The sequence below is a fragment of the Maylandia zebra genome, linkage group LG5 (genome assembly GCF_041146795.1).
Source record: "Maylandia zebra isolate NMK-2024a linkage group LG5, Mzebra_GT3a, whole genome shotgun sequence".
NCBI lineage: Eukaryota > Metazoa > Chordata > Actinopteri > Cichliformes > Cichlidae > Maylandia > Maylandia zebra.
Genome location: NC_135171.1, coordinates 11,408,478 through 11,552,656, shown reverse-complemented (window position 1 = coordinate 11,552,656; position 144,179 = coordinate 11,408,478). Strand labels below are relative to the sequence as shown.

Below are 144,179 nucleotides of genomic sequence, written 5' to 3'. Positions count from 1 at the left end.
AACGCCATAATATGGAATATGGAAAGCAGGCAAACACAGAGGTTCTTTGGGCTGCGAAGGAGAGAAAGCGCATGACTTGGATGACCCAAGCTCCGTAATACAGATGTCAGATATGGTAGTTTGGTTACTTTCTGAAGACTGATTCCCATGTTCGTTATTAGGTTTGCACGTTGTTGGGTTTATGTTTTATTATTGTCATTTATGCTTAGAAATTCATAATAATTTATGCTTAGAAGTATATAAATGTTTGTAGATTGAGGTTTGATCCTTAGCAGTCTGTAAAGACTCTGTGTGCCTTCCAGAGTGTTCTGGCATGCACACACACACACACACACACACACACACACACACACACACACACACACACACACACACACACACACACACACACACACACACACACACACACACACACACACACTCACTAAGGTCATGAGACTTATACTATAGGAGGTCACCTACTCTGTATCTGTTTAAGTATAAGAGCCCTTTGTTTAGGTGGACCGCTGGACTCCTGGCACCAGCTTTGGGGAGTCTTCACAGGGTCACATCTTGACCCCACACACACACGCACACCCACCTTGTCTGCGTGCCTATACATACACACAGACAAGGTACTCTTTGTTCACATGTATGCCTATGTAAGACGTCATATGTTAATGAACTTATGCATAGTCATGTAACTGCAATAAAGAGCAGTGCTACGAGGGAGCAGACGAGAGCGACTGGGGTTCGAGTGGAAGGAGCGGCGCTCGTCACAGTTCTCTCCCTTGTGCACGAGATCAAACAAAGAGCTCTGCTTGGTGTCCAATGCTTTTTGCTGTTGTAGTAGAATTGCCTCGTTCCAGCGGTGGGTCTGTGCTAGACAGCCCCATCACACTTTCTCTCTGTACGTCTGGGTCTTCTCCTTTGACTGTTCTGAAGTTTGATCTGGATGTTCTGTAAAACTCGAGACCTGCACCTGTGCAATTTCCATCCATCAGCGTAGGCTTTTGTGCGTATTGGCTTTGGAGCCTATCCCAAGTAGACGAGAGGTTAGGTACACCTTGCATAGGTTGCCGGGCCATCACAGGACTAACACAGTAAGGCAACCATTCATGCTCACCTTCCTAGAAGCGCTAATTAAACTAACATGTATGCCTTTGAGCTGTGGGGAAAAGCCAGAGTACCTGGAAAGCACCCACGCTGTAAAAGATCCAAACTCCTCATTGAAAGGCCTCAGTCAGCTGCCAGTCTAATCCAGAACCTTCTTGCTGTGAGGCTGTGTTCCTATGGCATATGCTTCAATGCTGCAAACATCACAGGTGATGTTAAAAAAGCTGAATATTCTCTCCATATATAACAATTTGTTTTCTTGTTTGTTTTTATGACAATGTAGTTAGATTTAGAATAGCTGTTTTTTTTAGTGTTTTATCACAGAGGCAGCAATGAATTTTGGCACCCAATTAAAAATGTTTTATTGTATCGTATCATAAATTCACAGAATAGAAACAAGCCTCTGTGCTTGGAAACCTCCCAAGTCGACTGCTTTTGTAAATCTTGGAACTGCAACATTGTGATTGGTGCGCCAAGAATATACAGTGACATCCTCAGAAGTATACATACATATGTATATTAAAAGAAAAGAAAAAAAATTGTTTTGTCTCTCCAGACATGAGTATGACTCAAAATAAGGAACTTTTATTATTGTATATTTAAATTTGAGCCAGACGGTTCTAAATGCATGACATTATAGATCAATATGGCCCTATAAAGCACTTTACTGTGCTGCAGCAGTTCTTGAGACTGATAGTAGAAAGATGCAGAATCTTAATCACTTGTACTACAATAGGCAGTCGTAACACAACTGTAGTTAATTCTATTGGTAGTAGGAGTTATTTCATATGTTGGAAAGTGTAGATATTAATATGTGTGAGAAGCATCTTTTTAGTGGCTGCCATCTTCCCACTGAGAAGTCTTCACACTAATATAGCAAACACACATAGTTAAAAAATGTATTTTATTAGTTTATTGAAGAATTCTCACACAGCATTAAATGTTACAGTCCCATAGCCTAACAAAGGAGATGTGGAAATCAGGTGGAAACCAAGGGATTAGAGAAAGGGAAAGCATAGATTCAATAAAAGACAGTGCCACCATTTTTCTGTCAACATTGGAGACAAGTAATCTCTGTAAAAATATATTCTTTGATGGCCCCTTTTTATAAATTGACTCAGTGCCTGCATTAAAATTCAATTTATTGTCAATAATGGTGCCCAGATACTTGTAGGCACCAAGCATATCAATCTTCTGATCTTTAATGATGATTGTGGGTAAGGGCAAACTGCACCCTTCTTAAAATCAATAACCATCTCCTCTCTCCTGATCAATTTTCTTCTCTGTGCTGTAGCAGCTGCATTTCCAACAGTTTAAAAGAGATTCAGCAGCAGATTAAAATTAGGCATAAAAATACTTTTACAATTTCTGCATCACCCAACAAATAAATGCACATTCCGGTGGGAACGCCGATGTTCTGTCTTATCTTTACAACTGAGCTTCATTCCATATATACTTTTACTGTGGTACGACTTACAGTAAATGGTAAATGGCCTGTATTTGTATAGCGCTTTTCTAGTCCCTAAGGACCCCAAAGCGCTTTACACAACCTGTCATCCACCCATTCACACACACATTCACACACTGGTGATGGCAGCTACATCGTAGCCACAGCCACCCTGGGGCGCACTGACAGAGGCGAGGCTGCCGGACACTGGCGCCACCGGGCCCTCTGACCACCACCAGTAGGCAACGGGTGAAGTGTCTTGCCCAAGGACACAACGACCAAGACTGTCCAAGCCGGGGCTCGAACCGGCAACCTTCCGATTACAAGGCGAACTCCCAACTCTTGAGCCACGATCGCCCCATGCAAACAAAAAACAAAGAAAGAAACAAAAAAAAGCAACATTTTACAACTTCAACCTAAAGCGCTCCATCTATGCAAGATAGCATGTAACACGTTGCATTCGTTCCTGCAGCGGGGACTCTACATAAGAAATAAAAGAATCAATGAAAACTTGGTGCCTCCGCCCATTTTTAACTCAGAACATAATCTGCACCCAACCAGGCTTTGTGTTAAGCATAAACTACTGTTACTCTTGATTCAATGTACACCCCTCAGTAATCACTCTGAACTAAATGGTAAATGGCCTGTATTTGTATAGCGCTTTACTAGTCCCTAAGGACCCCAAAGCCCTTTACACATTCAAATTCAAATTTTATTTGTCACACACACACACACAACCATACACAGTATGACATGGGGGTGAAATGCTTGTAGCTGTACAATGCCCGACCATTAAATGACAGAAGAAACGTTTTACAATATTTACAATTTACTACAAAAATTTACAAATTAACTTAGGAATTTACAGTAAAGAATGTGCAAATAGCAGAAGAGATTATAAAGATAAGGATTATAAATTATAGGAATTATAGGATTATAGGAAATGTGTGGTGGTGCGTGTGGTGACGTGTGTGAGAGTCCAGTCTTATAGTGACGTGTTTGGGAGAGTCCAGTTCTACACCTGGTTCAGGGCCCGAATAGCCTGGGGGAAGAAGCTCCTCCTCATTCTCTCTGTTTTGGCCTTAAGGGAGCAGAAGCGCTTCCCAGACCTCAACAGTGAGAAGAGTCCATTGTTGGGATGGGAGAGGTCCATCATAATCTTCCTAGCTTTGGACTTGCACCGCTTGGTGTAGATGGACAGCAGGTCAGGGAGCTCTGATTGAATGATGCGTTCTGCCGAGCGCACCACCCTTTGCAGATCTCGTCTGTCCTGCTTGGTGCTGTTCCCAAACCAGGTGCAGATGTTTGACGTCAGGACGCTCTCGATGGTGCAGGAGTAGAAGTTCTTGAGCACCTTCAGCGGCAGATGGAAGTCTCTAAGTCTTCTGAGGAAGAAGAGACGCTGACGGGCTTTCTTAACCAGGGTGTTGATGTGACATGCAGTCATCCACAAATTCACACACACATTCACACACTTGAACTAGGACTGGGTGTCATCACTGATTTCTACAGCTGATTCAATTCTGATTCACAAGATCCAGATTCGATGTGATTCAAGTTTGACTCAGAGCGTCAGAAATATTATATTTATAAAAGCATAAAGTTGCACGGTCACGAGCAGTGTTGCTTCACTTCAAGAAGGTTGTGAGTTCAATCCCACCACCTGGCTGGGGCCTTTGTGCGTGGAGTATCATATCCACATTTTTATATCTATGTATAAAAACGAAGCTGACACTTGGGAGACTTCATCAGAGGTGTGAGCATCACAGCAGATGTCTTTGTGTCAAAGTAACTGAGGATAAAACATGAAGGAGATTTTCCTGGCCTGGCTTTTTATAGCAGATAATCTGATCTGAGAATAATCTGAATCGGGTAATCTGTTTTTTAAACCCACCCCTACTCTGAACAGAGGTATTTTTTTAAAATCATGATTCAACATAGATTTCTGGACATAAAGGAAAAACTTTGATGGTCTGATTATAAAGCATAAAGTGGTAAGGTGCCTTTTAGCAATAAATGTACCTTTCAGTTCACTTATATTTAAATTAGAAAACCAAAAAACACAACTCAAAACACCCAGTGAGCTAAAGTACCTTATAAACCCAACACACTCTCATTCCAGTCTGATCCTTGAGTTCCCCCCCATTTCTACATTCCTGGACACAAATGCCCTCCTTCCCTTTTCATTTATACAAATCCAGTTTCTCATCTGACTCGCCTCATATCTACAAATTTTCGTCTGCATGCACGAAATCAAGATTTTGCACAAAAGGAGACGATAAACAGGAGATGAGCTATGAAAGATGAGATATAAAATATACAACGATAATAAATTAACAGTGGAAACATTGAGTGAAAAACCCAGAAACACAGCGAAAAGTGTGGTCAGGAGGAAAGCTGAGAAAGAAAGACATGAATAAACAAACAAATCTTAAAAGTAGCATTTTTAATCAGACAGGGTTACGGGACTGTTGGATAAGAAAAGCTGGCTACAGTGACTGAAACGTTATGATTATTGCTATGAGTTGTATGGGCTGCCAAGCTGAGATATTTACACAGATTTTTTTTACACAATGAGGAAACATCTGCACAGCTCGAAAAGCTTGTCGTGTTTAACACAGAAACTTTAATTTTCATCACACAAGAAAGCATAAAGAAATCTTTAAAAAGCTGGATCTCACTGAAGTGCTCCACGAGAAAAGATTCACTCAAATCCTTGTTGCACACCTCACAGCTGGAAGCTACAATATTCTTCACCATCATACACTCCAAGTGAAATGCAGAAAAGAACATAAAGCTGGGAAGAGAAATGTCTGATAATCTGGAGGTTTCTGTAGTTTTCCTTATTATTTTCTTTTTAATTCGCTGTGAATGATCCTCTCGTGTCACATTACTCTACTTGACCCACGCTCATTCACACATTCTGCCAACAGTGATGTAACTCTTCCCAACTACGAGGTGCCATTTAATCCCCAACACAGGTCTACTTGCACTTGGAAATGTAATTACATCTCCATCCGCTGCAGGGAAGCAGAAACCCTGGGGTACCCCAGAAGATAACAATTCCCCTCCCTTAATTATTCAATACAGGCAAGAACAGAAAGTATAAGAAGCGTGTGATCAATTATTTACCCAGCTCCGTGCATTATTGACTCGGCAAGCTGGAACATTTATTGGGACTTTGTTTTCTGTGTTTGTATGACAAAAACAAGGAAAAAGCTGCAGACATTGCACTTGGGCTTCCTTGGATGACTTTGCAGAAAAGTATATTAAAGACATACGGAATGGTTCTGTGTGAGGGAGTGAGTGAGTGAGCATGCTTTAATTGCTGTCAATCACCACACATTTTGGCAAGCTAATTAGTTTTCATCCCAAGACTCATTTTTACTTGCTCTGTGGCAGATGCAACGCACAGGATAGCCTATCATGTCCATCATCAATATGCATGTCTGATGTCTGACTCTGCTGACCTTGAGAGGGTAAAACTTCCTTGCTTGTGTCTTAAGGGCCTGTTATGATAAATAGTGCTTCACCATCCGCACAATAGGTGTACTCGTACAGTAACTGCGTGGGGTTGCATCACCAGGGATTCTGTCATGCTCGGCTAATGCGATTTGAAGCCGTGAGTTTAAAGAATTTCTAATGAGAGGAACGTCTTCACAGCAAATCAGTGTAAGCTTTAGGCACATCAAAAGGGGTGTCATATTTGAGGCAAACTGATGAATATTCTGCATGGCAACTGCGACTTTGACTAAAGCAGGAAAAAAAAAAGCACTTTTTCAAAGTGAGCCGTGCTTGCTGCATGTCAGCCTCACAGCAAACCACATTATTTATTACCAAAGAAGATGGGAGTTTGGAGCTGCTGGAACAGCTACTCGTACATTTTCTAGAAGCTCGCAGAAGATGTGCTGCTGAGTTATTATATGCCAGGTTAGGATTTTCATTTCATAACAGTCTAACTTGTCGCTTGTACATTCTTTAAACTTTCACCCAGCTTCAGTGTAAATGCAAGATAGCGACACAGGGCTGAATGACAAACAGAGGAATTTGTGGTCAATAAAACTTGTTTTGGCAGTTAAGCTGACCTGAAAGAGCACTTTGATACATCTGAAACAATATGGAGTTCAACCAGTCGCTTTCTGCACCATAATCAATAGCACTGAACTGACTTTTATTAAGTTAGGTAAGTTTTATTGGGTCAAAATTTAACTTGCACCAAAAGGAAGAGGTTTCAATCTCTAGTATTTTTAAAAAAGTTGGTGCTGCTGTTACCAGGAATAAAACAAAAGCAGCATTTTCTGTGCTGAGCGACCCCATGACCTCGTTTCAGAGTGTTTCCAAGTCTTTCTGCAGTGCTTTGTCCATTTAACTTCTACGGTTTGCTTCAGAGAAGTTAGCCGCGGAAATGGAAAGAAATTGCTTCCTGGCCTTGGCCTTACCTTCTCTGCACAGGCTTTGAGAAAAAGAAGTCTGTTTGCAACAAGAGTTATGCCTGTGTCAAGGCTTATTTTAGATTGTTCAAAATCCAGTTCAAGATTGTTTTGGCTGAAAACAAGCCCATCCATTACCCGAATGCAAACTAATTACAGTGGGACCGCGAGCTATGTTTCACTTGTTTACAGTTAAATGGGCTTGTGACAAGAAAAAAATGTAGTAATTCATCCACTCCTCGCCTTTTGTTTCTTTTACGGTCTTCACTAGGAGTATGGCAGTAAATAAATACTGTTTTAATTAACCGACTAGGCCACAAGTTGCATAAAAATAATTCTTGTTTCGTGTTTGTTGCTTTCAAGAACCAGAAGTCAACTTCTGTTAGTTTGCAGTGGAAGTTTGTAACCAAAGGCAGCTGTGACAAAAAGAATTCAGCCTCCATCAGTCTCAGCCTGATACCGACTCCGGCACCAGTTTCTGCTCACCGTCACCGTCAAGTAGTTATGAGTGGGGCTGCTCAGCACCATGTGAATATCTTAAGAGGATAGAAAAGCTAATATAAATATTTGAATGGGGAAACAGAGACAGATCAGGTTTATGAGAGGCTCTGCTTGCTTCCCTTGGTCAAACACATGTTAAGAGTCAATAATACAGCTCGGCAACAGCATACACTTTTTGTATCACTGTGGAAGTTGCATCAGATGCAAGTGTTTGTACAGCAAGTGAAGAGAGACGACAGTGGACGTGGCCTTTTGAGGTGCTCCGCACGAATCACTCACATGACCACTTATCAGGGCTTGGTGAACAAACACACAGACATGGCCTTTGTTTCTGCTTTGTTTACTTTGCTTTGAGCTAACATCCAGACAGATAGCATCTAGCACACCTTATGCAACAAATGCTTTCAAAAGTGTTTTTCTATATTTATAGATCAGTCACGCTGCTTTAAGAGGCTTTTATTAGAAATTTCAGCTGAAAAAGCAAACAGCCCACAGTACTATACAATATTCACATTCTCCGTCTGGCTGAGAACCCATGGTTCTGTAAAAGAAATGTCCTGTGGGACGTAATCTCTGTTGGGAGCCCAGTCAGAAATCATACTGTCAGTTTTACACATGTCGCATGGGCCACATTGAATCACACCAGGCAATTTTTGAGTTGACTCCCCTGTAACCAGTCTTTCTGTTGCTATAATTGGAAAAACTGTCAGCCGGGGCTTCTCAGATGGAGCCTAGGCCAAGCTTTACCTGTGTGCGTCGTCTGTGTGCGTATGCGTGAGTGAACTGTATTGTTCATATTCACTACATATTCACTACACTTTCTGTTTATTCACAAAGATTATGATCGGAGCATTTTCTAAATCTGGTTTTAATTGGCAACACGTGGGTGGTGTCAGTGCTCGGTCGTCAAAAACATAATGCATTACACATTACTCGTTACTTAGAAGTAATGCAGCACTTTACTAAATTACTTGCAGGAGAATGTGTTTTGCAAGCTACAACGCCACTCTTGGTTCTTTGCTAGCTTTGTGTCAGGATGTTGTCTGTTTGGAAACTTGCAAAGAAACTAAAATGTGTTATCAGTAAAAACCAGTTGTTTCTGTCCTATATACAGTTTCCACTTTACAACTGCGCAATAAAAGCTGCAATTTTCCTACAAACGCACACAAACTAAATGTAGCACAAGTGCGCAAGTAGTAAAAAGCATGTTTGTTTGATGTTTTCTTCTTTCTATCCACCTGGCTTGCAGAAAACTGAAGATCGTAACCTAAGTAACGACATAATTGTTACTGTCATGTAATTACTGAGCTTAGTACAGTAACGTGTTACATTACACTGTTGTATAGTGTAAAACAAGTATTAAAGCCAGCATAACAAGTGAAGAAGAGTGTGAGAGGGAGCAGGCAACACAAAAAGTCACACTGATTTTTGGTCAGTAACTTACTTGACCACGATCTGCCTTTAATCACAGTATTAAACTACCGCAAACAAGCAGAACTTGTTAGCATAAAACGAGTGGAAGATTGCCATACTGCTAATAATACCTCATTGTTAGCTTCTTCTCTACTATGTTAACACTTCAATACTGGCATAGTGTTTTGTCTGATAGCAGCATACTGTGGGTGCTAATCTTTATGACACAACACCCAAAAAGCTAGCCATAGATGCACACTGAGAATCTGTGCACAAAGAGACCCAAGCAATGATGCAACCACACTTTCCAATATATCCAGTGTTTATCTTAACTGTCTGCAATATCTCGCAAACTTATTGAACAGTTTGTGGTGTATACGGTGTTGTGAAAAAGTATTTGTTGCTTTTTTTGGACATTCGTCACACTTAAAAGTTTCAGATCATCAAACAGGTTTTAAACAAAGATAACAGAGAAAACACATAATGCAGTTTTGAAACAATGTCTTTTATACGGGGTGAAAGCTATCTACACCTCCCTGGCCCTGTGTGATGATTGATGAATTAACTGTGATTAACCACATTTTTTTTGCAAAGGTGAGCTCACTTTCACTAGCTTAATGAACTTAATGTAATCAGAACAGTGGAGAGTCTGAGAGACTTTTGGGTTTTATTATAAAGTTTTGAGCAAATGTTCTTCTCCGTGACAGCTAATGTTCTGTGTCAGAACTTTTTTTTTCCATATTCATCTAAGTGAATGAGTAGCGGGTACATGCATAATCAGATGGAGCTGATTAATACATTCAGCAGATGTGATCCATGTTGGCAATTTTCATCTTTGCGGGGTGGTAGACTGTTGAAGTGTTAGAGCACTTTGTTAAAAGTTTTAATGAGATTTCACTGTGTTGTTCTGAAATCTTTGTTCAGTGATGCTGATTTCATGCAAAGCAATAAGTATGACAGGCTTCCTATAGTCAATTTTCAACAGCGGAAAACTGCATCATTAAATCTTTGGGGGTAATTACTAAAACCTTGAAAATGAGTGAAAATGAAGCAACAATGTTTCTATAAATGCAAGTGTTATATACATGCTGTGTATTCTCGTCTGTTCTTATTCGTCTTCATTGTGTGAACAATAAAAAAAGACTCTTTATTGGATCATTTAATGTCAGTCAGTCATTTAAAGTGTAGCTTTTATTTTTCTTCTACTAAGGGGAACTGTGCCAGTACTTCTGATACATCTCCGCACATTTCAAGGATCAAAAAGACCATTTCAATTTTAGCACAATGTGAGTCGTCGCCAAATATAGCAATATCTGTTGACAGGCAGTCAAAGAAAGTGGAGCACACAAGAAAAACTGTCAGCGCCCTGAAATTGAAGTGATCTAAATATTGCTTTAGTTTGTTTTGCTTTTGTTTTGTGTGAGTGTGTTTTTCAAGCTTCGCCATTTGTGTAAATGTAAAGAAGCAGCAACATTTTATGCTTGTAAAAAACAGAACTGAAACAAAACCCAAATAAACGTCAAAGTTGCAGATAAGTCATATATAGCTGCACTTAACTTACGCAAATAGAGACAAATGTGACTATATGCTCATATTCTGCCTTTACATTCTGTTATTTAAACCAGCCTTCCTGTCATGTTTGGGTTAAATCTGACCGATTTACAAATTAAAAAACTCATAAATATTGTGTTTTACATGTGATTGCCTTGAGGCCTTATGACATCCTCCACACTATGCACTTATATAAAAGTGATGAGCACCTCTTTCGTTGAATTTTGAGTGTGTTAATCAACTTTGTTACATCTGTGGTGTTCCCGGTCAAAGAAAATGAATCCACCCCCACCCACCCCTTTGGTCTCTGACCCACTGAACAACCCACTGAATGACCCATTGAACTGAATTTGGTGGTGAAAAAAAAAAACACAACAGGAGGGCTGGGGATGCATCCATCCAACTTTTTCAGGTCTGAATCTGATACAGGAACAATCAAGCTGTAATCCTGTAAGAAAAAGAGTGGGAATTTTGAAGGCAGCATCAGGCCCAAGGTAAACATCCTTTTTCTAAATGTATCTGGTGAAATGCATCAAATAAATACAAAGAAGAATAAAAAATTTAGTGAATCGGGATTTAAAAGTAAAATATTAAATAGGAACAAAGAAAATATAACTGGAATAAAAAATGATCTGGTCACCATAGAAAGAAAAAAGCATTGTCTGAGATTTTCAGCAGAGATGCAGAGGTGAAAATTTTCCTGGCCAGTTCTAGTTTATGTTTATTCTACATAATAGTCTGAGTTTTCAGTTGTGAATAAAGTTTTTTTTTTGCATCGCACTTCGAGCCTCCGATTTTGCATCTGCACTTGAGTCCATCCCATTCCCACGGGCCACTGTGCCGTGACAAATAGTTGTGTTTGTAATTAGTTTGCCACAGCTTTATCACTATCATAGAGGACCTGTGGTTCATTACATATGACCTCTACTTCTTCTAAAATCATTTATTCCGCTGCATGTTAAAAAATTGCTTAGAGCGTCTTTAACGGCAGCTTTCTTTTGACTGCTCCCGTGTCATTGGTCAGGTTGGTATTTTAGCAATTATGTTACTGTTTGATAGTTCTGCACACAACTATTTTCTGTCCATGCAGAAAACACTTCACCCTTTGTGGAGCCAAGATCAAAAAAGAAAGAAGGCAGTGAAGGTCAATCAGAAATCCAGAACTCATCATCTCTAACACGACTAAGATTTCGACTCTTTAACCGAGGCCACAGAATTTCCCTTATCTTACCCATGTGCTAATGTGATCATGCAGGACGCAATTCATGAAAAACACAAAAAAACCCAAAGTTATTCCTGGTTTTACTCTCCTTGTATCCTCACACTTCATGGGTTCCAGATGTTTAGTCCCGCTCATTACTTCTTATGTATATATTGACTCTGTTCTCCTGTGTCTTGTGTGTGTAGCTCTGTATTTCCTATGCTAAACTTGTTTCTCTAATGCTTTCTTATATTTGGATTCTTTCTTTCTTTATTGCTGAATTTATCAGCATTAAATGATCCCTTTCTGTTCAACTCCTGTCTCCTGTGGACTGGGAAACTGGGCTTTCAAAGGTTTCATAATATAATATTTGTAATATTAATTGTGTTATAATTCTGAATAATTATCTCTAACTAACAATTTACTTTAGCACAGGACGTTTGACATCAGATAGTTTAGTTGATCTAATTTTCTTTAAATAGTGTTTGGAAGTCTTTCCTTTAATAAATAATAATAAAAAAGCAAACAAAGAATAAAAACTAAATAACTAAACAAAATTAAAAAAAAAAAATTAAAATATTAAAATTTGTTTGATATGAAAAATGTAAATGTTGCAAATATGCAAAAAACTAAGCAATCATGATGACTGCAAAATTAAAGTCAGAACTCTAAAAGAGAAACTTTGTGGTAATAAAAAAACCCCTCAAGATCATCACTTTTATTTTGCAACTTTGAATCAAACTTAATTTTATAAATTACATATAATTTCCATATGCTGCCATACCAGTGAACAGAGACAGTTATGCTAAATTAATTTACATACTAGGCTAACATCTAGTTTATACTCATTTTCAAAAAGTGACATTCAAACTGCTTCCCAGTAGCTTTCTAACATGTAATGGCACTTTTTTATTAGTCACTTAAAAAGGCTTATAAATACACACCTACTTTTTATTAATTTTACTGGACCTGATATCATGAGAACAAATAGTTTCTTACCCACAAATCTACTGGTTTACTTAAGAATTTCCCTTTGAGAATTAAGTCTTCTCGTGGGTCTAAAATTTTTTTATCTGCACTCCCTTCAAACAACACGCAGGCATCAAAAGACAGCTCTAAGCCTGAGCCGCGCACATCTGGGCTCTGTTATTGCACCCAACTCAGATGACATCCCACAGTGCATGGAGACAGTAATCGGATTAGCCGTGGTCTCAAGGAGACAAACCTAACATGTTGTGTTCTTTCCGAAGACTTCCCCCACAGACATCATCTTCATCAGGTGCCATTGTCCCTTATCATCTTCCCTCAGCGTCTGTCCTCCGGCTTTGCTCTGGGGAAACAACACTCGCAGCCAAACCAATTTAACCACATCCAACAATCCAATCACTTCTACAATGCATCTGTGTCAGTGTCTGAGGGAGAGGAAACTTGTGGCCAGTGATCTTTAAAATACCACGGACTGCTTGGAAATTATAATTCAATAGCACACTAAATAGCTAATCTGACTGCTGGTGGTAAACAGCTGCAAAACAAAGACTTTGTCACCTGCTCCAGGCTAAAAAATTACAATCCAATTCTTACCTTTTTAAAACCACCACACCTGTCTTTGAAGGGCAGCTTTTTTGTTTTAAATGCGGCTCACCCTCCCTGTATTGCTTGTGAAGTCAAGTAAAACCCTCCCGGGGAAAGACCATATCGATTGCAGTGATGGCTGCCTGAGGAATACTATGTTCTCATAACAGCTTGAAGGCATGTTCTGGCCTGACTCTGCTATACTGAGATGAGCAGGTCACAGGGCGGGAAGCACATAAATAATTCACTGTGATCTCACTCTGGCCCACATGTAATTTAGCTTGTATCTCCGGTGGCTCCACCAAAAGAGAGAAAGCGTTCTGTTTTAGTTATCCAAAGGGGACCCTCCACGGTGATTTTAATAGGAAGTTGTTTTTCCTGTCTCCACATTTGAGGCAGGAAAAAGGTGAGAAAGCTGCTTGACTCGTCTGTTTCCATACGAGACAGCACCGCAAAAATGGGGGGAAAGCTGCGTGACTAAACAATTTAGGTAGGAAAACACTGTAGAGAGCTAAATCATGTTTTTCTAAACTGCTGCACCACCGACTAGCTTTAATAACTATTGGGTTCACTGTAGTTACTCCTAAAACCTTTGTATTTTCAGAGGAAAACCTATTTCTAATATGTATTAGAATCTTGAAAACTATGTAATTGTGTAATAAAACTATCAAATAGCTGACCTAGGTATTAGCTAGAGCTATGTGCTTTTAGTTAGAATTTGAGTTCATCAAAAGGACTGAGTTAATGGTTAGGATTTATTGTCCACTTTTACCGTCACTTTTATCCTGTCAGTGCTGATCGTCTGTTTATGTTATATACCACATGTGAGCAGAGTCCATTTTCTCTCTACAACAGCGGTCTCCAACCCCCTGGGCCACAGACCGGTATCAGTCCCCATTGATTTCCATGTTAAAGTGTTTGACTAAGCAGCAAGAAAAAGCATGTTTATGGCCCGGTACCTTTTGTGGATAGTTTCCCACTTTGTAACAACTCTGGGCTTAATTGTTTTATAGCACATCCATCCATGCTGGAGTTACAAGCCCTACCACTTTGATTGATAAATGTCCTGACACAGGAAGCTGTGGGTGTAGCAGTCTGCTAGGCCTGTTAAAGTCACCAAACTGGACTTCTCCTCCATGTAAATACTAGAGTGTCATGTCAGGTACAGCCTGTCAGAGGTTTGTGTTTCAATTTTGTTAAACGACTATTATGTCTGTGTGTTAGAACTAATTATTACATTTATGCAGCTTGCTAACTAAGCTTGCTAGCATTAGCTGATAACTGATGCTCAGTCTCCAAATATGGCGCCTTCTAGCTTCAAAAAAGAAAACATGTTAAAGGCTTATAATGTAGTATGGCGCGGTGGTCAGGGGGTTGTGATTTAGTTTGCAACAACGCCACCTAGGGGAATGTCACCCCTGGGAAATACAAAATGACGTGTTTAAATAACCAAAAAATACACAGGTTCAAAAATGCAGTACTAAAAGTTGACTGTAGCACAGCCTATCAGCTTTAGTAGTGTCCTAGATTAAATAAAACAGAGAAATACTGAACTGGACTTACCAGCAGCTGAGGACCATGAAAAGATAAGGAGCACACATACAAACCAACCAACTTTAACCCCAAAGTGCTGTACAACTAAAGGAGTGTGGAAAAGGACCCACAAACAGTCTTAAAATGTCACACACAGTAAAAAACAAAACAATAAAAGACAGTACACAAGCCAAATAGTGATACACACTCCACAAGCTGTCTCCTGCACCGGTGATGGTCGTTATACCAGTTACCGTAATTGTCGGGCTATAAGCCGCTACTTTTTGCACAAGCTTTGAACCCTGCGGCTTTTAGTCAGGTGCGGCTTTTCTATGGATTGTCCATGATTTTTGTCATATCGTAAGAGGATTTATTTTGTTTGTTCCGCTGTTGTACGGCACTACGTTGACTGGCAGGAGGGCATGTGATCAGACACACAGTATCGGGGTTCAAGAGTGGTATGTTGGTCACGTGTCCATCCGCCAGGCAACATAGTGCCGTACAAGTAGCGCGAAAAATAAACTTCAAATTAACGCTATGCGTTCAGCGGGAGTCGTGGATGACGAGCGGCGATAAACTTGCGAAAAGCAAGTTATGCTCAACTCCACCGGTGGAACCTGACAGCGTGGAAAAGTGTGAAAACATCCATGATCACCAACGGATTTCGAAGGGCTGGACTGCTGCATGATGGAGAGGAAGACACCGCCACGGCCCTTCTGAGGGGGTTCGACTCTGACACTGACAACGAGGATTTCTTTGGTTTTGTAAGTGACAACGAATGAAAGAAGCTGAGAGTGGATGACGTAGCCATCCTGAGCCTATTCGTATCCGACACTGGAGAAGAGGACTTTGGTGGTTTTAGTGCGCAGGAAGATGGTGGTGAATGACTGACTTTTCTTCTTGTTAAAGCCGTGTCACTGCACCTGAGCCTAAAAGGTAGGCCGAATCTATTTTTCTGGTGTGCTGTAGGTTGTTATGTACTACATTTGTTACTCATTTATGAAGCACAGTACATGTTTCGTACTTGTAATTACCGCTACTTGTACATATACCTAAAAAGTTATGCAAATATGTACCCATAACTTGTTTTTCAAAATATTAATAAAAGTGATGTCTCCAAACAGCCATCTCTTTCCTGACAATTCCCTTTGTGCATATTCTCTTACATATAAGTCAACATTGAAACACCTGCGGCTTTTGGTCAGGTGCGGCTAATGTATGTACAAAACAGGATTTTCCACTGATTTTAGCTTGTGCGGCTAATATTCAGGTGCGCTTTGTAGTCTGGGAAATACGGTAATCTGAGCTCAAACACTCCAAAAAGATCTTTCTGTTCGATGCTCTCTGTGGTGACTGGAGCGAATCACTAAACAAGCTAATAAAAATAACCAAATGATGCAGTTAAACACTATCACGACACACAGGCAATAACGGACAAAACAGGAGTATGAGCAAGACAGGAGTGTAGGCAAAGGATGGGCCATAAAACAGCTGCTGCAGGTGTTTCCTTTAATTTGACTGGGCCGAAACGCGGTTATGGAGGTTATGGCTGGCTGCAGTCAAGTCCCCAGAATTAAAAAGACGCCATATCCAGCTGCTGAAGCCAATACAACTGCACCCTCCACAGATAGGTAATCAGCCGTACTGCAACTGTTGGAGAACCTGAAAAAAATTACCTGGGTTACCCCAGAAATTTGCTGGTGCCTGATGTAACGCTTAGAGAGAAGGCATTGAACAGTGATTGGGGAAATGAAACCAGTGTGGCCTTGTATGGAGATAGACGCCACGCTGTATATAGAGCACAGGTGTGTTTCCACTCAGCACAACTTGAACAGAAACACAGAGAGTAGTGGAGCAGGGAGAGCAACCTATGTGGCTACAGTAAGGTCCAAAACTAATGGGTGACTTCAATGTTTTATATACACTCTATACATAACAGGGCTTCTATAGACTTTCCAGATGTGACTGGACCAAGTAAAAGGAATATGCCGTACACCACACACTAGTATTATATTTCTTGGAGGTCTTTTTCCAGTGAATTAATACGTAGCAATGCTTTGATCACAAGGAACATAGTTTGGCTAGTATACCAAACTTTTCACCCAGCTCAATTTTAACGTTTTTACTTTAACTGTTGTTTTAGGCATTGTTGACTAAACGAGGGCTTAAATAATCGAATTTCTACGGCAATTACTTCAGTGTAATATTATCATAACATATTAAACTACACAAATTAGTGTAATTTAAATGTTTTGTGTAATCGAGCTTGGATTGATCCTGCTGTGTGAATTCAGTTCAGGGCCCAAACAAGTCTGATCACTTCAGTGCAGCGAGGCCCACTCTGCTCTACCCCCTGGATCACGTGTCCTCACTCAGTGGGAAACATCGTACGATGATGGTGGACTGTTGCAGTCTGTGATTTTCTGTGTGTGTGTCTCTGTTTTTATTCCTTGTATTCAACTTCTTTTGCTCCAACAACAAATTTGTCACATTTAGTTTTTCTCCACTTGTGCTCATGTTTTGCTGAAAGTCAGAGATGCTGGTGTGAATCTACAGTCCCGCCTGTGCTGCTCACGTTAAACAGCCTCTAAGTTATAAATGTCTTGTCTATACTGCATCTCTTGTAAGAAATATCTCCCACAATCTAATTGTGACACATGTACGTACGGAAGTAAGACAAACTCATCATCTGGTATTAAAACACTTGGTCATCTTAAGGACCATTGGTGCTGAAAGATTCTCCTGCAATGAAGCGAAAAAGTTTTGAAAATATGTGCTTTGGTGTTCTGAAACCTTAATGTTACCCCTCCATGTTGTGGTATTTTTATATAAAAGTGCTTAAATCCACTGGGCTTAGTGGAAACTAGTTTTCCCAAAGGCACAATAAAGAACAGCACAGATCTGATTATTCAAAGAGCCTTATTTATGTGTTCTGAGCAAATGGGATTCTGGTAGGAGAGATGGATGGGTCTGAAACTTTGGATTTTTTATGAGCTCTTCTCCAAAATACACATGCCTTATTATAACAGTATACAGGATATTACTGTGCTACAATCAGGTTTTTTTGCAAGGGGGGAATCTAGCGATACAACATGTTGTGTAACTGTGGGATTAATTTAGATTTGTCTCTCTGTACGTATTATTTACTCTGTTAGCTCTAGGGCATGTACTTTATACGTGGATGATTATTTCAGCTGGGTCGAACTCATTTTTTCTCTTTGCTTCCTTAAAGCAATTGTGTTTGATTGTGTTAGCAATAAATCCAGAAGGCAGACCTCTTTTAGGAGCACTTTTATTTAATGTATACATGATGCAGCTCCATTACGGAGAGAGGAGTTCTGTTTTTTTTTATCTTCTGTGTTAAGCACATTGATTTTACTGATAATGAAATGCGCTATATAAATGGAATTGCCATCTCAGTTAGGTAGGAATTGTTTACATATGTAATCTATTATTGCCATATACTGGGAAATAATCACTGCCTTCTAACAGTTCTTAACAAAAAGAAAAAAGGAGGGATGGTCCAATGCCAGGGATGAGTTCCTGCCCCAAGTGGAGGAGTTTAAGTATCACGAGCTGTGGGTAATGACCGAAAGAACGAGATTGCGGCAGAAATGAGCTTCCTCTGAAGGGTGGCTGGCCTCTCCCTTAGAGATAGGGTGAGAAGGTTGGCCATCTGGGAGGGGCTTAGAGTAGAGCCGCTGCTCCTCCACATTGAAAGGAGTCAGCTGAGGTGGTTTGGGCATCTGACTTGTATTCATATAATTATCCTATTTGCTTAGAGGCCGAAAAAATATTAGCTTTGTAGAAGAATACTACTTGTTATATTTTTGTATTTTATTTAAAACTTTGTGATTAAAGTAAAAATAAAAGAGTTGAGAGTTCAGGGTTTCCTATTAATAAAATTACCCCTATTGACCATGATACAGTCATCTTGGATGATTGAATGAAACTTGTTACATTTAATTACTTTGTAATGTGAAAAACTAAAGGAGTCCAGTTACCATAACCAGGATCAGTCAAACCTGGATCATTCTATTAATCTTGCATTTAAAAACATAAAGAGAAAAGGCTCCTGTTTTGACTGCATCGTTTGGGGGAAAAGCATTATTTTAGCTTTATTTTTTTACTGATCCTTCAGAAACATTTGAGATAAAGTATAGCTTATTTAGTGTTGTTTAATTTAGTGTTTTTTAAGGCCACCAAGAGAGATGAAAGTTGTTGTTTTTTTTTTTTTTTAAAAAAGCTAAAAAGTCAGTCAGTCAAACCTGATTTTGCATCCAGCCATGAGAACGTTTTGCAAAAGATGGTATAACCAATTCAGTCCTAGATCTCTGAGAAACCTAAAGAGCTGTCATCAACCACCTTTTATTACATCCTTTAATTACGGTTTATAATTGAATCCAAACTGAGCACAAAAACATTAAGACAGTCAGGTTTAATATTAATTCATTAAGTAAGTGTTTTAAGGTTTAAAATGCAAAAGGGAGTGATAAGATATTAAATAATAATAATAATAATAATAATAATAATATATATATATATATATATATATATATATATATATATATATATATATATATATGAAATAAAAATGTTAATGCAGTGACTTTTACACAGTCAGAAAGACGTCAGATCAACAGCTTATCAGGTAATTGGCTATGAAAGTGGCACATCAATTACTAGGAATGATGAATGCCCTGCTGGAGATAATCTAATACACGCGGTTGATTTGGCTCAGTGTTGTTAAAGTGAAGGGAAATCATAGCTCATGCATAAACAAATCTAATACGACTTCTGTAGCACACTGTTACACAACAACTTTAAAAATCCTGGAAATCAGTTTATTCATGCGACTTCACAGCAGGGAGGGCAGCTTGACGTGTTCACCGGAGGAGAGCGAACTTCTGCAATATTTTTATCTGATCAGCTTTGTTGCGGTGAAATCCGCTGTAATTGATGACGGAGACATGTTCTCTTCGGCAAATCAGTTTAAAAGGAGATGACGGATGGAGACCAGGGTTGCCGGGGAAAAAGCGGCTCATCTGTCTTCCCTCTGTCAGGGTGACAGGAGCATGAAGCTGTCATTTTCATTCGCTCCGCTAGTTGCTCTTCTGCCCGATTCACAACTCAATCCACACCAGCCTTCAGCTCCAGTCAGTTCTAATGCTGGATTTGGGTCCAAATCTTTAGACAGCTTTGAAATTTATATTATGCGACTCCTGGACTGTAGTCTACTTGGTTAGTTAAGATGATTGATAGTTTCTGCAAGGGTCCAACACACAGTTCTTTAAAGGTTTTCACTGTCTTTTTATGTGATATGAAAGTGGCTTTTGACAAAAATACCAAAGGTTAGCTTAGCTTAGCTTAGCTTAGCTTAGCCCAGCAACAGAATAAAAATGGGGTGAGGGGTGATAGCTTTACCTTAGGTCACATAGAGATAACAGTTTCTAACTGCAAATTTGTTCTTTGGAAAAACCACACTAGAAATCTTTTTAATTACCAGTTGATGCTAAGCTAAATTACCATGCAAGTGGCACACCAATGTGACAGGTTTTTTTATTCCTTTCAACAAAGCTTTTAAGGCAAGTAACATTTATACAACGGAGCATTAGGGCCACAATCAGAAAAAACATATATTGATCATTTTGACAACAAAGTCAAAACTTTGAGATTAAAGTCAAAAATCTATTGTGAGAAAATAATCTAAATACTGTTTTGAGAAAAAAGTCGAAATTCTGTTTTGAGAAAATGTGGAGGTTAGTTGTTTCAAGTCAAAATGCCACGGTTTCTATACCCTCTGAGTTAGTGAAATCGTACTTCAGATTCACTTTTAGCAACATGGAATGAAATTATTTCTCTTCAAGCACAAAAGCACAGTGTGGTGATCAGTATAAGCTGATCCATCTACACAGGGCATTTTGTACAGGGTATAGCAATCGTGGGAGTTGGGCTTGAAACAACAACTGCTTTCTGCATATTTGGACTTTTTCTCGAAAATTCAACTTTATACTCAAAATGATCAATAATGTATTTTTTTTTCTTTATGTGACCCTAGTATTCCTTCGTACATTTTAAAGTATTGCTTCAAATTTTGTATTTTACACATTAAAACACAAGACAGATGGCCTGTCCTTTTAAACTACATTAAACTCCCCCAGAATCCCCATTTATAGAACCTTTCATTTCACGAATGTGAAATATATATGCAAATATAAACTGTGTTGATTATTTCTCTTGGGTTTCCAAACCAATAACCCCCATAGTCTTTGCAGCATTACACAGCTTTACTTCTCCCCAATAGCAATCATTTGGCCTCCAGGCTCCCCAAGCTGGAGAATAGTACGGAAAGCCTAATGTGATGACACTGGGCCATATAAGTTAACTTTTTCAGCCCGTGCTTGTTTTTATTGGATTTTATCTTAAGCCTGACCAGAAATATATTCTAGAAATTGTTACCACTTGACGCAAAGCTGGCATCTTGTTTTAGTGATGGAGAAAAAATCCATCATAACCTTACAGCACATTGTAATGGCAATAGCTCCTTCACTTCCTCTGGCTTTAAAAATCGAGTATGTGACAGGGGACTCAAGTCATGGGTCTTTTCAGAGCAGGTGACAAGTCCACGAAGAAAGATAAATGTAGGGGTGACAGTGGGTGACCAGAGGGCTTTCACCTGGGGGAGTAGGGTTTGAATTCTAACTATTTTTAGGCACAAACCTGTGCTCATCAGATGGGAGGGGTGTACATCAGAATGCTTTTTTTTGTGTGTGTAACTTTTTTTGTTTTCATCTTTAACACTATGAATTTTCCAGGAGATTTATAGCTTGGAACGTGACAGTTGAGACGTGATAACAACCGAGGCAAAGATGTCCCAGAGGGACGATGTCAATGCACAACATGTGACCTTCTCCACCACCTCAACCTGCTACTGCGCAGATGGGATACAGACCATGTGTGGAAGCAAAGAACAAGAAGCAGGCAATGACATACACACATTTTACACACATGTTTACTTCACAGCCATTTCCTGACTACAGCAGCAGTACACGCAGCTTGATCGGGCTCTTTGTCGTTATGCTGCAGGATGGCTGGGAGGATGCCAGAGGTTTTGAGAACAGCTGTGAAACTTCCAGACACCAAAGATTCAGCACATCCTGCAGTACATCTGCCAGTGCCAGGTCTGTGAGCACTGATATCTCTATAAGTCCTGCCTCTTCATATGCTATATGACTTTTGCATTAACACAAAACAAAAAAAAACAATCAGTGGCTTATTTATGACAAGGAATTATTCACAGCTCATCAGCCAAACAGGACCGATTAATGACCGGTGAATAAAAAGCTTTTCTTTACTGATTTTGTCTGCGTGCATTGTAATGTACATTTGGGTCGGTCAGCAAAGGATCCGCACAAGTTTTCTTACTGGAGTCTGTGGCTGGCTGAAAGCAGCCCTGTGAATAATCTGGAATAATAATGTTCAGTAAGTGGCAGCCTGTGCCTGCCAGCTGCAGCAGAGACCTCCTCCTGTATCTATCCAAGGAGCTGATTATTCTGAGCCTCTCTACCCAGGTCTACAGTTCACTTATTAGTTCAGATAACTCTCTTTAACTCTTACTTCACCAGTTAGCTGTTTTTAGTCAGTAACCTTCTTTACCTGTTAAGTACAGTATATTATTGCAGTTGGATAAATATGTATCTGACAGACTGGTGCGTTTGCCTGTTGACAAAGTGCCGAATCCTGTGTATCATTGACAGCTGGGGCTCTGACCTTGGGAGGTGTCTACCACTCTTTGATTGATGGCAGATAGATGCCTAGTGCAACATAGATAAAGGGATCGATCTGGCTAGGACTTACTCAGCCCTCATTGATCCTCTGGCTGGGGATCACACCGGCTGAACTGTTTCAGTAAAGAGGAAGTTTTATATCATTACCTTGTATTGTTACAATGCATTGCTTATGTGTTCTTTTATGGGGATACTGCAATGCAGAAGGAGATAATGAACTTTTTAGATTGCAGTCACTCTGTAAAAACTCTGCATTGAGTGTAATTGTGCAGCAGGGTAGATTCATCACATTATGTAACACATATACATTTATACAGCTTGCTGCACAGCGCGTTACAGCAGGAATAAGCTCTTCAGTTGGTCCTGTGTTATAAGATCATGGCAGAAGATCAAGAGGGCCAGATAATATCATGCTTAATCATTCATTTTCCAGACAATTATCCACAGCTCATTTTGTAAATGATCATCATCCCCTCATCGTCGTCAGAATCCACAACATTAACTAAAGGACAGCACTGACACCTTCTGGACAAACTGGCAAGAGTCAGGAGGGAATGTGAAGACTACAGAACAGCACCAAAGCTATTAACGGTTTCAAACTGTAAGAAAGATCAGATAATTAGTCTACAGTCACTACATTTGAGTTAAATTTGAACATTTTTGAGTGATATTGAATACTGAAACCCGTCACTGTGCCATGGTCCATTTTAAGGTAAAAGACTGAATATTTTGACCAGTTTGATGTGGAGGGACTCTTGACTCGTAGCATTTTAAGATTCCTATGCTGGGTGGTAAACTTTATGGTAGTGACATTGAGCAGTCCTCCTTCTACACAGCAGCATACATGAAGATAAATGCACTTCATAATTTTTCAGACTTTGATGGAGTGTCCAATATTCCGCCCTGCACTCACATGTATAGACAATATTACACAACATGTCATATTAATGCAGCTCAGTCCACACAACTGTGAAACCTCAACAACCAAAATATTAAATATGTAGTTAAACTGACATCTTTTTAACAGTCAAAACTGTAAATGGTTATAATGGTAAAGGCAGAATTTGTGACAGCGTAAAGAAGTGTGTTAAGAGTGTACTGCTAATCACTGCTTACTTTTTAAGCCAACTAGAAATTCCGTACACGTTACTGCAGCTAACATGTGCAATAGCCTTTTAGATTTTAAATGTGTTGCATTTAGTCTGCAAAAAAAAGTTTGAAATTGAAATTACTGTATGGCCGTTCAGTGTGTGGTTCAAGGTGTAATCATGTGTGTTGGAGCGATTAGATCATTTATTATGCAAACTTAAAGAACTTAAAAATTATTTTAAGATTAAAAACTGTAATGATATTGTCTCAGTTCAAATTTTTTTTACTTGAATGATAGGAAAAAAGAATAGACTATCCTGTAAATGTCAGAACGTCGCGATGTGGAGAGAAGGAAGAAAAGGCCTAAACGCAGGACTCACGGGTTGGTGAAGCATGTGGACAGTTTTTATTAGGAAGGCAGGAAGAACAGAACATGAGACTGCCTGAAGCGTTGGCTGAACTGAACTGAAACTCACATGCGGAATTGACAATGACGAGACAATGAACTGAGAGAAACCGAGGGTTTAAATGCAGAGGCTAATGATGATGATAAGAGACCTGTTAGTACACAGCTGAACTTCATCTAACTAATAACACAGGAAGTAGACCTAGACATAATGCACATAGACAGAAGCTAACTTAATAAAACAGGAAACTTGAAAACTAAACTGTGACAAAGTCCAAAACTGGACAAAAAAATAAATGATGTAAAACTATGACAGATCAAAAGCCCCAATGTGCTTCAAATTCTTTGTATTTCATATTTCAGTGTCTCACTCTGCTGCGGGCCTGTGTGCATGCTTTCTCAATATGTTCAGTTCACATAGCCTAGAGAATAACTTCCCTTTTTTCTTCTTTTGTGTTGAGGCTCCATAAGAAGCCGTGAACAAAATTGGAAGGAAGTGTGTAAATAAAATCTATAAAACAACAAAACTGTGATACTCTTTAAAAATTGATATTTAGTCATTAAGGCCGATTCTTAGATTGTAAAGTTGAAGCCATGACAGAGTCGCTCCTTCCATAACACATTAGTGCAAAGAGGAATACACAGCTGAATTTACAGAGCCATAAAAATGATAAATGCAAACTTCTAGTTAAATGCTAATAAAGCAGTCACTGTTAGATCAAGCAGAGGTGTGGATTCATGCAAGGATTTGAGTGTCAACTCTAATGTAAAGCATATAAATATATTTCTGGAAACTCAAAGAGACTTGAACTCATTCCATCACTGTGTAATGCCGATGCTCAAATTCATGCCCTTTCTTTGGCTTTGCTAGATGTGCTACACAAACTCTTTTGCTTGATTAAAAATCTAGAACTCATGACAAACATTTAAAACCGTTAGCAACCATTCTGGCTTCTTCATTAAAGTAAAACAAGAGCTGAGTTTGTACCAACGTTCTTACCTGAGCTAATTAGCTACATGAAACAGTGTGCCCTAATTGCTTTCTTGATGCTTGTCTCCCAACATTTGCATACTAAAAATGCTCATTCAAATCAGTAAATCAAACCTGAAAAAAGAGCATAAAGTTAATGTATTAATGTTATTTTTAGAATTATGTGTGGGTTGGTTGGTTACACCATGAAATCTCTGCAAAGTTTTTGATGGCGCTGTAAATCCAACCAGTTTACTCAGCCAAGACAACATTTTCTTCTTCTTTTTTTTGTTGTTGTTGAGGATCCATAGGCAGTTCTGCCGAGAAGATCTCTTCGCTGGCTGATGCTTTGTATGTTGATACTATATGGATGCATAAAAGGTTGTGGTCATCTGCAAATTTCACAGCAGGATTGAGGTTGTTTATAATCTGTTTGGCTGTGAGGCTACAGGCCACAAAGGAGCCCTTAACAGGGAGCGCTTTTAAAGACCTTCTATGACTCTGTGGTGGGGACGATCTGATTTCCTCGTGTCAGCATTGTTCCCACATCATCATAATTAATGTTGTTCCAGGTTCAACATTGCAAGTGACCAATCACCTTCTTGTGACGTCATTCCTTTGCGACTTCGAAATACCCGCCTAATGCTGACACGAGGAAATCAGATCGTCCCTGTGGTGGCATCCGTCATTTTTTACAGTGTTGTATGTTGGAGCAGCAGTTTATCGGCAGCTGAGAGGAAGAGGTTGGATAAACTCATCAGGAAGGCCAGCTCTGTTCTGGGATGCACCCTGGACCCAGTGCAGGTGGTGGGAGACAGAAGGACTGTGGCCAAAATAACATCTCTGATGGACAGAGTCTCCCACCCCATGCATGTAAATGTTGCTGAACTGCAGAGCTCCTTCAGTGACAGACTGCTGCATCCTCGATGCATGAAGGAGTGTTTCTGCAGGTCCTTCCTCCCTGCAGCTGTCAGACTGTACAATCAAAACTGCTCCCAACAATCATAGATGTTTACATCTGCGCTGTAAATGCAATAATTTAATCAACCGATTCGCACTACAACCTGGTTTGCCTCTTATCTGTAGTTAATTTTATTTTATTTAATAACTGTACAGTACTCTGTTTATAGTAACCATTATCCTTAATGTAAATATGTAAGAAAAATTGTGTATGTTTCTATTCTGTGTACTGTTTGTTGTTTGTTTCTGGCTGCTGTTACAACCAAATTTCCCCTTGTGGGAGAATTAAAGGATTATTCTATTCTCTATTCTATTCTATTCTATTCTATTCTATTCTATTCTATTCTATTAACACCTTAACATACTCTCCTAAGTGTCAGGCAGGGTCTCCGTGAGTGCGATTTTTAGTGGCTGGCTCACCTTTATATCTTGGTTGGGATCCTCAACACGTTTAATGCTTTGAAGAAAAAAACTGTGATTCCTGCATTTCTTCACCTTCTTTTCCTGCAACAAGTGAATGTGCTCATCCACTTAATTTTCAAAGCCCTGGTTCTTTGCGATCTTCGGTTTGTAAAAGCTGTCTCTGCCTTTAAACAGTTTCACTGGAACATAGCAAACGGTGGATTCTTTGACTGTGATGAGATCTGGCTTCACAGTATTACAGTAGTGTGGGCGTAACCTAGAGGGGTCAGTACTGAGACAGTTTGAGCCTTTAAATGTCAGCTCCAAGACTTTCATTTCTGGAGACAAGTCTGTGGTCTCCCCGTAAAAGTCAGAAAGAAATTGAACACCAGTGCATGCTCAGAAACCTTAAAAATGACACTGAGGCTGGCACGGCTGCCACATACACGATGACGTTAAAAGCTACATGTGTTTTGTGTATGTTGTATTAATGACTTGTCACTGAAACTGGTTTATTAACCTGCAATGTCCCCCTACAAATGAAGGCTTTTGTCTTTTTATGGCCCGTTTAAATTTTTTCTTCTAAGTGATGGATGCAAATAACGAACTCAGCAGCCGAGGAGACACGTACACGTTATTACTTGACAGACACTCGTTGAGCAGAAAGTGGTGCAGAGAAGAATGATGAAGGCTGAGCTTGAGCTGAATTCATTTTCTGCTGCTCCTCACATCACCCTTTAATGGCAAGCTTACGCTTTCTTTTTGCACCACAGTTTTTGTTTTTGACGTGGACTAAAACCATCTACTTCTATTCGTCTCTGAGAGCGGCTGCACACTGACTGAAAAAAGGAGGAGCTGCTCAACATCTGGAGTCTGTGAAATGAACGACTACAGAATAATCTGACCTATGAGCTTGTGGTAAACAAGCAGCAAGAATTAATAGTTTTATTTTTCTGCAGCAATTATAACTACAACACGAGACAAAAGAAGATAAATGTGTATTTATATTGCCGTTTATATTTAAGAGCAATAGGTCAAATTAACTTCCCTCGTCACCCCCAAAAGGTCTGAGGTCTTCACTAACGTCCTGGATGTAACTGAGGCCTTAAAAAACAATCAGAAAAATATGTCACTACACAATCGATCAAGCCCTCTTTGAAAGCACTGCAGTTCAGTTTATACACTCTCACTGAGAGTCGGGCTCAGTGCTGCTATGAATTAGAGCTATATGTCACCCACAATGGGTCAAGAAATGGGGGAAAAAAGAACGTTAGGTTTTTGTCCAATGGCTCTAAAAAGCTGTGCGGACGAACTAAAACTAATGTCAAATCACTGGTCATGGTGAGACATCAAAATAAAAAATAAAAATAAAGGATCATCGAAACTAAAACATTATCCTTACCACAGATAAACTCACTCATGCCAGAATAAGGCTGTGAGCCGCCGACTTTCCACAGGTGAGAACTCCTTTTCATGGATGATTTTGCAATAGATCACTGACACAACAGTGTTTTCCAACACTGTGGCTGTGGAGAACATTTTCCTTTTGATTTTTCCTGTTATAAAAATCCCAGCTGTTAGTTATAATATAAACAGTTAGAGCGTCACTGAAAGGACAATAATAGTCTGACAGCATAACTGACAGCAGACCACAATAACTGAGGCAGCTGAATGACATTCAAACACTGTCACTGTAATTATTTGATGCTGTGTTTGTTTCTCTGTGACAGTCTTAAATGTAAAAAACGGACTCACATGTTAACTCACGAATCAAATATGAATTTGACAGTCTGTGGACCAGTGAACCACATCACAAGAGTCGCCTGAAGGAGCTTTATATTATAAGGTAACGACCCTACAGTAATAAAGAGAAAACCCAACAATCAGACAACCTTCTATGAACAAGCACTTGGTGAAAGTAGAAAGAAAAAACATCATTTTAACAGGAAGAAACTTTAATTAGAAAAATAAGCTCAGTGCGAGAGAAGCCCCCAGCAGCCTACACCTCTTGCAGTGTAACTAAGGGAGGATTTGAATTTTAAATAGTTTTATATCTTATATAAAATTAAAATCTGATCCCGGAAAAGAACCCGAATCCCTCAGATGTGGAGCATATGCAGCAGGATGGCCGAGTGCCCCGTACACCCAGTACTAGAACCAGTGAAGCTGCTCAGAGACCCACAGCAGATCAGACATTTTGTTCATTTTGAACAGCAGATGGCAGCGTGTTGCTGAGTATGAAGATCCTCTGACTTTAGCGGTAAAGCTGTTAAGAGGAGAGAAGATCAAGAGAAATGAAAATGAATCAACAAAAATCATCCGAGGCTGCTGTGATGACCAGTGTTGTGCTTAAAGGAGGACAGCAGAAGGTTTTCACACCTCAAAATGAGTCGTGACAGTCTGACGTTTGGGAATGTCAGCGCTACACAAATATGCACAACAGACACAAGGAGGGTTGTTTTAGTGAAAACCTCAGATACTAAAGCTTTTATGTGATCATTCAGATTGTTTTAGAAGAAACAATGAGTCTTTGTCTCAGACTTCTTTTTATGACCATCCATTCAAAAGGCACTAAAAAAACGAAAAACTGAAGCGATGGTGAAAAGTGCATCCTAACGTGAAGCCGAGTCCTGTTTAAGCAACTGAAAGCTGCTGATTTTTGTTTCCACCCCTAAACCCTTTAAATCTGTTTTCCCTTGAAGGAAGAATCTGTGCTGCACTGATGTTTAAAACAACCTCATACAAAAGTAGAATGTGCTTCTTCTTCTTCTCCATCCCTCAGGTCTTTTCACCCCTTTATTAACCACTAATCAACAACACATCAGTCACTATTACTGCATTTTATAAAATTTCTTTGAGTGCACAAAGAAAATCTCCAGATTTCTCAGATCGCCTTTTTGATTTTAGTCCCTGATTTATTTTTAAAGAGTTAAACACTTGAAGATGATCAACATGATCTTCTAGAACTCAATAGACTTTCATTTGGTTTTGCTGTCTCCTTCTTTACTCCTCTGGTTTGTTGAGTTTCTTTTCAGTTTCTTTCTTGTTTATAATGCACGTGGATCTCGTCATCAGTCACATGGCTGATCCCTCAGCGTGGCTACACAGAGGAAGAGGTTGGTCTTTGTCTTGGTCACAGTGGTGATGTAGTAGCGGTCTCCTCTGTATGACACCTGTGGCTCTGCAGCAGGACGGAGGCGTCCATCACTGTCCTGTCCTCACACTACAGCAGCGATCTGTCCTCTGTGGTGATCAGGATCCTAACAGGAGGCTTTGGAGCAGATCTGTAATCGCGACTTTCCTTCATTCAGTCTCCTCTTTCTATAAAGTTATTATTGTTGAATTGTAGTATTCAGGTCAGTATTTTTGTTGTTGTTGTTGTTGTTTTTTATAAGTAACATGTAAGCATGTTCAACAAACTGAGTCCTATCATAAACTTTGAGTTGATTAACTTTGAGATCAGCAACTGTGATTGGCTGCTCTGGAACCGATATCTCAGAGTTCAATCAGCTCTGAGTTTGTTTGGCTGAGTTGAGTGCATGTGTGCGTTGAGCAACAAAACCATCATCAATGGAGCTTTAATATGAGGATTCCCCGTGGCAATAGGTAAATAAAGAACAGAGACTCCAATTTAATCCAATGAACCAAGGCAGAACTGCCCCACGTGTTATGGGCATTCAGAATTTGATTTGGGATTGACTCCAGGTTAAAGACATTTCCTACCACCCACCTCACCACAGCCCAAATTAACTACAGTGGGGCAAAAAAGTATTTAGTCAGCCACCGATTGTGCAAGTTCCCCCACTTAAAATGATGACAGAGGTCAGTAATTTGCACCAGAGGTACACTTCAACTGTGAGAGACAGAATGTGAAAAAAAAATCCATGAATTCACATGGTAGGATTTGTAAAGAATTTATTTGGAAATCAGGGTGGAAAATAAGTATTTGGTCACCTCAAACAAGAAAAATCTCTGGCTCTCACAGACCTGTAAGATCTTCTGTAAGAAGCTTTTCTGTCCCCCACTCGTTACCTGTATGAATGGCACCTGTTTGAACTCATCATCTGTATAAAAGACACCTGTCCACAGCCTCAAACAGTCAGACTCCAAACTCCGCCATGGCCAAGACCAAAGAGCTTTCGAAGGACACCAGGAAAAGTATTGTAGACCTGCACCAGACTGGGAAGAGTGAATCTACAATAGGCAAGCAGCTTGGTGTGAAAAAATCAACTGTGGGAGCAATCATCAGAAAATGGAAGACATACAAGACCACTGATAATCTCCCTCGATCTGGGGCTCCACGCAAGATCTCATCCCGTGGGGTCAAAATGATGATGAGAACGGTGAGCAAAGATCCCAGAACCACACGGGGGGACCTGGTGAATGACCTGCAGAGAGCTGGGACCAAAGTAACAAAGGTCACCATCAGTAACACACTACAACGGCAGGGAATCAAATCCCGCAGTGCCAGACGTGTTCCGCTGCTGAAGCCAGTGCATGTCCAGGCCCGTCTGAAGTAGGGCTGCCACAAACGATTATTTTGATAGTCGACTAGTCACCGATTATTTTTGCGATTAGTCGACTAATCAGATCATCATCCATTGGACGCAAAACTACAGCTTATTGCACCAGCAGCATCTGCTCTTATATAACTATCATTAGCTTACAGCTTTAAGTGTTTAAGGTCTGTGCTAACTAAAAATAAAGACAAGATGATAGTTTATTAAATTTTAATGAAATTTGCGGATTGTTTCGGTGAAGTTTAATAAACTCCTTGCTATCTAAAATATAACAGGACACTGGAGTATATTCTGGAGCATCTCACACTTCTGATAATCAGTTGTCTGCTTGACGTTTATTCAGCTGTGTAAAAACTATAACTTTAATCTCAGACAAACTGATTTACTCAGGAACAAATAAAATACTAAAAAAAAAAGCCAAACAATAACATTTTAAGTTATCTAAGTGACTCATATATATTTAACCTGAGTAGCGAAAGACGGCGGTGGGTTTGAAAACGATTTGCGGGGAGTCCGGTGTTCTCAGGGCGCTAGTGAGCCTAGCCCCCGGCTCGCTAACGAGCTAGTGGGTAACAGATGTCTCCGAAAACGTCGGAGCGCTTTTGAAAATATGTGGTGTCCTGATAAACTGAGCAGATATTTGAGGTTTACACAGCTACATTCTCGCCTGAAAATATGTTAAACATTTATTTTGTGACCCAGAAAGAATAATAAGAGTAACATTAAAACTAACCAGCTGCCGCCATTGTTGGAAACTGCGCTGGGCCGCGCTATGAATTCTGGGACACAGCTGCTTCTTCTTCTTCTTCGGGGTTTAACGGTAGCTGACATCCTTGTACATGCAATGCTGCCATCTTCTGTTTCAGTCCGTTATTACACTCTTAAATCCTGCCACTTATTCCTGCGTCTTTTGTGATCTTACAAAGCTTCAAACGACGCGTCGACTATTAAATCAGTCGTCGACGATTTTGATAGTCGACGTAATCATGACTAGTCGACAAATCGTGGCAGCCCTAGTCTGAAGTTTGCCAGAGAGCACATGGATGATACAGCAGAGGATTGGGAGAATGTCATGTGGTCAGATGAAACCAAAGTAGGACTTTTTGGTATAAACTCAACTCGTCGTGTTTGGAGGAAGAAGAATACTGAGTTGCATCCCAAGAACACCATACCTACTGTGAAGCATGGGGGTGGAAACATCATGCTATGGGGCTGTTTTTCTGCCAAGGGGACAGGACGACTGATCCGTGTTAAGGACAGAATGAATGGGGCCATGTATCGTGAGATTTTGAGCCAAAACCTCCTTCCATCAGTGAGAACTTTGAAGATGAAACGAGGCTGGGTCTTCCAACATGACAATGATCCAAAACACACCGCCCGGGCAACAAAGGAGTGGCTCCGTAAGAAGCATTTGAAAGTCCTGGAGTGGCCTAGCCAGTCTCCAGACCTCAACCCCATAGAAAATCTGTGGCGGGAGTTGAAAGTCCGTGTTGCTCGGCGACAGCCCCAAAACATCACTGCTCTCGAGAAGATCTGCATGGAGGAATGGGCCAAAATACCAGCTACTGTGTGTGCAAACCTGGTAAAGACCTATAGTAAACGTTTGACCTCTGTTATTGCCAACAAAGGTTATGTTACAAAGTATTGAGTTGTATTTTTGTTATTGACCAATGGATTAAAAAACCCATGTCATATTAAATACTAATACTAATAAATACTAATGAATGCTAAAAGTATCTGACAGGCTGGTCCATATTCATCTGGCAGGAAAAACTCACCTGTGGTTGTTGGTGTTCCAAAATATTTTAACAGTGCTCCTAAAGGTTGATGGAGTTTAATTTAGGTCAGAATAAGCAAAACAACAACATCCAGAACAGGTCTTACCAAATATAACGGCAAAAACTCCAAAAAGTAATTCAGAGCCATGAAGTACAAGTTTTGTTTCATAATGAGACGATGCTTGTCACAAAGCAATGGGATATAATTCAGCCTGGGACCAGGATAAGGTGAGGATCCAGGAATATCCCTTACATGTTACTAGCATAGTCCCCCAGTTCGGAAAAATCTAATTACATTTGCAGAAAAAAGTAAACTAACTAGTGACGGGTTATCTTTAGAGTGAAACTTGCTATAACTGATATTCTAATAAGTGAAAGGCTTAGAAACATGATTAAAACATGAAGAGCACATATGGTTACTTGGCTGTTAACTGATTAGCGAGCTAAAGCTAAGTTACCAATAGTGACGCCTGTGATTTTTTTACAATGTACAACTGAAGCTCACCATACACTTACTCATATGAAGGCTCGTTTGATGCTTCTGTTTTGCTAACATCATTGTCACAGTAAATATTTCAGTATAACTAAGATGAAACATTTAAAACAAAGAATACAGATTCTTTCATGACAAAATTAGCAACACAAAAACATGGGAAATAGCAGGATCTGAACTGGTTGTGTACCCAGGGGTGGGCAGCACAACCTCAAAATTAGGACAAAATCAGGACATTTCAAGAAAATTTGCAGTAATGATATTTTCATTATTAAAAAAAAACATAACATTATATCGACGCTTGCAGGCAGCATCATTTTTAAGCATAAGTAAATTACTAACATTTCCCATCCTTCTTTTCCAATAACTTACCGTCACTGATGACAGACTACCTCATTTAAAGTGTGAAACAAGGTGCCAGCAGCAGCATTATGGTGGAACAAGCAGTTAGACAGAATAAGTTAAATGTAAGCAGAAAAGTAGCCAATGAAGTGTTTCCCCTGGAAACTTTAAGTATAGAACAACTCCTAACACTTTATAGAGTTCGTTTATTATTAAGAGTAATTAAGAAGTAATAAAGTGAATAATAAAGTAATAACCTCGTAACTTGTCAGGAGATTGCCACATAAGTGTGGAAACTCAACCATCAAAGCCAGTGGAGTTCTTTTTGATTGTTATCTTATATCCGTGTCTTGTATCAAAGCTAATTGAAGCCATTCCATTAAAGTGTAAATGCTGGTGCTGTGTTTTTGTAGATCGTCTACTCAAACTCTTTGACCCAACAAGAAATCTGAAGCTAGAATCCAGCCAGAAGTTTAAAACTGCATTAATTAGCGACCAGTCTGGCTTCTTTTCACTAATTATCAGTAAAACAAGAGCGAAATTTGTAGAAACTTTGCTGTCTGAGCTTATTAAACCATATAAACCAGTGTCCCCTCATTGATTACTTGATGCTGGTCTCTTGGTCATCTACCATGCTTTGTATGTCTTGAATGGCCTCTTCCTCTTCTAACTAACATGCATAAAGGAAAGAGAGAATCTGTCATGGCTACATCTTTGCAGTCGATCAGAACCAGCTTTGATCACCAGATGTGTAGACATGCACAGCTGTATTCATCCTTTAATTGCAATACCTAACTGCATTTTCGCATTTCTGAACAGATAAAGAGTTGTTGTTATTTTATACTTTTCTTTCCACTCTTGCTTCCAAGCCTTGTTGAAAGTTTTTATATCCATATGTCTCTCAAACATTTAGTACATTTTAATCAGATTTTCAGAAATGGATTCTTCATTACTGCTTGATTCTTTTTTATTTGTACGTCTTTGTACCAACTTTTTAATACATATTGAATAATGACTCAGATTAATTCACACTATTGTTAATTAAACTCAGGGGTTGATGTGGAATTTGGTAGATTGGGAAACACTAAGATCTAGTGTAGCAGTGCAGAGGGAGACATGGAAATTACAAAATAATTTGCACTGATATTTCTTTATCTTTTTTGGGGGGGGCATTGCAGCGATCAGCTGACCTATGCTTTATCTGAGATGACTGCTCTCTATAGTTTAAGACAAATGGATTTTAATTACAGCAGCTAGTATTCAATCCTTGGTCAGTGTACATGTGGGATTCAACAAATGATACAAAAGAGCATCATCAGCTTAAAATCAAATTGACTTGTATCCTTGACCGTGACTGTGTATACAATTATTAAAGATTAAAGATTTGGGTACATCAGCTGATAAAAGGAATTCAATCCCATTTCCAGCAACCAATAAAGTGAATAAAGTCAACATGTCCAAGGGTAATGCTAATTCAATTTTACGTCTTTTCTTCTAGACCTTTCTTCCAGGCAGATTGTACTGAATTGATTTAAAAGGTTTAACAGTCTGCTGGAAGTATTCTGCCCAAAAGGTTATGTAGGAAAGACTGTAAAATGTCCTCTGCTTTTCCACAATCACTAATGCCGAGCCCAGCATTAGTGTGCAGAGTACAAATATGGGAAAAACTCCCTTCAGCACTAAGTAAAAACTGCTAACTTAATAACGGAAGTAGCTGCATATAAAGTATGCAGAACAGGACAGAAAAATAAATTCTCTACTGGCATAAATAGACAGAGAAGAAGCACACTGCTATTATGCTCAGCCTCGACCTTTCCACATAATCATTTTTGTTAGCTTTTCCTTCTGGGTAATTGTATTGTCTCAGTAACAATAGTTAATATGTAATATTATATTATATTTTTAAAATACAAAATTGTTTTTGATGTGATTTTTCTGGCTTGCGCCAACATTTATTCACATACATATATATATATATATATATATATATATATATATATATATATATATATATATATATATATAGAACAAGCTCTGAGCACAAGATCCATAGAGGCTGGGGTCTATCACACCAGGCAAGACCCCAGGTGCAGGCTGTGTAAAGATGCCCCAGAGACAATCCAGCACATAACAGCAGGGTGCAAGATGCTAGCAGGCAAGGCATACATGGAACGCCATAACCAAGTGGCCGGCATAGTGTACAGGAACATCTGTGCCGAGTATAACCTGGAAGTCCCGAGGTCAAAATGGGAGATGCCCCCAAGGGTGGTGGAGAATGACCGAGCTAAGATCCTGTGGGACTTCCAGATACAGACGGACAAAATGGTGGTGGCTAACCAACCGGACATAGTGGTGGTAGACAAACAGAAGAAGACGGCCGTAGTGATCGATGTAGCGGTTCCGAATGACAGCAATATCAGGAAGAAGGAACACGAGAAGCTGGAGAAATACCAAGGGCTCAGAGAAGAGCTCGAGAGGATGTGGAGGGTGAAGGTAACGGTGGTCCCCGTAGTAATCGGAGCACTAGGTGCGGTGACTCCCAAGCTAGGCGAGTGGCTCCAGCAGATCCCGGGAACAACATCGGAGATCTCTGTCCAGAAGAGCGCAGTCCTGGGAACAGCTAAGATACTGCGCAGGACCCTCAAGCTCCCAGGCCTCTGGTAGAGGACCCGAGCTTGAAGGATAAACTGCCCGCAGGGGCGTGCTGGGTGTTTTTTTATTTTTATATATATATATATATATATATATATATATATATACACATATGTGTATATATATATATATATATATATATATATATATATATTAGGGGTGCAACGATACACAAAATTCACGGTTCGGTTCGGTTCGATACTTTGGTGTCACGGTTTGATATTTTTTCGATACAAAAAATGTTCATGCCTTTTTAATTTGTTATTTATTAAAATTATAAATATATATTTTAACTCAAAAGTACAGTTTTTAAATTTAACCGTAACCCTTGTGCGTGTTTTTTATTTTGACAGCGAATGCGCACCTGCGGACCACTTATGTGCAGCCCTGGTTATTTAGCTCGTCATATTGCAGCCACAGAAATTCTTTTGTCCATGAAACCATAAAGCTGCACTTTCTTTTTGCCTTATAGTCTGATTTGTCATAACTTTTCCGTTTTGTGGTAAGCTTTTCTTTGGCTGTCACTTCTTCACCCTGACCTGTCTTATTTGTCTCAGCAGAACTGAAATGCTTTTACACACGCACTCACATAAGCTCAGCGATTCTCTGTGCGATCAACCTCTCACGTTTAAGCTTGCTGCGGGAGATTTCACTTGTCATGTTTGCGTAGTAAGCTAACGATTAATAAGACAATGTCAGAGGAATTGGTGCACAAATTATCATCACTCACAGATCAGTGCTGTCGCTCTCTATACACAGTTCGCGCGATTGCAAAGTGAAAGCAAAAAACAAGCGCAAATTCAAACGCGATTTCAATATGTCACATATTGACAGTGGCTCACCGATGCCAATGACATAATTACCCAGCTACATTTCTGAAAGAATGCAAAAGCATTGACATATATTTTTCCTTCCTACGATAGGGAAGAGATAGATTTTGGTAGCCCGACTGGAAAAATCTCTAGCCCCAGGACGTCGGGCTAGCGATTTTGCGAGCCCTGTATCTGATTGAGGAATCACTCATCTTTGGAAAAGAGAGTTTATTACAGAGAAATGGCTCTTTCCAAAATAAAAGCTATACTATCCGCTTCTTCTGGGCTATATTCTCAGCAGCATATTAAACATATCAGGTCCCCATAAGGAGAATCCTGTGCTAACGGCTGTCTAAATGACTCGGGTAAAGTTTGTAGCATGCATGCTTGTTGTTTTTGTCTTTGCACTAGGATGATGTCGGCGTAAATGTGCAGTCATATTCGTGGTGTTCCCACTAGTGCTTTCAGGTTAACCTCGTTAAAATGACCTTAACGCCACAACACGGCAAATCTCCGTTAACGAGCTACCCCTGATAGCCCCGTGCATGGGGCTAGACAGCCAACACGTTAACGAGCTAACTGCGCTAACACGCTAGCTCCCACCCATGTAATTGAGCATTGCATGGCACATCCAACATACTGTTTTACTTAATCCATGACTCGCTTACCTTCAGGGTCACACGTCACATGAAAACCAAAATAATTCCAAACGCCAGATCTGAATGAGGGTGGGGGAGGTTCAATTTGCCATGTTGCAAGGAGAGCTTAACTTCTGTCACGCTAGCTTGCCCTGCGCTCTTCCTTCTGACTATGCTGTCTGTGTGGAGCGCTCAGTGGATCTGCGCTCGACAGTGCAGCCTAGGCGGAGTAGTCGAACGCAGATTCACTGAGCGCTCCACACAGACAGCATCGTCAGAAGGAAAGTTGATAAAATAAATTACAAATGTTGTATTGTTCGATACATATGCGTACTGAACCGAAAGCACTGTATCGAACGGTTCAATATCGATACGAATATCGTTGCACCCCTAATATATATATATATTATATATATATATGACCTGAAAAATAGGATCATGGCCAAGCTTGAAACCTGGATCCCGCGTAGCCGGTTACCAAGATTACGTGAAGTTCCCTCAGAAGGTCTGCTAGATGATGTTAATGCAGCACTACGGGCAATACCTACAACCACGATTACCGACACTAACAAGCTGATCTACAATACGGCAGCAGTGATCAGTGAGATGCTTGGCTACAAGTTGAACAGCGACAAGGGGCAGTACCCTCCATGGAGAAGGAGGCTAGAGGGCAAGATCAAAGTAGCACGGAGGGAGGTTAGCCAACTAACGGAGTTGCAGAAAGGTGCGACAAATAAGGTGCCTAAGAAATACAGCAAGCTGTCCATACCTGAGGCCTTGGAAACTGCCAAGCAAAGACTCACAGCCTTGGCCAGCCGCTTGAGGAGGTACACCAGAGAGATAGAAGGCAGGAGAATAAACCAGCTGTTCTCCACAGAACCAGCAAAGGTGTACTCTCAGTGGCAAGGGAACAATAAGAGAACAGCACCACCAAGGCTGGAGACGGAGCAATACTGGAAGAGCATATGGGAGAAGGATGCAACCCATAACGGCAATGCTCAGTGGCTAGAGGATCTGAGGGCTGACCACAGCGACCTCCCTGAACAGGGTCCAGTAACCATCACAGTGGCAGATATCCAAGAAAGGGTCTCCAGTATGAAGAGTTGGACAGCACCAGGGCCCGACATGGTTCACGCCTACTGGCTGAAGAAGCTGACTGCACTCCACGAGCGTCTGGCAGCACAAATGAACCAGCTGCTAGTTAATGAGAGACACCCGGAATGGCTAACTGAAGGCCGGACGGTCCTGATCCCCAAGGACCCCAAGAAGGGACCGGTCCCCTCCAACTACCGACCAATAACCTGCCTCAGTACTACATGGAAGCTCCTGTCAGGCATCATATCGGCTAAGATGAACAGGCACATGGGTCAATACATGAGCGGGACACAGAAAGGAATTGGCAAGAATACCAGAGGCGCAAAACACCAGCTACTGGTAGACAGAACAATCAGCCGAGACTGCAAGACCAGACTGACCAACCTGTGCACTGCCTGGATTGATTACAAGAAGGCCTATGACTCAATGCCCCACAGCTGGATACTGGAATGCCTAGAATTGTACAAGATCAATGGGACCCTAAGAGCCTTCATCAGGAACTCAATGGGGATGTGGCGTACAACACTAGAGGCCAACTCCAAGCCCATAGCACAAGTCACCATCAAGTGCGGGATCTACCAAGGAGATGCTCTGTCCCCACTGCTGTTCTGCATAGGCCTGAACCCCCTCAGTGAGATCATTAACAAGACTGGCTACGGATACCGACTACAGAACGGAGCAGTTGTCAGCCACCTCCTGTACATGGATGACATCAAGCTGTATGCCAAGAGTGAACGAGACATCGATTCACTGATCCACACTACCAGGCTATACAGCAATGACATTGGAATGTCGTTCGGACTGGAGAAGTGTAGTCGGATGGTAACAAAGAGAGGGAAGGTAGTCAGAACTGAGGGGATTGAACTTCCAGAAGGCAACATTGCAGACATAGAGGACAGTTACAAGTACTTGGGGATCCCACAGGCGAATGGGAACCATGAAGAGGCCGCTAGAAAAGCTGCAACCACCAAGTACCTGCAGAGGGTCAGGCAAGTCCTGAGGAGTCAGCTGAATGGTAAGAACAAGATCCGGGCCATCAACACGTACGCCCTGCCCGTGATCAGGTACCCTGCTGGGGTAATAGGCTGGCCAAAGGAGGAGATAGAAGCCACTGACATAAAGACAAGAAAGCTCCTTACCATGCATGGAGGGTTTCACCCCAAATCCAGCACCCTGAGGCTGTACGCTAAGCGGAAGGAAGGGGGCCGGGGACTGGTGAGTGTCAGCACCACAGTCCAGGATGAGACAAGGAACATCCAAGAATACATTAGGAAGATGGCCCCAACTGACCGAGTGCTCAGTGAATACCTCAGGCAGCGGAAACCCAAGAAAGAGGAGGGAGACGAGGAACCATCATGGAAGGAGAGGCCCCTGCACGGTATGTACCACCGGCAGATAGAGGAGGTGGCTGATATCCAGAAATCCTACCAGTGGCTGGACAAAGCTGGACTGAAAGACAGCACAGAGGCACTAATCATGGCAGCACAAGAACAAGCTCTGAGCACAAGATCCATAGAGGCTGGGGTCTATCACACCAGGCAAGACCCCAGGTGCAGGCTGTGTAAAGATGCCCCAGAGACAATCCAGCATATAACAGCAGGGTGCAAGATGCTAGCAGGCAAGGCATACATGGAACGCCATAACCAAGTGGCCGGCATAGTGTACAGGAACATCTGTGCCGAGTATAACCTGGAAGTCCCGAGGTCAAAATGGGAGATGCCCCCAAGGGTGGTGGAGAATGACCGAGCTAAGATCCTGTGGGACTTCCAGATACAGACGGACAAAATGGTGGTGGCTAACCAACCGGACATAGTGGTGGTAGACAAACAGAAGAAGATGGCCGTAGTGATCGATGTAGCGGTTCCGAATGACAGCAATATCAGGAAGAAGGAACACGAGAAGCTGGAGAAATACCAAGGGCTCAGAGAAGAGCTCGAGAGGATGTGGAGGGTGAAGGTAACGGTGGTCCCCGTGGTAATCGGAGCACTAGGTGCGGTGACTCCCAAGCTAGGCGAGTGGCTCCAGCAGATCCCGGGAACAACATCGGAGATCTCTGTCCAGAAGAGCGCAGTCCTGGGAACAGCTAAGATACTGCGCAGGACCCTCAAGCTCCCAGGCCTCTGGTAGAGGACCCGAGCTTGAAGGATAAACCGCCCGCAGGGGCGTGCTGGGTGTTTTATATATACACACACACACACACACACACACACACACACACACACACACACACACACACACATATAACCTGCCATGTGTTTCCTGCTGTGTCTGGTGTTAATTAAGCTACAGTGAAGAATATTAATAATAAGTATCAGATTTCAATACAGTACATCTTATCACTCGATTCTAAAATTATTTTTTCCAATGTGTTTAGTTTTGCAAAGATAGGATTAACCTTCAAGAAACAAGAAAGAAGAATAAGCATCAGGTCTGTGTATCTGTCTATATCATGTCAAATCCACTCACTCCACAAGCCACTGAGCTATTAAAGACTAGTACAGAAATTTGTACTTTTCTACAAAGGAAAGCACACTCTCAGCCATGTTAGTTTGCCTGGTGCTTTGAACATTAAAGTAGATACAGCAATGCAGGGTGAGTGTCGCAGGCAGATTGCTTTGAATCAAGCCCACTGTTGACATGAAAGACGAGCCAATTTTACATGTCTACTGACTCATCGACTGTGTGTGATCAGAAGCAGGAATGTTGATTGTAGAGCTCCGTCTGAGTATCTACCCACTGCAAATGTATGGTGTGCATTCAAAGCAATGGAAATTACATTTAAACAAGAGACAACAGCCATGCTAACAGCTTGTCAGGCTGGATGTAGATGCAACTGGGATTTCATCTAAATGCTAATGTCAGCGCGCTGCTACTCACAATAATAATGTTAACGTACTGATACTAAGCAGATATCCTTTCACCAGCTTATTAAGTTTGATTCTAAACAATTGACAATAAACGCAAACACATAAAACAAGTACATTAGGGGCTAATGGTATTTAGTCATTAGTAAGAATTAGACAAATTAAAATGTTGAGCTGATGACGATAATACTACAGTGCAGCACAAATCATCTTCTGTCATGAATCTCTGCTCGGCAGTTTACTGCGGTCCATGCAGTCAATGCTAATTGGAAGAAAAGCAAAGTCCATCAAAGCCATTACAGAGATAATCATCAGTGCTGGCTTGCCTTCATGAAATGAAAAAAAAAAAAAATCCACAGACCTAGCTATAATTGCTAAATGGTTTTAGCAATTATAGCTTTTGGATAAGATAATTGCTACCCAGGTTATGTTTCCTGTTACCCCATTTAAACTGGGAAAACAGCGACATAATTGTGATACACAGAAATAATGTTGGATATTTCTACTAAAAGAATAAATATCAGATACCAGCATGGGCTACAGTGGATCTAGTACTGTTCTTGGTGTCTTTGAAGAGCAGAAGTTAAGGTAATTTCTGTGGGAATAAAATTAGCAGGTGAATCAGAATATGAGGGCTGCAATTGTGGAATTATCTGTGAATTGCTTGAGGCAATCCAAAGCTGTTTGGTGTAAAGTCACGGACCATTTACCAAAGGTCCTAACACCATGTCTGTGCTGTGTATGGTTTGGCCTAGGCTATGCTGTATTTGATAAAATGCTGAAAAATAACCAACCAACCACTGCATGTACATACTATCACTGTTTAAGTTACTAAGGCGAGCCAGTGAGCAATCCAGCTTTCTTAGAAAATATGACACTAATGCATGTTGCATGTTGCATGTTTGTGCAAATATCAAATGTTCAGACGTGGTGGTCTACAGAAAATAACCAGCCCCAGTTTGGAACATGCATCAAAGGTAGGACCATAGCACTAATAAAAGGTAAGATGATTTTTTTTTGTTTGTTTGTTTGTTTTACAAAACTTGTAAACGTTTAAAAAAAAATAAGTTCCCTTGAATTGAAACAGTGTGGTAGGATACGGTAGTGTACGTGGGATTGGTGTGGGTTTAGAGCAAGAACTCTGCAAATGATGCTTAGTTTTTACCAAGAGGAACTTCTCAGAAACAATAAGCCACTGTTTTCTCACTGGATAATAGAGTTTGTTTTGGGGTTTTGTTTTGTTTTTTTGCAAAGTTCTCGGCTGACACTGAACCTGAAATTCTATCTTGCCGAGTATGGCGCGGTGACTCGATATCATCTGTAGTTTTTGATGGCAGTTAATGAGACAGTGGTGTTTTGTGTTCCAGTGCACATAACGACTACCTTAATTGTGTCTTTTATTGACTTTTAGGGTCTGAGCGTAGGCTGCTCACCAGCATAAAATTGTTGGCTTAAAAAGCCGTCCATCAATTTCCTCTGCCGGGTTGGGCTTGTTTCCATGCTTCCCTCTGTGTATCTGGACCAGGCAGACACAGCACTTGATGACAGCTTCATTAGTCAAGCTGACTTCATTAAAATTAATCTGTGGCTATGCATATCGTTCAGCTGAATTATTCATGCTGGGTTATTTACGGTTTTAGAGTTGAAAAATTAGGGCTTGTGAAAAGCTATCTGATGGTGTAAAAAGCTCATTTATGGTAAAGCTCAAACACAGTGCACTACAAGGTAAATGCTTTGCTATTAGAGATACAGCAGAAATATGCAAGCCTGGTCGACTGAGCTCTGTCCACAACATGACACTTCCGGAGACAAAGAAACTGACGTACTCTGTGTTTTCATTAGATTCGGGTTCAAGGATTGCTGACCTTAAAACCCCTAGCTCACAATCATAATCCTTCCTGTTATTGCCATAGCAACACTGCAGCATTTGTTAAGGCTATGTGTCAGTTTATGTTTAGGTCTTGTCACATGGCCTAGAGGAAAAGACAGATCTGTGAATTACACATACATAACAATCAAATCTATGGCTTTGGGATTATGTCAGTCAGTACTGTCAGTTGTAAATGTAACGTGCGGTTGATGGTTTGTGAAACGTGTGTGAAACAGATAAATGCCAAATCATTTGAGACTTTCCAAAGCTACATGTACTGCTGTACTGCAAGACTGGCTAACAATGCTAACATTTCCTGTGTAAGCACTAACCAATGGACTCTAACGTCTCTTTGGACGTTTGACACTGTAGTGGCAACGAATACAGGCCCAAAGGAAAAGTCTGTATTCCCCAGCCTAATGGTGAATGGTCTCAAGGTAAAAGTGAGTATACAGGTAAAATTGGTACAATACTGATAGTTTGCAAACTTATATTAAATCTAGATTGTACTGTTAGACTAAATTTACCAGAATAACATTAAACCCCAACCAAAATTCTTAATCCCTTTTGCTTGCATTTGCAGTTAATATTGAAGTAATGTTGAATTCATGACCAAAGATAAACAGTGATCCAGTGGTATTTCAGCTGACGGTTAATAATGACACAGCACCGACATCACTACTAAAGATCAGCAGGACATGTACTTCTTTATCTACGGCCAGAAGAAATGTTCCAGTCATGTTGATTAAAATGTATCAAATTATAACCTTAGAACTTTATCATTAAATATTAGGTTCTATCTGGCCTGTAAATAACAACAAAAACCTTGACATCAGTTAGAAGGAAAAACATGTTATTGTGTGTTTTTTGCACAATACACAGTCTTTTGCACATTTCTATTGCACTGTTGTGTCTTTATCGTTCTGTTCTGTCTGGTCTTGCACTGTCTTTGTTTTGGTTTTTTGCAGTTTTGGCACACTTGCACTTTATGTAGTCCTGTGTTTATTGTCTGTTATATGTCATATGTAGCACCAGGGTCTTGGAGGAACGTTGTCTTGTTTCACTGTGTTCTGTACCACTGCACATATGGACTATTGTTTGACGTCCTGGTTACTTGCTTGTCCAACAACACTTAAAACTATTGAAAACGTTTATAAAAGAAGTTTAAAACTACTTGACAAAAAACCGACTTCCCACCACCACTGTCATGTGTTAAAAAAACATAAATTACTGAACTTCAATAACTTAGTGAAACTTAAAAGAGTGTGTTTAATATATAAAGTCTTACACCCTTGCTCCACCACCACTAAAGCAGTTCATTAGGCATAAAGAAAGCTCAGACAGGACCACTCGAGCTTCAATGCGAGGAGACTTGTCCCCACAGACGGACAGCATTTGGGCAGAACGTCCTCTCTGTCAAGGGAGGCCATCTGTGGAACAGTCTTCCTCAACCCATTAGAGAATGCTCTACACTCAATTTGTTTAAGGCAAAGGTTAAAAACTGGTTATGGACAAATCAAGTATGTGATCATGTATGAGTTGTATAGTTTTAATGTTTTATTTGGGAACAGAATGGTGTGTATGTGTAAGTTTGGTGATGGCGTTTTTATTATGAATGAATGATGAATTTTTATGAATTATTATGTCTATTTTTTATGCTTAAGGACAACAGATGGAAATTAGCCCTTGGCTATAATCTGGTATGTTTACATTCATGTAATTTTTTTTACATTTATGTTCATTAACATGCACTGTCCTAAATAAAATAAATAAATCATGGTTGGAATGACAGTAAAGCCACTTGACTTATTTAATTTATCAAATCATTACTATTTTAAAATCACATTTGATGAATTCACTCCTACTTGGTACCACGACTTGCCTCCACCTGGTCTGGATCAGAGCTGTGAACAGCCTGTATGTAAAGGAGAATTCTCAGAGTGCCACTAAAGTGCCATTTGCTTATGCATATAAAAAAAATATGCAAGGAGCATGTTCTGCTCAGATTTGGGGGTTTTCCCTAATATTTGTCTCTCTTTCCCTAAATCATCCCAGCTAATATAATCCTTCCATCACTTAAATTCTCAGTTATATTAGAAAGCTAATTTCAGTAAATTAAATTTAAGAAGCATCTGATAGTGACAGTTATAAGTCTACAGTATGCATCACTGAATGTAGTGTTTGACAATATGCATAAAATACATTTTGCACAATTCAGATATAATAAAACAGTAAGTGAATTCTTACTTTGTGTATTGACAGATGAAATTTCTAGGGTACAGTAATGTAGACTATAAATGCAGGACGTTTTCATATCTGGCAGGTGGGATCGGGTGGGTGGGGGTGGGGGCGTCAGCCTCAACACATCATCCCCACCGTAAAAAATGGTGATGGCAGCATCATTCGTGTTAGCGTGCCCCAGACAAAGTCAAGACCTAAATCCTATTGGGAATCTCTGGCAACACTTGAAGATTGCTGTTCACAGACACTCAGTTCAAACTGCCCAGCAGCGTCTCCACTTTCTGAGAGTGCTCAGGAGGAACAACCTGGAGGAGAGGCTGCTGGTGACATTTTACAGAGCCACCATAGAGAGCATCCTAACGTACGGCATAACAACATGGTATGCAGGGTGCTCAGCTGCAGACAGGAAAGTACTGCAGAGGGTCATCAACACAGCCCAGAAGATCACTGGCTGCTCTCTGCCCAGCCTGGAGGTCACTGCAAACTCTCGGTACCTCAGCAGAGCTGGCAATATCATCAAGGACCACTCTCACCCCAGCAACCAACTGTTTGAACTATTACCGTCAGGCCGACGGTACAGGTCACATAAAACCAGGACAAACAGATTCAGGGATAGCTTCTTTCCCAGAGCTATCACCGTAGTAAATAAGCACAAAAACAATTGAACCTATTCCATACCGTCACTGTCATTATATTATGCTGCTATTCATACTGTCATTATATTAATGCTGCTATCCTGTATATATTGTACATACTATTGTTTGAGTACTTACGATTGTTTTTTTTGTACTTTTTATATTTTACATTTATATTTATTATTGAAACTTGCACCAAGGGAGTGGCACTCCAATTTCGTTGTACTCTGTACAATGACAATAAAGGCTATTCTATTCTATTCTATTCTATTCTATTCTAACTGACTGAAATGAAGCGATTTGGCAAAGAAGAATGTGCAAAAGCTGAAGTGAAAGGTGATTCAACAATATGTAGACTCAGGAGTGCTGAATAGAAATGTACAGCACATTTCTCAGATTTTTATTTGTGAAAAATCTTCAAAAATGCTTATTATTTTCCTTCTGCTCAACAATTATGCCCAACTTTTTGATGGCCTATAACATAAAAATTACAATGAAATATATTTAAGATCATGGTTGTAATGGAGCAAAATGTGATGAAGTTCAAGGAGTATGAATATTTAGGAGTAAAAAATCCTTATTGGCAGTCATCACCAGGACATGACAGTGTCAGGTTTAATCATTTCATCAGGTATTTAAATGTTGATCCAGCATTCATTTTTTCTCAACTTTAATGATACTTCAGATCAAGAGGTAACATTGTTACCTGAGCTGTGCCAATCTGCTAGAAACCAAAGCAATCACAAGGAGGTTCTTGGTGCAATAATTCAATTTAGGTCGTTTGTTTATATATACACAGCGACTGTTGTTGTGATAGCACCAAATCACAACAACAGTCACCTCAACACCCTAAAATAATACTGCACTTAATTTCACCTTGCTGCTTGTGAACTCCAGAAACCGCTTAGCAGTAAAGCATTCAGAATATGCATTTTCCCCTCATGACTGGTGGTGGACAATTCTTGAGCAATGTATGGATGATGTCACAGAAACCTCAATAAGCAAGTCTCATCACTCTGCAGTCATATTGAAGGGATTCAACCTTGGTTTTGTACAGGTTTTTCTTTTGATGCATTATCAAATAAACTTAATGGTCTCAGGAACATAACTCCATCATAGGATCACCAGGCCAAGTCTGCTACAAATTGCATAAAGTCTTCTCTGGATTTGCCTTAAGACTTTAAAGCTTTTTCCTCTCAGGAACTTGTAATTCTACCAACATGGTTTTGTTGTGGAATTTGTTTTGGAAATTTCAGTTCAGGATTCTTTGACTTCAGTGTCTCTTGTATCTCTTTTTGTACAAATTCGGCCTACAAAAGATAGTCATCACAGTCATCCCATGTGGAAGCTGAGTGGGTGATCTCATAAAGAGTCCATGGCAGTTTTGCCCTTTGGGGCCCCAGTAAATCCACTTTTCAGTGGGCTTGCCCACAGAAGACCTGCATGGGGTCCCCTTTGGTTTGACACATGCAGGCCCCACAGTAGTTTTACCACTTGGGGCCCCCATGAGTGTTTTCTGTAGGCAATCCACAGCAGGCTTTCCCACTGAAATCTGAAAGGCACCACAACAGTTTTAGACAACCATTACCGTTTTCTTAAGGGCAAGCCCTCTATGGATTGCCCACAGGTGGGAGCCCTATGTAGGCTATGTCACCCCTTTTGCCCAGTTTTGCCCTTCTGAGTAAACCCATAGCAGGTTTGCCTATTGAAAACCCATAAAGGAGCCTCAAAGGGCAAAACTGCCATCAGTGCTCTGTGGACACACCAACACAGGGCCAAGAAGTGTGGATGTGCTTACAGACCTTCACAATTTAAGCACACCTACTTACTGTGGGCTCATTTGTTTTATTTATGATAATTTATAATAAAGACACATAATGATCGTACAGTCCAGGACCACAATGGGCTCCTCTGTGTCACACTGGGAATGGTCCAGATGTGCCCTACATTTTACACTGGTGCTAGGGACTGTGTGTGTCTGCCTACAGTTGCCCCAGAGAGGGGCATGTTTGCTGGGTTATTCCTTTTGGTGCCCAGACTGACAAATTGCATTATTACCGCACGGACAATAGCGTTAACTTTAATGTTGGTACTCAATTCTTGTAACCTGGTTGCACGGACTGTAATTTAGACACTCACAGGAAGGTCTGAATCACAAGAGCTTCACTGTGATCTGGTCAACATTGGGAACCTATTGTCAGTTTAAACAAGCAAGACAGGAAATCTAAAAACACAGGTAAGGGGCAAGTTCACAGAAAAGCCACAGACAGCATTTCCATGTAAATGGCCTCTTCAGAGTCCAATTAGTAATTCAGAACCATAATTGCAGCTAAAGTTGGAAAAGAAACCAGCTATTGTTTTCCCTCGCTGCTTTGCCCGAATCAATAAACTAATCTCGCTAGCTTTTTCGCAAGCAGCGGGGGTCTCTCTACAGCTGTGCACATTATTCTGCTTAAACCTCAGTTCCATTTTGGAGATATATTACTGTTCAAAAATCTTGAGCCACCAGCCATTTCTTTATATTTTGTTTTTAAGGAGTCAGACTCTCTTCTGATTTTTTTAAAGCAGTTTTGAGTAATATTTCTTCAGGCTTTCTGAGGATCTTTCAAAGTTTTCCATTGGGCATTGGCTGCTTTTTCCTTGTACATAACCATTTTCAGAGAGGTGCTTTTATTTGCTTCTTTTTAACATACTTAACTGTAACCTAAGAGTCATTTAAGCAGAAAAAAGGCACCTAACTCAATGGATGAGATATGTGAGGTAAGATGAAAGGAAGCCCTTGAGCCAGATGTAACACAAGTCCAAAACATAAAGAGTCAGTCACAAATAAATAAATAAATAATCTAACGAATGCATTGAGAACACGTTATATAATAATGATCCACTAAAGAAGAATATACAAGTTAAAAATATGGACTGATTAGTGATGAGACAGAGGAGAGGCATGAAACCGGTGAAAGTAAGAAGAACAAATAAAAACCAAAACAAGACAAAAAGACACTAAACAGGAGACAGGGATGATTTGCAGTAAATGTAGACAGAGAAACGCAGAAGAGACGAGTGTAATAATGAAAAAAAGTAGCTATTGCAAGCTAAATGTCATCGTTAAAAAGAAACAACTGGACTGGCCCTTTTCTCAGCACTGAAGGAAAAAAGACGTCAGAAAAGCAAAAAGCAGTTCTTAAAATCCATAAATCTTGGGCTGGTTAAGACTCACTCAAACAAACAACCACAGCGACTACTCTTTAGTAGCGAGCATTTCAGTCTGCTGTTCTGCAAACAAAGTGACACCCTGAACTGTACCTGAATATCGCCTTTGATAGGAGGAAGATCGTATCCGGTTGTTCAGTCTGACGTCACTAGCCGTGTCTGGACCTAAACTCCGCTGCAGGTCCATATATCAAACGATCACTATGGCATTACTGAGAGTTGAAAAACTGTCTAAAGTCTTTCATCTTTAATAAAATGAAAACGCGTTCTGCTCTACCAGGTGTAACAATTGAGTTTAACATCCAGGCATCCATAAAAACGGAATTTATGACATTTAACGGAGACAGAAGTTAGCAGGGAGTTAGCTTGCTAGCTTCTATCTAAATACAATATAGCATGTTTTGGAAACAAATTAAAACGTACAGCTCTGTTATCACTTCCAGCATAAATGAAGACAGGAAACTAAACAGCAGTGACGTTTGTAGGGTTACTGAAGTTGGGCTAGCTGGTATATAATGATGTGCTACGTGACCGCTAGCGACACAGCTATGTTAGCATAATATACACAAGCTAACTTTTTTTCCGCTCGATAAAAGTTAACGTGAGTTTTCTCAGTGGTCAGGAACAAATGTAATCGCATGGCAGGATGCTGTAAAAGGACCAAACTTCAGCCAGGAGAACAACTGAGATAATCCATCCACAATACGAGGTTAGTCATTCATATACTGCTGCATGGGCTGGGCTGTAGTTACATCCTAAGGTTTTAAAAACTGAGCTTAAATAAATGATTAGTGGTAATAAAAGCCGAGGGAGGTCAACAGGGATCACTGACTGTTTTAGGAGCTTTTTGAGATTAAATAGAAGAAAATACAAAACATTAAACATGTTAACAACACAAAAGCCATATTAAACGCAGACTACTTTAGGCCCGGAAGTAGGATTCGTCGCGTCATCACTTAACAATCGGATAGATTTCCTCCTGCTCAGCAGAAAGAGGAAATCTATATGCTCCCCGTTGCCTCGTCCAGCTGCTCTGTCTCTCTCAATAGTTTGCAGCTTGGTGTGGATACGTGAGGAGGTATTGACTCTGACAATTACATCTGTCTGTACGGGCCTACGCACAGCTCAGCTTGCCATTTAAAGGGTAGTACAGAATCGGGGAGGACGCTACACCTGTCCAAGTGTACTTCAAGTTTTGTCCAGAGTCACACAATCCTTGGAAGGTATCTGAACACAAAAATTCCTTCCGCTTTTTTTAGCAAAGATGAAAAACAAGACATTATGTCAATCTAAATTAGATATCAACCATCCTGCAGTAGTATAGTGTCCATCACCAGTGTATCAGTTAGTTAGTTATACTTCTGAAAGGCTAACCTTTTGCCTCGCTCTTCCCTCTCTGAGTATTTTTTCCCACACATATCTCCATTTTCCACATCTCTTCTCAGTCCCCTCCTGGGCTCTGTTAGTAATTAAAACATCAAGGTGTACCACAGAGTGTTTAGTATTTCTGTTTATCAGGGAACTAGAAAGTGTTTTTCTAGTTTTTGAATAAAAAATGTTTACACAGCAGCTGTAGCCACAGCTTAGGTCAACATGCAAATGGAGTTCCATTATTTCACAGCAAAGATTAAGTCAACCAGCCACACAATAGAGTTGACTGGAGTACGGGGGAAAAAACACAGACAAATATAAAAACAACAAAGCAGTCATAAAATCAAGCTGTGAGATGGACGGGAGGTCAGCTGTGGGGAGTCTAATACTGTGAGTGATTGACAATAAAGGTTTTGCTACAGTTTCTGTTAAACAGGACGGTCTACAACAGTGTGCAGCGGTTTGGTTTGTGTGTGTGGCTGGATATAAAGGCAGTGCGCACGAAGCTGTTTCTGTAATAAAGTGATCAGTGCGCTATCATCTCTGCTTAAAAACTAAACTAAAATATATCAGGGCTGGATATATATATATATTTATTTGCTTAAAAACAGACAAAGAAGAGAATGCAAAATGACGACTACAGCAGCCAAGAAGTAAAACCACAAAATTTTGCATTTTTCTAAGAAGCCTTTAACAAGAGAGACATTAAGAAATGAACGGTGACTCGGGACTTTTGCACAGTGACAGGGAACCACAGTTAATGTGCTTATCAAATACACCCATGTGAAAAAGCTTTGAGTGGGTGAGTGGGAGCGGTGTCTCAGAGCCACCTTGCAGACTGTGATGATCGACTCCCTCACTTAATAAGGAGATTAAATGAGCTCAGACTGGGGAGCTGAAAAACAGAGTTTGTAAATGAAAACTTAAGAGCAGAAATCTTGTCAATGAAGCTAAAATCTGTGCACCACACTCTGTTTAAAACATCAGTCCTCACAAGCATTAAATGTAAGTCAATGTTTGCTGTGCAGCACTCAGTCAGCCATGCGCAAACCCTTGCTCCACAGAGTACATCCTGTTCATTTATATGCAGCAGCTATTTCAATCTAGCTTCGCTGGTGCTTCATTTTTGGGCACGCGCCTCCCCTTGACAGCAGTTCAGTTCAACCTCGATGCAGAGTGAAGAAATGAGGTGCAGGTAAAACACTTTCTGAAGCGACAACACACCTGAAAAACAATGACAAGGATACAGACCTCTCACTTTTTACTGCAGCAGCTTACACTAAGTAAATCATGATATATATGAAGATGAGGGGAAATTATCTGTTATCAGTAGAACACAGAAGCCTCAGTATGAAGACATCTTGATAGGAAAGACAGACCTGGGACCGAATTACATACATACACAATTGCACAACATTTAAAGCTAAACTTGTGGTCTGGTGTCACCGTTGTTCATTTTTTGGTGCATAATTTGATTTAGTGTCTGCAAAAAAGGTAGTAGTGCCATTTCTTCTTCACTGTTCTGGAAGTGGCTCTATAAAATGCACAAAGAGTGGATACATCTCATATGTGAGTGACGATAAAAGAAAGCGAGAGCGATTATTCTTTTGTCGTGAGAAAAAAAAGAAAAATCACTCTGTGTAGGGAAAAAAATAAAAAAATAAGTTCCTTTAATGGCGAGAAGGCTTTCAGGTGTGAAAGAGCTCATCTGGAATTCATGTCTTATTATATTGCCATCCCACCGCTCTGATTCGTGCAAAGTCTACAACGGTCGAGGGAGGATTGACATCCTCATGCTGTCTTTGTATTGATCATATATTTTCTCTTATATCTTGCCAAGATCTGTATCAATATTTGCTCGCTTTAACTCAGTGGGGCATTCGAGGCAGTCATCAAACGGTGTAATAGATGAAGCTGACGATCAGTGCGTATCACAGATTCATAATGAATTCTCCATCTCATTTGTAAGAAGTAAGGTTTGAACATTCATTTATTCAAAGCCCATCAAATTCTTTTCAGGGACTGTCTATTAATTACATTGATGGTGTTCAGTAGAGGATGTGCTACGACTGACAAGGTCTAAAAAGTGTTAGAATACAGTTTGTTCACAATGAGTCCTGAGCTGCGGTTGTTTCCATTTCCACAAGTATTCTGTTTTAAGATTTTAGACATTATTTTTTAAAATCAATCAAAAATCTAATGTTGAACGAATTATGTTGAAATAATTTGATGAAGCTGAAAAGCTGCCAAGGTTCTGTTGAGGCTGACTTCAGAATTGAGTCAATTCACTTATTTTCAAATGTTAAAATGCTCAAGTTTACAGCAGTCTCCTGCAGGCTTTCCAGAGAAAGTGCAAATGTTATATGCAGTTAATTTAACAGTAGCTTTGTTTTTTACTCCTTATTCTGCCATGAAACAGCAACTGTTTATGACGCAGCAGCGTTTCCTTTATTGCTGCCACAATAAACCTCTTTGTTGCCATTTTACACTGAAAGCAGGACAAATAATTACAGCAAAACAGACTGTTCTTTCTTGCATTGAATTATCTCAAGACAGGGTTAAACAAGTGAAGCTTAACCAAAAGGCCACCTAATTATAAAGAGCACCAATTATAAACATGTTTTATAGGTTTAAAATGCCTCAAAGTACTACACACATCATGCAGTATTATCCACAGTACACTTAGAAAGATCAACACTTCATGTATGCTTATTGACTGAGCTCCAACTGGTCAGCTCCACAGTCACCAGAGCTCAGTAAAATAGATTGAGGAATGTTTCCAGCACTTCAGGGCGATCGTGGCTCAAGAGTTGTGAGTTCGCCTTGTAATCAGAAGGTTGCCGGTTCGAGCCCCGGCTTGGACAGTCTCAGTCGTTGTGTCCTTGGGCAAGACTGGGTGGTCAGAGGGTCTGGTGGCGCCAGTGTCCGGCAGCCTCCTCTCTGTCAGTGCGCCCCAGGGTGGCTGTGGCTACAATGTAGCTTGCCATCACCGGTGTGTGAATGTGTGTGTGAATGGGTGGATGACTGGTTGTGTAAAACGCTTTGGGATCCTCAGTTGGACTAGTAAAGCGCTATACAAATACAGGCCACTTACTTTGTTAAATCTATGGCACAAACAACGACGTCACTTCTGAAGATGAAAGGAGACGAATCCAGTGATAGCTAGTTGTAACTAATAAAGTGGCCGGTATATCATATTCATATACTTGAAGAACAAATCTCCTTTACTTATTTGCTTTATTCCACCTGATGGTCATCTGAGTCATGTGTTAGAAAGAATACAATCAAGTGGGATAAAAAAGAAAAAGAAAAAAAGAAATGATCAACAGGTTGCAATTCCTCAAGTGGCCACTTGAGGCTGAATTCAGAATTGAGTCAATTCGCTTATTTTCCATTGTTAAAATGCACAAGTTCACAGCAGTAAAAAACCTGGTACAAAAATGGCTTTTGTGGATAAACGTCCTTCAAAAAAGACGTGACAACGCAACTGTACGGACGCTGGTAATGCTTATGGTTAGGGGTGCACATGCTCTAATAATCTATGGCATGCTGAGACAAGAAACTGTAGCAGTTGCCTGTCTGCTAGGCCTCACCACTGCTTATTCCAGTCACTGAACTCAATCTTTGCATCCTATTTGTGCTGTCAGTGCATTTGGAGCATTTTTATTGGAGTTATCAGATGAATAATATGGCCTACTGTGGGGTGCTAAGCATGCAGTGAGTTTGGTGAGTAAATTTTTAATGTTACTAAATTAAACTGTTCATCTGCATTAGTTATCAGATACCTACATTTGTACGGCCCTCTTTGTCCAAATATGGTCATTTGTGGCCCCTGTAAACTAACCTGGTGATGACCAAAATGCTAAAAGTGCCACTCATTGACAACCAATGGGCATTGTTAAGTTATTGGGTTTGCACATCTTTTATATAAAATCAGTGGTTACATCATGAAGAAAAGGAATAAAGGAGTTCAGATGATTTGTGCCATCAATTCTTTATATATGATTCATAAGCAATAAACAGTGCAGTATCTTAAATAGCAAATACTCTGTTTTCTCATCTGTTTAGTGTCCTGAGGGAGTACCACAGGGTGAGATGCACGGCAGACCCTGCCCATAACATTACTAACTCTGATAAACAGGTATTCTTGATTTTCAAATTAATTTTGAATACATCATTTATTCAGCAATAATATGTGTTATGCACCTTTTAGACTCCAGAAGAACATCAGACCAGTTGAGTAAGATGTGCAGCAGTCCACTGTTATCTGTATGAAATTTTCTTGTTATAATAATGGGATCACATTCAACATTAAGCTTCTTATAAACACAAAAATTAGGTTATATCATTGCACATTGCATATTCCACATATTATATAGGCTAAGTATACTAACAACACTGGAACTTCCTGACCTTGCTTCCCTCAAGCCTCTGAATAGAGCTGTCTTATCTGGGCCTAATAGCCGCTCTGATAAATGGACACAGCCCCTCAGGCATGGACCATAATAAGAAGACAGACCTATTCCTGGGACTAGCAGCCATTATGGAGTCACAGCCCCATTTTATTTTAATCAAGCTGAGGTCATGCACATGAATTATAAAGCGCTTTATTCATCTTTGCACTTTCTTTAAAAGTTTAATTAGAAACTCGTGCTTGGACAATAGCAAAAGCCCTCAGACAATGACACACCTGGATCAAAACACCTCTTCCTTCCATTACATAATCCAATGCAATTTTCCCATATTTCAAATATCATCGGGACATGTGATGGGAAAGTGTTGTATTGTAAAGCACCTTAATGCACATCTGTTTGATTATGTATGGTATTCTAATGACAGCAGCCTGGACACATGTCCTGGATGCTATAATAGATCTCAGGTATACACTGTTCTGCACGTGCTCTGTCTGTTTGTTGTGTTTACTGGCTCACTGCATCAGGACAGGAGAAAGTAAGGAAATGGTTCTGTTTAAATTCCAGACGTAATCCATAACAATTGAAGTTTTTGTGGTTTCCACCAAGTTTTATTTCACACTCACAGTTTCACAACTGTTTCAAACATCTTCAGGAGTCACGCCCTGACACATTTGCGCTCACGCACAATATGAACATGAGGTATCACTTAAGTGTGGTGTTTTTTTATTATTATTTTTATAATGTTGACGATATGTTCTGTGTCTTCGTGACATCTCTGAGGCTTTTTGTTCTCAAATCTGTTCTAAATTGTAGGACACAAGCAGTTTATTCTCTGTGCACATGAAGTGGTTTGTTAAGTAATGCATTTGTCATCCACCATATGGTAAATGGCCCGATCATAACACCCTTCTTCAATCAACCTTTTGAGATTTACGTGTTTTGGTGTCAACAGCCTTAAGAAGACAAAGGCAGGAAAGAAAATTTTAAATGCCTCTTGAACACACACTGTGTTGCGGCTACTCCAACCAATGGCCGCGGCAGGCTAAACATGAGGACACCTGATGACGCGCAACAATTAACGCACAAAACACTTCTGTAACATTTGCTTCTTTATTTACACATGCAACCGTCCAATATATACACATCGGCACATAGGATTAACTATCAAACAAACGCACAGATTGCACAAACAAATAACTACAACTCGTCGATAACTGTACTAACCATTATGTCCAATTACAACCTGGTTTATGGCATTAATTAGTACTCCGATATACAAACACCATCAAGTTCCAGTTAAAATACAACAAAATCATTCAAGTTACGCTCAAGTTGTGCTCTGTTGCGCTCTGTTGCGGTATGTTGCGGTCAACAGAAAGTTTTGCCTCGTGCTCACCCTACCTTCTGCTCATCACATCAGGTGCTGTGTACAAGTGAGTGCAACCACCTTCACCTTATACCACACCCATGAGACACGCCCCACACCCATGCACCAATACAGTGAGTCCACTTAAACCAACCCATTTAGTCAGACGGAAACAACTCATATGGCTCCTACATACCGGCCCCTAATTATTTTAGAGCAATAATTACAGCATACTTACCACGTAGGAGACACTAATAAACATAATCAATCTTTTATCAAACATTCAAAAATACAATTTCAATTCCAAATAAATAAATATACCTTAATGCAAATAGATATTTAAAAAATGTCAATTTTCATGACTCTTCTGCTTCCTGTAGAAGACACACTTTAGTGATCGGCCTGTCCAAACAACCAGTCTTTGTCTTAACACGAACCCGACGTACAAGTCCTTTACTGTCAGAAATCGCTTCCACAATCCTTCCAGTCACCCAAGAGTTACGAGGCGCAGAATCATCGACAACGATAACCACATCCCCAGGAATGAAGTTCCGTCCGATTCTCTGCCACTTCTGACGCTCTTGAAGCTGGGGCAGGTACTCCTTGACCCAGCGCTTCCAGAACAGGTCAGACATGTACTGTACTTGCCTCCATCGACGTCGTCCATACACGTCCCCCTTCTGAAACACTCCTGGTGGTATCAATGGCTTGGTCTTAAGCAACAACAGATGGTTAGGAGTCAAGGCCTCCAAATCATTAGGATCAGTAGAGGCTTTAGTTATTGGTCTACTGTTCACAATAGCCTCTGCCTCACAAAGAACTGTACAAAGGCCTTCTTCGTCCAAATTCTGCACTTTCAAAATGGAATTTAACACCTTCCTAACAGACCTTATGAGACGTTCCCAAACACCGCCATGATGGGAACCAGCAGGAGGATTAAAAATCCATTTAATGCCCTTTTGCAGCAGCATCTCCTGAATCTGTGCCTGATTCCATCCTTCCACTGCCTCTCTCAACTCGCGTTCACCACCCACAAAGTTGGTACCATTATCCGATCGTATCTCCAATACCTGACCTCGCCTTGATATAAATCGACGAAGCGCATTAATAAAAGAATCTGTGCTTAAAGATGACAATACCTCCAAATGCACAGCTCTCACAGCCAGGCATGTAAAGATAATTCCATATCTCTTTACTTCACACCTTCCACGCTTAACTTGAAAAGGTCCGAAACAATCCACTCCAACCCGAGAAAATGGAGGTTCATCGGGTGAGATGCGATCTTGTGGAAGGTCTGCCATCATCTGATATCCTGATGCTGCATGAAGTCTGCGACACACTATGCATTTAGCCAAAATCCTCCTTATGGCAATGCTTGCACCTGGAACCCAATACCTTTGCCGCAATTCGGACAGCATGTGGTTACGTCCACCATGCCCTATTTTCTGATGTACATGTTGAAGTATTAGGTTAGTAATATGCAGATCCCTGGCTATAATTGTTGGATGCCTTGCATCTTCAGGCATAGCTGCCCTACTAAGCCTACCTCCAACTCTCAACACACCATTCTCAAATTTAGGATTAAGCCTATAGAGCTCACTACTCTTCTTCACCCTGTCACCCCTCTGCAACCTACTGATTTCATCTGAATATCTCCTTCTTTGACAAAAGCAAAGAACTGCATTCTCTGCCTTGTTAAGCTCTTCTACCGAGAGAAATCCTTTAGCAGCATGGTCCTTGACAGTTTGCAACTCTCTTTTAAGCCTTTCCTCAAGATTTTCTTGAGTCACGCTTGATGCAAAGCTTTCTTCCAGCTGTTTCCTCTTTTTACTAAGTTCCTGCAACAAATCTTTGAATCTAAGAACCCATGCAACCATCCTTTTTAGACGAGTCCACGAAGAAAAATAAGTAATGAACTTCATCACCCCATCTTTGCATTCGTTTGTACCAACAGCATTGACTACAACAGTCGTTTTAATCTCTGGATCATTTATGGAGCTCTTTCCAAAATCAAGATTCACTGGCCAATTAATTTCTGGTTCAACAAGGAAGTTTGGCCCTGACAACCAAGAATCATCCCTCAAAAAGGTTTGCACCTTAACCCCCCTGGAGGCTAGATCAGCAGGATTACATGATGTATTAACATATTTCCACTGGGAAGGTTTGGACACTTTAAGTATCTCGGTCACCCGGTTTGCTACAAACACTTTAAACCTTGAGGTTTCATTGCTGATATACCTTAACACCGAGGTACTATCAGTCCAGAATACCGACTCCTGCAAATGCATTTGCAGCTCTTTTTTCCACATCTTATCCATTCTACTCGCAACTAAGGCAGCTGTCAATTCCATGCGAGGAATGGAAGTTTGTTTTAATGGAGCCACTCTTGCTTTACCCATTATAAACGCACAATGCACTTGATTCTGGGTACTGCGCAACAGCAGATAAGTGACTGTGCCATAACCCTCCTCGCTTGCATCTGCAAAGTGATGTAACTGAGCAGAAGCAACGTCTCCAAAATCAGAAGGTTTAAGGCACCGGTCGACCTTAAAATCTGCAAGAAGGCAAAGATCATTTAGCCAAACTGTCCATTCTTGTTCAACAGTAACTGGCAACACATCATCCCAACCCCAATGACTTCTGCATAGTTTCTGAAGGATCAACTTAGCAGGCAGCACCACAGGTGCCAAAAACCCTAATGGATCGTAGATTGAGCTCACAAGGGACAATATCCCTCTCCTTGTTGGAGGTTTGTTTTTCAGTGTGATCTTAAACTTGAATGTATCCGATTGGATACACCACTGTACACCCAGTACTCTCTCTACCGGTAACACATCACTATCCAAATCCAGATCCTTCATCTCCTTGGATCGCTCCTGTTGAGGTATAGCAGCAAGCACTGCTCTTCTGTTGCTAACCCACTTTGTGAGCTTAAAGCCTCCTTTAGCACAAAGAGCAACAAGTTCCTGATAGAGCCTCACTGCCTCCTCTTCAGAACCAACAGAGATAAGGCAATCATCCACATAGAAGCTATGTAAAACATTGTTGACAACCTCTAGTCTAAAATGATCTCTGTTGTCCTCTGCACATTTCCTCAAGGCGAAATTCGCACAACTTGGGGATGAAGTAGCTCCGAAGAGGTGTACTTTCATTCTATATTCCACCAGATCCTGACTATGATCTCCGTCCGGCCACCACAGAAACCTTAACAGATCTAAGTCATCTCTTTGTACTCTGACCTGATAAAACATGGATTCAATATCTGCCATGAGCACCACATGTTCTTTTCGGAATCTGGTTATGACCCCGACTAGCAAGCTAGTGAGAACTGGGCCTTCCAGAAGTTGTCCATTCAGAGACACTCCCTGAAACGAAGCACCACAATCAAAGACAACTCGTAACTTCTTCTTCTGTGGGTGATACACCCCATGATGTGGAATATACCATAATCCTCCATCACAGCGATCGAACTCTTCAACAGGCACCTTCTCTGCATACCCTTTAGAAATGACTTCAGTCATAAAACTGGTGTATTCGTCATGAAATGAACCATTCCTAATAAACTTTCGTTTAAGGCTCAGAGCTCGCTGTTCTACAGCCTTCCTATTATTTGGCATGTTTACCTGATTGCATCTAAAAGGCAAACCAATGGTGTAATGACCATCAACCAACTTAGCAGAATCCATCACTGACTCCATAAACTGCTGGTCTTCTCTAGACAAAGCCAACTGCTCATCTTGAATACATTCTGGAAAGTCAGTCTTCATTTGACGTTTCCACAGTTCATCCAATCTTGCTACGGAAATCCTATTAACACTCACATCAAAAATGTCAGTATTACAATCCTCTCTGAGAGGACCATTCACCGTCCAACCCAGCATAGTTTTTACTGCATAGGGACCTCCATCTTGACTTCTAATAACATCCCATGGCTCCAAAGCCTTGGGCACATTGGTCCCGATCAACAGGTCTACCCCGGAATTTATCTCCAGTATGTTAATATGGCGCAAATGTGGCCATCTTTTGAGATCTTCCTGTCGGGGAATATTACGTTGATGAACAGGCATGCTTTTTTGAGTAAATAAGTCAGGCAAATCACAGTAATTATCTAAACCCAAACCAGCTACTTCCAAATCTGAAACCACATAGCTACTGACCATTTTCTCCTGACCCATTGTCCGCAAAAGAATGCCAGTTTTCCTTCCTGAAAGATTTAGCCTATTCATGAGTGCTTCCGTACAAAATGAAGCTGAACTCCCAGGATCCAGAAAAGCATAGGTTACCAATGACTGAGTACCTTTCTTAGACTTCACTCTAACTGGTATTACGGACAGAGCACTATTTTGCTCACCGGCCCCAGTAACACCACTGCTTTGCACAGCACAAGAAGGACCTTCATCTGATGGTTCTCTCCCTCCTATAGTTTGCACTGCGACACTTTCCCTCCGCTTGGAGTGAATATGTAAGAGTGTGGGGTGTTTCTGATTACAAACTTTACACAAGAGACGTTTCCTACAGTCTCTGCTTCTGTGCCCAATGCGCAGACAACCATAACACACACCATTCTCTTTCAAAAAAGATAATCTTTCACAGTGTAACTTTCTTTCAAATGAAGGACACAAATCCAACATATGCCCTGCTCCACAAAACAAGCAAGCCTTCGTCACAACTGAACCATTTTCTCGCCTCAGTGCTGGCTCAATCTTCCCTTCCACCTTGGCCACTGTAGTAGCAAAACTACTCCGCTTAGCCTTGGGGTACAACTGAGGCTTACTATTCCTCGCATCTTTTCTGGTGGCTGTCGGAGGATCCTGTATATCTCCAAACAATGGATCACTTGCAATCTTAACTTGCCTTTCAACAAACTCAACGACATCGCAAAAAGACACTTTACGTCGAAATCTCTCCTGTAGATCGCAGACAACATTCCTCCACTTATCCCTGAGCTTGTAAGGCAACTTTTTTATAACTGCTTGCATATTAGCAGAGACATCCAACTCATGCAAGGACTCAACGTCCCCCATTGCATTGCAACATTGCCTTAACAAAAACCCATATTCCTGCAAAGCCTTCACATCATCAGATTTTATAGACGGCCATTTACTGACCCTTTCGACGTAGGCAGCAGCAATTTTCAGCGAATTGCCAAAGTTCTCTTGGAGCAAAGATTTAGCTTTAGCATATCCATACTCAGCAGGCATATAATGACAGCTTCTGACCATTTCTCTTGGATGGCCTCTAGTGTATTGCTCGAGAAAATATAAACAATCCTTAGCACTGTGAGCTTGACTCTCCACCATGTGCTCAAAAGCTCTCATAAATGTTTGATATTGCAAAGGATCGCCATCAAATAACTGAATGTCACGTCTTGGTAACAAAAACAGAGACTGCTGCTCAGCTAATAAAGTTGTAATTTCATTTTGTTTCTTCAAAACTGTGACTAAATGATCATGACCCTCACCACCTTGCCCTGTATGTGTGAGAGGTTTTGATTGTGCGTGGGACTGTGAAATCATCTGAGTAGTTGAAACTGCACCTGGAAATACTTGATGCAACTTAGTCTCTGCCCTTTCCAACGAAACGACCTTGGGTTGAAAAGTATTTTTAAACTTGGGCCTTACATCCAATACCTGTGCTTGATGATCACTAGCATCCACACCCTGATATGGTTGTTCTGGTAACACAGGTTTGAACGTCGGAGCATTAGGATTTAAAACGGCTAAACGCCCCTGCTCTCGTTCTAAATACGAATTCATTCCATCGGATTTAACATTAGCAGCACTTGAGACTCGGGACATTTCAGAAGTTTTTAAAACATTCACCTTTGCTGCTGAGGCTGCTATTTCAGTTTCCAAGTCAAGCAGCTCCTTTCTTTTCTTAAGCTGTATTTCTTGTTCTTCCAAAGCATGCTTTTCTTTCAACAACCTCTGTCGAACAAGAAGGGCAGCCATGTCAGCCTCTGCCTTTATGCGTGCTGACAAGGCAGATGAAACCATTGAGCCACTGAGTGATGATCTGCTTTTCCTACTTTTGTTTCCAACATTAGAGATGCTATCACTTGGATTAACATCATCTATCGCAGCACCTTTACCAACATTCCCGGTCTGCCTAGAAACACCAGAACCATTTCCAGCAGGTAATGGATCAGAGGAATCAACACCAGGTGGATTTAAATCTGGCAAATCAAGCTCAGACACCTGATTTTTGCTCTGAGGGTTTCCCTTTGCATCATGAAGCCATTTCTTTATCTCCTCCATAAACTCAGTATTATGTGCTCGCACACTTATGAACCAAGCAGTTTGTTTTTCTTGCTCTGCTTGAGGAAGCAAAGGAAGCAAGGTTTCATGCAGATGAGTCGCCTCTTTAAGCAACACAGACAAATTCTCTAACTGAGCCTGAACAGTTGAAACATTATCCTCATATTGCTTTAACTCTTTAATAATTTTTATGACCTTTTTAATTTTATTAATCTTAGTGTGACGTTCTGTTTGCAGTCTTTCAATCTGATTCTCCAAAGCCTTAGCAGTCGGTTTTGGCTGTCTTTTCTTTCCATCCACATCACCACATTGTGTTAATTGGTGTGTCTCCATTTTTCTTCAAAACATTACGAAATCCAAACGCTGAACTGCACCTATGCCACACAGCCTCATTCCAACACCTCAACTTGATGACGTTCACTTCATAAACCCTGGCCATACACAATTGACAGGAGCAATATCCCCCACTAACTGCCTATTAAACCTAACTAACTTAACCTAGTCTTCCGTACATACTAGCGGTGGGTATTTATGTACCTCCATACCGTCAGCTGTGAGGAAGACAAACTGTCTTAAACACAAACTGCGGCGGTACTCCCAAGCCAATGGCTTCAGCCGCCTGATGCACAAATACTAGAAAGCAAATCAGTACAACGCCTTGTGCAGCTGTACTGCTAAAACCTAACAGGGGAACAAAACTCCTGAACAAAATGCGCTAGTGTAGCCAAAGGCTTAATCTAAAGGCGGGTGGACAAAGGCAACAGCAAACTACAAAACTATCATCAATAAAACTCAGCTCTTCATAAATAATCCAATAAAACCTAAAAAGAGCTCTTTCTGTTGACATTTGTTGCGGCTACTCCAACCAATGGCCGCGGCAGGCTAAACATGAGGACACCTGATGACGCGCAACAATTAACGCACAAAACACTTCTGTAACATTTGCTTCTTTATTTACACATGCAACCGTCCAATATATACACATCGGCACATAGGATTAACTATCAAACAAACGCACAGATTGCACAAACAAATAACTACAACTCGTCGATAACTGTACTAACCATTATGTCCAATTACAACCTGGTTTATGGCATTAATTAGTACTCCGATATACAAACACCATCAAGTTCCAGTTAAAATACAACAAAATCATTCAAGTTACGCTCAAGTTGTGCTCTGTTGCGCTCTGTTGCGGTATGTTGCGGTCAACAGAAAGTTTTGCCTCGTGCTCACCCTACCTTCTGCTCATCACATCAGGTGCTGTGTACAAGTGAGTGCAACCACCTTCACCTTATACCACACCCATGAGACACGCCCCACACCCATGCACCAATACAGTGAGTCCACTTAAACCAACCCATTTAGTCAGACGGAAACAACTCATATGGCTCCTACACACTGTGCTCAGTGATAGAATCGATTGTGGTGACAAAGATAGACATATTGGATCTCAAGTGTCTGGGTCATTTAAGGCTTTTTGTCTGACGTATTGAAGATCTCTGCCAGGGAAGATTGGCTTGACTGGGTGAAGACAGAAAGCCTGGGTATGTTTTTTCAGTGCTACCTACACACACGTGTCCTGGCTTTGGGTATGTACCATTATCAAGTCGGTAAACTGCATACCTCCCTGTGAGGAAGAGACTAGAAGTCATTCTTTCACGTATAAGGCTTGATTTAGTTATAGTAAAGCCGAATGTAGCAAACCCACATTTCTTTCTTTTTGCTTTTTTCCAAGGAGCCAGATTTTCTTCAGATTTCTAAAGTGGTCTTAAGCAATAGTTGTGCAGGCTTTCTAAAGGTCTTTCGGGGGGGGGGGGTTGTGTTTTTTTGCTTTTGCTTCTTTTTAGACCACCAATGACCTACAAATCATTCAGTAATAAACAAGGTTCCTTAACTTAAGCAATGAACAGAGAACTTAGCAGAGAACCAATTTTAAATTGTATCTTTTAACTCTTTGTTACTATGTTGGAAAAAATATCCACTTTCTTTAGATAAATCTATGAAAAGTGTCAACGATAACACAGTTTGACACTCATAAAATAGTATTGATGCACCAATAAGGTGATTCCCAAAGAGCCATTAACTGAAAACTTGGCATACTTCGGTGTCAGGGGAAGGGTGGTTGTCCAGAAGCCATTACTGAATGGAAGGGAAATGGGAAAAAAAACCCTGATGTATGCCAAATTACAAAAGCACTGGGCTGAAAAGAGCTTATGGAGTGATTGATCCAAATTTCACCTTTTTATTTCATATCATTGTTAATATCATTAACTGGGGAAGTCAAGAGAGAGGTACAACAGCATCATGGTATCAAGCGGCATGTCAATCAGTGGTGCTGGGGACCTTGTCAAAATTGGTGGAATTACAAACTCAGAAAGGTACTGTCAGAGTTTGACACAGCACTGAAAAAAGACAAGAAAAGCTTACATAAGAGAGCTCAGACTGTGCTGAAGAATAAAAGTGGTCATAGCAAATAATGGCTTTCAAGCTTGTTAGGAACATGGAAACATGAAAATGGCCTCATGTGGCCACTGTTTGTGCTGAGCCCTGTCCAGGGGCTGGATCACAGAAATATTTCTGTTGTTCTAACAGACCAAAGGTAAAGTTGTCTCTATTGTTTACAGTCAGGCTGAGCAACATGGATGAGATGTGCTCATTTCCTACATATCCCAAAAACACTCAGGTGTGGTACGTTTTTAATGCGCAGAATGTTTTGAGCATCTGCAAAACTCTTGCTGAAACACATCTGAGACAGACAGGAGGATGCTGAAAAAAGTGAACCTTCGTAATAATTATCGTTTTCGCTGATGTGAGTAGTTAACGCATGGACATTCAAGCTTCCTCAAAGAAGACGCAAAAGTAGCAAATATCAGACAGAATAATCAGCTCAATACTCGCATTAAAGGACGGAGATTGATTTTTTTTTTTTAAAAGGACGGAGATGAATAACACAGTGAACAGACGAGTTAATCACATTCACATGTGTGCTGACTTTGGTGCATAATTTTTTTTTTCCTTCAAGTCATGTCTATTTTAATGCCCTCATGTACAAGTAGTTTAAATGTTGTGACCAATCATGAGACACTGGAGAACATTAATATAGCTTTGGGATTCGACGACGGATGAATGTGATGATAGAAACTGAAGTCAGGGAGCACAGGCCAGCACAAACAAACTTTATTGAGGTTTTCTAGACAACACACAATTGTTACAAGTAGGCCTTTATATATTTCATTACGGAGCTGTCAGTGTTTCGTTATTTTATGTCAGTTATTGTAAGTAATTTCCAATTGAATGCTGGGTATGTGGTCAGTATAATCCCAGAATAAGGACACGTCATAGTGTTTTATACTATAAACACTACCAAGCAGAACTGAAATGCGACCCTGTAATGCATGAAAACTGAAGTGGGGTGGCCAATATTTTTATTTATCAAGTTGTATGGTGAACTTTTGGTCTTGGTGTAGGGAACCATTTATATTTTAGGGGGTGCGCTGATTGGTTTAAATATTAATGACCTCACGAGCGCCCAGCAGCCGTTGTTCTTATTACTGTTAAATGTCCCTGCCGAGTCCCTGCTGGGTGCTCGCTGATGAGGGTAAAAGCAGATTTATTGTTGGACAATTTGTGTCGGATTTGTCTGTGCAGCCTAATGAAAGCACAGAAGCGCATTTCTTGTGGCCGTAATGATGTTTCACAGAAATGTTTTATTAAGTTCTCCTGGCTAGCAAATTACACACAGAAGATGCACATCTTCAACCGCTCGCTTCAGAAAGATGTGCCGCATGCTGGGTTTTTGCTAATCTTTCCCACCTCGCTCTCCGTGAGTTCTAATGATATGTTGCATAATAATATATAGCGCACGATTGAATAATTACATACGCTTGCATTCCATCCTCCACGTGGAAGATGGAAACGCTATTAAGTGATCTTCAGCAGAAAATTTGAGGCCTAAATATAAAGTGAGCAAACAGAAGTATGTGTAACCGAGGCCTCCGAGTGCAAATAAACAGTTGAGCTTTAAATCCAAAGGGATTTTTTCTTTTCTCAACGTGACGGTGCTGATGGGAAGAAAGAAACAAGTCATCAGAAATCACAGCCCTAGATTCTTGGGGGATGAAAGGAAAAATGGCAACATGTATCAATGACTCTCTAGGGGCACTGAACACAGAGTGTCTGAAAATAAGTACTATTGATGTCGCCTGTTAACTATTTCAGCCACCGAGTGTAGGTCGGACACTGTCATACACATGATCGTATGTACACATGGGCGTAAAAGGAGCTTGAAGTATTTAATTCAGATGACATACGAGATATTTAAACACAGACATGGGAACAATCGCATTTAGGTGAAACATTTCACAAGATCAGCTGATAAACAACCTTTTTGTGGAAAATATTCAACGCAGTAAAATATCAGAAACAACATTTTGAGTCATACACCACAGTCTTTTTAATCAAATCACAACTGAAGCTGGTGGGGATGTGATTATTGGCTTTCGAGGTTTTTACTCGTCAGCTGGTCTCAGACAAAATAAAACTCCTACCTGATAACGGTGCCAGACGAAAACGCTACTGCTCAAGTTATTATCAGCTGGAGACCATTCATATCTGAGCATTTCCTGCTAATAAAGTCAAAGTAATATTCAAGCTCAGGTTAGTGCTTGCAGAGAGACTCTTCCTCTGAGCACCACGAATGTCAAATTTGGGATTTTAGTGAATTTATCCAGTACTTGAGGACATATTTCAGTCACAGCTATTTTTTTTTATTGTTTTTGTTCTTTTAATTTGAAAAATGTTTTCAAAATGTGATGTGCAAGATCGTGTGTCTGGCATTTTCTGTATGAAAGCGTTGTATGCAGTGATCATCTGTAGAGTAGGAACATTACACTGCTAGGCTGTTTGCCTTCACACTTATTAGAAGAGTTTCAGTCTTTACCATGAGGGAGCCGTACTTTCACACCATGTGAAATGAGGTGTAATCAGTGTGTGATCATCGGGGCTTTCATCTGCAGTCCGATAGGCTCTTGAGGCTGATGTACATGGAGCTGACCACAGTGGCTTCTTCCTGCATGGACTCCTTCAGGTCAGGCTGACCTACACAAAGCAGGCTGACCACCCTTTTGGGTAGCTTTCCGCTAAACAGCATGTAGATGCAGGGGTTCACACAGCTGTTTAAACTGGCAAGCAGCATCAAGATGGTGAAGGTTGCACCTGGAGATAGAGGAGGAGGACATGAGAGTCACTTTATTTGGGCTTGGTTGTCTCTTACAGATTTGTGGCTATTTTAAGTTATCTGTTGATGCTTTGTGAAATTAAGGACCATTAACCTTTGACCTAATGTACTGTCTGTCGATTACAGTGACTTCATTCAAGTGGAGAGGGCATCCGTCCCTCGTAATTTCACTTTTAAAGTTCACTTTCATTGTAATACTAAGAGATTTTAAGGTGTAGATGTTAGAAATAATGTAATTTACTGGATGTATTAAGTGTAACGGGATTGTATAAGTGGAATGAGTTCAAAGCAATTATGCAGAAAATTCTAGTTTCCTCCTCTATTGTTTTCCTGAGCATGATGGCGTTTGTAGCCACTTAAACTTGCAGTAATAACAATTTTTTTTTTGCTTTCCAGTGACTTTTATGTCAGACTGTGCCCTTTTTGCGTGTTGTGGGATCACTGTCTTCTTACTCTGTGTGGGTGCCTCGTCGTCCCAGACAGACCAAAGCTGCACGGTGAAGAAAGGTGTCCAGCAGAGGATGTATGCGAGCACGATGACCACGGTCATCTTCACCGTCTTCACCCTGGCCTTGGACACTCCTGCCACGCTGCTGGCCCTCGATGACGGAGGCTTGCTGACCGCTTCCCCGACGTGGTGCGTCTTCATGTGGAAGTTAAGCTGCACTGCGCGGCAGATGCGCACCTGGCACACGATCACGGTGAGAATTGGCAGGACGAATATCACCAAAGTCGTCCAGGTTACGTAGGCTCTCCGTCCCCACGGCTCGATGAACTGCGCCCAACAATCGTACACGCCGGGAGCGACCTCGACCCGAGAGAAGATGAAGACCTGCGGGAGGCTGCAGAGGACGGAGACGCACCAGGCGGCGCACACCGGACCGTTCCAGCGCGCCCTGCGCCTCTGGAAAGTTACCATGGGATTGCAGATGGCTTGGTACCGATCTATAGTCATCACTACGATCATGTACGTGGAGGCGAACATCCCGACCACCTGCAGGTACTTTACCGCCCGACACAGCACATCTGGACCGATGAACCTGTCGGTGATGTCCCAGATGAGTTGGGGGCAGACTTGGAAAAATGTGACCACCAAGTCAGCGACGCACAGGTGGAAAACGAAGACGCGCATTCTGGAAAGCGGCTTCCTGCGCTTCCACAGCACCAGCAAAATCCCAAAGTTTAGGATCCCCGCTGTGATGAAGATGATGGCGAGAAGGGCGATTTCCACCTGCGCCAAGCGCTCATCCCGAGGATCGTCACCAATCAGTGCACTCTCCGAAGAGACGTTACTGATATTTACACCGATCCAAGCCATGCGTTCAACCCAAGCGCAGCACAGAGGGGATTAAATAACCACTCCAGGTGAATCCAGCGGCAGAGGCGGCATGCGAACGATACAGAAAACTCTTGGCGATTTCATCGAAATGTAAAAACGACGGTGGGAGGGACACGGGCTGAACAACTGTTGAGCTTCTTCATACACAGAGAGCGGTAGTAAAGGAGATCAGCGGGTTTTATGTCTCATCTCTGTGGGAGGGAGGAGCAATCTCACTCCAGCACAGAAAAATTTATTTCTCACAGTGCCAGAAACATTAGCATTCACACACAGGGGCCACCTTTTATTGTACAGAGCATGCAGAAAAGGGCAGCCATGAAAACAACCTTTTAGTAGAAGTGTAAAATGATCTGTACAGAAAACAGAAATACAGTCAACATAAAAAAGCCACAGACACAAACATTCCTCTGCTTCCTATCATCATGTGAACAATGAAAATTAACATCTACTGTGAATAAACTGAATTTATTCCATGTGTTGTCGTCCTTTACAGGTCAGAGCGAGTTTACTGCAAAAGATGAGAATTCAACTGGCTGAGCATCAACAATAGTGGCCCAAGGCTGCAGGCTCAGGCTAAAGAGCATTTTTCCGCCCGATTTCATGTCTCACTCACCGTAGCGTCCTTTCTGATTGTTTGAGCATCAGGCTGCTCAAACAATACCCAGGAGCAGTGCAGTCGCAGCATCAAGCGTCCATGTGATTACCATCTAAACACAACAAAAACATTTCTGCTCCTCTGCTTGTTTATAGCTTTACATAACTCAGCAGTTCATCTTTGTCCATCTGGTAATGACTCTTCTTCCAAATGTCACGGAGCTTCTGTAAGGTGGCGCCTATCTCTTTGCCCGAGGTGATGCCCAGCTTCCTCAGATCGTGCCCGCTGATGGGGAAGCGAGGGATGGACCATCTGCTCAGCTCTGACAGGAGCTTCTCCTCACCTTTGTACTTGAGCAGCTCGCACACTTTACTCTGGGAATCCAGCTCCCGACTCTGAAAGGATGCGACATGTGTGTGAATCGAAGTAACCACAGAGGGATTTTCTAGAACATCCCAGTCACAAGCAACAGTAAGAAAGGTTTACCATTTACAGTAAATACTTGGCTGAACTGTTCAGGACACTGTGGTCTGATCAGGTTTGACTGACAGCGGTCTGGCAACAAAAGCAGACAAATCTTAAACTGTCGCCACCGTTTTGACTCAAATTCTCTTAAATCCTGAGTGGTTAAAAATATGCAGCTGCACATTTTTCCAACTGACTCTCAGCCAACGTCAAACCAACATGCACACAGCAAAACCCAAATAAAGAAATCTGCTCTATAAGGCGAGACAAGCCCAGTGAGAAACCAGAGAAACCAGTCTTCGTTCTTTCTCCGTCTACTTTATCCAGTGGTGCCTCTGGTGATGGAAGGGTTGTGTTTTTGTTTATCAATGTCAACCTGAGTAAAACAAAAATTAAATTAAAAGATATAAGAACAAAAACAGTCTAAAAAAAGTGACAGCTTAAGATACAACGACTAAATTTGGTTTTGAAAATAACTTTAGAAAAATGGTGAGAACAGAACACTGTCTCTCCCAAACTGACTTTTTATATATTCAGTAAACATGCCATCTTTCAATTATTGCTTAATCCTACAAGGTGTTGTACATGTTCACTTCCTCGCTCACAGTCAGGGATCCACCAGCATGTTATAAACCAGGCAGCCCTCCTGGCCTAAGCTGACTCTGCACCGATCACTTTTTATTTTTTAAAGAAAGCTGCAACCATTAAATGGTGGAACTTAAAACTCTTACTTGTTCAGCTGATTTTCATTCACTAATTGAATGACATGAAGCAAGAGTCACTGGATTAAATAAACCAGAAATAAACCAACTCCCTCCTTTACTCGCTATATTTGCATAAATGTCTTGATGGCTCTTTTTAAACTTCAGGATACTTCCTGTTGATGGTCATACTCTTTACTGTCTGTGTACAAAACATTGTAAAAATCTACCTCATCTTGACATTTACGAGGCTTTCATGTCACAATCAGTATGTTTGTTAGTTTCCATAATTAGTTTTGTCACCAGCTCAAGACACGACTACTCGCGCTGGTAGCAAAGCACATTTCCATAGCACGGGAGCGTTTATGACTTAGAAACAATACTTACAAGTGCGGTGTGTAGTTTCAACACATAGAAAATATTGTAGAAAGATTTAAAATATGTCGCATTTGACCCCTGGCCAATAAACTGATCTTAAAGTCAAAGTAATAATAATAATGTTGTATAGAGCCATTTAAAACTATGGTTCTTACTACCATTGTTTGTACTGACCACAAGCATATAGCGACTGATATACGGATTCTAAATATCACAGTACTTTGTACCTCTGATCTCTCTTTGCGGTCAAGTTAGGTTAAACTTTCATAAAATGTCTTATCTGTAAAATCCTGCTGCCTTTGTTTGCATTGGCAACACTTTTTTTTTCAATTAGTCCCTAAAATGTGTTAATTTTACTGCACTAAACTTCAAGTACATTTAAAAAGAACAAAGAAAACAAAATAACTACATATAAAAGACAATACTATTCCCTTATAAATACTGCCCAGCATGTATGTCTAGTTATACATGGAAATATAAAGAAAGTGTAGAATGTCAATAATGTAGGCTTTATAGTGTTGAAATTGTCTATTATACTTTAGCTTGAATGTGGAATCATGTGTCTAATTAGCAAATCTAAACACAATTTCATATTTATGTCTTTAAGAACTTCAATGACAGTTTTAAAAAAATACTGCTACAACTAAAACTGAAGTTGAGCTACGGTTTGTGAAAGATGCACTAACTACAGAAAGAACTAGCAGAGTGTTTTGGTAGCTGTAGAGCAGGGGTAGGCAACTCCAGGCCTCCAGGCCTGGAGGTTTTAGATGTGTCCTTGATCCATCACAGCTGATTTAAAGGGCTAAATGACTCCTCAGCATTTCTTGAAGTTCTCCAGAGGCCTGGTAATGAACTAATCATTTGATTCAGGTGTGTTAACCCAGGGTGGGATCTAAAACCTGCAGGACACCGGCACTCGAGGCCTGGAGTTGCCTACCCCTGCTGTAGAGTATTTGACCCTAACAGATCTGGTTTTGGTTCGGCTCTTTGACCTGTTCTAGGCTCCTCTGCTACCCCCTGCTCTCCTGCAGTGGCAGTGCACAGTGTTGGCTGGCTTTGATAGATGAGATTATAAACTAATTAAAAATAAAACTGATGTTTCTATAAACTCTGGTGTCAGTCTCTCTCCGGTGTGTTTCAGCTTATGAGCTGGGTTGTAACGAAAACTGATCAAAGCTTAAACTAGTGTCAAATCAATTTAGCAAATCTAAACACCAGAGCGATTTATGTTGACATTTCCACATAAAAAAACAAAACAACTTTAAAATAACAGCTAAAACAAATACTGCTATAACACAAACTAAGGTTCAGCTAAGATTTGTGAAATATGCACCATTTACAAAAATAACTACCAGAATGTTTTGGAAACTATTTTTTTTTTATTCTACAAACATTGCAAAGATAAATATTTCATCAACGATCAGCAGTGGTTTTGGTTCAGCTCTGGTTAACGATGCCACACATTTCCTAAATACTTCCTGCCTCTGAAAACAAAGCCGTAACAGTCGGATGAGAACATGCTGCAGTCTGTTGTGAATGACGGCTGCAGGCTGGCAACTCTTGAACATTAGCGACACAGGCTATGGTAGGGAACATTCACAGACTCAAAGGGTTAACTAGAAAAATTTGCATTTCCTGCGAAAATGCAGTGTGGATGCTTAAAGCTGAAGCTGTATGCAAAAAGTAGCTGAAAAAGCTGAAAAGTTGCAGAAATTGTAAAAACTTTGCAGAAGCAAAATAAGTTTGCTAAAATGGAATAACTTAGTAGAACTGCAATATCTTAGAGGAAACATAATACTTGGCAGAAATACAATAGCATAGCAGAATTTAGCAGAAATATTGTAACTTACCAGAAACATGATAACTTCTCAAAAATACAAGAATTTAGGAGAAATAGTATAAGATAACAGAAAGAATATATTTAGCCAAAAATACTTAAACATTACAGAAACACTATGATTTAGAAAAATAGTACAACAGAGCAGAAATATTGTGATTTACCAGAGACACTATGATGAACTATGAATATTGTAATTTTAAATTAATACTATGTTTTAGCACAAATATTATAATTTGGCAGAAATACTATAATTTAGCACAAATACTATAAAAAGCAGAAATACTATAATTTAGCAGAAATACTATATTAAGCACAAACCCTATAAAAAGCAGAAATACTGTACTATGATTTAGTAGAAAAAACTGTAATTAATCAGAAATACTATATTTGGCAGAAATACGGTATTTGGCACAAATCTTATAAAATAGCAGAAATAGTATGATTTAGCACAATAGTAATAACTTAAACAGAAAAATTGGAAAAGCAAAAATGGACAGCTGAAGAAATGATGAACATGCTGAAGGTCCCTCAACTATACTTGTTAAATGAAAAAAATCAGCAAAAAAATCTATAACAGCCACACAATCACAAATATGTACACATAAGAAAACACACATGCACAGAGAGACACACACACAAGATCCAATTCAGTCAACCAGTCTAAATATATTGAATTTGAATCTTAGAATGAGATCATCCCATTAAAAGCCTTTCTCTCTCTCTGTCACACACACACACACACACACACACACACACACACACACACACACACACACACACACACAGGGAGAGAAAAGTGAGTTTCTAGGTCAGCCTGGGAGCTGCTGAATTTGAATCCACCAATCAGAGAGCCTGTGCACTCTTTCCCTCCAAAACAGGTGCATCCTTTTTACACACGCAGCAGCACAGAGAGACACAGGATCATTGCAGTCTATTTCTCATAATGATGACTCCCCTCAAACAAATGACCATAATTTCCTAACCGTAGGAGCTAGAACGGTCATTCTTACACCGTTTTGTTCAGAAGAGATGGGGGAATCTTCCAGTGTTAACAATTTATCATTAAAATATGAATTTTTAGAGATATACGACATGGATGACTTGTTGACTTAGAAGCCACGAATTCCCCAATATGCAAATTTGAATACCTGGAGCCCACATACATGATTGGCTGGCTGGGAAGCTGTGCAGGCCCTGATTTGTGGATTTGAATTCCTCAGCCCTCAGATATGATTGGCTGGCTTAGAAGCCATGAAGGCCCCAATATGCAAATTTGAATGCCTCAGGACACATATATGATTGGCTGGGAAACCGTGCAGGCCCTGATTTGAAAATTTGAATGTCTAAGTCCTCACAGACGATTGGCTGCCTGGGGACATGGCAGAAATATATAGAAATACTATGATTAAGCATAAATACTACATTTAGTAGAAATACTATGTTTTAGCACAAATACTATAAAAAGCAGAAATACTATAATTTAGCAGAAATACTATATTATTAAGCACAAATCCTATAAAAAGCAGAAATACTATATTAGGCACAAATCCTATAAAAAGCAGAAATAGTATGATTAAGCATAAATACTACATTTAGTAGAAATACTATGTTTTAGCACAAATAGTATAAAAAGCAGAAATATTATAATTTAGCACAAATAGTATTAAAAGCAGAAATATTATAATTTAGCACAAATAGTATAAAAAGCAGAAATATTATAATTTAGCACAAATAGTATAAAAAGCAGAAATACTACATTTAGTAGAAATACTATGTTTTAGCACAAATAGTATAAAAAGCAGAAATATTATAATTTAGCACAAATAGTATAAAAAGCAGAAATATTATAATTTAGCACAAATAGTATAAAAAGCAGAAATATTATAATTTAGCACAAATAGTATAAAAAGCAGAAATACTACATTTAGTAGAAATACTATGTTTTAGCACAAATAGTATAATAAAGCAGAAATACTATAATTTAGCAGAAATACTGTATTTAGCACAAGTACCGAAAAGTACCAGAAATACTATGATTTAGCAGAATAGCAATAACTTACAAAATTACAAATATGGAGGCATATTGAAACAGAAATGCAGAGAGGGACACACAAACACAGGCTCTAATCCAGTCAATCAGTCTAACTATATTCAATTTAAATCCTACAATGACATGCTGCCAAATAAGGGCAGGGTCCTCTCTCTCCCACTAACACACACACACACACACACACACACACACACACACACACACACACACACACACACACACACACACACACACACACACACACACAGACAGACACAGAGGGAGAGAGCTGCCGAATTTAAATCCACCAATCAGAGTGGCTGTTTACGTTTTCCCGCCAAAAAAGGTGCATCTTTTTACACACGCAGCAGAGAGAGGCACAGGATTATTGCAGTCTATTTCTCATAGTGACGACTCCCCTCAAACAAATGACCATAATTTCCTAACCGTAGGGGCTAGAACGGTCATTCTTACACCGTTTTGTTCAGAAGACATGGGGGAATCTTCCAGTGTTTACAATTTATCATTAAAATATGAATTATTAAAGATATTTGACTTCTAATGCACCATAACTGAGTAGAGCGAAGCAAAAACTGCCTTGACTTGCCCTCAAACAACGCTTTGTAACTTGAAATCTATTTGGAGTATCGATATCATTCTTTCACCGTAAGAGACAGCAGGCTTTGGTGAACAATCATGGAAATTTTCAGGTCTCTGTGGAAATCCAACAAAAAGTTATGACGAGAGAAAAAAGTGGTTCATTTCCAGACTTTGAAATCTGAAGAAATCTGAGCGAAGGACGAATTTCCTACCCTCAAACAAGTCCAACTCATTTCAGAACGGTAATAGGTGAGAAAGAAATTCTTGAATTGTGAGCGTCAGGGGTGTCTGAAGATATTCGGGGACAAGCCTCATGTCTTAACTTTGCTTCGTTAAGGAGATATGACGATTCGAATATGCCTCTCATTACAGAAATCCAGCGGTGATTTTGAACAAGCTCTCCATTCACTTTATATGGAGAGTTTTCTGACCTTGTGTTAGTCTGAGGAGATTTGCAAAAATTCTATAAATCCCACAACAATGATGGTCACATTTTCTGAAAGCCAGCAAAAATACCTACGTTTTGATGTATAATTTGTGGAAGTTGAGTGAAAATTGAGCAAGTAGCAGGAAGTTGTTCGGACATGAAGTGAAAATTGCAAAACCTTCAGTGGCACACTGGAAGCCAAGAGCATAGCAACCATAACAACACATGTATTTTGTGAAAAATCACAATTTTGCAACTCAAAACTTTAAGAGGCATAAAAGTAAAACAGTAAAAGATTTGAAAAAGCTGAATCATACCTGAATAGCCCAATAATTTGTGAACATTTTAAAGTTTGAATGGTTGTTCTAGGTGAAAATATGAGGAAGTAGTTAAGTTTCAAAAACAAGCAAATTTTAGCAGAATTGCTGAAGTTTCCCATTCATTTCAATGGGACAAATTAAAGGAAAAAAGTGGAATATTTTAAAAAGTATAATAGTTAAAAATAGCAAAAATCATAGCAGGAATTAGCAAAAATAGCTGAATAGTTTAAAATTTGAACGGTGAAAATCGGCTGAAAATTGTGGAAGTAGTTTAACGGCGAAAAGTGTACGGAAGCAACTAGAATAAAGTATAAAGAATAAAGAGAAACAGGAACTCAATAGTGTGGATGCTTAAGCATCCACACAATTAATGTCTGTGAAACTGGCTTTTTAAACACATATGTGACTAATATCAGTGACCACATTGGTCTGGAAATAATATTCTCTGTACAGACTGAGTGGAAGAAGAAGAAACTTACGTCAATAATAAAGTCAGTGAAAGGTTTGAGGCTGTCTGGCTCATCTTCTCTCTTGCAGAGCTCCCGTCTGTATTTGACCAGAAACAGTGCCAGGTTCTTCTCCTCTCTGGACACCTTCAATCGGATGTCCATCTTTTCCACCTGCTCTGGGGAGCGGAACAGAGCAGCCAGGATGGTCATGGGTTTGGGAGAACGGTCTTTGGCGTTCTGCCACACTCGCTTCATCTCGTCAATATCGCCATCTGGAGGTAACCCTGAGGAGCAGCAGGGACAGGAGGGAGTGACCAGAACTGACGTGTAACAAGACAGAAAATGTTTGGTAGAATGATTTCTCCCTCAATCCTATTAAATACTAATTTAACAAGAGTTAAATCAGAGGAAATAGAACCTTATTAGATACGAGACAATAATAGAGCTCAGAGGACCACAGACATCAGGAGGCACTTAATCCTCTTTATCTCAGGGAAGGAAACCAAAACTTTCTCCCAGTTATAAACAGCTGCAAATTGCAAGAAAAAGGTTGGCACATTTGATCCATTATGTCCAGACCTATGCTAAGAAAACAATGATTTCACTGCCATCCCCTCAGCCCACTTTTAAGAAGGAGGCAAAAGGGATACCATGCTCTACACAAAGAGGTCAAATTTGACCATATTGGGTAAAAAATGTTGTCTACAAAAAGCATATTTCACAAATAATAACCAGTTCTATGAGTATGAGTGTATGTGTAACCGTCAGCTAAATAAATACATAAAATTAAAAAAAAAAAAAACCTACAGGGAAAAACTAATTTTGACATCTGAGCTGCAACCATCATGATTTCCTTTTTAAAATAATTAATTTTTCTAATTCATCTTTGGTAGTGCTGGATATAATGTGAAAAACTCTTAAAATGTCAGATTTACCTTTTCTTCTTTTTAAAAACAGCTGAACATAAACATATAAACATTTTTTATCTGGAGTTATTAATTATTAAGACACCCAGCCGTGCCCTCCCTCTCTCACCAAGGTACTGAGCCAGTTCCAGGCTATAGATCAGCTGTAGCAGGTGAGCAGCATGGTTCCCGACCGCCAACTTTTTTAGCTCCACCCAGATTCGCTCTCCCGATATAGCGCCCAGTCCGTGACCATTTTCCCTGATGGCAGTCAGTGTCTCAGACTCGTGGTCACCGGGCTCCGAAGCAACTCGGCCGTAAAACCTGCGACAAAATGATGGGAGTGAGGTGGTTAGTAGGCTCACGTCAAACAAGGAAGACAATCTGCTTTTTAAACTTCACAGTCTCAAGTAGATACAAAAAGAAATGAGAAAGTTACCTAAAATATCGTAGTATTCTCAGGTAGTCCTCTTTGATCCTTTGTTCAGCGCTGCCAACAAACCGCACTTTACGGTTCTGCAGGTCCTCATATCCACGATAATAATCATACAATGTGCCGTCCAGACCTGTTATAGGAAGCAGAGTCACACAACTTGTCACAAAAAAATTGGAATGCAAAAACAATACTTTTTGGTTGCAACTGGGAACTTCAGACCGACTCTTCTTCTAGTTCTCTTTAATTTGTTTGTTTTTACATTGATTTCGCATATGAAAACTAATTTAAGCTTGCATGGCAGGTTTGAGATGCACATCACTGATGTTTTGACATTTTTAAATATCAATATAGCAACATAATTTCTGACATTTTAAGTACTTCCAAAACTGTTTTAATGTGTTTATTCTCAATACAAACTCAAGTTCTCTGCTCTGTGATTGCCAAGAAAATTCTGGACAACCTGCTCGAGTGCTTCCTGTGGCTTAAGCTTCCTTTTGAACTCACTGTCAAGCATCAGTTAACAGATTTCAGGAAAAACACCAAGAACACATTCCTAATTTTGGCTTCACTTTTCTGGAGACCAGATTTATTTCTTAAATGGTGAATCTGTCCCATTATCACAGCTGTACAATACTTGAAACATCATAATTAAAAAAAAAAAAAACGTGCTAGATGAAAATGGTTTTTAGATTTTGGGTGAAGGTGAAGGTACAGGTGAAAGAAGCTCAGTGTTATCAATTCTTTGTACAGTCCATTTTTAGGCTCAGTGGAGAAGAAGGGAAATTACCCAGAAACATGGAGTTAATGGTGAGGTCTCTCCGCTCAGCGTCTTTCTGCCAGTCAGTTGTGAATTCCACCTCTGCATGACGTCCATCAGTCTGAACATCCACTCGCAGTGTGGTCACCTCAAAGCTCTCATTGTGCAGCTGCAAACACCCAATAAAGGAAACACTCATCAAGATCATCCTGTTAGTGGGCTGCTTATTTATGCAATGCATCAGGGCCGTTCAACCATTACAATCTTTCCATTAAGATTTAAGATTTGACTGATCAGACTGATGATGCAGCTGGCTGCTCAGTGAATCATCACAATCTTTGCTCACGTATTTACTTTATATTTGCACACTTACTTTATTCCACCATTATAACTGACCCTCACATGACCACGTGGTCATAAACAGATGTGAAGAATCTGGACAATTACACTTTTAGTTTGTAATTCTGTAGGTTATTTACCTTAAAATATAAAACAGCTACTGTATGAGACGAACTTTTTGATTTGTTCATTTAAATTTTAAAACATTTAATTCTTAATCCTAATTATGAAGAAAGCTCATTCAGCCTAAAACCTTGTTTGACTGGCTTGTTTTTTTTCATTTGGTTTTTATTTTAAGAATCATCACAAGTGTTGATTTGGACAAACTAGCTCTAATATTTGCGATGCATTTTTAAGCTTCACTAATTCTTGCCTTGTTAACTCACATGACCTCCCCTTCACCCATATTTACCATAAACACCAACTCTAAAATCTGAACCTCATGCGAATCTTTAAAAATGACACCCAGCATCTATCTATAGAGTACACTTCAAATGTAGCTGTCTAAATACTTATTATTTTCTTAAGTGCATTTTATTTTCTATTAGACAAAAACAGACAGAAAATATACATTTTCTAAGAAATCAGTAATAAAGTTATTGTTCCTTTCAAACAACATTAGCTACCATAACTATACCAGGACAGCAAGTTTGGTTAAGCAGTCGCTGACAGTTAAGTTTAACACTGTGTTCAAAACAGCTTTTAGCATTATTTAGACAAATGAAAGACTTCATCAGCGTTACACAGCAGAGCCTCTTACTCGTGCAGTGATAGTCCCGTGCTTCTCTCCTTTATTGTTGATCATCCTGATCCCAGCCGTTTGAAACATGTGCTTCATCTCCTCTGGAGTGGCTGTGGTAGCAAAATCCACATCTTCAGGCCGCTTCCCAGACAGCAGATCCCGCACAGCACCTCCAGCTATCCTCAGCTCATGCTGGTGTTTCTCAAACACCTCTGGAAAAACCGTGCAAACACACTCAGGAAACTTTTCAGAAGTTGTGCCTGGAGGTTGTTTTGACCTCTGCAGTGTATTTGCTATCTTGCAAATCACCTGATAAGTTTAAAAATTTTAACTATTTCATCCTTAGTCTGTTAATAAAACAGGGAGTTTTACATCTCACGATCTCTTTCTCGTCTAAATATACCTTTAAAAAAAAGGGGGCAAGTTTTACACACTGCTTTGGTCCTGAAGCAGACATTCTGACACAGAAGAGAAAGAACAGTTGCATCATCTGTGAAGCACTGCATCAAAGATGCTAAAGTGAAGTTTGAAATGCAGCCATCATCACAAATATCAGTTAAATCAGTCACTCTGGGGTATGTTCTGTTTTTGATTAGTTCACTATCATGTTTTACTGACGTGACTCCCACTTAAATCCAACTCTGCTTTTCATACCATCAAAATATGTGAAAAAAGGGTCTATGGCTGTTTTAATCAACAGGATTTATTCAGGCAGGTTGAGGGACAACATCAGGGAATGACAGCTTCTTATAACTTGGTGACTTTTCACGCAAACGTTGAAAACCTATTTGGCCCGGCTTCTTCAAAATAACATCCACAGGCTATTCAATCATTCTGGCATAAATGAAAAGTCAGTCTCGCCTCCAACCAGATTAAAATGCAGCAGCTCTGCTTCTACCTCTCTACATGTTTTATAATGTGTTTTAAAAGTTTTAAATTATTTTACTAGTCACTTTTAAAGCAGCTGAGGCCCTTCTGGTTGCTCTAAAGTCAAGACTTAAATCTAAAGGTGACCGTGCTATTGCCATCACAGCCCCAAGCTTTCGAAAACAATCTGCCCAAGGAGATAAGGTAAAATTGGTGACTACTTGAAATCACTAAAAAAAACACATTTTTATAAACTTGCTTTTGCGACATCATTGATCTCTCTGGTTTGTCTTTCGCCCTCTTATTGCTGCTTTATATTCTCATTTGGTTTTTAATTCTCTTTTGCTTTCGTTCAAGGAGCTTGTGTTTCTGGTACTGTTTATGCACGTGTGTATTTCTGTCTGTAAACACGATAGCTCAAAAGTTTGACATTAATTATGATATCCATTAAATTTTGGCTTAGACCCACTGAGGTCTTCAAGGTCAACTTAATGACTTGTTGGTCATAAACTGACAAAAAGCTTTATAACTTAGAAACTATGATTTTTACAAGTGTGGTTAGCACTGTATAAAGATTTAGAATTTCATGTCCCATTTGGGCTTTAAACCTCTCATTCAAGGTTAGTAGATTGATCTGAAGGTCAAAACAATAATAATGCTACACAGAGCTATTTAAAAGTGTTTCTTACTGTCCAGCGAGTGAGCTGCCTTGGTGGAGATTTGGGCTCTCAGAGTGCTTCGTGTGTTTTTTGGCTCTTACAATATAATACGTTTCTGATGCAGTGCTTTTTCTGTCTTAATATTTATTTTCTTTTTAAATCCCGTTTTATATTTGGTCCCAATTTCCAAGCTTTCTGTTTTAATACTAAATAAATAAAGCAATTATTACTATCAACATAGAATAACCATCATCAAACCCTTCTTTCCGGTATAGTAAACTCAATTTCTCGCCATGGAAGCGCAATGCATTAAAACAATAAACCTGTACCTAATAAAAAACCTCGATGTTGAATAAAAACTGCATTAATAATTAATTGTATAAGAAAGTAAGTAACAGACCGACGGGCGGTCTTCGTTACTTAACTGCTCTCCGAGTGTCCCCATTTATTTTTAATAGGAAGTGATCAAGTTGTCAGTCACTCTGTCATTGTGCACGGGTATTAACATTTCACAAATAGGCGAAAACTCAGAGGTTTAAGTGACCGTGCAGCTAGCACGTGTCCTTCCGCAGCTGTGCCTCACCTGCCAATCCATTCAGTCCATCAGTGAACAGGGACTGGAACTCGCTGGTCTTTAGCTGCATGGTAAACAGGCTTCTCCAACACAAACTTGCTCTACCACTCACACGAGGACTCAGTAACCTGCTCCACATCTGCACAGACAAAAGACAAGTTGTCACGGGCTGCTGCTTGGTTGTGTATCACTACTTCTATCGAGCTAGCTAGCTATGAGTCACTGAACGCATGCTCCTGCGCTCGAGCAGCTCTCGTGAACATTTCACGTTGATGTTTTTCCACGCCAACGTATGTGTAACCAAAAACAACAGAAAAACTGACCTACAACTTAACAAGGAGATTATATGCGCATAAATCGCCACTATTTCCCATAACACCGTCCTGTTATCTCTCGTGAAAGCTGGCCGGAAGAGTTTCCATACCGGGCACTTTACTAGCCAATAGCGCGAGGTTTCGTCAGGCAGTGTTTTTAACGAACGTGCAACAACAAGTCTCGCGAGATTCTGGTTTGAAGTTAAGGGCGATTGTCTGTCAGATTCTGTGCGCTGTCAGATTTAGTAAAGGGGGCAGAAGTGATGGCTAGGGTGGAGGTGGCACCGCTCCGACCGTGGACCGACTTCTTTCCGGGCTCAAATAGATTCGCAAAACCAGACAAAGATTTTACGAAATGGAACAACAGAGTCGTCAGCAACCTGCTTTATTATCAAACTAATTATCTGTCTTTGGTCACCTCCGTTTTCCTCCTCGTCGGGTAAGTAATGTTATATCAGAGAACTTCGTCTTTTTTGTTTATTTACCCAGCTCGCATAAAGTACAATGACTGTGATGCACTGCTATTGTTATATTCTGAATATGAACTTTTATTTCTTTGGTGCCAGAACCAACGACCGATCATTAAATGAGAATGTAATTTAAGCAGTGTTAAAATGCACATATATTAACTCTATAGTTGAGAAACAGCCTGCGTTTGTGGGGGCTGCTCTAAACAGTGAAACAGGTATCTGCAAACAATTTTGAGAATGGACTTAAGTAGAATAACTTAAAACAAGATCCATGCACAGACACGTGCCTATGCAAAGGAATTTTCTGAAGTCGTCTATTATCTTGTAACTACATACAAGGTAGATGTGACATATATTATCTCTGATCTAAAACATCCCGGCTTTGCTTCTCACTACCCCCCCCCCCCCCTTCTAAAGCCCAGCCTGCTAAAAATAATGATGTCCACTGAGCTGTGCCACAACACTGTTGCTGTGGTCATGAAAGCCCCATAAGCCTTCTGGTCAGCTGTTATATTGCAGATAGCACTGGTGATAAAACAGCAACTTAATCAGAGGCCCCCAGTCTCCTGATTAGTGAGCACTGGAAAATTTGTCAGGGAGAACTTTGACACGTCTGGTTTTTCAGACGTGTCAAAGTTCAAACAAGTTGGACAGAATGGCTTAACCACTTAACATCAGAAAACCCTGTGATGCTATTTCCATTCAGTGTAGAGCAAACAGTCTCTGTGCTGTGTGTTTGTGAAAGTCAGTTGTTTTATAGTGTTATTGTATATGATATATGATAACTCGGAGAAAATAAATCAGTGTAATATTATACTGTTTGTACGGTTTGAAGGCATTTTTGCAAGCTTACCAAAGAAGTATTAAAAGTCAGTGTAGGCAGATTAAGTAGGGACTATGTGCAGTGTACTCAGTATTATACCTGTAGACCAAACCTACAAGAAGAAGAGGATTTTCAGGATTAGAGCAACATTCCTACAAATTAGCAAGAAATCAGCTCTCCATGTTGACTAAACAATAGAGCTAAATATGAGGAAGTAGAGCTAAACCGTCAAAGTATAGATGAGGTGACTGTAACAAGACATTAAAAGAAAAAGTCACTGCAAAAGGAAAAGTTCCAAGTAAAAGTACTACAGAATGCCCAAAGAGCCTCTGTGGACTTTGTGGAGATTAACTTTTCTGCTATAAAAGGACGAACATCTGCATATGACAATGAGTTGATCATGCTACATTTTAACCGCTTCCACCTTCATCAAGCCGTGTTTCCTGAAGTTTTCTTGAGCTTTTTTGATGCCAGTAATCCAACAAAGCCTGACTAAGTTGCTTAGCAGGCCACTAGCCACATTTACTGAGGTCATGGACTTGGCCTGGTGGCATCACTGTCGTCGTGCCAAGGCTGGATCTATCACAAAGCAAATATGTCTGCACAGGCACAAGAGATATCTTGATGTCTTGATGGAGATGAGAATAGAATGCTTCAATCTGCTGATTTATTTAAACCTTAGACAATGTGATTATATCAAATTTGGACAATGAGAAGTGTTATTGTGTTTTGAAAATGTAATAAATGCTCAGATTGTCCTATCCTGGATTTGTAAGATTTCAGCCTCACAAAAGTTAATTCTATTTTCTGTTCCTTAGTGCTCTAAATGTTTTTAGTGTGTGAGACATCTGAGCCACCGACGAGCCAGTTTAGCAGCCCTGCTGTTGAAGAATGTGGTTTGGCATCTTTTGCACTGTCTGTAGTTTCCATGAAACAAGAAAAAGAAAAGGATATCATGTGCATAGCAGTATATGTTGCTCCAAGTATTTAAATCGTTAAGTGTTATCAGGGCCTTCACACATGCATGAAGGCATGCACATGTGCGCTAACACACCTTGATACCATCACTGATTCTGCTTTTCCTCTTTAGCCCTGAGAATATCCACAGCACAGTTTTCCAGTCCATCTTGAATGTGGTCAGCGCAAAGAGGACAGCTCTGGTTTTGCTTATATGCAGTTTTAACTTGCATTTGTGGATGTACCAGTTTAAAATTTATTTCTCATCAGTAGTTTTTAGAAGTGTTCCTGTGCTATTATGCAGTGTTGCGCAAGGGTCTGAAGAGGTCACAGCTAACTCGGTGACACCCCCACACTTTTGGACTGTCTTCTCTGAATCTTTTAACAGCAACACTTCGGGCAAACTCAACCTGTTTTGGATGCTTGTTTTCTATCAAGTCATATTTCTAAGTTTTAGTGTGAAATGTTCCACCAGAGTTGTTTGGGGGTTTTTTTTTTGTCTGTTTTTGTTTTGTTTGCATTTCACAACTTTTCCATTTTTCTTTTATGAAACAGGTTTAGTGGCATCAGGTTGCAAACAGCAAGGGGCGTTTCTCAGTTTCAGTGGAAAAATATTAATCATCCCAAGTGTACACACACTTATAAGTATTAGGGGCACATTAAGAAAAATGGAGTTGTTTCAAGACAAACTGCCACGTTTGCCTGTGTACATGAGTTAGTGATCAGCCAGCGTGTGATACAACATACATGCTCTGATATTGAAACTATCGATGCCCTACGAACTGTCCATTACAAGCTGTTTCAAAAGAGAAATCATTCCCTTCATTGTTGCTAAAACTGATTCTGAAGTAGTTTCACCAACTCAGAGGGCAGAGCAACCGTGGCATTTTGTCTTGAACAACTGTAATCTCCACATTTCGACTTTTTTCTCGAAATAGAATTGCGACTCTAATCTTGAAATTTTGACTTTATTCTAATTCTTTTTATTCGCTAAATTTTTCTTGATTTGCCCCTACTGCTGTTTCGTACAATTAAACTAATCTGAGATTTGATTTTTGTAAACCAATCTGATCCACTCAGCAGTTGCTGTTGCACACACAGCATCTGACCACTTGATGGAGCCAGTTAGCACACAAGAACAGCGCCTGTGCTCCAGCTGCATGTCAGATTCAAGATTCGGGACTGTTTATTGTCATTATGCAAGCATAACGACATTAAGGCAAAAAAAAAAAAGAGCCTTAAATCACATAAATATACTGACAAAATACATTATATGCAGCATGTACACAGTGAAAGTGGGCCTTTTGCATGCTTGGACTGAACATGAGTTATTTACTGGCTGTGTATGTCTGTGTATACCTGAGTGTCATAATCGTGTGAAGCTGAGCAGTAGAAAAGCGCACTTTACACAAGTTATTTTACATATTATAAAATGCACATAAGGAGGTATAACCCGAGGGGTAGGACCTGGAGTTGGGCAGACGAATATTGCACACAAGGGTTGTACGTCGTTACCATGGCGTCAAGTTCAGCAGTATGCCAAAGCTATTTAAACTTGCCCTCATATGTTCTATGCTGCTGCCTTGCAGGATCCTGAAACCTCTGGAGACGCTCATAGCCATAGTCGTGGTGTCGGTCGTGTTCGTGGTTTCGGTGTGGGTGGGGGAGAACGGAGCTGCGATCAACAACTTTAAGAAGCAGAAACCTTCAGCGTTCATCATTTTGATCATGGTTACCAGCTGCATATTGATTTCCATGCTGGGGAGCATCTTGGTATTCATGTGGGCCATCACTTTACCCCTGACTTGTAAGTTTGGCTTTCAGAGGGGATTGGGTGATTGAATGTCTAATAATTCTTCAGAGCATAATGATCACTGCATTTGTGACATCATGAAATGTTTCAAAATCAATGAAACACATTTTCCAGATCCTCAAAGTGTGATATTACAGCTGACATTTTTCTACGGGTTTGTCTTTCAGTAATATTTGCACATGCTTCATGTCGCAAACGCAATATGCAGAATAAGCTGGAGAACAAGATGGATGGATTTGGACTGAAGAAGACGTTTATGGGCATTCTGCTGGATTCTCTGGGTCAGCAGGAGGAAACCATTCAAAAGATAAACAACTTTCTGAATTAAAAGTTAAAGAGTGACTGGATTTGAGAAGAACCAAATGCACATCTGTGCGCCAAAGATTTTGACTTTTTTTTTTTTTTAAATTTTGCTTAGATTTCATACGTTTGTCTCTCTCAGTCTAAACCCCTTGAAGTTTCATGCACAGCTTGTGATTTAAAATGAAAGATTGTTATCTAAAGGGCTTTATCTTTACCTCAGGGCTTCTGTCACTCTACCCAGAACTCGTCAGGGTACTTTTTTTTTTTTTTCTTTCTCCGAACAGTGATGAGGGCGTGTGAGTGCAGCCTCACATCTCTGCTATGCAGTGTGCAAGTGTTCCTGTAAAACCAGCTGCAGACTTAACCCTGGGTACGAAATCTGTGTTCAATCATTCTCAGAAACAGCCGTCAGCCCTGTCTGTTTGTACTCAGCTAAAATTGCGAAAGCAGCACGAGTGTTGCCTTTTAACAAAGAATGAAGAGTGCACGCTCAGTTTAGCTGTACTGCCAAGAAGCTCGGAGGCTGGATTGAATAATCTGCTCACGTAAAATGTAACACCAGCTTCAGTCCACCAGCCCACCCGATGCTCATCCAAATAAAAAGTAGACAAAAGAGAGAGGACTGCTGTGTCTCAAGTCAAACTGCTTTGTCAATATTGTAAAATAAAGACTTCAAAGGTGACCCGTGACCATCAGTGTTCCCTCTGAATCTTTGAGTGCTTCATCTTGACAGTGATGGATTGGTTAACTTTACTTTCCTCTCCACTTACCCCAAATGCTAATCAGTGGGCTTGCAGTAGATTATAGTGCAGAGAGCTGACAGTAGATTCATCTGCACTCACTCACCTCCAAACCTGATTTAGTCGCTGTGTCAGCTTCTCTTTTATTGGATTCCATTTAAAATTGATTGCAGATAACAAGAATCCATCCAGAACCTAATGCTCTGTTATTCGGTTTGAAGCGGCAGCGAGGGGAAAACGAGAGGATGGTCCATGTTAACCCTTTGCTTTCTAAGTTTGCTGTAGATGATGATCTCTTCGCATTGCTCAGTTAGACTCAGCTGCTGGGTTTCCCCTCCTTTTTGTACTTCAGCACTGATTTATGTCCTGCGGTGCTTCATCAGCATCCATATTGTGAAACTTGGACGAGTGAGTATAAGCACCGGTGGCAGTCTAGTCAAGTAAAGTCATGTCTCAGAGGGCACAGTGGAAGCCCTTGTTCTAGCTGCTGATGCAGCTGCTGCGAAGATCGTATCGGCACGTGTGCTGCTGCACACCCAACAGGTGTGTGTGTGTTTGGTCTTTTCTTCTTCACAGTCTCTCCAGGAGTGAGGCCTCTTTTACACTCTACAATACCAAAATCTTGTTTCTGTGCATTTCTGGGCAAAAATCAGCTGCTTTCACCTGCTGTGCGCTTCTTGCACGGGTCACTGAGCAATGTACAGTACACAGTGCTTGCTTTTGCATGGTTACGCGTACTTGCTGTGCTGCCTTCCACTTGACCCCTGCGTCCCCACCCCCCTCCTTTTCCCTGAGAGGCTTTGGCTTGTGGCTAGCTAAGCTGGTTAGCTAGCCTCATAACTCAAACAGCCTGTCATTCAGCAGAGCTCGGCTGCTTAGACCTACACCACAGTCGATCATGTGACCCATTAATGATGACCCACCATGACCTGTGCAGTCTGCTGTATCCTCATGTGAGCTGTTCCACCTTCCGGTTTGTCCATGGGCTTTTTGTTTTTTTTGTTGTTGCTGTTGCCTCCTTTTGAAGGAAGAGACAGGAATGAGCTGTGAGAGCATGTGACCTGGTCAGCTAATCCAGTCGTTCACCTTTCATAGCTTGTCAGAGTCATTACTCCCTGAATCCTGGGGAAGTCGCAGGATTCGGGGAGTAAGCACAGCATGATTTCAAGCCATTTTAATCTCAGTTTGGCTGAGCCCTGTGGCTGCTCAGTTTAGTGTTTCATGTGTGACACTTCCTGTGTGTGCTACCATTGGGAACATTGTACATTCTATATTTAATAATCACTCAGTGTACAGCTGGTCTATTACAGTCTTTATCATATAACTGCCTGCACTGACGAAAATCAAGGATTAATGAAAAAAGTGAAACTGAACTAAAACATATTAGCTGCGGGGCTGTAATGCGGAAACAAGAAGCTGAAAGGTCCTAAAACGGACAGCCATGGAGCTTAGGGGATTTGGTGAGTTTTTCTTTTCCTTGAACTTATTTACACAAAAGAAAATGTATACAAAAGATGGACACCACGCCACCATGACGCCACCCATTGTTTATTTAAGTCCAGTTGTCAGGCATCGTGCGTGTGTTTCCGCCATTGCTATTGTCATTTTGGAAACAGACTTGCTGAACGAGGGGGGGGGGGACCTGACAGAAAATCAACGGACAGTACCCACTCATGAGTTGTCATACACAAAATATGACCGTTATACTGGTTATATTACCTATATAAAGCAAGGCTGCCCAGCAGGCGGGTCATTTTCCACTTGGATCACTGTCCTTCTGGAGCTGTTTGAAATTTCTGTTCCCATTGTTGATTGTAACACATTTGCAGTTTATTATAGTTCACTTCAGTATTTTCACACATTGCTTGTAACTGCCACTTGACCTCATTCAGTTGCAAACTGATAGCAGACTGACTCCATCTTATCATTTTATCACCACATCAAGGCACCAAAGTCTTTTTGAAGAAGCCAACTGACAGCAAGTGGTCGTAGACATGGTCCCTGTCTACGAAGCGACCCCATCAAGGACACGAAGTGAGGAGTTCATTACACACATTCATGATAATTTGGGTTGTGCTGCAGTCTCCAACCTCTCTCTTCCCTAGTTTGCCCCAAGGGTTGTTTTTCCCCATAAGCCTCTATGCAGAATGCAGGTCTAAGGCACTTCAGGATCCAGGAGCTGTGTCGATCATTTATGTACAATCTATGGTTCTCATGGTAATCTAATACACTATTCAACACTGTTTAGTGCAGGTTTAAATCAGAAACCATTCAGTCAATGAACTTGTAATACAGATATTTGATGCCAGTACTTCCAGTACTTGACAGGTTTCAATACTTTGCGTAACTGATGTTTCCATTAGTCACACAGGTATTGGAGTCCATGTACAGCCTTAATCCACTCTGCATTACAAGAGTTTTGTGTGTTGCGTTTTAGATAAAGAGAAAGTCAATAGAAATCTATTGTTTATGTAGTGAAGTGTCAGCTGGAACAGCCTCCCATGATGTGTAACTACAGCTGGTGTGGCGCGGCCGAGACAGGGAGACAGCTGGATGAAGAGCTCTCCCCCTCTTTCGCTGCCCGAGGAGCTGGAATTGTCCAAGACCTCCCTTGAGCTTGCTCAAGAAGCATAAAACTGAGAGGCACTCTGAGCAAGGAAAGCTGCTCAACTCTGGCCGTCTTAAAGAGGGGACCCGAGGCAGGATACATCGATAGAAAATGTGCAGCAGCACAGGAAGGAAAGGAAGGGGAATGGTAGTGAAGGGAGGAGGGCTCGGATAACATGTGTAAAACAGACTTCTCATAACATGAATGCCTGCAGGGAGGGTTTGATGCTATAAACACTAGCTTGTCATTCACACAGAAGACACAAGGAGAGGTTTTATAGCCCATAGTGGGTGTGACAGCCTTTAAAGACTGGTTTGGTCGGTTTACAGCTTAAGAACCCGCACACACAAAAAAGCGCCTGGTTACACAGCAAGGCAGTGAGAAAGTACAGCAGAGCGACAGAACTCTGCAGAGCAGTGAGTTTCTAAAACCGGCTCATTTATTCACACTTGACTGTCATTATGAGTGATTGCAGCTCTGTATTCATTCATTCTTAAGATGCTCAAAAGAAAAAAACCCAGTACTTTAGAGTTATCTCTCTTACTATAATCTGCTTCCTTGAATGAACACCAGATAAGCAGCTTCCAAACCATTTATATGAGGAAAACTCATTTGTGTTGTGTTCTGCAGTCATTAAATGTAAATGACACTTTAGGTTTTCTACCTATTTTCCTTCTGGAAGTGGTGATTATTGCACTTTTATACCCAATTTCATTAACTGAATTGGCCCAGCAGACGTTCATTTAGCTAATTCAAAGGATTTGGATTTAAATCCTGTGTTGTCCTGCACTAAGGGGGATAAGACGCTTCGAAGGCTCAGTTTTAAATAAATATCACCCACAAACAAAAGCACTGGGAAATTCAATTTTTTTTAATCCAAACCATTGTAATTATACAAATTACTAAGAACCAGCTTAACAATAATTGTTTACTATATATTACATGCTTTTCAAATACATAAAAATGCTCTAAAATAATAAAAAAAGACTAAGTCAGTGTATTTACATACCAACATTTACACAGTTTTAATCTCTTGAGAGAAATTTGGAGCACCAGTCCATGATTTCCAGCATGGATGAAATAACCATGTTCAAAACAAAACAAAACTGGTTTTTCTATCTTCCCACAGAGGCAGTAATATTCGAAACTGGTGACTCAGGTAATACTTAAGTGGTGCAACAAATAAGCATTTGGCTCAATTATGGTGTAAGTATTGACAGTGAAGCAAACTGAATACTTTGTAAATGACAAACGAGTGTAGAGACCGGAACGGTAACAGATGTTGTAATAGAAACGTGGATCAGGTGACTGCAGAATGTTTCCGGAAGTAGCCTTTTCTCTCGACTCCTATTTAACGAGTTCAGTGCTTCATTAATGACCTTATAAATCCGTGTCTAATCCTTCATGGTTACAGTGTTCATATGAGTGTGCAAGTAGCACAACAGGATCAGTCATGTTCTTTGTTCATTGCCGCTCGGTATCCTCTTAGAGAGACAGTTTTCGTCCTTGGTTCAGTATCTCTAAAGAGTAATGCTATACCCTTTGCTATACCATTCAGTCCACTGCAGGGCTTGGTATAGTTTCAGTGCACAGGTCCCATCACTACAAACACTCGCAACCCCATGATTAGACACTCCAATGGGGTTCTTGTTGTGATTTAAAATACAGGGATGGGCATCAGTTTGGCAACTGCGTTCAAGAGATCCAGAAATGAGAATACTTCATTTAACGTGCTGAGTTCCACAGAAGTTAAATTCCTTCATTCTTTGGGTTCCTTTTACAAGGAAATTACAAAACAGGTAAGTGCAGTTTAAGGCACAGTGACGTTTTGTCAAGGTGAAGTTTTTGCACAGTTGTAAGGTATCCGGCTAAACTATTGTTCCTGGTTTTGAGTCTTCATGCCAGTAAAGCTGTTCTTCGGGGTCCATGTTAGTGTGCATTTGGCTGTTGATGTGGGAGTCCATTTGGCTGACATCTATATAGGATCTGTAATGAACACACAAAACAAACACATTAGGCTGCAAACTGCTGACTGTGACTGACTACGGGGTTAGAATCGATTAACCCTGGGCTGTGCATCTAAACTACAAAGGTAAAATGTCAATATAAAACAGCAATGTGAGCCATCACCTGTGTTTCAGATTTTGTAATGTGAATGCTGATTTCAAAGCCAGGGTCAAACATTCTCACCCAGTTATAAGGCAGATGCACACAGACACAATAGCCGTCTATACACAAACACATGGCCTTCCAATGCAACAGTGCTCAGGGGTCACATTTTCCCTTTGCCACACAAGTGCTCTCCCACCACCACCACGAGGCACCAAAGTTCGTCAGTGAAATCAAATGATCTGGTGCTTTCTGTCAGTCCCTGCTATGCATAAAAATTAACACATCACCATCACCATGTGGGGAAGTTTTTACACTTTCTCACCCTTTCTTCTCTCCTGTGACTTTGATTATTGGGGGGGAGGGGATAATTTTCCTGGTCAGTAGCATAGGAAGCACCACCACACCTCTCTAAATACCCAGGGGGGCATGCCATCCTATCACATCCTCGCCACTCAAACTCTGGGAGACATCTGTGCATGAGAGGGGGGCAAAGGTCAGTGGTGAATGAAAGCGCATGGGCAAAGAGTGGAGGGAAAAAACAAACAAACAAAAACAAACAAAATCTTGACAGTAAAGGAAGACTGCGGAGAAATGTGACCACTGGATGACAATGTGGCAGTTGAGGAGGAAGTAGGACAAGCATATTTATATATTTTTATATTTTTTCTTAAGAAAGCCATGCAATCACAGTATCAGACATGACACTGAATGATCAGTCAAACATCTCAAAAATGCAAAGTTCACTTCAAAACATCAACAAGCAGACTCACGAGTCAGACTGCGGGCACACTAAAAGAAGCAACTGCACGGGGTCTGGCCGATGCTGTTTACTTACTATGAGCTACCTTTAGAAAAAGACACCTTACTGAGCCTGTGCCCTCTGGAGGATTGTGGCTGCGCAGGGCTGGAGGCCACCTGCCTGACCCGACAGCCAGGGGAGTAGTAGGAGGAGGGGGAGGAGGAGGGAAAGGAAGAAGAGGGCAGGGAGGAAGTGGAAGGATAACCAGAGGAGGAAGAACTAGCAGGGATAAAGGCACAGCACCTCTGGCCATCAGGGCTGTGCCAGGAGTCGCCATATCTATAAGAGAGCAGGGGCCAGTGGACAGTTAGGGAGAGCAGAACCATTTTTAAGCTCTTAGGAGGAACTGACTGCGGGCAGCACAGATCCTCTAATCCCATCAATGAATACGGCTGTGAAATTAAACACTGGCCTGTTTGTGGATTCAGTTTCATAATTTATAGGTGAAGGTAAAGAAAAGATGAAATTGGCAACACATTATTTCACATTGCTGATGGGTGTAAGGGATAAAACACCAAATAGCAGCTCGTGTTTTCTGTAGCCATTCCCTCTAGGTAATTAAACACTAGCACTTAACTCTGAGGATAAGAAGGATCAGGGAGTGGCTTATTGGATAAGTAGAAGAGCTGAGGGCCAGGTTTTTCCCATCTTACCTGCTGTGGGTGGAGTGGGCGTAGGAGGCTGTGCTGTAAGGGAAAGACTGCGGTGCATGCACGGGCATGTCATATTCCAGCATAGCACTGCCGGTCATGTGACTGTGCCAGTTTCCACTGGAGGCTACTGAGGACATGGCAGAAAAATGGTACAAGTCAGAAAACAACCCACCAACATGTAGAACCAGTGTTAGAAACATAATTCAGAGGACATTGTGAAATTGTCTAACCTGACGAGTAGGAAAGGTTCCTGCTGCTGTAGGCTTGTGGTGCATGTGTGGTTGGATAGCCCAGACTCTGCTGGGAGCCTCTGTCATACTCATAGTCGTACGCAGCCTGTTTTTGTGCAGTGTTACGTTTGTACCAGCCTCTCAAGTGTTCAGCCACCAGGGCCTTCTGGATGTTCTTGTTGATCTGTTCGTTGCTTCGAGGCACTGGACGCTGCCTGGATGGCCGTATCGTGGCGTACACGTTCTGTGATGCACCGTCTATCTCGTCATTACCGTAGTGACCATACACGCTGGGGCTTTGATAAGCTGTTTGGGTGTGGTGGTAGGAAGGGTTAACATTATAGTGTCCCTCCATTTCATTGTCGTAAACATAGACTCCATTGGAGTAAGGCTCCGGTTCTGCGTAGTTGGGATAGCCTGTGACATAGTAGGCTGTTGTGGTGGGCCGAGCCCGAGGCTGGTAGCCATAGCACCGAGTGTCTGGCTGAGCCAGGTTGGGCATGCTGCCCGTGTTGGCGTACATGTCTTTTCTGTGGCGCCCGCGCACTCTGCGCCCGTGGGTGTGGTGGTTACCAGGGACGCTGTATTCCACACTAGACTGGCTTGTGTAGGAGGAACCGTCATCGAGCATCTCGGTGCTGTTGCTGCGTCGAGCTGACGGGACAGTCAGTGTTGGCATGGATGGTTTGGTCTCGATCATGAGCTGAGACTGTGACTCCAGACTCCCGCTACGCTGGCGGAAGTGTTGTGGAGAATCCTCTGATCTGCAATTAAAATTAAAGTTTAGTGAATGTAATGCATAAGAGCCGTTTATGAAGCGGGTCTTCAAAATAATGAAAGAACTACATAAAGCTCATACCTCAGCTGTGTGCTGCTGTATGCGTTGCGGGTGAGGAGGGGAGTGGGTGGCATGCTGCGTGCATCACGTGGCTGCCTGGAAGCTGCTTTACATGGGCTGCTGTAGACCGATAAGGTGTCATTGTGACTGTAATGGTGCGCTTCCTGGTCTTGGTCATAATGTAATCTAGAACACAGATAGGAAATATGTTCAGATGATTAACACCACTATCTTCTTGACAGTAAATCTAGGAAAGGAAGAAAAAAAAAAGGAAAAAACAAAACAGGGTTTGCTCGACTGCGGCACTTTAGTCATTCCTTACACCTGAATGAGTTCCACTGCATAGACCATTAATCTTTTCATGCAGCAGCAAGCATTATGACTTTTACCACCCTTCTTTTAAATGAACCTGAGAGTAAAACATCACCCGCACCACTCTAAACACTAACGCAGTAGCTGGTGTTTAAACAACATTTCCAGCACCGCCTTCTGTTTCCCTTTTCCTCTCAGCTTGGGATTGTTGTTTGCTCCTTTACAGGCAGAGACATGTTGTTTTTTCATCTATTTTTAAAGCCGGTGTGTTTGGGCTGATAAGCAGACTGTTGGAGAGGCAGGAGAAGGAGGGAGGAGGTTGACTGTCAGGAATGTAGCTCTGGATCTACTCTACAGGTCTGTACTAGCTTCACGCTTCAGGCCCCTGGAGAAACAACAGGCATTGCGTATCTCCACAGAAAAACAGTTCAGCCATGTTTCCCTGTCATCAGTCATCATACCCATCAATCCAGTGGTTCTCTCAACTTGCCTACATGTATCTTTGTTTTTATTTTCTAGCATTTTACACGCATACTTCCAACTGCCTGTGTGTTGAGCTCTGCCTGTATACTGTGTCTGAACAGAGTTGTGTAGTTGCTCACATTCAGTCTCCTCTTCAGTCACAGTGTTAGGACACTAATAAAGTATGCTCCATGAGTGTGGGTGCTGGTCGCATACCTGCTGTCTGCGAGCTGGTCATTGGCAGAGGCTCGTCTGTCTTTATTGTAATGAGCATCCAGAGTGTCTGCGTGGTGTGGTCTGGGGGAGTATTGGACTGAACGAGACCGCTGCCTCTGGGAGCCAAGCTCATCATCTGGGAGTGAAAAGTCATTGTTTTAAGTATAACTCATTCATAAATGAGATGGGATTTAGGAAGCACATGCACACTGAGCACACTAACCATCATCCAGAGTGAGGCTGTCAGATAGCGAGCTGAGTTCTGAAGGCTGGGGATCATCTGGTCAGAGGACAGAGAGAGACAAGTGTTCTAAGAAATGTCTCTGATATTATTATCCACAGTCTTGTCTCACTATGACTAATGTTCTACAAGCTCTGATATGCAAGTATGTGTCACTGCCACTGTTCGTGAAATCTACCTCGTAAGATCAGTGAGGCTCTCTGAGTGGGTTTCTGTCCTTTTTTGACCCTGTAGTCGTTGATCTGTTTCTCAATCTCTTCCAGGTTTCTCATAGCGTCAAGATAGTTGTGCTTCCTTTTCCTTTTCACAGTCTTGCACAGGTCAGCCTCATTGGCTAGCTTCATGGCTGCTTCCACAATCTTTTGCTGCAAGGCAAACCGACTCTCCAGATTCCTCAGATGTGGATCCTGTAGGAAAACACAAGACTGACACAGTTAATGGGGACTTTCCAAAAAACACACAGATCTTGTTGGAGCAGAGGCACCCATATGAACAAAGAAACAGACATAAAGCACTCAAAGCTAAAAACACAAAGACATCAGTCTTTTAGAGTCATTTTATATACTCATCTTTAGTTAAAGACAGAAACTAGGTACAGCTCCCCATAAGAGTCTCATATGATATGTTACACAGTGTAGGCCTCAAAAACAGAACTGAACTCCAAAAGCCTCACTTTAAAAAGTCAGCTGATCTAAATGAGCCGTAGCTAAACAACAACAGTGGGGCACTAATGGTGTTTCAAGTGTCACAGCAGCCTCACACAGCAAAACCACAGCACAAACAAATATCTGCATTCACCTCATCATAGGGGAAAAGATCATCCAGTTTGAAGGCTGTCCCAACACGCCGTCGCACGTGAGGAACCTTCTCACCTGTGGCCAGGGGATATTCCTTAGGCAATCTTCCTGTAAGCTCCTGCAAATGAGAATAGCAGCCAGAAGTCAGCTGAGAATTTGACACTTTTGGAAACAAATCCAGTAAGACAGACACTCACAGCTTCTCTTAAGCAGATCTTTTTCAGTTCTTCAAGTTTCGCTGACAGTTTGTCTTGAAGTTCCTTTTCCTTCTTTTTCAATTCAGCGATCTTCTCTTTCTTCTGTTCCTCGCTGACTTCAGAGTCAGCAGAACCTGGAACAGGGACAAAATAAAATAAAAAAAATTAATACATTATCACCTATCAATCTGATGTAGAATAGAAGTCATTATTTGATTATCTGTCTGCTTACCAGTTGAGATTAGGCTTCCATTGCTGGCCATTATTAGGTGATTTTTGCTCTCAATACTGGAAAGTTTAGTGATCCGGGGGGCGGAGATCTCAGTGAGGTCTACTGCGATGTCTCCTGAACTCCTGGTAGTGGTCATCTTTGACTGTAAGTGAGGAAAGAGAAGATTAGGAGGAGAAAAGGGAAGGCGATAGTATTTAATTTTATTGATAGCACAGTGCATCATGACAGCTGCAGTGGCATGCTAAATATTTATCATCAATTGACTTCATTGACTTCCTGTGCATGGCATCAAACCTGACATGCCATGCGCCTCCAAGACATAGCCTGAATAACTTCATATAACTGCAACCGCACACACTCAACCATCTTAACTATGAAATGCACATAACACACATAACACCTGCCTCAGTGCTCAAGCCCAGTGTGCGTTTCCGGAAGAGTTGAACACTTGTTCCAGGATCTTTGCTTTTAATTCACAGTGTATTTTACTTTTCTGTGCTTTCCAAACTAAATACTTTCTTTGTGCACATGTGCCTTATCCCTTATCCCCCCACCTTAAGCTACAAATAAAACAAAAATACGTAAAATACTACAATTCTATAATGAATACTATATCCACAACATCATAAAAGTATTTCCTGGGGTGCAATTTCAAGCACTTTGTGCACTTTCAGTTTCATTTTGCAAAAGTGAATTAGAGAGGGTCTGGTTACATGAATTATAACAGCTTTTAAACTTAAGACCTAACAACCTTCCAACATAAAACTCAATGGCATGGAATCTGTTTACTTTAAAACTGGAAGCCCTCGATAAACTCTGAGTCAAGATATTTACACTAGTCACGAGTAAGGGACACGGATCAGGCAGTGTATCACATGAAGAACAGTCATTGTTGTAAAAGGCTGTGACACAACAAACCGTTTAAACATCATTCGGTCACTGTTCAAACTGAAAAAGACTGCAAGCTTTTCTTTGTTGCAATCCATCTAGAGGTTACTCCTTTTACAGCCTACTGAAAATAGGTCAACACCACAAGACAAACTAAAAACATGCAAATAACAAGAAGATTTAGCATTCAAAATTTAAAAACTAAAAACAAGGAAAAAGTCCATTATGGTCTCTTCAATCTTATGATTGACTCTACTCCGAGAAACCACCATGCATATTCTCTAAACACATCAAACAGTGTAAATTACTGGTGTAAACTGGTGTAGACTGTTTCTTTGTGTTTCACAATAGAAAAACTGGCAGACAGTGTGAACAAAGCAAAGTGAATCATGGAGGAGAAAAAACAGGCAGACACTCACTTTGCTTTGCTTCATGTCCAGGTAAAACTGGTGCTGACTGATGGCCATCACCCAGATGGTTTTAATTAGTGAATGGCTGGCATACCACGTGTGAATAACCAGGCCAGACTGTCCAAAGGTTCGCTTGGTCACTGCTCTTCTGTAGAAGATAAGATGGACATCCAATACTTGCTGTATTGCAGATACAATCTGTTTAATTGCTTAAATTCGAGTGCCTATAATATGTTCATTTAAAGATTCCTCATTTTATTTTGGGTGTGTACCTAAAGCCCAGTGTGCCCCAAACAGTCCCAGGAAATATAAGCCAAACTAATGCTGGTCTAAGATCTGTTGGCTGGTATCAACAGTATGAATCTGGTATGTATCCAGAAAAGACTACTCGTCATATCATCCCATAAAGCACAAGGTTTTAATCAACTTGTTTTTCATGTATTTATATTACAAATATATATTACAAGGGAATGACAGTAAAAAAGAAAAAAAAAATCCAGCCAAGTTTAGCTTCCACTATAGCACAAAGAGAAAAAACAGTAACCCACAGCCAATTCTTATTTATTGTTTTCAAATCAATCTTTAAGTCATTTTTGATTGTCCTTCAGTATTACGGTGCTCACTTAGCTCTGGCCTGTGGGCAAATGATCAAATGCTTACTTCAGCCACATTAGCTCGCAGCATAGTGCAACTACAGACTCTCCTATTCTTGTGAGGACACTGTCATCAAAAACTAATCCACCGGGTGCTCAGTTTCTCAGAGAGCATTAGAAACTTCTAAAAGTCAGCTCTTACTGGCAGCAAAAGAACATGCTTGTTTGTGGATGAAACATTTTAAAGTCAGACCTAGTGGACACAGCTCTAGCAAGTTGGCGAAAATGGAGAATGCGAGGCAGTCATTCTATGCTTAAGGGAGTGCCAAACTAGCTGCTAGCTAGTTAACCTGATTACAGAGCGATAACATGGATAACACATTTATATGGGTACATAAAGGAAGTAAGGGCTCAAGTGTCAACGAAGCATTTCACGTAGTTCAGCAACAGTGTTTGTTATCCAACTACAGAACCCGTTACATACATAACAGCTATATAACAAATCAAAGGAAATTAGAAATAACTAGACAGCACAAGGAGAACAAAAATATTATTAAATCTAATTAAAACTAATAATTAAAACTTCTAGATCTCTGTGTAATAATATACTAAGTAGATATGAGGAATAATTTTAAATCTGAAGCTGTCTGTTAGGTTTAATAATGGCTTTAACTGCTGGAAGTGGCACATTAAAGCTTGTGTTAAGGGCAGAGGGCTTATAACAACCTTAGAATAATAAACAGCCACTGAGCAGCAGGAAAAGACTCATTTAACAGACATGTTAAAAGGCTTTAACAAGGTGTCCTAAATGGGCCAGTGGCTGCAGATGACCTTCACAGTGTGTAAGGTGTAGGATAAGGAAGCAAGAGCAGTTGCTAAAATGGGAACACTTCAGAATACAAGGAAAGCAGCTATTAGGTTAAGTGAAGATAAAGTAAGTGGGTTTGTCTTCTGACCTGTGCGGGTCGTTCACTTCCACTGAAAACTTCTTCTCACGGAAATACAAATTCTCCAACTGCTTCCACTGAAACAACTGCAGAGACACAGAGAGGGTTCGGCGGAAAGGAGGGGAAGGGACAGACAGAGATAGATTACACATCACTGAGCACACATCAGCCAACACAACACTATAGAAATATGGATTTACATTACATGAACAAAAAAGAGGAATCAATACCACCAAAAGATACTAAGCAGAGAGGTGGGTATCTAGAAAACTGGCTTAGATTCAGCCACAGCAGCCTGCCTGTGAACACGGTTTATAACGTATACAAAATAACTGCTCAAGTCATGAATGGGACTCAGTGGGCCAGCCAGTCAGGTGTAAGTTCAGGCTAACAAAAGAGTAATTATGAAGCTGCTGCAACTGCAGGAACAAAACTGTGCCAGGCAGCAAGCCAGCTTTTCATTTCTCTCTGTTGAAGAGAACAGACACGACTTCTCTGTGTCAGAAGAAACATCTGTTCTACCGATACGGAAACAACTCAAACAGATTTAAAGTTTTTGTTGCCTTTCAAGAACTCTTTTCTGCTCACGTACAGGAAAAAACATAATAATAAGACCAAAACAATGGGGCTCCCAGTGTTCATAGAAACTGCTTTACCTGATACCAACTCACGAGACAAGGACTGAAACGCCCCATTGTACAAAAACGTATATATATATATATATATATACACACACACACATGCTTCTCGGGCTAAGAATCCAGTATCCAGTTCCATTTTCAGAGTTTATTCTCAGTAAAACAAGTACAGCACATCACAGCAGTGACAGACACAATGCTTTACACATTACAGAAAGCACAGCACACTAACAATCTAGAGAAGAGCACAAAGATACTAAAACATGCCAACTTAAAGATTATTTAAATCAGCCTGACAGGTAACTAGTGGACACCACAACATGGCTTACCGTGAACGTTGTATCTGTGCTTATCAAATCTCTGAGGAATTCTCTGGACTTGTATTGAATCCTTTGACTTTCCCACAGGGCTTGAGCTTCTTCGAACAATACTCTCTCTTGTCTGTTGTGAAGCCAGATAGGTGTTGCAAGAGTTTTGGTTGAGATAGCCACGCCCCCCCACCCCCCTCCTTAACCCCAACCCCTCCTCCACCTCTCTCTCCTCCTACGATAGCAGGGACACCTCCTGCAGCCTCCAGTGCTTAGTACTGCTCTGCACTCTCTTTCCCCCCCCCCTTCTCTTCTACGCAGCTCTCTTCCTTTTTGGTCAAACCAGATAAGCAGGTTGTACACAACTATTTGATGAACCAGATATTTCACCTTTGCTCTGCTTACTGTCACTCACAGACATTTAAATGCCCCACACTAAATGTGGGAAGTGTTCTGCCGCCCTTACTGTAAACAGAAGACGGAGCACTGCCATGTATAATAATCCACTACAACCATCTCCCCCACCAAGAAAACATGCTGGCAATAAGTAACTTTGGGATAATCATTAATAGCAGTGGCTTTCTTTGCCATTGTGAGAGCAAGTGAGCACACAGCATGGCCCAAATTACCCTACAACCTGAGCCTACAATACTGAAACTGTACATAAATGCTTAGTTCAAACAGGGTATTCCAGCATGACAGATCATTCCACTAAATACTGCACTCCTAGCAGCTGGTAGACACATTTAAAGACCTAATTTTCTTGTGGAGGTCCTCACGAAAATTACCACTGTCTAGTCACCACCATTTAACATCAATCACACAGTAACAACTGATACTTGTGTTGGCTCACTCATTCTGCTAGAGAAACTTCACACCTGTGTGCCAGCGCATAATAAAACTCTAAGGCGGCTTCTGGTAGAACCACTGCTCGAAAAAATGTTAGAGATGTGACACACCTCAAACTCGGCAATCACGAGACCTCTCAAAGAGGAAACAGTCCATGAAATCACCCAGATCACATTTAGAGAAAGCAGAATCAGTTTGCTAAAACCAGAAAACTAACCGGAATTAACAGCACACAAAAATTTTCTGTCTTCATTTTCTGTCATCTTCCTTGTTTTTGCCAAATGTGTCATTACAGGCAGGTGGAAGTGTGCCAGAAATGCCTGTGGTTTCAGATGGGATCAGGCTGCTCTCATGGAGACACACCCACAAGCCCAAGGACCCCCAGGGCCACAAGTCCTCAAAAATCATACATGGATTTTAAAAAGGAGCCCTGACTCACATGCCAATACAGAAAAAGATCTGCCACACCCATCACAGAGTACGTCACATACCAGGGTTCTACTTGAACACTGTACATTTCCATGGCATGACACAACATGACACACAGCTCAAAGTAGTGATAAACTGATAAAAATGTAGCTCCTGGAACAAAAAACATCCTGTTTTATTTCATAACAGGAGTGAGGTGAGTTGAGTGAAGATAGGAAAACAACAAAAACACACACCATAGAAAAGAAGTTTGTTCAGTTTTTATTTTTCTTGAACAGAGAGTGAGAACACTTTTATACCCCCAGCTGACACTGTCTCGTAATGACCTGAAGACTGGTTTTGGTTCTGCTGGCTCATTGTACGTGTGGACCAGCATGAGGTCCCATTACATGAAGGGGGAGAGCCCAAGTGACGCAGAGAGAGAGAGAGGGAGACTGACTCCTGGTTTAATTTAAGAAGAAATTAAATGTCGACTTGCCATCTGCCTGAGTCCCAGAAACAGTTGTGGCACTCCAGTTTTGCTCCTTCATATTAAAGCATCACAGGCTTCCTAATTACAATTCTGCATCTTTTTCCTCCCATTCCACATTCAGATCTTTGGGATAGATAATCAGTGGGTGTTATCTACATGCTTATATACAGTTCCATTATGTATGCATAATGGAAGCGGGAGAGTATTCACTTTACTAAATATGTCACTTTTCTAAAGCACAGCAGGGAAAGGGGCCTTTTCAGTTTCAGGGTATTCAGTTAAAAGTGATCAAAGTGGGGTGTGTGGAAAGAAGATAATATTGGGTTAAGCTATCATAGCTGCTTTTTAGTTTTACTAGACTTATACAATCAAAAAATAAAAAAGCAGCACTGAGCAAATGTTTTGTCCTCTTTAAATCAGCACTACAACAATGGCAGCAAGTACTAATTTCCTGTTATCTATTTAATGAAAAACTGTTCAAAGCAACATTGTTGAGAAAGGAAAATATTCACACAGAATTGAAAATTACATTTAAAACTGCCGTGATGGTCAACTGACCTCCCCTTAATACTAAAATCCAGCACCTCACCCACATCCACAGATAACGGTTTTGTTTTGTTTGATCAATTGTGTTCCCTCTGAGACACACACACACACACATAATTACCATAATGAATGCAGCATGCTGAGAGGGGATGGGCAGGAGGCAAGGAGGGATGGGATGGGTGGAATACAAGGGCTATGAACTAAGACAAGAATACTACCCGGATATAGAGACCTCCCTTCAAGGTAAAGGAAAATGAGGGAAACAGAGGCTTCTAATTACCAGCAAGAACAACAAAAAGAGTTATTAAGAAAAAAAAAGCCACATTCTCCCCCCAACAGGAAACTCTTATGAAGTTTTTATGCTCCTGCCCTGAGTAGAAGACTTAGAAAAGGCAAAAAGGCAGTCTTGCTTTGGATGAACATTTCCAACATCCCAAAATACAAATTCTACCTATCCACTTGGCTATCGAGGAGAAAACTCTGGTCCCAAAGCTTTGCTGCTTCCCTGGAGCACCATAATTACCCCTCCTATAGGACTGCTGGGAGAGCCACGCTGTGCGTCTGCCCATTAATGCCTTGCCTCAGTACTGCACACCCTGCTATGTCAACAGGTTCATACTGTATAAAAGCAGCTATGATGAGACTAAAGAAAGAGGCCAGTGAAAATGCCTGGGTAGAACATTATTAAATGACACCTCCCAGACAAAGGAGACAACAATCACGGACACAGCTACACATTAAGAACGTTTGCCCTATAAGCAGGGAATCTTTAAACTGCAATGGATACTATACAAACTACATTATTACCAGAGTGATGTTTTAAGACACACACCACTACAAATTCAGTACAAGTTATAAGTATAATTTTAAAGCCACTAATCTTATATAACTGGAGTAAGCTACAAATTATAGAAAAAAAACAGCTTTGCAAGAGCTGTTATTTTTATTTAACACACTGGCCTGGTGATATATTTTTAGAATTAATCAAAAAAGGACTATGACACTATTTTTTCAAAGTGTAGGTCTTTGTGTATTTTACCACTTAAACTTAGCAAGCAGATTTTATAATCCATACCACTCTGCATTCCACCCCTGCTAATACTGGTCCATACTGTATTTACTCCTGCAGCCTTGAAAGCACTACGCACATACTGACACTCCAAAATATTTCCCCCCCCTATCTGTGTTCCTCTTTCTCCTGACTGGCATGGGAACCAGAGGCTTAATTACACCTATTTACAGTCTGGATGGATCATTAACCAGCCAGCAAGAAACACATGAGTGGAAGCAGAGTTGTCATCAGACAAAGCCTTTCAATGACCCTCAATGCATCATACTTCCACAAACTTAAGAGCTTTCAACTTTACATTCGATGAGTGACTTGATCAAGTATTAAATGGCACTTGTAAGAAAGCCAGGTCTATTTATAAAGCCCACACCCTAAGCTAGTCTGAGTAACTTTGCAAACCAAACAAAAGCAACAAACAAGTAAAACAAGTAAATTATAAATAGGAACGCAGATCCAAACCAAAATTTAACATATCCCTTTTTTAGTTCAGGCTCTGTGTCTCCATAAAGTTTCATGCAATTTGGCAAAGTAGATTCATCTGACAAACAGATGAATGCAGTACAAGTATACCTTCACCAAAGACAGGACAAGAGAAAGAAGAGCAACTGTGGCAAATACAGCAGCTATAACGAGAGGTCAACCCACCTGTCGAGGTTTCAGCTTATCCTGCCAATCGTACTGGCCAATGCCTTTATAGCTGACTCCCAGCCACCACGGTATTCCTTGCTTGTCCTGCAGGAAAGCACACACATGCAAATAAACCACACTTTCACTCCTTAGAGGTAACTTTATTGGTGTGTCTAAAAAAAAGAAAGAGGCCTGTTACCAAAGTAATTACCCTGTTAGGCTCACAACAATTGCAACTCAAGAAGAGATCAAATACATTTAAGCTCTTAAAACTTCAACACTGCTGTTTGATCTCCTCACACACCTTGATTTAATTAGGTTTGGTAAGGGAAAAATAAAACTGTGCATGAATAAGAAAGTGAGAAAAGCTGAATGGATAGATTGCTGTCTTAGCTGAATCAAAAAGCTCACATTTCAACCATCATAGGAAAAAAAAGTAGGAATAGGGGTTAGATTGATGTGTTTAGACTAGATGTAGACGTAAGCTTGTTTTAATGTTAAGCTACTGTATGACACAAGGCACTGCCATTACCTTCACTGGGTAATAATGGACTCCATATGTTGGCAGGGACTCCACCAGGGCCAGATACCTTCAGTGAAAGAGGAACAGGTTAACAGGAATTCAGCCACTTACACTTCATCACTGTCATCTGGCTGTTGTAATACAACAGACTGAGTGGGATTTAAGCTACAGCCATTGAGAAGCCACAATCATTTGAAGTGGCAAGCTGATCGATTTGTTTCAGGGCTGTGACAGAGTCCATTGATCAGTTCAAGGGCAGAAATCATCGGAGTGTAAATGACCCAGGGTTGCACAGAATTACAGTCCTGGGAAAAACAGTGCAGGGCTGACACTCTCCCAAGGCTGGCTGGCAAACTGCCGACTCTAAGAGCACCTCCTCTAATTAATGACACATTCTGGCATGGTGACAGTCACCTCTTAAAACAACAGCCACCACAGAGCAGACATGTTAAGTTAAAGAGTAAGACCTGACGTAGAAGCTGCTGTAATGCAGAAGAGAAGTTCAGCCTTAAATCATTTTTAGTCTCTCACACACACACACACACACACACACACACACACACACACACACACACACACACACACACACACACACACACACACACACACACACACACACACACACACACACAGAGTTGTTTTCATGACTTACTGAACAATGGCTTGCCCTCTGGTCAGTCCTATCAGCTTCTTGTAATGTTCAATCACTTTTTCCTCACTGTAAATGGATAGATAAAACATTTAATGAATAATCCATCAAGTGTAGCATATTGAAGCCACAGAGGGATTGCTGTGCGAGGGCCATTTCTCCAACACACTTTCTGACTGCTCATGCAGAAAATGCAGTCTGCCCTACTGGCTTGCTAATGGCTCTCGTCTACCTCTCCTGCAAACGCCTCACATTTACATCCCATTGTAATCATTTCTTAACAGCCACACTGCAAACATACTGAAACTTAACACACAGAGAAAGCGAGAACGACAGACGTGTACATGTGGTCACCCAAGCACCATAACAATGTAATTTTAATTAGGATATTAAACTGCTGTATCAGCTTCAGAGACTGTAGCAGCCTCAGATGACCAAGATAAGCAAGAGCAAAGTGGATTGAAGAGGCAGACAGTGATCTTTCAGACAGTCTGTGGCTGTCAGCACCTCCCAGTGCTCTCCAGGACTAATGAGCAAACGTAATTAACACGACCCAGACGCTAATGAGTCACACTGTCAGAGGAAAAAGCTTCTGACAATAAGAGACTAGGTCTGCATTCAACCTTGACACCTAAAAAAGCTCATCAGAAAAGTTAACTGCTGTGTTCAACCAGGCGTTGCTGACCAGTGAGCAGATTTGTTAGAGTCGTGAAGAAAGGGGCTGTGGTGTTGGCTAAAAGTTTCTTTGGTGCTAATCCGAAACTACTTAATCATTCATTATCCTCGTGCATTTTGTGGTTTTCTCAGACCACAAGATCTCAGATATCTTACCAGTAGTTGAGAGACGGGTGTTCCCTTAATACTCTGGTGGGCAGGACTGGTAGCTGTTTCAGGTCTGATGTAGCAGTTTCAGCACTGGAGTGGGGGAAAAAAATTCTGTTAATTTACAGTAACAGAAAAAGTTATTGTGCTATCCTTTATTGCTGGCAGTGTGACAGTAAAGCACCAAAACTGCACCGATTATTGCCTGTTAACACACAATAGTGTACAAGACTTCCTATACATGGGAATCATGCTTAGAAGTCCAAGGTATCCTGTTTTGGCCTTAAAGTAAGTGGCCTGTGTTGACCATGAGTAAAGAAAATTTCAGTGTTTACGCAAAAATCTCAACCCAAAGTCTAAAAATGTGTCGAGAACATTTCTCCACATGTTCGGACTTTCACAGTGCGTTTTGGATTTCAATCTTAAGGCATGGCAGCAATAACTCACCCTTGTAGATCTTTAAAAAAGGTGCACTGTCAGGATATTGTTTTCATCTTTCTTATCTGAGGTAGAAAGAGTATAACGTCCCGCCAAGACAAAACTTGGGCTTTATTCATGTCTTGCCAGACTTCATTTGCGCAGCACATGCAGAGCTTTTAAGTCACAAAGGGCTTGGAGAAAAATAATCTCTTAAAAAATATCAAAGCCGTTCTATGCAGGTTCTCCGCAGTAAGCCACTTCAGTTATGTAATTTACTGCATGTAAATAATAGTATATCGATTCCTCTTCACGGGTAAGCCAAAGAAGGGGTGTTCTCATGCACAAACCAACCAACTGTTGTAATCACTTTATCTGTACAGAACTGTGGTGTTACTGACTGTCAAGGTCTCTGATACTGAACCATGAGTCACTGCAGCCTCTTGTAGATGGGAGCACTGGGTCTACAGTTTCTGTCAGACAAAAACGGCTCAGGCTTGGCGGGCCAGTCCACTGGAGACCTGAACAAAAGCCATTCACAAGCACTTGGCAGCCTCTGCCTGTGTTGAAAAGTACTGTATGGGCCAGTCCTATTACAAAACAATCCATGTCTTCTCAGACAGGCCTATAATATTAATATGTAGATCACACCATATTTAATATAAAGCTATTAGAACATCCTCAGCTCTTGTGCTATCTAACTAAATTACAATAACCTTGAAAATAAGTATTGAATGACTTTAAGATCATAACCATTTAACCTCAAGCTGACTTTGTGGTCATCACTTTAGCTCATCTTCAGAGAGTAATGGAATCAAACGGTAAGACGGAACCCTAACGATCCAGCTATGCGAACCTGCTCCCTAAACCAAAGGAAAAGAGTGAACCACCACAAGGACAGAGGCTCCTGACTCATTCTCCCCTGTAGTTACCTCTCCTAGGTTGACTGGGTTTTGCTGCCACGGCACTTAGCTGTGTGTTTGATGGCATACATTTTATGGGGAGCTGGGGCCTGGTGTTGTCGAGGTGATCTACTCTGCAGCCGCACTGCCGTGTCAGCAATCTGGAATTCATTACTATGTCTGTTATCTTCCCGCAGAATGCAGCGTGGGGGCAATTCCTACACCCAGTGCAGCCCAACCCGGAGCAGCCTACCCAGTGTGGGAGCGATAATGCTCATGTGTCAGCTGTTCCACAGGGCTGAGACATGGCGAGTTTGGAAGAGAGCACAATGAGAGAGCTGGTTGCTGTGAATCGACCACTAACTACAGGGTACACCTGCAAATAGAACTGAAGACCAAAACTGTCTGGGTGTAATGCCGGTTTATGCGCCGCACATTTTGAACTAAACAGACACTCAAGTTAACTCGAAATCATCAACAGATGAATAGACAAATGTCTGAAGATTACGTTTGAAGGTAATTACAATTACTCAAAAGAAAGAAAAAAAATCCCCAGCCGCTCTTTAAACTGTAAGGCATAATTAAAGCCATCAATCAGTTCAGTGATTTCCAATGCTTCCACCAAACCCCAGAGAACTGCTGAAACTTGTTGCTGTGAATTATACCTGCAGGTGCGGAGAGGACAGCAATAAAGTGTGAATCAGTATGCAATACTGCACAGGAAAAGGAATTCTAACACAGAACACAATGGGAGACCTGATGGCGCATTAATTCAAATCACAGCAGGGGGCCAGCCCACACCAAAACAAAAGCATGACTACAGTGAGTCCTCCTGACGCCAAGTTGTCTGCAATTGGACAGTGGGTCTGGCTCATCCCTCTTAAGGCAGCTGTGTCTGTATGCGGAGGGCTCCCTGACTCCTCCGCAGCTAATCTTTACTGCTCCAGGACCCTTCGCTGATACAGTATATGGGAGGCACATTCATATGCTTCCTGAGGGGATTTACTTGGCCTATTCTCTCACAGGAGTAGAAATAAAGGAGATCACTGACAGGGATGAGAAATACTTCCACAGAGAAGTGGGGGATGCACCAGGACAATAATAGTGGTAGATAAATGGGATGGGGGTGCTATGATCAAGTCAGACAAGGAAAAAAGTATTTTGCCACTGAGGGAAATCCATTCTATTTATTAATGTGTAAAGTAAACAAAATCTATTGTGTTTTACAGCCTAAAATCTAGCAACCACAATGCAAGTAGATATCCCTGCAAATACAGACTAACGAAACTCCCAAAAAACTAAAACAGAACTGTTTGATTTGGAAACTTCCCATCATCCTCTCTGATTCTTCCAGATTTGTTGGCCAGTTTTCTTTTATTGTGCTTTCAGAGTCAGGGCAAAGTACAGCCCATCCCTACACCCACATGAACTGAAAGTTCAGACAGTAAAGTGCATGTTACACTTTAAGGATATAACAAGCCTGAAATCAAAACACACTGAAATGAAACACAAGAGGAATAAATCTGCATTGAAGCTATAATAAATGGTAATTAATATTTATCAGGTCAGTCGCGCTTGTAAGAAAATGGAGCAAGTTAATGAGCACAAGCAGATGCAGCCAAGTTGTGTTTTTCCCTTTTTTTCCTGCAGGAGAACAAAGGCAAAGGTTTGACAAGAGGTTGAACTGCATTTTCAGCATTGCATATATATCGCCATTCAAACAACACAAGCGCACTCGCCTTACAAAGCACAAATCTTTGTTTCTGCACAATGGACGGAGAGGCCTTTAGAGGCAAAGCAAAGAGACAACACATGCAGGTTCAGGCTGCTTCAAGCTGCTTGCTCATTCAATCAGACAGGCCAGTGTTTACTAGTGGCAGCAAATGTCCTTCACTTCTATGACTGGAGGGGGAAAAAAACAAACAAAAAAAACAAACAACCCCCCCACACACTTTATCACTAGGCAGGCTTCTGAGAGCAAGTTGACTATGAAAGCATTATCACAACTAGTGAACAGATTATTGAGCTCTGGAACAGAATCTCCCACCAGTGTCATCGACCCAATCGTGTACACTACGTCCCATGTTTGTACATGTGTCATTCAGGCCATGTTTGTTAGGGTACGTGACATTTATTAATAGATGACGCCATCACTACATGCCAAAAAGTAAATCTGTAAAGTGTTCCATATGTTTAGAGCACAAACACATTGCAATTGCATACGCAAAGGCAGGAATTAATAGTAAATCTGTCTTTGAAAGCACTATGTGGATAATGCCAAGCCACATGAGGTTCAGGTAAATGCCACAAGAGCAACCAGAAAAAAAAAAAAGAAAAGAAAAAACAAAATTATTAACTCAGATAAGTCCACCATAATACAAAATCTGAGCCAGCAAGTTGTACATTAACAGACAGCCATCGTTTAAACAAACAGAACTGACCAATGAACTTGGCAAACTCTGCTTCCTTTATAGATGACAGGAACAAATACTTTATAGATTATGCAAAGCCTGCATTCAAGTGCATAACTTAACTTATAAAAATGTGTATGGAAATCCGTTTATCCAATACATCAAAACATCTTTCTAAACTTCAACAGATAGTACTGTTTTGAATGAAAATCAACTTGATGTAATAAAGACCTTTGAGCCAGGCAATATTTCAAGGGGTTCTTACCTGCTGTAATCTCCTTTGGCCTCCTAAAAATGGGAAAACAAAGAAATTAGTGAAAATATTGCTAGAAAAGTCAAGACTTAATAAACTGTGCTAGTAGCTAACATTACCGCAGAGGTCAGTCACTACAAAGGCAACATTACATAGTAAACATCAACACGTTTAATTTTGAATTTCATTCATTTCAATAGCTAATAGCTAAAAGCAAGCATGTAGTCGAAGCATAAGGTGATTTTAGACGTCACTGTTGATATAAAAAGGCACAGTTTGGGTAACAACAGCTCCGACTGTAGCCCCCCCCCCCCCCACCCCCTCAAGAGACAACTATTTTCAAATGTTGCGAGTCCACCGAGCGTCCTCGTTTGGGCTGAGTGACAACACTTTAGCCTGGAAAGGCTGCGACAAAATCTTTCTTACCTGCAATGCGAACGCGGCTAACTTGAACACATTTTCACTCTCCACTTCAATGGTCTCCTGTTGTTAAAAAAAGAAGAAGAAGAAGAAGAAGAAAAAATTGGCAAGGGTATTTAAAAAGACAATGTGTAGCCCGTTTGAAACACTTGACTTGAGAGAAAAACCTTCCCGTCCCGTACCTCGGTCCCACCGTTACCGACTGAACCACTCTCGCAAAGTCAACCCCGTGTTACAAAAAAAAAAAAAAAACTGCCCGTGAAGAGGATTTAACATGTTTTTCAGTCCCCGAATTTATCCTGTCGTTTACTCGTTAAAACTTAACGCACACACCGGAGTGCAGAGAGAGCCTGGGTTAATGCCCTGACTGAAGTTGCTGCCCCCTCGGCAAAGTGGTACGGTCCGAAAGCAGGTTCAACAGTCTGCGTCTCCCATGGAGATCAGTCTGCTCTCCCCGCGAAAAGAAAAAACGGCAACCGCAACGTTTGATCACGTGCTGCCTTCATGTGCTCCTCGTATATCCCACGTTCCCCTGTCCTCTTTTAGCAAATTTGCGCAGAACTTCACACATTTAAGTTTATTTCAAAATGATTAAAAATAATCAAACACCAGTATCTATTAACGTTTATTAACTCTTGTCAGCAAGTAGCACAATAATTTTGCTTAATTTTTTTTTATAAATAATTTAACTAAAATACAAAGGGAAAGTGACTCCGGAGCTCTGAGTTTTTCATTTCTGTGTTGAAACCTTTTGTTCTGTTTGAATGTACCCTAAACATTAACATTCGACTTTGATAACACCGTTAGTAAATTAGAACAACACTAGGTGGTTTCCAATTGCCACTGAAAGCAGCATTCTGCTCTTGAGCGGTGGTAGAGGGCCTACTGAGAGATATAACAGTATATTATGAATAAATATTACGTAGGCACAACAATTCAGTGTAAAGAACCATGAGCAAAGGAAATCAGCGCATAGCAGGCTATGGGAAGTTGTTACATCTGAAGCAAAATGATGGGAATTTGTGATTTGTCATGCTAAAACAATAGGGAATCAAAATGGGCAATATTAATTCTGTAGAAAAGTGCATGTTTTATTTTTAAAATGTGCATCATGTAGATTTTTTTTCTTAATATTTACTCAAAATTAAATTACCCAGAGCTGTTATGCACCTTCCCATAATGCAATCAGCTATTGTGTGCAATTTATTAAAATGCCAGTTTTGGATACCCTTATACAAAATATTAAAAATAATAATAATTTTTTAAAATATTTTGCTTCAGATGTAACAACTTCACATAGCCTGCTGTGAGCTGATTTTCTTTGCTCATATATATTATATAAAACACATTTTGCTCGCAAACACTTACATTAAACACTAGAGATTTAGCATTTAGGAAGAACAGCTCCACTGTTGTGTTGTCTTTCAAGAGGGTGATCTTCTCAATGTAAAACCTGTGAAAAGTTTATTTTGGGTCAGTAAGGCTTACTAGAAACAGATTGCCAGTGCAAGTCAGCCAGTGTTTGAGCATTAAGCACATCATCATGTTCAACACAGTAATGCTGTTTGGAAGACATACAGCTGGATTTAAACCATGTTCCATTACTGCCACCTGCTGGTCATGACGAAACAGTGGATGTTGCTTCAAAACGGGGCTCTCATTATTATAGTGTGTAGAACAATAAAACATGATAGGCTGATGCTTCCAGTAAAACACTCACTCACCTCACAAGGAACTTGAGCTCCAAAGGCCCCGAAGTCTTGGAGAAGTAATGATCGAGGACTTTACGATCTAGCTGGAGCCAGTTACTCTGGCCACTGAGCAGGGATTAATTGCAAAAGAAAAAAAAGAAAATAATTTTTGCAATACAGCTATTTTTCAATTATTTCCCTTTTATTGTTAAAGTAAATTTTCCTCAAGTGCACTTTTGCATTAAAGTGTACACATGTGGAAATGTACTTACGTGTCATCTATGAAGCACAATCCAAAGTACTCTTTCTCCTTCAGATTAAAATGTGACGCTACCAGATCTAGCAGTTCACGGGACAAAAGCTTGGGCTGTAAAGTTTTAAATAATATGCAGGAGCTCAGTTTAAACTACTACTACTATTATTTTTTTTAAACATAAAACACCATAAATACAATGTGAAATAAATTAAAAGGGTGACGTACCTGAACCAGCAGCTCCAGCTTGCGGTCATCAAGGAGGTGAACTTGGCACAGGCGGCCCTCTGTCATCTAGAGGGGAGAAACAAAGACAACTCCTGTAAAACAACACCTCAGCTCAAAGCTGTGCCTCCACTGTTTCAGGCCTCTTTTCAGGTCCTCTTCAGTGTCACGATTGGCTTTGTGATGAAGGAGTGAATAGGTAAGAAAATCCACAAGCTAAGCACCCATTTGGGACCCACGCTCCCAAAGATCAAAGTCTTCACAAGATCATTCTCTTTACATGTCTGAAAACTATTGTTTAAAAGTCCACTGGCAACACTTTGGCCACAGGTCTGCTTTTTATAAGGCCACAGTGAATCTCAGAAAAAGACATGGAGATTCTTTTGCCGCCAGACAGGATCCCATATCCTGTCTGCTGGTGTGTCCTTTTCACCCACATATCCTTCCTCTGCATCAACACTAGTCCTATGAAAACATTTAAGATGTCGTCATCCCACTTTTTCCTCTGCTGTAAAGAAAGAGCAGTGAAAGACAATGATGTCCTCCTCCAGAGTTTAATTGAATTCCCAGTCTATTGTTTATGATGAATGGTTTGTAAGACTCATTATGTTGCAGTCAGCAGAACTGTCTTTCACTGCAGAGCACCGTAAACATTATTGTCTTGTGATAACTTATAACTTAATTTTTTAAGCTGCCACCAACACTTTGATCTGGTTCTGATCATTTGAGACGTGCACACTCCAAGTGCCATTAATACAGAAAAGGGATTTCTATGTAGCACTGAGGAATGCAGCGACACTGCTATATTCATTTCCTTGTGTTAACATATATTATTCCTTGCTAGTGGAGGCATCGGTCTGCTACAATGTACTATGAACACACTTCATATTTGCAGGCTTTATTCAAACACTCCTGTCTGTAGAGTAGCTGCATATAAGGCTGCCATGAGCAGCTGTTAGCTTAGCTTGGCATGATGATGGGAAACAATGGGAAGCAGCTAGCTTGGTACTGTCAAAAGGAAGTTCGACTACAAGCACAGCTGAAACATTGACATGGTTCAATGTTATTTCATCTTTCAAAAACTTCATTCCCTCTTAGTTTGACCAGCCCAAAGTGGTTTTTGTAATATCATGTAGTAGACTGAGCCTGTGAAACACACTAGAGGGAAGAAGCGCCAGCAAACACAATCTCAACATATAAGAAAGCTTATAGTGATAATGTTAAAGCTTCTCATTGGGGCTGGATCAGGTGATCATTTAGTTAAGATGTAATAGGCCCCAGCTGCTGTGTGCTTGCTATGACGCACTGAGCATTTCTCCATCATTGGAACTCCCCACGTGTTTACACACCACTATGCTATTTCATCTTTTATTTTGAAAGTCTGGCTTTCTCGCACAGTGTCCTTTGTTCTGCCTTCCTCCACTCACCCCCAACAAGTCGCAGGACATGACTGCCCCTCCCTGAGCCTGGTTCTGCTGGAGGTTTCTTCCTGTTAAAATGGAGTTTTTTTCTTCACACTGTCTCCAAGTGCTTGCTCATAGGGGTTGTCTGATTGTTGGGGGTTTTTCCTCTGTCATTGCAGGGTCTTTACCCTACTTGAGGTGACAACTTTTGGGATTTGGCCTCTTTGGAGGTAACTGAGGGTCACACTGACCTCCATTCAGGGAGACCACAGGCAGGGAAGACGTCTTGTGGCACTTTTTTAAACCTTAAATGTACTAGGACATATCGTTCTCAGCACCACAACAGAGCAGTCATTTCACTTTTATACAGCACAGGCTGCTTTTCCAAGCTGCTGTTTTTCAACACCCAAAACCTCAGTGAGACTTACGCTTCCAGAGACAGCTGGATGTGTGTGTTCAGTTGTGTGTACGGTCATGCTAACTTTTTATTGTGCCATAATTTTGCTGAAAGCTGTAAAGTTCCAGATTTTAAAACGACCTCCTCAGTCTACTGTGCACGTGTCCAAAGGTTTAAGCCTCTGAATCTCTGCCAAAGACAAACAAAGAATCACAGCAGCTCGACTGTATGAGAAACACATCTTTGGCAGCTTTGTTGTGGTCTGCCCATTATGTGGTTCTCTTTTCATACTTCTTTGTGTCTTGCTCTCTTTTGTCTTGTGTCTCCTGGGCTTTCTTGTCTGTGTCTGTCAGTGTTTCTTTCTTATCTTTTCGTGTGCGTCATGTCACGTTTTTACTCCCTCTTTTTGTTGTTGTTGGGGTTTTTTTTCTAGCCTTGTTATTGTCACATGCCTCTTGATTGCGTTGACCATTAATTCCCTGTGTATTTAGACTCCTGTCCTCCCTTTGTTAGTCATCAGTTTATCTGTTTACTGGCCACCTGTACGGTTGCCTTTCTGATTTGGTGTTGTGCTGTTTGACCTTCTGCTGGTTTATGTTTGAACTGTGTCTTGCAACAGTTTTGGTAAGTCTTATTAAAGCTGATATTGTTATATTACCTCTTAGCCACATTTTTGCATTTAGGACTCTCCTGAACTCCACACATAACAAGATTTGCCTTGATAAGAATTATAGTAGATGACAGTAATGTCCATTGTTTAAACAGGGATTAATCACTATAGCAACCCTTTTATGAGTTGTTGTTGCTGTCCAAGCCACAGTCCTTCCAAGAGCCTATCTATCAATGCTGTATTGTTGTAAGCCGGGGACATCAAAACAGAAAGAAAGGGACAAAGGTCTTTAGATAATGGTCCGATTTTAAACTCACAGCCAGTCGTTAAAGTGACCTCACTATCTAAAACTGCGTGGGACACAAAGCCTCTCATCCATAAGTTTTTACTCTCCGTGTCAATGTTTAATTATTTGTTAAAAGTGTCTATAACGGTATCCTGTCCTCCGTAAAATAATGTGCACAGCAGAAACAAGGTCTTGTATCGTTCTTTATGATGACTAAAATCAGGTTATCACCTCACTAAATTAACCCATGGTTTCCCAATCTAGTTATCAGTTCATTCAAATAATACAGGCTGTACTTCCTGAGAATTCTCAGGAGGAATAACATCACACAGAGACTGCTGGTGTCCTTCTACAGAGCCACCATTGAGAGTGTTCTAACTTACTGCATATGCATCTGGTACACTAGCTGCACAGGGGCTCAGAGGAAAGCACTCCAAGGGATCATTAACACCGCCCAAAAGATCACTGGCTGCCCTCTCCCCACACTGGAAGTTCTACACAACGCCCACTGTTTTAAAAAGGCCCAAAACATCATAAAAGACACCTCACATCCTGGCCACTCCCTGTTCGAACTGTTGCCCTCAGGCAGACGGTACAGGGCAATCAGAGCAAGGACTAATAGACTCAAACACAGCTGTTATCCAACTGCAATAACACATCTGAATACTACAAAAAAATGTCCATCACGCCACTCTTGTGTTAATCTATGCACGGTCTGAAGCATGTGTGTGGGAATGTATGTGAATGTTTTACTGTTATATCTTATTAGTATTTTAAGTATTCTATCTATTTTATTTATTGAATTTTATTGTTTTATTTATATTTTGATATTGCTAGGGATGATGCAATGATCGGGGACCATTCTTAATTTCGTTGTTCTCATGACAATGACAATAAAGTTTCTGATTCTGATTCTGATAAGTAGTGGTTATACAAAGGAAAACAAAATTATAATATTATAAATATATGAAGAGGTTAAACAAATAATACAGACTGAAAGCTACACAGACAGGCCCACTTTGATGCTTCAGAGATTAATTCTAGGAAACAACAAACTTTTCAGTGACATAGAGGAATGCTTACATTTAATTGTTGTATTATGTGCATTTTGGGGGTTGAGGAAGTCAATTTCAAGTACTATGAAAATGAAAATAGCGCTGCTTTAAAATTAAAGGGATGTGATACCTGTCTTTTTTCAGAACTCCTTTTCAAAGAAGTCAGTGTCAGGTTTTCTGTTTGCTCTTTCAAAGACACAAATGAACTTTACCTTCACATGATAGCATGCAGGGAAAGAGCAAAACCCGAGAGAGAAACCTGAGTCTGCCCAGATGACGTCCATGAAAGTAAGATGCGTAAACCACGCAGACAGCGCTCAGGTGTTCCAGGAACCACGCATTTCAAAGAAAATTTTGGAAGTGCCCCTTGTTACCCGGACGCCGAGATCAAACGGCCGGTCACGCTGCTTTCCAAATGATTACCACGTGTCCTGGGAGAGGGACCCTTGTTAAAAAAACAGACTTTGTGACTCAGCATGAGGCAGCCTGTGCCTCCTCACGTTCACACAAATAAACACATGCATGCACTAATGAGCCAGATGAGGAAAAAGCACTGACTCACTTCAGTCAGAGGAAAGTTTGGCCATAAAAATCCAATACAGTAATTAATCACAAGTGCTGCCCAGGCAGCTAGTAAAATCAGCTTTATCTGACTTCCTCCCACTTGAGATATTTACACTAATGCCCTCATACCTGGTAGCATTTCCCAATCCTGAACCAGGCTTCTAGGAAGCGTCTGCATGGCATCAGCCCACGATTGTACCAGCTCCTCAGTGTCTGATGCGCCAGGCTCCAGACAAGCTGGCTACCCGATGCCACCAGATCCTCCATCCCACGTATGATACGCACAGCCATGTCCGAATGCTCTTTCTCTCCGCTGGCCACCTTTCTTTCTTCTTCTACTGGTGACACCTTGCACTTTCAGAATGAGTAGAAGAGCTGATCTGTGGACCACTTTGTTTTGCTTGAGAGCAACAAGCTTAAAGGGAGCACTTACACTCCAGTACACACAGACACACACACTAGTCTACTATGTCTCCCCCAGCTGATGTAATGTCAGTGAGAGTCGGCGCTCTGGAGAGGCTGGAGCAGAGCAGCGTGCCTCCGGCTTGGTCCTGGGCCCCAGTCCAAAACACTGCCTCACAGAGTGCAGGGGAGGGCAGGACAGAACCACAAAGCCCCTGCTGCAAAGGCTCCATCTCCCACCACATAAACACACTTGTATACTAATACAACTTACATGCGAACAAACCTCAGCTGGCCACTCTAAAGTCCCACATTCGTTCATCTGTGGCTCACAGTAGTATAATGTTGAATTTTTTTTTTGAGGGGGGGGGGGATTGGGCAAAAGCGAATGACTACATCTCTCGCATTACTTTTTTATTTCAGCATTTATTTCAGTTTCATTGTCTGAGAAAGGGTGTGGGAATGGTCCGTCACTTTGTCTGGGATGTGGGGAGCAATTTCCTGAGGAGTCCAGACATTCCCACCCTCTATATTCTGCAGAAACACTAAAAATAATTGGTCCTGTTTGGATCAGCATGGCTGGCAAAACTGACGAGGCAAAACTAAAAGTGATACCGTCTGGGGAAAATCAGTTGGGAGGGCTTTGATGCAAACACGCCTTGTTTCTTCCTTTCATACGGCTGTAAATAATAGGTGAACTTCACGCGTGAGCTGAACACCTGAGTCAGACCTACAACTTGGAGAAGGTTGAGCAAAAACAGCACGAAAGGAGAGATGGGGGAGTGCTGCGGCTCACATCGAAGCAATATCCTGATGTTTGTCTATGTGATCCCAGTTTCTGAGAAATTTAAAAGTGGCCACAGACAACAAGGTGCCGTTTCAATGCACATGATCAATGTAACCGTCTGCTACATCTGCAATGACAACACAGAAGAAGGGTGGAGACAGAGGTGAGAGAAGGAGCCTATTAGTGAAAATTGTGTATTATTAATTACCAATGAAAAAGCAGGGCAGGAAGTGAAGGTTTGTGTGTAAACAAACACAACCTTAGCACCCATCAGGAGCCGCCATGTATCTAAAATGCATTGTGTGCGCAGCTATGCATGCACCGTCTCTGTGCAGGAAGTGCACAGGCTACTGTCTGTTTTAGCTCCCTTCCTACTTCATTTAAGTCATCTTTTTTCAGATTGGCAGCCCCTGGCAAACAAAAGATTGGTAATGTGCCATCACTGTACCGAACAGCATGCCAGGGATACACTTTCATTTTCTTGCATTCATTTCAAGCGTCCAGAAAGGATTAAATACATGTGATGTTGTAATCCATCTCACTTGAATCAGATGGATCTACTTCTAAGTGAAAGGATTCACTGTCCTAAATGTAAAGTTGCAGCTAACTATAATAAACACGGACAGGCGTGCTAAGCCACAGCTGCCTGGAGGGCAGCGGTCGAGAGAGCCAAACATATGGTGGACACTGTTGCTGCTGTTGAACACACACGTGCTTGCCATGTGTGCAAAGGAGGCCGATGTGTTCTGGTCCACATCATTCTGAAACATGAACAGGGGCTTATGCATCTGTGGCACACATTTCTGCCATGTAAACATCTTGACTTTCCACTTAGAGCATGTCACATAAACTGCCTGGTTAATAAGCATTTAAACTGCCTGAAAACAATTTCTTGCATTAAAAAAAAAAAAAGATCACTCTTTGATTCTTGCAAAATTAAATGAACCCATTTGGTAGTGGGTACATTCATTATGTAGAGTGAACAATAAATTAGCTAGGTACACTGGTTAAACAAACAATTATCAGTGTATAGACATGCAGATGCTGTCTTTAAGACACACAGTTTTACTCTCTATACCAAGTTTCAAAGAGGAACTAACTGATATGAACTTTTCCAGATAAAAGTTAATATCATCCGTTGGGTAGATACATATTTAGAATATCTATCTGATACTCTGTGACTCTGTGTGATCTGTAAGTAATGTTAAATCTTAAATAACTGCTTTTTTGGGCAGATGCAGTACTGTATACACCTTGTGACAACTACTCAAATACTAAATCTCATATTGAATAGTCATTCAGTCTCTAACTCTTAGAGGGGATGTGTGGCTAATTAGCACATAATTGCTCCATTATGTTCCCAAGTTACTTGCATTTTGGGCTCTGTGGTGTCGGCCAATCGTGACTAATGGCGCATCTTCTGCTTTTTGTGTCTGCAAACTCATGAGCACAAATGAGCTTGAAGCTTAAAAACAACATAAAAAGACAACAAAACCAGCTTTGATCTCTGCATGCCTGAAATAGGTTTCTTTGTCTCCTGGTGATCATAGTGACACACTCATTCTAACTTCTGAAATCTCACACAAAACAAGCTTGCAAGTACAAATCTGTCCACTCAGTTCAAGGTAAAGTGATTACTCGACAGCTAAATAAATGCTTTCACAGAGAGAATTTATCACCTGTGTTCCCACTTATCGTCCACTGTCACAGCAGCCGTAAATACCATGAGGTCACAGCATGGTCCGTCACCCCCTCTGATGTCACTTGTGTGTCACTCTGAATTAGTCATGTGCTTTCACAAGGCTGTGCTCACTTAAAGGCTCATTCTTTTCCAGCTGCTGTTGTACTTCACCTCGGACAGAATACGATCATTGTTGCGGACGCTGCAATGCACCTTTATTGCCAGCAGATGGGGTAACAGGGTGTCAGACAACCCTTGGGGGCAAATGGAGGCAATCCTTTTGTGGTAAATTATTCTGTTTGGAGGGTTTTCCTCATGCTTTTTTTTTTTTTGCCAATGTCACACCATTTCTCCTCACATAAAGCTCTTATTTCACTTGTGACATGTGGATTGAAAATGTAATAAGAGTACAGACAGGCAAGTTGTTACAATTTAGCCAAATTCTATCCCTGAAGCTTCGTGTTAATAGGCTTGAATCTGTAGAGAATACAAGGCAGGGCATGACAGGGGGAGCCACGCTGCCAAGATCATCACGGTTTCTTGTCCCGGGGCTCTTTTCAACATGGGATGGCAATTACCGTGTACAGTAAGTGGTAGATTAATAGTCTAAACGGGGTAGGCCTCCCGGTGAACAGAACAGAGCTGGAGCAGGGCAGGGAAACAGCTGTCACCCACACACGCCTGCAGCTGACGAGCTTTGCCACATACAGAGACTGCAGCTGACACACTGAATGGAAGACATTTTGGACAGTACGCTTGACACACATACAAACGCACGCAGGTCGGCACTCTCACTTACAGTACCGTCTCCTCACAGGACCCTACCCACACACACTTATCACGCTTCCCGACTGTCAGTTGTAGTTAGAAATTTAGCAGGTGGACACAGCTGTCTGAGATCATGACACCCGATCAGAGCATGATTTGTAATCATACATCACAGATGAACAAATGTGGAACATAAAACATTAAAAAGGCCATCTTTGGTCATGCATAGTCTATGTCCTACTTTTTAAAGGGCTTTAATAGTGCAAGCATGGCTACGCTGATTATCAGATGTTATGCATCTTGTGTGTTCTCACTGTTGTTAACCTCCCCCTGACACATGGCTTGAAATCAATAAATCAGAAAGAACTAATCCTTTAAAGACAAAAGCTTTCAGATTTGACAACCAAGGCAGCGTAAGTGAGAGATATCTATTATGCATCTTGACTGAAATTGTCACCGCATCTGTTTAAGAAACCACAAGACATCTTAATTACAGCCAATTAACACTGTGTGATAGAGCTCCATTTGGCAATCATTGGTGAGACAGAAAAGCTTTGCGTGTGTGTGTCTGTGTGTGTTTGGGCAGTGTGGGGGGTGGAAAAAGAAAAGAAGACCGGGAAAGAGGCAAGGGCCCGGGGCTTCAGGCTGCCACCATGCACCTATCGGCTTTTGGGTTGTGACTAGGGATTTGGGGCCAGCTCCTCTTGCTGTACAGGATGGCCCTTAGGGGCACGCTGGAGGCCACAGGCCACGACAAACCATGTGTGTGAATAACCCAGATGCTATGAAGAGGAGGAGGTCAGGAGCTGGGGGAAGGGTGCAGGGGGCCTAGAGGCCACAATATGAGTCAACAGCCCAACACTGACTGCCACGACAAAATGTTGCCTCAAGGGACTGCGGGTGCACAGATTTGCCCAGGCATTTCTTAGAAGAAGCATAAAGAGCCAGTGTCAGAAGTTTTCAATATCATATCCAAGTGACGAAAAACATGAATGGCCACTGTGCACATCACCACAGGCATCCCAGTGAAACAAAGAGGGACGGAGCAGAGGGCGGGGGGAGGGGAGGAGACACTATCAGTCTGTAATGAGCCTTGAGGCCATGCACGGGGTGAAGTTATTGAGAGGGTATTATGATCTAAATCTGTATTATGATCTGAAACACTAAGAACTGTTTTGCAAATACAAAAAACTGAAATATGATGCTTTGGAACCCCACGAAATCAGAAGTCACGAGTGAATTTAAAAATACAGCTGTTAGTCAGCTGTCAATCAGTTACTTTTGGACAATTTAAAAAGATGGCTCTGGGAAAATTATGACACAACTCATACAAATTTCATACACTTTACAGACAATTATTTGCAAATATTTAAAACAGCTCACCAGCTGGCTGAAAAATGCATTTCAATCTTTGCTCCGCAGTCATTTATATCTGAGACCCAGCACACTGACTAAGCTGGATACAGCATAACAGGGAGAGCTAGGTTGCAAGGAGAAGGTGGGTTGCCAAGCAGCTTGCAGAGGTACAGCAGCTGTCGGTGCCCTATATAAGAAATTTCCCAGAGGAATTTATTAGAATTATGTCAGCAGATGTGATCTGCTGGTACTGTGGCTGAGCCTGCCTGCATTAATGCTACTCTTAGTATCTGTGGTTACATTATTTGTGGATGTTCAATTTGATTCCTAATGTTGCTTCTTAATCTGATTTTCACCCCGGGTAAGTGATCTGATACTCTGATGTATTGGCAGGTTTTCATCTGATAACAGAAATTGTGCCCTTAACACACGTAAAATTATCGACACTAGAAATTCCTTTGAGTCTTCCCGTTCCCATCTGTTAAATCAAAACATTTCCGTTCTGAAGTGTCTAAATCCATTTTGTGGCCACGGTTCGCGATTAGTAGAGACCTGGCAGATGATATCTGCATCTGTACATGTGAGTCCCTCTGGCTTATCATTCCCAATCCAATTTAGTGACTAGATAATCAGATCAGTGATATGGCCTTATCTGGCCATATAACACATGTCTGAGAAACCACAACAGATGTGCAGCTGTGAAGTGCACATGTCTACCCCCCTGTCCTGCGCAGGCACACTGCAGAACCCGTGAGACTCACGGAGACATCACTTTAAAGTAAAGACTTATGGGAGGTCTTATGGGAATACTGTACTGTCAGTATTAAGCCACCAATATGGTAGAATACCTCTATTTTTATCCTGTCGTATGAATACAAGCGCTCTCAGCGGGCCGAGAGCTCCCAAAGGTGCTGGCATTGTCAGAGCAATTTCATGAGGTGCCTTGATTTGAAGTGGAGTTGAGTTCATTGCGAGTCAAATGGGGATTTATATGTGCATGGAGTTTGTAGTGCAAAGAGCCTAAATATAAAAAAAAAAACAAAAAAAAAACAGGGCATCTGTTTCTGCTTTACTGCTGCAAGTATGTCTAATTCAATACTTTTACTGTTTATATGGTCACAAATTCTGAAACAGCTGCTACACAGCAGATGGAAAACATGTCTCATTGCTTTTCAATATTTTATTGACTTGAAAACACACCACATGAGAGCAAATTAAAATTTTAACTGTAAATATTCTTAGGAGTTGCCATGAAGACAGAAAAAGTGCTCAAAGCTCAGACAAAGAACCCAGTTCTTGTGGTAAAGAAACACACAAGCATCCAAAAATTGAGATTAGGAAGAGAGATGAGGCAGTAGCTGAAAAATATAGTCCACTAGGCTGCATTGCAAAGCACAAAGCTGAACCAATCCGTATTTGCATTTTGAAACTGGTTTAAATAACTCTTTGGTTTAAAAATAAATAAATAAATAAATAAAAAAGAGGTCATAAAACAAACAAACCACCTGCCTCTGTGTTAAATTTGAGAATTTCTTAAGTTCATCGTTTTGCTTTTACAGCTTGAAAGTCCTCACTTGCTGCTCTCCTTCTGTGTATTTGCAGCTTCCAAAAAACAACTTTGCCAAAAAACTCAGAGAGACCCACAGAACAGAATGACAGACTGACCAAGATGCCAACAACAGCAAAAAACATCAGACGAAGTGAGTGAAGCAGGCGGAGACCTAAACTGAGCTAAAACCAGAGAGACCATTAAGTATGACATGTAACCGTTTTTGTGGTCTGCGAGCAAGAAGCAAGAAGAAAACAACACGAAGGGCATCAAAGCAGAAACATTAACAGGATCTGAGTCTTTCTGAACTCTAATTTTGTGGCTTGACTGAAAATGATAAAGACAACATGCAAAAGTTGTCAGCAAAGTGCAAATTATTGGTGCCCAGTCACCTTTTGAATTGAAATAACTTGTGAGTTGTAATAATAATATTGATAAAAGTAATAAAGGCAGAAAATGTTGCAAATGTTTGAATTTTTTTCTTTATGACATGAAATCAGAGTTGTTACCTGAATAAATAGCACAATACTTTTCAATATCAAAATTCTGAAAACACAGTGGTATATTATTGATATTGTTTTTTTGCTTGTCTTTTATTGCAGCGTTTCTACCAGGGAAGCAATTCTTCTGGAACTGAAGGAAGCTGCATACGGCCAGAGGTTAAACAGGCCTGGAATGACATTCTGACACCTTCAGTTAATGAGCAATTAAATGTGATGGGCAGGTTAATTCATACTGTCAAATGAGTTAATTTCTCATGCCTTTCCATCTGATGCCATGGTGATGTTTACTCGGAAAATAAGGACATAGCCTGCTTACATCTTCAAAACCTCCCTTTTCCCTCATCGTCACTGTGATGCATTCAAGGGGCAGATGTAAAGTTGCGGTAACAGTACTTTAGCAATATGCTAGTAGAACAGAAGAGCAGCAAATGTAAACGGAGCAACGTTTTTCTACGTGGTAGAATGTTAAAGTGTGACTGAGAGAGAAGCACAGGACAAGAGAGGAAGATGAGAGATTTCCAAAGGTGACGACTGCAAGTGAAATTTTATAAACTAGAAATTTAAATCTTCTGTTTATATCTTGATCTTGATCTTTTTAACAATTTTTTTTAACAAAGTTTCAGTCCAGTATTCAACAAAATCCAAAGTATTATCCTGCTTATGTTATCTGGAAATACACTTTACCATATTGACAGCTAGTGTTGCCCCTAGCTGCTGCAGTCCATACGCTAAAATGTTTGTAATAACTAACATTAAATGCGTAAGCTAGCTTAATGACGCTAAACTTGCTAACGCTACAGTACAGTACCCAGTCTACTTTTTTTTTTTTTTTACAATTATTAAGTACATGGGATAAATTTTGGTTTGATATCGAGACTCATGCAGTTCTACTGGTACTACCACAAACTACCAAATGTCTGGTACTTCTGGCATGCCTAAAATGTAATGTGATTAATTTTGATGATATTCAGAAGTCCATTCTGGAAAACCATTTAAATGTAACCACACAAATTTTAAACCACTGATCATCTTCGCCACTATGACAACCACCGCTGCCCCTGAGGACACCGAGTGTCATCTTTCTTCCCGGTGTGCTCGACACCTGTTATAACTGTGCCCTGCACACAACCCCCATATCAGCTTTCCATCCAAGTCCAGTGTAGAGTGTCATCAAATGCTGTCCTGACATCATTTATTTCTAGTCCAGGTCTGATTCTGCAGGTAACATTGCTGAGGGAAGACCTCAACTTGTTGCTTAGCACACTTTTGTGAAGTGCTTAGTAAGCACACGGCTGATACAATAGTATAAAGTAGGTTAAAGGGTACTCTCACATTGTACAAACCCAGTACACAAGCCTCTTAGGAACACAATGCAACCTTGAAAATAAAAAACCCTCTAGATCAAAGTCGTATTTTTCTATTGAATTACAGGTTTTCCCCCTATGAGGCAGTTTCCTTGTCATTGTGTCACACTCCTAAATCTTTCCTGCATGTTAGAGCTAAAATGCAGACGCTCATCCATGTCCGAAAGCTCAGTCTGATCTGTCTGAGTGAACCAGCAGGATGCTCGTTTTCGGTCCACAGGGCAGGTGATAATTACTTCCTGCAGATCGCTCTAACCCACCCTCCACCCCCTTTGCCCCCAACTCCTCCCCTCATCCCAAGCTGCCATGGTGAAGGTGACCGCAGCTGGATGATTTCTGTCTTTCTAAACTCACGCGATCTGTGAGCAGCTAGTGTCTGCATGTGTATTAGCTGGAGCGGGGGCGTTGCTTTCCACTATTAACCCAGTACAAGAGGAAGCTCAGGTAACCCCTCTATTAATGATGAATGCTACGCTCTAGTGAGCGAGCACCTGCAGTATCCAGCCATCAATATATACACTCTGTACGGCCACAGACCCACACAAAATAAATTTATAGAGATATGATTTGAAAAAAAAAAATCAAACCAATTCAGCAGGAAATTACTTTGTGAGGAGTTATGAGGGCATCGCATATTCACAGAAGTCTCCAGTGTGTGTCTTTAACATGCCTCTAACCCTTCTGGCACTAAATGTGTGAAACACTCACATGGGGTTTTAAGAGCTGAGGAGTATTGATCATTGTGGGTATGAAGCTGTGGGGTATGTCTGCTTGGGAAGCACGGTTGCTTTTTTCTTTCCAGCTCCACCACCATGTACCTCTCCATTTGTGCCTGAGAGGATAATAATAGCAACTCAAGCCCTTTCCGTCCATCCCTCCGCCTTTACCTTACACACATTTGCCGGGCAGGGACTCTCATTCTGAACATTCAGGCTTTTAAGCACCCGCCTTTACATCACCACCTCGCAGCTCTCCTAATGTGTAATTTGGGTGTAGTGTGTATTCAGGAGTGAAATACAGAGAAATGGGGAATGATTACAGGAGAGGGATTGTTGAATAGATAGAGAGAGGTGCACAAGCGGCATCATTTCAGGGAGAGTCACTCCCCTCCATATCTCCAAAAAAAAAAAAAAAAAAAAACCTCCCGGGCAAGCCGACAGCAGCAGCACAGATAGAAAGAAAGGTGGTGGAGGGCTTTGCTTTGTTGTTATTTTCATTTTCTCAGCCTCACAGCAATTATATTCTAGTCGGAAAAACAGGCAATGATGAGGAGCAGGAGGAAGAACAGAAACGGGGGTGTTCACTTCTGGAGCGGAACTGTGCACTGAGCTGTTGGGTTCAAGGTTCCCTTAAATGCCCGAGGATGTGGCTGAAACTGGGAGGAGGAAGGCGCTCCTCTGCTCAGGTCTGCTAGAAGATCCACATCTCAACTGCACACCTGAGCAGCAGTACACAGTGTTATGATTCAAGAAGTCTTATGAATACAGACAGTTGGGAAAACCAGGAAATGTAAGTGGATGGAGAGATATTGTTTAAAAATGGTTATTTGCCTATCCTGATACCAACGTGGCATTCAAATGCCTGTGTCTGTCTATACCAGGGGTGTCAAACATAAGGCCCGGGGGCCAGAATTGGCCCGACAAAAACTCTAATCCATGAAGGAGTGCAACGATTTCCTGTTGATGAAGACTGTTCACTCCCATTACCATTCATACTCCACCAAATTAAATAAAAGATAAATGAACAAAAACTTTATATTTTATTAAAAAGGTCCTGATAGTTCATTGCACAGACTTTCCTACAGTCTGTGGAATCAACTATTGTGACTTTTTTCTGCAATTTTACTCATGGTGGCTGTATGTGGTTGACATCCCTGGTCTATACACTCAAAATAAATTATTATTAATAATAATAATAATAAATATCTGACTGTACTTGTGTAATGAAATTAGTTAAAATCAGGTCAAATGAAATGTACTTAATTGGTATACATTCAGATTTTCTTTCATTATTAATTATTTGAATAAGTAAATCTTTGATTTTTATATATTTCAGTTGCATTTTGCATTTTAAAATTAGGATGAAGAATCATTACTTTGAGTTTATGTGTTTGTATCTGGCTCAAATTAACAGCACCGCTTTTTCTTTAAAAATAATCAGATGATGCCAAAAAACTGGTATCCACTGCTTCATAATTTCCACATTTGTCATAAAATGAGTGAGTCCGCTCTAGCTTATGCATCTCCCCGGAAGCTTTAGACACCGGTTATTCCCGAACACATTTATGTGGGTTTTACTGTTTATCCTCTGGAATAAATGGGAACATTACTGACCCGCTTGCTGTTGGAATCATAGTAAAAATAATAATAATAATAATTCCACGACAGGGTTTTGCAGCAATAGAAACAAGTATCACTGAAACTGCTTCTTCTGTTATCTGTACACCCTCAGTTATTCTCCGAATTACACAAGGTTGGCAAACATTATCGCTGGCTGGATTATGGTCACAGGCAATGACTTTCTTTGGATAAACAAAGCATGTACCAAAGAAACGTTAGAGGGAAGAGGATGAGGCTGACGGTGGATGAATAAAGCACTGGACTGTGACACCAAACAGTGGAGTGGACAACCTTAGATCCTGAACAGAATCCTTTCATGACCCTTAAAGGTGCAGAAATATAACCATAAAAATGAATTAATAACACTTTTGGTGATACAAGTAGACAAATTGCAAGATGGGATTTTTGGCTTGTATTCACTGACACTTTAGTGATACTGCAACATTTCAGATGCCTAATTAACAGCACCTTGTCACCCTCTCTCTTTAGATACTGTTGGGACCCCTTGTTGTCATTTGTTAACTCACTGGGCTCCCGTACAGCCTGCAGGGTTATGCTCCAGATAAACATCTTGTCAAATGAGGAAGTAGAAAAACTGACAGGACAGCGGTGTCACCCAGAAAGCAGGAGTTTGAATGTAATGCATCACAGCTAGTTTTTGGACTTAACTGGGAGTTTGAACTGGGACTGGAGTGTATATACATTAGCTGTGTGTAAAAAAACAAAACAACAACATTATATAGCAATATCTAATAAAGATTTTTTTAAAAAGGTGGGCTGTGCTATACTGTGCAAAAGTCTTCTGAAGTGGACCAGCTTTCTTATCAAGACGGTCGCCAACTGCCTGTTTCGCCCAATTTGAACACACTTATGTTGGTATAGCCATGCACAGTTGAAACTGTGATTTATTTTACCACAAATGTTACCCTTTTATTCTGTGCCTGTCCCTGGTTCAGTAGCCACTGATACGCGTGGGTAACCCGTGAATATAACCTTGTGTCCATCCTTTGAATAATTCATAAGGAGGTGGTCTTGAATGATGCATTTTGAGGGGGAATTTGTCCACAAACTGGGAAGGGCCTGCCCTTAAACAGATTGGAGCTTGTTTTAATGCAGTCTCTTTTATCTAAATGATATGGAAACAGACTCCCAGAGGAATACCAAACCCAGCTCAGATCCACTCTCCAAGGTTGATGCAAGTGTTTTCTGCTTTATTCTGAAGGGAAATAAACACACAAACAGAGTCTGAGCACACCGCATTAAAGGACCGCATCCCTCAGCAACCAAGCGAAAACTATCACTGTACACATGTGGCATTTTTGGTACTGCAAATTTTGAAACTGGCAATTAAAGTGGGAAATTTCCCAGTGTCTGTGCTTTGAATGCGAAACTGTGGTCCAGACTCTTTGTTTTACTCAGGATGTCCTTTCTGAAAGGAAAAGAGATGTCTGCACACTGCGTAGCTGTTTCACTACCAATGAGGAACAGATTCCTGTTGACACAACTTTTCAGTGATTATGTTATGGAAAGAACTAGAGTCATTTACTGCAAACACTGGAGGACTGACACATTAGTGATAAAACATTTAGGACTAAATATTTTCACTAAACGTCCGCATGACCTCTTCATTCAGATGTCCTGAGGTCTGGTGATCTGAATAGATTTCCACTGTGAATATAGATTACTGATGACCCACAAACACTGAACTGAAAAACACTCCAGCGTCTGACCTTTTAATTAGGCCTCAAGCACTCCGAGAGGTCTAATCAACACACATTTTTTGCTTTAGTTATGAGAAATCTTTTTGACCCAACACTTGAATACTGTCAGATGATCAAAGGGCAACATCTATTTTATGTTTGGAATTTCTGCAAAGCTAACTCTCGTTTTACAAATGAAGAATTCAGTTTCACTCATTTCCCGTTAATGCAGTCATTGAGACTCCAGAAGTCCCTCATGCAGTAGCAATTAAAGGAAATGAGGAGATGCACAAAAACAATGCATTTTAAGGCCACGAGTTCAAGCTTCCTTAAATTTAAAAGAAATATCTGAACACAAGTCACACAAGAGACTCTTCTGTGATTTGTTGCTTTTAACAGAGGGAGAAAACAAAGTTAGCATAAACACAGAGATTCTGCTAGAGTTTCTGTAGACTGATGCTACCTACCACAAATTGGTAGATACAAATCGTAAATGGCCGGCAGCATCTAAACATTTCAGTAAAACTATGTTAGCTAATGCTATCTAAGCATTGGATTTACACACGTTTAGTTACAATGAGTGAAGAATGCATTCTGTACCTCTGAAGTGTTAAAAAATGTCATGTCAATACAGTACTAATGCACTAATGCAGATTTTTGTTGGTGCTCAAACGATACTAGTTAAGATTAAGATGGCACCTGCTCTGTTAAATATACTTTACGTTAGTTTTATGATATTTTGTCTGAATCTCGTGCCCTTGAAATACCTGATGTCCGCTTTTAAAAGTTTTCACAAGCTTGCTAAAGGAGCAAGCAAACTTTATACTTCTGTATAAAATTTGGAAGAATTGCTGTTTACATCATCATGTCACATGGCACTCTTTGATAGTAAGTTTGATCTCCCAGAGTGGAAGACATCTCTCAGACCAGTCTGGCAGGATTTCTGCTTGCTGAAAGTGCTGGGTTGCATGAACCTGCATGGTGACTGTATCACATAGTCTAACTGACAAATGTTATCATTCATACCTATGCATGATTAGATGCGTGGGAAAGAAAAAAATGCTGATGAGCAACTTTTAACACAAAGCAGGTTCATTGAGGAGAGGTGAGAACACGTCTCTTCAATGACGTGCACCTGTGCAGCTTAGGTCACACTGCACAGGTGGACTTGACGTGGTGTTTATTACTGTTTACCCTTTAAAAAACCGGCCCTGTGGTTAAGGCTGTTAATGGACTCTAATGGGCAAATGACTCCTATGTGCCGAGGCAAGCGTTGGAATATTCTGCGACAGTTAATAGCTTTATTGAATCAGAAGCGCTGACCCCATTAAAAGCAGCTGAACATCCTAGACTAAAAGTCAACACAAAGCAGCGCTGCCTTTGCAGTTTGCCTCTGTATGTGAGTCAAAAGAGAAAGACAGGCAGCACATGTTGCACTCATGAGGCACAATTTCAATATAGTCACCTATACAAAGCAGCCCCGTGCCTTTGTTCTGTATCACTCACACACTTCCTGTCACTGGGTTTCCTCATGCCAGAGCTGTATCATCACAAATGAATTCCACTTTAAGAGAAGAGAAACTCTTGCCTTGACTTCTTTTCTTATATAGAGAGGCTCAGTTTAAAGTATTTTTGTTTTTCACCATCCACACACTTACACAATACACTCATATGAGACCCATACAGGATATCACGTGCTTGGATAACCATTGTTTGTTTTGGCCAGGAAACAGGATATTCACACACAGGAGAATGACCGGCTGACCACAGAGTACTTTAAGACTTTTGCATTTTAAAAAAAAAAATGTTCACGAGTTCAGTTTTATGCTGACCTGACGGCGCACCACAATTGTTACTGACTGGGACACACTAATCATTGACAACGTCATAAACACACCAGCAAGTCACTCACGTTGACATGTCAACAGTTCAGCACCCAGCTGACACTGGGTCAGTAGTAGTCACGGAAAACGCAGGCGGGTTGCACAGTCATAGGATCCAGTCATAGTCACAGTCATAAGATTTGTGTTTTTAAACTTTTGCCACACAATATAGTTTTTCAAAGAGTTGATGAAGTGTTTAATTTACAAGCTTGGAGTATGGTGAAGAGCAAACATCTTGTCAGGTGTCACATGAGCACATACTGATAATCCAAGACAAACAAAACAAACGGTGTGGCTGCCAGAAAGCCTGTTACAGGTCCCCTCACACTGTGTTTACATTAGATTATTCCAGAAAAAAAACAAACGGTTCTAAGCGGTATGTTCCCGTACGAATGAAACCATTCTTACCGTATTTCTTTTGTTGTGATGTGATCGCTCCTACTTATTGTCTGTCCGCAGAGCGTCTGAGCGCACACCGGTCAGTTTGAAAGGACAAAAAAAAAACGCGCTCCTTATTAAAAGCGGGTGCTTCTTCACAATGAGACTTCTTGCTAAAATGAGGAGCCGCTTCAGAGGAAGTCGTGCTGAAAAGTCCAGGAGGAGAAGAGGCTGCTGCCTGCTCGGCATAGTAACCTTCTGTACCACACTCCACGCACACGGCGAGTCCCATCCATTCACACTCCCCGCCTCCTGCCGGCTTCCTCCTCCTCTTCGCTACCTTCCACTGATGCCCTGATGGGGCAGATGAATTTCCCACTGCTGCTGTTGGGAGCCAATAGAGAGGCGCTCTCTGCTGCCCAAATCCACCATTGCTCAGCGGAAGAGACAATTAAAAACAAAACACTGTATCAGAGTAAGCCCAAGATTAACTACTTTCAGTAATGGAGATTTAAAAAGCGATTCAGCAATTTATGTTCGTAAGACCGCTGTAATTTTAAATGTATTCCCTATTGCACCAGACTTAGCCAGTTTTAGTCCATTAGGCATAGTTAATCCCTTCGCACTGGCGGTTGTACCTCCCCAATATATTTATGTTGTTGTTAACTGTGCACAATAGACACACAAATAGCAAGCAGCTTTTATGGCGATCATATGAGAGTTTTACCAGAAGTCAGAGAAGCGTTTTGTCGAAGTGGAATAAAGTGTTATATATTTCCCACAGCTCAGTTTTTACACGACGGAAAAATGAATGTGAGTTTTAGAAAAGGATCAGGGATGCAAAATGGCCCACGAGCAGCTAAATGTCTTCTCCAACCGATCCAAACAGGTTGCTGTACAAAACACCACATGACAAATCAATAAAACAATGACAACAACAACAATACTTTGGCGGTGAGAGCTGAAAAAGCTCCACAGCACCAGGTTTTCAGTAGATTTTGGGGACGGCCAGGTGCAACAACTTCTGATATAACCAATCATTCATTTTTATTTTGCTCATGTTTGCTCATGTTAGTTGCTCATGTCAAATGGAGCACCTGCAGTGCCAAATTCAAAGGGAAACCCTATCCAAACCCCAGTTTCCCACAGCTCCTCTCCTTGGAGCCTTTTAGCATGTTTTTACTCACCGTTTTGCTTTTCTGACAGGCTGCTTTAATGCTTTGGTTCACTCTCATTCATCACATCATGTTTATCCATCTGACATCACAATATATTTGCAATACTGTGCAGGGAGTTGAGGTTAGATTGCAGGCCTGTAAGAACACCAGTGTATTATAGACTTTCCAGTGATCACAGGAAAGGAAAGGAGTGCCACACTGTTGTGCCTACATGGGGTTGGCTCAACAATAGGAAAGCTGAGTAATCCACAGAAACTCCAGGAGAAAGGAAATGGGAGGGATGAAACTGTCCATTTTATTATGAACCAGCTGAAGTACATGCTGGTGTTGCTATAAGGTGACGTTCCCTTGGCTACCTCAGCCTTGTATATGCATGGAGGAGAGAACAAAAAAAAGGTCCTCATGTTTAAACGAAGGCGTGCTGTGCTACTGGAGCTAAATGCCCACCAAACCTAAATGAGTAACCCCAGGGACATCCCCAACCCCCCTCCTATTTGTGAGGATTTCTGTGAGCTTGTGATTAGGCTCACCCCAGTGCCATGTGTGCACCAAACCCCCCCAAACCTCCTCACATGCACACCAAATCTCTGCTTGGCCTTGGCTCCCATTGAGATTAGCCCACTATTGTTCTGATGACACTTCAAATAAGCTGTACTCTCATTATGGTAATACAACAGCACCATTGTGTTACCCAGTTATTTAAAAAAGACAAAGAAAAACAGTAACAAAAAAATGTCCTATATGGAGTACAGAGGGAAAGCAGATACATGTAAAAAGAAAATGGAATAACCAAGATAAGAAAACCCTTATTTGCAGTACATGAACTCATTTTTACCTCACAGAAAACTGAAGATCTGAAAACTGAAAATGTATCTGTTTAAGCCAAATAAATGCGAAGCTGAAGTTAAACAACTGACAAGATGGGGAAACTCTCTAAAGAGGGCCTTAGTTTGTGCACAGGGAGGAAGCCATGGATTTTAAACACAAAGGGATTATGTTGTGCTCGTGGAACAGATGTTAGCACGTAGACAAGTCTACCCTCCTGAGAGTGGCCTCTGACTGACATACTGTCACACAGTTATTGGCCCATTGTTGGTGTGCATCCTGTCCTCTGGGTCTTTGGTTGCATTTTGCCCCCACCCCCTCCAGTAAAGCTTAACTCACCCAACACCAACCTTGACCTTGATGGGCTGCTAATGTCATCTTCCTTTATGTTCTGACAGACATTAACTCCGGCCAACTTCCAAGATCCTCTCCAAGCAAACTCCACATGCTCATGAATAGGTTGATATGAACAAAGACTGGATGACAATAAGTAAAGTCAACAATAAACGAGCACTGACCCTCCCGTTCCCCTCTTTTAAACCTTCAAGCTGTTGTGCCGTGGTCCTGTGCCACCAGTTATCATTCTTCCTCACAGCTTGGCTTTTTCAGCGTGTCTTTAGTATTTTCCAGGTCAGGGTGAATTAATTAAGTGGGTTTTCACTAAATGAAACCCAACCCCCACATATTCTGTAAAAATGAAGGGCTTTTTAGTTCGTTGTTGTGGGGGAAAAAAGATCATAGAACACAGACACTGTGTATAGACAGTGAAGTTTAAATTTAAAGAACAATCAAAACCAGCCAAGAAAAAGAAAAACAAACCTTTTTGCATTTTTAAATATTATGGCTGTTTTTATTATATTCCTCAAACCATATTGATGATTTGCCAACATCTGCCACGTTCCTTTCTGCTAGCTGTTCAACGTTCATGGCAAACATGCAGTTTATAGGCTGTGTAATTATTTCTTTAGGGAAGGGGAGATGACTCTTTAGGGTAAAATTAGGCTTCCAGCAATCTTCATGCACAACACACAGGTAGATAATTTGAGTTGCTCCCTTATTTCCCGAGGCGTCACCACAGCTGACAGATCTCCAGTTTGATGTGGTACAGATTTTCTGTCCTTGCTGTCACACCGCTTCCATTTATCCAATCTTGGCACCAGTACTATGAGTACACTAGCTTGTGAGTCCATCACAGTACCAACACCGTGTTTGACTGTTGATATTGTGTTCTTTTTATGGAGTATTGTTTTTATAACAGACATAACGGGGCTCAAACCTTCAAAGACGGTCAGCTTCTGTCTTCTCAGTCCACAGAATATTTTCCCAAAAGTCTAGCGGATCATCAAGATGTTTGTTTTCCGGCAAATATAAGGCAAGTTCGTATTTTTTTTGGTTTGTTTTTGTTCTTTTGTGAACTCCTGGATGAATTGTCAGTGCAGTCTTGGAGTAATTTTGTTATGTAACATTAACAGTTGTTTAATAATTTAACAAAGAAAGGCAATTACTTTTTCGCACAGGGTCAAATAGCTTTGGACAGCGTTTTACCCTTAACAAATAAAGTAATCCCTTAGACGCTGAATATTTACTTACTCAAGTTATCTTTGTTTAATATTATAATTTCTTTGGTGATCTGAAACATGTAAGTGTGACAAATGTGCATAAAAAACAAAACCCTGAGATATGAGGATGCCACTTTATGTAGCGATGTCCTAATGTATTTCTACCCCTTTATTAATGTCTTCTAGTGTATGTTTTTCAGGCTATCTATGTATTTGTATCAAGAAAGTCATGTTTTATATCTTGTATAGTTGCTCAGTGAGACTTAGTTTCTCTTTTAATTGAATTAGTTATTTAATTAATTATTTTACTTTTCTTTTATTTGGTTTTTATTTATATCTCATGTAATTTTATTTATAGTTCCAATGTACAGCACTTTGTGTCAGCTGTGGTTGTTTTAAAGTGCTTTATACATAAAGGTGATGATGATGATCATCATGTAGTAAAAACTAAAGGTAAGCCAGTATGGGATGGGTAATTTCCCCTTGAAAAACATCTTTTTGCTTTTTCTTTGTCTTCAAAATCTCATGTGATCACACTGGCAGAGAATTGAAACCTTTTGCAGGTTTTTGAGATTATTAGGACGCAGCTGGAGAGATACTGACTCAACAGGAAGCCAAGTAAAGACAGAGCACTCACACTGACAGGACAAAATCACATGCTGTGTGTTATAATGTTGTTCAGCCCTATGTACAAATGTGTTCTTTTTCTAATTGTTTTCTTATCTAATGTGCAACACTAGATTTTTTAAAAATAAATTTTAACTTCAATCCAACAGCTGTACTGAGAGAAGCAGCATTCACACGCTGTTGCAGTGCCACTATGTGGACTAGATGTGTAATGCAAGCTTTAAATGTAGATAGGAGCTTATCAACACAAAACACAAATCAGTTCCTATCACACACTTTCACTTCCAAAAACGTTGGCATGGTGCGCAAAATCTCACTTAAAACAGAATCCAATGATCTGCAAATTTTATAAGCTCATATTTTATATTTTTAAAGAAACAGCTGGAGGAAAACTTTACTGTTAATCAGGTTAAGTGGAAACAGATCAGTAACATCACTGGATATAAAAAGAGCATCTAAGAGAGGCAGAGGTTATCAGAAGTAAAGATGGGCAAAGATTCACAAATCTGCAAAGAAAAAAACTGCAAAACAAATTGTGGAGCAATTTCAGAATAATGTTCCTCAATGTAAAACTTAAATAAAATCAAAATGCCTTATCAGCAGAAGTACATAATATTCCAACAACTCTCCCTGTTAATCTTGAGAAATCTCTTTGTGCAATACCAAAAATCAACATTGGGGATCTTTGAGTTCTCAGGTGACACTTTATGAAAAACACGCATGATCCAGTCATGCAAATCACTGCATGGGCTTGGGAACACTTCCAAAAATCGCTGTGTGTGAACGCGGTTCCTTGTGCCATCAACAAACGCCGATAAAAGTTCCATTATGCAAAGAAGCTTATTATCAACATTCAACTAGCCTGCGTTTCTGAAGGTATGGGGGTAAATGTTGATGTAATTAAATGACTAAGCACACAATTCTGTTTATTTTCTCACTTTTTCCTCTGTTTGCTGCTACTCTCTTTTGAAACAATTAATCAATTAATTGAAAACAAAGTCTTTTTTAGGTCCAAATCCCAAGAGGTCATATTATTCAGATACAATATTAAGAAAACGTAACCTAGACACTAAACAACATTCCAGGTCAAAAGGAGTGAAGTTGTTCGGCTTTTTTTTGGCTTTGTCGCCCTCTAGTGAAAATTGACCTGAAACTGTTTGTTTGACCTACTCACTGACACAGAGCTGCTTTATTCTAGTACTTCTGTACCAGTTGAGTAACCTCACACAGCCTTTAACATTATCTCCTGACTACAAGATAATGTGCACTGCAGTCAGCTATGTGACATACCAACAGCGGTCTTACACAACAACCTTTCACACAGTAAAAAGAAAACATGCCAGTGGGTAATGCAAGAAAAATGAAAAGTAAAAACTGCTATTATGCTCTATGCTTGTATAGTGGCACCTGAATGCTTATAAATGTATGTCCCACATATCTGTTTTAGGTTTTTCAGCTATCACATGTCAAAATGTAACTTATATTTGTTCTAAAATTCAGTGCTTATTTGAAAGATGCCAAAACGCAGAACATTTTTTTCTAATGCAACATGAGATCGATGTATTGTCTCACTGTTCTTAAACATATAAATCATGGTGAAGTGTTACAGCCTAAAGAGGTTCAGCCTTTCTAAAGTAATCTCAACATGTTGTAAAAGAAATGAAGAAATACAACAAAAGGGAAACAGCCGCAGTAATCAAGGTGAGTGGAGATAAAGAGTTGCTTTAAAATACTCTGCAGGTGATTGGAGAAGCAGGTGATTGCTGAGAAGTCAACTCCTGGGAAGATTGGCAGCAATGACCCACTTGAGGATAATCTTTCTCACGGTGGAATGATGGACTTCAAATGACCTCATAACTCATCCCAGTTTGATGGCCTGCAACTTACTTCCCCAAGATCATTGCTGATATCTTTCATGCTTGGGATTATTCCTTCACAATAATGTGAGACTTTAAAAGTCAAACAGAAAATGATTACTTCAAATTCATGATGCAAAAGCTACGGAGTCGTGTGGTGTATTCAGTTTTTTCTTAAAATATCAAACTATATTGATGCTCACAGTACAATGAAACTGTAAAATATTTTGCAATAAAAACTTGGGGGGAAAAAATCAAGAAATAATATCGTAAGAATTTATATTTATTATAGATTCTCACCAGAGAAACACAAAGACTTTAGACAGTGTAAAGAAGCACTGAGTCTGACGGCTCCTCCAACAATGGCAACATAAATCCGTCCAAAGTCTATAAAAGCAGAAGCTATCACTTAACAACAATTTCACTTTTTATTGGTTTTTCAAATATATCTGCATTCGTGAACATTTACCAGCGGGTGTTACTGAATGTCTTGGCCTTAAAAACCACTGCGTAAATGGAAAGCCCTGAGAAACTGCCCGTGGCCCCAGACACCAAGTCAGCAGACCAGCTGATGGCTTCGTGGATTGGTTACAACAAAGAAATCCTCATTTTAAAAAAAAATACCGTAACTGTTTAACTCTTTTGCTCCTCATCATACTATTTTTGAGTATTTAGTAAGTGGCAAAAGATAACATATATATTTGTTCTTGGCTAATATATACTGGTACCTTCTTTTGCTTTACTGACTGATTGCAGCATTACAAATAATGGACTACAGGAGTTCAACAACTTCAAGGAGGGAAAACAGCCAAAATGTGATGTGCTTTGAAACCCAGCGAGCATTTAGTTTGGCTTGTTATGTATTCATGATATTGTTCCTGTCATTGCAAGAAAATGCAGTGACAACGGTCATGTAAAACACACCTACAGCTGCAACCTTCTTGGCAGGAAGTTCCTAAGACACCGATTGGTCTTCATCAAGGTCATGGGCTTTTGTTTCCCCAGTGTCGAGTCTTACCTTACACTTAAAAGTCAACACTAAGAAAGGTGTCAGTTGGGTAGTTGGTCAAGGTATAAATATTTGTTAATTAGCCTATTGCACTGTGATCCTGTAAGAGTACTGATACCATGGTAACAAACTCAAACTGATACCATGGTAATTATGGGTAAATAATTAATTAATTAATAAAACATCACTCTTCTTCCTTTGGCTGTTCACTTTGGGGGTCACCACCAGTGTTGGTCAAGTTACTTGAAAAAAGTAATCAGTAACTAATTACTGATTACTTCCCCAAAAAAGTAATCCCATTACTTTACTGATTACTCTTTTTCAAAAGTAATTAATTAGTTACTTAGTTACTTTTTAAAAACACGATTTACAACCTGAATAGGTAATAAAGCGATAGATCTGTCAGCCCAATTCTACTTTTTCTGCATAATCCATCATACAAAATGTAATCAAAGGGAAAAGTCTCTTTTTAAAACTTGTTTTATTAGTTTTAATCTTTTAACTTTATGCATCCAGCAAAAATTTAATTATATGCACCATTCACTGACTGGAAGAAGTTTGTTTAACATTTAAACTTATTTTCTGCACATTCCAGCACATAAAATATTTTTTTTGTGTGTGTTTACACTCACTCTTTCAAATAGATGCAAGTAAAACACAGCAGAAAATAAATAAAGTCAAAGACTAGCGGTCCTGTTGCTCTATTTTCACCTGTAAAGCAGGACTGCGGTAGGCGGAGGTTTGCCCTGGTGCAGGTGTGCCGCAGCGGTCAGTGGAAGAATCCGCGAGTTTCTCTGTGAGTTTCCCATTACGTCGGTGTTTGCTTGGAAGTTTAGGGGTTTTTTCGCTTTAAAAAGAAGTTTTCTTCCCACGCACAATGGACGCTAATGTTTTTGTCACTTTTTATGGAATCAAACTTAAAGTAAGGTCAGTACTTCCACGCTTTAAACGCTGCACGCTCATACTCTCTCCCACACTCGATATGTGATCCATTGTTGATCTGCACACAGCTGTTGTCACGAACGTCGCACTCGCTTACGTCACTGCCATGAGACATTCTCGCAAAAAAAATCACGGTTTTAGTAACGCAGTAACGCAGCGTTCCTACGGGAAAGTAACGGTAATCTAATTACCATTTTTGCAATAGTAATCCCTTACTTTACTCGTTAGCTGAAAAAAGTAATCAGATTACAGTAACGCGTTACCCATCTCTGGTCACCACAGCCACCCCCATCTCATTCTATCCTTATCCTCTATTACACCAACCCTCTGCATGTCCTCCTTCACCACATCCATGAATCTCGGCTATGCTCTTTTTCTTTTCCTCCAGCCTGGAAGCTCCATATTCAACATCCTTTGCCGAATATATTCACCATTGCTCCTCTGCACTTGGGCAAAACCATCTGTTCCTCACTACTCTAACTTTGTGTCCAGCCTGAACTGTCCCTGTGATATGCTCATTTCTAATCTTCATCCATCCAGGTTCATCCAGGTAACCCCCAAAGAACATCTTAGCATCTTCAACTCTTAATACCACCTTGTTACTTTACCAAAAGAAGAAGAAAATCCCTTTATCAATCAAATTTCTAGCTCTACTCTCATTACATGCTTCAGATACACTGTACTTCCACTTTAGTACAAACAGTACAGCTTACACTCTAATTTATTTGCTGTTTCACTTTGACACATGGAATGATTAGATATTTGGAGTGTACTTGGAGTCATGACATTCCCATAAACTGCTGCTGAAACGTGACCGAACCTTTAGGGAATCCTAACACAGGAACTAAAGATAAAGAGGACAAAGAAGGGTCTGTCTGACAAATGAAAGATGCATTTTACTGTATTCTTCTCTATTCGACTTGAAATTTAGAAGACACTTCTGCGCTACCTAAGGAATTACAGCACAGTGCTTGCTTGTGGCATTGTGTGTTACGAGACCACACACTGATGGGCTAGGAAAAGGAAGCGTTATCTGTGCTATTCTGCAATAGATCCTGTGAATAACCCATTATCATTGGGGAAGAACACAAGATGTAGCTTTGAATTGTCCTTTTGTGTGCACACAACTAAGCTTGTAACAAGTTGCATCCTCACACACCAACAAGTAAAATTCATTTGTATGCTTAACTCAGTTACGCATGGGGGGTGGCGGGGCAAGAAGCAAAACACATCTGACAAACCATATTTACAGTCTGTGGCTAACTTAATGTGCTAAAGGGCAAAACAGCAGGATTTTGTTTGCACCAGATGTGTTTTTTTTTCTTCTGACAATTGATCCCAAAAACTAAACCATAAATCATTTCAAGTTATTTTCTCCACAGGATACCAGGCCTCCAAAAACTCACTAGATAATTGTTGTACTCACACAGATTAAGACAAATGCTGGGTTGTAAAATCTTCTGTGAAGGTACTCAACAGTCAGATCATCCAAGTGCAAGAAGGTGATGAAACAGTCAGGGAAGGAAAGCACCAATTTTAGATCCAAGTTACAACATGGAAATGGCTGAATCACAACTCATGCTTCCTGTTTCTCAGCGGCTGCGCTGCAGCGTTTACAACCTCGGAAAATTTGGGCTTCCACAGGAAGACTAAGGATAGCCTCCTGCCATATCATTGTGTTCCATATGCGTCTGTCATTTAACACATGTGAGTGAGAGTCAGAAATCTAATTATACTTCTTACTTGTAATAAAGCACCAAAAGACATACTTCGAATAAATTAGATTTCTAAGAACACAACATTTTTTCCCACCTTTGGTTTTCATTAGTTTTAGTTCACTGTTGGAGCACACAACATGATGTCAAGCTAGAGACAAGACTTTCTATTGATAATGAAGGAAATGAGGACACTGACCCCCGTGGAGAAAATGTCATGGTTCGCTTGGTGGTTCAGAGCTACCATCACCACAGAACTGAAAAGCTGTTTGTAACGATACAGCAGATTTTTATGAAGCGATAGCATAACGTAACATCAATTTGCCTTTGGCACAAGTGCTGCACACTGTATGGTAGGAAGACCTACATAAGCTATCCTGCTACATAACACAGTGCAGAGAAACACACACTGCTTAAAGACTAGTGATCAATAAGCAAGCAAATATGAAAACAATGTATATATCAATATAAAATACAGTAAAGGACAGACATAATGATCTTCACTTAAATTTTTAATTTGCTCCTAAAACGCCTGTGCACTGATGAGCACTTCTTACGTATCGCCTCCTCATTATCAAATCGCTCTTCAGCAGTTTCTCAGCATGTTTAACACTAAACTACTGTACAGTGCTTTTCCTGTCACACATCTGCAGCAGCTGTGTTGCTTGCATTCTATTATGTGTGTAATGTTACGATCCAATGTTGTCAGTGTTTTGTGTTAGGCGTGACTGTTATGTGTTTCCTGTTTTACTTTGAAGGTCTGTCTTATCTCAGTGTGTTCAGTTTACGCTTCCTTGTCTCGTCAGTTCTGATTTGCCCCAGCTGTGTTTCCCTCCTGTTGTCCATTCCCTGATTGCTCCCTCTATGTATTTAAGCCCTGTGTTTCAGTTTGTCATGGGTTGTGATCATTGTGGTGTTGGTATTGTGGTTTTGTATATAGCTGTAAATAGATTTGTAAAGTAGCAATTGAGTATTCCCCCCCCCCCCCCCCCCCCCCCCCCTTTGTATATATTGTTCACTGCAGCAGCCTAGTAGGCGTGAGAAGCCATTTTTGTTGATTAAGTTTTCTCCTGTTTTTCATGTAGTGAGTTAGGTAAGAGAATTGTCTTTTGTTTGGTTTTCATTTTTTTGTAGGGAAGTGTAGGGACCATTAGGGAGTTTTTTGTTATTTTTGGCACTGCTCACTGCTGAAGCAAATAAATGGCTGCTTAGCATTTTAAAAGATACTATTGTTTGGGTTCTTGTTTTGGGTGGAGTGTGGTGGGCCAATGTTTTGTTGCGTTCAAGACATTCCTAGACTTAGAACGTAACAGTAACCTTTTCCTAATATTAGAACATTTGTAAAGTCAGCCATTCAATAATAAATAATCAGTGTAATTTGTCACATGCTGCCAGTTTCACACCTTT

General features: G+C 40.7%; 4 protein-coding genes across 12 annotated transcripts; 1 reads left to right on the top strand and 3 right to left on the bottom strand.

Annotated features, from left to right (window-relative positions):
- Positions 1-66,089: 66,089 nt before the first annotated feature.
- On the bottom strand, positions 66,090-69,594 carry avpr2b.1 (arginine vasopressin receptor 2b, tandem duplicate, 1). Its single transcript, XM_004567388.3, has 2 exons — positions 68,609-69,594; positions 66,090-68,133 (listed from the first exon to the last, which is right to left on the bottom strand). The coding sequence occupies exons 1-2, from the start codon at positions 69,471-69,473 to the stop codon at positions 67,925-67,927; spliced, it is 1,074 nt and encodes a 357-aa protein (XP_004567445.1). The 5' UTR covers positions 69,474-69,594; the 3' UTR covers positions 66,090-67,924.
- A 76-nt stretch (positions 69,595-69,670) lies between these two features.
- trnt1 (tRNA nucleotidyl transferase, CCA-adding, 1) lies at positions 69,671-83,044 on the bottom strand. Its single transcript, XM_004567390.3, has 8 exons — positions 82,901-83,044; positions 82,587-82,716; positions 80,496-80,689; positions 79,427-79,565; positions 78,643-78,769; positions 78,334-78,527; positions 77,329-77,582; positions 69,671-70,484 (listed from the first exon to the last, which is right to left on the bottom strand). The coding sequence occupies exons 2-8, from the start codon at positions 82,714-82,716 to the stop codon at positions 70,239-70,241; spliced, it is 1,284 nt and encodes a 427-aa protein (XP_004567447.1). The 5' UTR covers positions 82,901-83,044; the 3' UTR covers positions 69,671-70,238.
- A 38-nt stretch (positions 83,045-83,082) lies between these two features.
- Positions 83,083-87,946, top strand: arl6ip5a (ADP-ribosylation factor-like 6 interacting protein 5a). Its single transcript, XM_004567389.3, has 3 exons — positions 83,083-83,330; positions 86,731-86,948; positions 87,122-87,946. The coding sequence occupies exons 1-3, from the start codon at positions 83,155-83,157 to the stop codon at positions 87,280-87,282; spliced, it is 555 nt and encodes a 184-aa protein (XP_004567446.1). The 5' UTR covers positions 83,083-83,154; the 3' UTR covers positions 87,283-87,946.
- A 3,509-nt stretch (positions 87,947-91,455) lies between these two features.
- frmd4ba (FERM domain containing 4Ba) lies at positions 91,456-133,376 on the bottom strand. 9 transcript variants are annotated; one of them, XR_013098591.1, is made up of 25 exons: positions 133,092-133,376; positions 114,040-114,105; positions 113,831-113,925; positions 113,592-113,684; positions 113,236-113,320; positions 111,874-111,930; positions 111,460-111,482; positions 107,474-107,557; positions 106,646-106,711; positions 106,003-106,060; positions 105,489-105,575; positions 100,542-100,618; positions 99,002-99,140; positions 97,695-97,836; positions 97,463-97,596; positions 97,267-97,383; positions 96,647-96,875; positions 96,451-96,507; positions 96,228-96,363; positions 95,259-95,423; positions 94,400-95,163; positions 94,170-94,296; positions 93,563-93,795; positions 93,040-93,187; positions 91,456-92,591 (listed from the first exon to the last, which is right to left on the bottom strand). XR_013098591.1 is itself a non-coding variant. In XM_076883746.1 (24 exons), exons 1-24 carry the CDS (start codon positions 118,640-118,642, stop codon positions 92,535-92,537), a joined length of 3,165 nt encoding a protein of 1,054 aa, XP_076739861.1. In that variant the 5' UTR covers positions 118,643-118,679; the 3' UTR covers positions 91,456-92,534. The 9 variants fall into 9 exon arrangements, 6 of the variants coding, with proteins under 6 accessions (XP_076739861.1, XP_004567448.2, XP_004567449.2 ...); XR_013098590.1 differs by lacking the exon at positions 133,092-133,376 and adding an exon at positions 118,481-118,686 and having other exon boundaries at positions 94,170-94,293; XR_013098589.1 differs by lacking the exon at positions 133,092-133,376 and adding an exon at positions 118,481-118,679.
- Between the last annotated feature and the right edge of the window lie 10,803 nt (positions 133,377-144,179).

Excerpts from the sequence above, each read along its gene's own strand:
- avpr2b.1 (XM_004567388.3), bottom strand. The coding sequence starts at position 69,473 with ATGGCTTGGATCGGTGTAAATATCAGTAACGTCTCTTCGGAGAGTGCA. Across the intron at positions 68,134-68,608 it reads CGACGAGGCACCCACACAGA|GTGCAACCTTCACCATCTTG; the intron begins GTAAGAAGACAG and ends CTCTATCTCCAG.
- trnt1 (XM_004567390.3), bottom strand. The coding sequence starts at position 82,716 with ATGTGGAGCAGGTTACTGAGTCCTCGTGTGAGTGGTAGAGCAAGTTTG. Across the intron at positions 80,690-82,586 it reads TGGACTGAATGGATTGGCAG|AGGTGTTTGAGAAACACCAG; the intron begins GTGAGGCACAGC and ends CGGTTTTTCCAG. Across the intron at positions 78,528-78,642 it reads AGAATACTACGATATTTTAG|GTTTTACGGCCGAGTTGCTT; the intron begins GTAACTTTCTCA and ends ATTTTGTCGCAG.
- arl6ip5a (XM_004567389.3), top strand. The coding sequence starts at position 83,155 with ATGGCTAGGGTGGAGGTGGCACCGCTCCGACCGTGGACCGACTTCTTT. Across the intron at positions 83,331-86,730 it reads TCCGTTTTCCTCCTCGTCGG|GATCCTGAAACCTCTGGAGA; the intron begins GTAAGTAATGTT and ends GCTGCCTTGCAG. Across the intron at positions 86,949-87,121 it reads CATCACTTTACCCCTGACTT|TAATATTTGCACATGCTTCA; the intron begins GTAAGTTTGGCT and ends TTTGTCTTTCAG.
- frmd4ba (XM_004567391.5), bottom strand. The coding sequence starts at position 118,642 with ATGGCTGTGCGTATCATACGTGGGATGGAGGATCTGGTGGCATCGGGT. Across the intron at positions 111,931-113,235 it reads CTAAATCTCTAGTGTTTAAT|GAGACCATTGAAGTGGAGAG; the intron begins GTAAGTGTTTGC and ends TTTTAACAACAG. Across the intron at positions 106,712-107,473 it reads CACCCGTCTCTCAACTACTG|TGAGGAAAAAGTGATTGAAC; the intron begins GTAAGATATCTG and ends ATCCATTTACAG.